The sequence below is a fragment of the Nelumbo nucifera genome, chromosome 5 (genome assembly GCF_055504915.1).
Source record: "Nelumbo nucifera cultivar China Antique chromosome 5, China Antique-T2T, whole genome shotgun sequence".
Classification (NCBI taxonomy): domain Eukaryota; kingdom Viridiplantae; phylum Streptophyta; class Magnoliopsida; order Proteales; family Nelumbonaceae; genus Nelumbo; species Nelumbo nucifera.
The window spans coordinates 81,333,829-81,441,277 of NC_142653.1; the positions used below are offsets into that span (position 1 = coordinate 81,333,829).

At 40.1% G+C, this 107,449-nt stretch overlaps 2 protein-coding genes and 2 long non-coding RNA genes across 9 annotated transcripts; 2 read left to right on the forward strand and 2 right to left on the reverse strand.

Annotated features, from left to right (window-relative positions):
• Positions 1-13,395: 13,395 nt before the first annotated feature.
• LOC104593822 (putative protein phosphatase 2C 44) lies at positions 13,396-17,718 on the reverse strand. 2 transcript variants are annotated; one of them, XM_010253842.3, is made up of 6 exons: positions 17,485-17,718; positions 17,138-17,355; positions 16,174-16,425; positions 14,983-15,259; positions 14,690-14,844; positions 13,396-13,900 (listed from the first exon to the last, which is right to left on the reverse strand). In XM_010253842.3, exons 2-6 carry the CDS (start codon positions 17,207-17,209, stop codon positions 13,760-13,762), a joined length of 897 nt encoding a protein of 298 aa, XP_010252144.1. In that variant the 5' UTR covers positions 17,210-17,355; positions 17,485-17,718; the 3' UTR covers positions 13,396-13,759. The 2 variants fall into 2 exon arrangements, with proteins under 2 accessions (XP_010252144.1, XP_010252143.1); XM_010253841.3 differs by having other exon boundaries at positions 17,138-17,371; positions 17,485-17,686.
• Positions 17,719-44,811: 27,093 nt separating this feature from the next.
• Positions 44,812-59,983, reverse strand: LOC104593821 (guanine nucleotide-binding protein subunit gamma 2-like). The gene is made up of 4 exons (XM_010253840.3): positions 59,721-59,983; positions 45,289-45,341; positions 45,151-45,195; positions 44,812-45,033 (listed from the first exon to the last, which is right to left on the reverse strand). The coding sequence occupies exons 1-4, from the start codon at positions 59,874-59,876 to the stop codon at positions 44,952-44,954; spliced, it is 336 nt and encodes a 111-aa protein (XP_010252142.1). The 5' UTR covers positions 59,877-59,983; the 3' UTR covers positions 44,812-44,951.
• On the forward strand, positions 45,353-82,495 carry LOC148791934 (uncharacterized). Of its 2 annotated transcripts, XR_016076431.1 has the most exons (4): positions 45,353-48,390; positions 79,116-79,163; positions 81,415-81,785; positions 81,862-82,495. It is a non-coding gene; the product is annotated as an uncharacterized LOC148791934 (long non-coding RNA). The 2 variants fall into 2 exon arrangements; XR_016076430.1 differs by lacking the exon at positions 79,116-79,163.
• A 2,390-nt stretch (positions 82,496-84,885) lies between these two features.
• LOC104592818 (uncharacterized) lies at positions 84,886-91,453 on the forward strand. 4 transcript variants are annotated; one of them, XR_016076032.1, is made up of 7 exons: positions 84,886-85,124; positions 85,205-85,303; positions 88,554-89,255; positions 89,530-89,756; positions 89,929-90,041; positions 90,303-90,580; positions 90,716-91,292. It is a non-coding gene; the product is annotated as an uncharacterized LOC104592818 (long non-coding RNA). The 4 variants fall into 4 exon arrangements; XR_016076030.1 differs by lacking the exon at positions 88,554-89,255 and adding an exon at positions 91,321-91,453 and having other exon boundaries at positions 84,891-85,124; positions 90,716-91,191; XR_016076031.1 differs by lacking the exon at positions 88,554-89,255 and adding an exon at positions 91,309-91,404 and having other exon boundaries at positions 84,891-85,124; positions 90,716-91,191.
• The last annotated feature ends 15,996 nt before the right edge of the window (positions 91,454-107,449 follow it).

A 107,449-nucleotide genomic window follows, 5' to 3' on the forward strand; every position in this document is an offset into this window, starting at 1 on the left:
ATAGAGGACTTGTCTCAACCTAGCATTCTCGGGGGGCAGAGGAGGTCGCTCCCGTCGTTCAAGCAGAGCCGAGCTGGATTGACCCACTCGCGAGCTTCCTGCAATATGGGACCCTCCCTGCAAACCGCAATGCAACCAGAAGGGTGCAGCGCTAGGCAGCCAAATATGTCATGATAGACGAACGGTTGTACAGGAGATCCTACACGCTCCCCTATCTTTGTTGCTTGCAACCTACCGAAGCTGAGCTCGTACTCTGTGACATTCATGAGGGGTTGTGCGGCGGGCACTTGGGGGGCAGGGCCCTCGCCCAGAAGGCACTCCGACAGGGATATTATTGACCAACAATGAAGACGAACGCTATTGAGATCGTTAGAAAATGTGACATATTCCAAAGACATGCCAATATTCACCACCAACCTGCTGCCGACCTCAAATATCTCACCAGCCCGTGGCCCTTTGCATAGTGGGGCATCGATCTACTTGGGACATTCCCGCCAGCAACGGGTGGAAGGAAGTTCTTAGTAGTAGTAGTGGACTACTTTACCAAGTGGGTAGAAGCCGAACCCCTCGTAACGATCACAACCCGAAATGTTCAAAACTTCTTTTGGAAGAACATCGTGTGCCACTTCGGATTACCTCGGGTATTGATTTTCGACAACAGCAAGCAGTTCCAGGACATCAAATTTTAAGACTGGTGCAAAGACATGGGAATCCGACAGAATTTTACTTCAGTCGCACACCCCCAAGCAAACGGTCAGGCAGAAGTCACGAACAAAGCCATCCTCCGCGGATTAAAGGCACGGTTGGACCAAGCTAAAGGATTGTGGCAGATGAACTACCCAGTGTTCTATGGGCATACCGGACCACAGAGAAGACCGCCATGGGAGAAACACCCTTCAATCTTACCTATAGAACCGAAGCAGTGATCCCCGCAGAAATCGAAGTACCTACGCTGCGACTAGAAGCATACTGTGATCAGACAAACGAAGATGAGCTACGTACCAACCTCGGTCTACTCAATGAAGTAAGGGACCTCGAGTACATCAAGACAGCAGCCTACCAGTAGAGAGTAGCTCGGTACTATAATGCCAGGGTCAAGAGGCGGAACCTCCGTGTTGGCGACCTGGTCCTTCGTAAAGTTATGGTGCCTGAGCCCTGCGCTGCGAAGCACGGGTCCAACTGGGAAAGTCCCTACCGAGTGAAGCGAGTGCTCGGGGAAGGAACGTACGAGCTCGAGACCCTCGAAGGGAAACAAGTACCTCGAGCATGGAATATTGTCAACCTAAGACAATACTATCTGTAAGACTTGAGTAGGCCACGAGCCACTCCCAAAACCTAAGGGCCAGAATACCGACCTAATATGACTTCGGCACAATAGGACCTAGTCGCCTCTATGGCATGGGTAGACTCCGAGAGTAGGCCACGAGCCACTCCTCTGGGCTAAGGGCTGAAACACCGAGCTAATGAAGAAACCATGGCAGCATACAAAGCTAAGTTACCCCATCAGCATGAATTAAGTACTTGCAGCGCCTAAGGTACAGGTGGCTCGGGCACGAACCTTACGACAAATAGCCCGCCCTGGCATGCAAAGAGTTGGACCCGTTAAGGATAACAAGAAAGAAAAAGGGAGAAGATTAAGTTTACGAAAACAGGGAGCAAACTACTTCAGAAGTTCGTTGCCTCTGTTAGGGACCTCCTCGGGAACAGTAATTGGGCCAACATCCTCTACCTCATCTTCGGCGCCCTCATCTTCAAAATCTGGATCATGTTTTGACTGACGCACAATGTCGTCAGTGATCTGTGAAGTAGTGATGGCGCTCGTATCCAGGTTGGGGTAGAGGTGCCTGATTAGCCACCGACTGAGCTTGAAGCCCTTGCGGTAGAACTCGGTCATCACGTCATCAAACCTTGAAGATTTGACATAGTCGATGACAACCTAAGTCTTGGCCTCCTTGCGAGCACCCTCGAAGATCGTGGCCTTCTCTCTTATATCCTCTTGGAGGTACTCCACCTCGTGCTCCAGCTTCCCTTTTGCCTCCTTGAGGCCTTGCATCTCGAGCTTCAGGGCATCCCGCTCAGCCTTGAGGCTGTTCACCTCAAGCCCTAAGGCCTCTTGACCGACCTTGAACCCGTTTACTTCAGCCCTCAACTTATCTTTGTCTCGGGCCAGCTCCCCCTTCTCTGCCATTAACACCTTGATGAAGCTCTTCTGAGCCGAGGTGTCACTCTCCAGGAAGTGGACCTGACATCGAGCTGCCCTCAACTCAATATGGGTTGTGTGAGATGACTTCTCAGCCTCTAGCGCCTGCCTCAGGTGCCGATCTGATTGATGGGTCAAGGCGCGAATGGTGGTGTTCACCTGCGAAAGGGAAACCGGTCAAGAGGGAAATCAAAAAAAAAAAAGAAGAAGAGAAAAAAGAAGGGGGAAAAAAGAGCCTCACCACCATAGTATGGGTGGCAGCTCGGGCATCGAGCTGACCAGGAGTGAGATCAGCCCACTCGCTAACCTCCCCCGGGTATGCAGCCAGCTTGCTCTTCTCTAGGCTGCACTGGGGGTTTAGGATGGTTTGACTCCCCTGGCCCTCCGAGCTAGATGCCGTCATCTCTATGTCGTGAGTGGAACTCTTAGAGGCCTCAGTGGCAGCTTCGGCAGGATGAGTCCCAGTAGCAGCCCCTACATCACAAGCCTCAGCAACGCTCTCAGCAGCAGGTTTAGTGGGCTTGGCAGCAGGATCGGTGGAACTAACGGCAGGCTCCGCTACCACCTCGGGCCCCGGAGCCGAAGTCTGCGGAGGTTGGGCCTCAGCTGAAGCTTGCGGGGACTCAACACGCGCCTTCTTGGCTATGCGTTTCTTTTTCTTCATCTGGCGGAAGAGCTTCTGGTTATCTATTCTCTCTGCCTCCATGGGACCTACAGCAAGACACGACATTAGCAATCCGAAGTAAACATACGTGCAAAAGGCCGAAGTAAAGCAAAACCTACCCGAGCTCAAGCCGGCCTGGACGAGCCTCTCTTCAGATGTGAAGTCTTTATAATTTAGCCCGAGCTAAGCCAGCATCTGGAGTGCCTTCTTGGTCTTCCCATCTAAGATGACACCGGGGTCTTGAACAGCCACCCTGAAGTCAGTTGGGAAGGGCCACCCCGTGCTGCTCTGAACTACAAAGTAGTCCCACTTCCAGGCCGGGACTTTACTTGGGAGTCTGTGCATGAGCTTGAACCCCGGGCGGGGAGACAGGTAGTAAGACCATCGGTGCCCGGGGAGAGTGCCTGCCGGGACTTTACTTGGGAGTCTATGCATGTGCTTGAACCCCAGGCGGGGAGACAGGTAGTAAGACCGTCGGTGCCTGGGGAGAGTGCCCGAAGCACTCTTCTTTATGGCCAAAATGGTGCTAAGGATGTCCAAGTCAATAGGAAGAGAACGGTTGAAGCAGAGAGAAATGGTCCCAACTATATTCCGTATGGAATTCGGGTGAAGTTGGTCCAAGGTCATGTTGAAGTGCATCAGCACCTTAGAAATTAAGTGGTGGAGAGGAAGTCGGAGCCTGGCTACTAATTGTTCCCTGAAGACCACGATCTCATCAGGACCGTGCACCCATGGGAAACTACCGGTAGGAAGACTGTAAGAGTACTCTCTAGGAAGATGGAACTTCTGTATGAGGTCCTAGAGTCTGTCCACAGTCATGGTAGAAGGAACGAACTGATCTGGCACCCGACCTCTGTGGGAAGTGGATGCCAGATGACCTGAAGCCACCCGTACATCGGATGGTTGGGCGACAGAAGAGACACCCCGAGCCGAGGTACCCACCTCGGGCTCGTCGATAAGGCTGTCTACGCTAGATGACATAGTAGACTGAAGGGAAAGAAACAAACTAGAAGGGAAAAGGAAGCTCGGGAGATCTCACCAAAGAAATGCAACCGGACTGGGAGAACATGACGAACTGGAAGACCCGAGCTAGGAGACCCCTGGCGCGAGCTCAAACGCCAACTATGAAAGCTTTGTGGCGAAGAAAATGGCCAAGGGACCCCCTATTTATAGCCACAGCTGCGGGTTCATCGAGGCGAAGTCCGTGCGTGATCTGGATGCGACTCGAATCTTTTTTCGATCAAACCGGGCGCTAGACCGCTCCAGCTGGACGGAGCACGCGACAAAGCGGCATAAATACCGACGCCAAATCCACCCGGCGCGTCATGACTTCCCCATGCTGGGTCATCGCCGCTAGTGCAGGGAGTGGGGGGCAATTAATGGAGGGTGATTTTGCCCGACCTCGCAGCACGGGTACATGTGGGTGGGACCTTGCTCAAACAGTGACTCAGCATTACAACGCAATTGACACAACCACAACTCTGGGGGAGGGTCTCACCGAGTTGAGCTCGGCAACTGGGCGAAAAAACTACTCACCAGATGTCGTCCGGCCTGCATCTCCTCCCCGAGGTTAAAGCACTTCGGGGTGCCCTGAGGTCGGGGTACCCTGACCTTTCCTGATACCCGATCTCCTCCTGATGGACTTCGAGCCATTCCCTAACGGGAGCTCACTGACCCACCTCTAGGCACCCCGGGGTGAAAACACTTCAGGCCAGACAGCTCGGCATAGCTTGCCACAGGCAGCTCGCCGCCTATGGGATAGCCCGGCACAGGGTAACACGCAAAAGGGTAGTTCGGCGTACCGCCAAAAGATCTCCTGCCCGACCACCGTACCCGACAAATCTGGGGATAGCAACCATATCCCCCGTCAGACGTCGTCGTGGCTGCCACCTTTAGAAGGTGTCTTACACCTGACAGGCATGTACCCTACGACGACGGCCCCGCGCGTGCCACCCCAGCCTTGCCTGTAACAGCTGTGGCAGACTGACAGTGGCGGTTATACCTGCCCTGTCAGAAGTCAGAGGGACTGATGCGACGGAATTCTGTTATAAGGGGCTTATTCTCAAGGAACAAGGTATCTTCGAATCATTGGCGCAATCTGCACTCTTAGCCTTCGTCTTCCCTTTGCTTCTCACACAGAATACTGACTTAACCACCGGGAAACCCCCCCCCCCCCGGGAATTCTTCTTCTTCCCCCTCGTTTCAGGTACCTCTCAAGAGTCACGTGAGTGCCAAATAGGAGTGACCAGATCGCGCAACATAAAAAATCAACGAGAACATCACACTAAGACAATCTAACCATTTGTAAATGGAAAAATAATTGAATGATTAGATAGCATCTAAATGTGGTGATTGAAGACTTTATGCAAAGAGATGATTGACAAACTAAATGAAGCATATCGGAAAAAAGATCAAAAAAAGAGAATTAATAGACTAGTTAAGTGATGAGCTAAATTACAACAAGAAGAGACAAGAATCTAGCTATACAAACTAGTGAACATCTAACTTTTCCTTTTTGTTTAAGAACTTGATGACTTAAATGAACTACTCTATTAGTGCACCAAAAACTAAAAAAATATGTCAAAACAAAACTGATGCAACTATATATAAAAAAGACTAAGTTAATGCAAAATATAAGTCAGATTGATTCATTTTAAATAACAAAGATGGGACTGTAGTATCACCAACTGAAAAACAAGCTATAAGGAAATAAAAATCTCTAGTATTAAGTCACTACTAAATTGAACAAATTAAAGACCTGATGCATCTTTATTAGCTTCTAGAGGTCCTACAGATTCATCTTTGGATGCCACTTGACTACTATAAAAGGAACAAAAAAAAAAGAAATAATAAAGAAAAAAAGAAAAAAATGTAGAGACCAAATGCAACCTTTGCTAACTAGAATATCAAAGAGGAATAATATCATTAAAAAGCTAAGTGAATCATATGATCAAATGAAACACCTAATTAGTGGGTGGAATCATGTACACATGATATAACTAGCAATACTAAGTTTCAAGAATGAAATGTCCTACTATGCAGAATTTATCAAAGGTTTAAAAGTGAAAGGAGGTAAAAGTTCTAGTGCAGAACTAGAAATACTAAAAACAAAAAACAAAAAGAACTTCAATGCATAGGTTAAATTAAGACAAATCTGTACAAAAATACAAAGTTGACGATGATACTAACAAAAAGTGTCTATAGTGAAAATAAACTTAAATATGAGTAAGAATGATCAGCTACATTGCATGATTTAAGAGATGAAAGAGAAGAGCGAGATCCATACTCATATGCGTTCAAGAATGTTTCGGCTTTCTTGGGAGGTTTTTAGACTTCAGACATGTATGGAAGACTCTAGGGACGTTGGAGAGTGAGTGGGTAAGGCCTTGGGATGTGAAGGGGGGTATTTATAGATTTTTTAGAAGGGAATTAAAGGATGAGGTAGGAAAAGCCAAGGGAGATTAAAGGATGAGGTTTAAAGAGTTTTTTTTGGAAGTAAATGAATAAAGGAAGGAGCTGTCAAGACAGCTTTGTGGGAGATCCTTTCAATTAATCAAGACAATAAAAGGAAAATTTCACCAATTTATCTAAACTGAAGATTCCAAATTTAGATGATTGTCTTGATTGATTGGAAGCTCCTTAGTTGGATAAATCTTGGATTTTAAGATAGTCCTAGAGTCTAGGAGGAAGATCTAGTCATGGGATACCCTAAGTTTGAAATTGTAGTGAAGAGGATTCCAAATGAAATGCCCAAATCAAATCTAGCTTCGAATCTCAACATTGAGGGGGTTAACGGTGTCAGAATTGGATGATCCCAGTACTATTGGACTCATAATTCCAAGCTCTATCCATCTACAAGGTTGGATTTCAGATTTCATATAGGATATGGTTCAGGATCAAAAACGATCCCGATCAGACGATTGGAATCAATTCCAGCTTTGGGTCTTAGGATAAAAGGGTAAATGGTATATGATTTGAGTGATCTTGGTGTCATTAGATTTGGATTTTAGATCTCTACATACCTATAGTTTTGGATTTAATGGATATTTTAATTTACATAGAGAATTTAATATCTGGTTGACCTTTTTGTTAATGTAAAGAAGTAAAAATAGTAAAATCGAAAATAATTGATATTATAATTAAAATATATTAGAAAAATATGTTTTGCATTTTGAACTCTTGATTGAAAAATTATCAATAAAATTGTGTGATATCTATGCATCATATTATATTAATTGTAATATATTTTTTTCACATACATTTGCTATGTATTTATACATTATTTATGGTTATTTGACCTTAAATTTAATATTATTAATGTATTATAAAATTTTTATGTGTTTGCCTAGCATATCCATATTTTTCATCAGTATTCATGTGTTTCCAAAGCGTATCTGTATCTATATCCATATCCATATCCAAGTTGTCTGATATGATACTCAACAGCGATACTTTAATCATTGATTTTAGATTTCTAGTTCGACATGAAATGAGATTCAGGATCAAAATGACCCTGATCAAACGATCGTAATCAATTCTAGATTCAGGTCTTAGGATGGAGTAAACAATTTCGGATTTGGGTGATCTTAATGTTGTTGGATTTGGATTTTCAGGCTCTACGTACCTATGGTTAGGGGTGACCACGAGTCGAGCTTCTCATGAGCTATTCAAGTTTGGCTCGTAAAAAGCTTGGCTTGGCTCAGTTTAAACCGAGCCTGATACATAGGCTCGTTTGCTAATCGAGTTGAACTCGAGCCCAATGAAGCTTGGCTCGTAAAGCTCACAAGCCTAGTATAATAAATAAATAATTTTTTATTATATACATGCATACATACATACATAAATATATAAATATATATAAAATAAATAATTTTTATAATTCATATTTTTTGTATGTAAAATAAAAACAATTTTTATATTTTTATTTTTTATATGTATAATAGTAAATAATTATTATAATTCTTATTTTGTTGTATGTAAAATAAAAAATATTTTTATATGTATAATTTTTATTTTTTAGAAAAAACTTGGCTTGTAGTTAAGCTCGGACCGAGCCGAGCTTGAACTTGCGAGCTTTGAATCGAGCTAAGCTCAAGCTTAAGTCTTTAGCTCGAATCAATCTCAAGCTTAAGCTCGAGCCTAAGACTATTTTAGCGAGCCAAACTCGAATAGCCAAGTATTCGGCTCAAATCCACCCCTACCTATGATGTTGTATTTCTGATTGGATGCGAGATGAGATTCAAGATCAAAATGACTTTGACCGGATGATCGCAATTGGTTCTAGCTTTGAGTCCTAAGATGGAGGGGTAAACGGTGTTGGATTTGGGTGATATTGGTGTCATTGGATTCAAATTTTTTGGCTCTATATACCTATTGTCTTGGATCCTTGAGGCCCTAACTTTTGTAAAATTCCAAAAATGCATTGGGTCAACTGAGAGGTAACTAAAACATGTTTGAAGCTCAAAGTGATGCAAAAAGACTGAATGACACAAAAATGGGGTGTCTACATTGTAAATTGTAACCTATGACCCAATGACTGGATTAAAAGGGTCAACGGTTTAACTACCCAGGTTGAACAAAGAGGTTTTTAAGAAACCCGGAATTAGAAATAGGGTAAAGTGATTGCTTGAATGGTTTAGCTATTTTAGTCAATGATAGGTTGAAAACATTAAATAAAAATCATAAAAATTAAAACTCTTATATTCTATTTAAAAATAAAAAAAATGAATTAACCATAGTAACAATAATTTAATTACTTAAATAAAATAAGAATAATTATTAATTATTGTTATTGATGAAAACATTTTTGTTGATATAATAAAAATAATTTAACTAATAAAAAGGAATAAGATAAATAAAAACTAAATCAATTTAGAGTTAATATAAAACTAATAGAAAACCATCTAACAATTATTAGTTTTATAATTAATTTTTACTAATTTAAAACCAACATAAGTTTTACTAAAAGTAAAATCTTAATATAATTAATTAAATTTAATAAGGATTAATAAAAAGTTAATAAAAATTATTAATTTTAAATATATTTTAATTGATTTAAAAATAATTTATATTCCATTTAAAAATAAGTAGAATTATAAAAACCTCATTGGGTTTTCTAACAATCCTATGAAACTCCCTTGTGTTTTGACCTTATACAAAACCTCCTCTATTGTTTTGAAAAAAAAAAGGTGCAAATAACTTCCTTTCGTTAGCATTCCAAATAGAAAATGCAATGCATTAATTTTTTAAAATGCCAAATTTACCCTTAACCAACTTTATTCACATGTAAATTTACTAAAATACCTTGAAAGAGAAAAGATTTACTTCCTTTTACTTCAGTTAAGCCTTTTTAATTGATTTCGTCCAAGCAGAGTAGGGAGAATTACTCTTTGAAAGTTGTCTGGCAAAATAAATTAGTGAATGATAAAATTGAAACTTTAAAGTGTACAATAGTGCCTTAACAATGATATGAAAAAATTAACATTAAGATATGAAAAAATTTAACATTAATAAAGTTGCACCCTATTAGAGACAGACCTTTGGGTTTTCCAAGGCCTCTTATTTTAATGCATGTTATTATTACATTTAAAAGAGAGAGAGAGAGAGAGAGAGAGAGAGAGAATCGTAATAATATTAATCAAATAATATAAATATGTTAAGGTTAAATGATCAAAAATTTATTAATTTAAAAATCCACTAAACTTTCACTAAAAATAAATACTAACAAAACTTGTTAAATATTAAAAATGTGTTTCAATTATACTTAAAAATCGAAGTTAATAAACACTAATAAAAATATTAATTGATAGTTTTAATAATATTATTAGATAACTTATGAGTTGAGACCTTTATTGTGCATAATGAACTCATTAAAAATGATAAAAAGTAATGAAAATTTAAAATGCAGAACCCATTTTATTAATAGTATTTTATTGCAAAAATTACTGAATAATAATAAAAAATACCAACAATTAATTAAAAATAAGAAATTTAAATATAAAAATATTAATTGATAGTTTTATTATTAGATAACTTTGTATTAATGTATTTTTAATCAATTAATATTTTTTATGAGTTGAGAACTTTATTGTGCATAATAAACTCATTAAAAATGATAAAAATTAATGAAAATTTAAAATGCAAAACCTGTTTTATTAACAGTATTTTCTTGCAAAAAATTACTCATATGCAAAAATTACTGAATAATAATGAAAAAAATACAAACAATTAATTAAAAATCCAAAAAAAATATGAAAAACCTAAACGTAATTAAAATACTAAAAATAATGAAAATAAAAAATATTTTATATTAATAAGTGTATTTACTAAAAATAATTAAAAAGTACAACTAATAGCATTTTATTTTTAAAAAATACCAAAAATTATTAAAAAATAACCAAGCTAGAAATTATTGAAAGTACTAAAAATTAGTTGTATTTTATATTAACTATGGTATTTATTTAGTTATTTAATTTATCTTTACTGAAAGCAAATGCAAATTAACTTGTTAGTGACTATTATGCAAAAATAAATGCTGAAAATACTAAAAATTATTGAACAATACTCATATGCAAAAATTACTAAAAAATAATGAAAAAAAAAATAATTAAAAATTCGAAAATTCTAAAAAACCTGAAGCTTAATTAAAATACTAAAAATAATTAAAAAATTAAATTTATTTTATTTTATTGCAAAAAATACTGAATAATAATGAAAAAATAATGTATTTTAATTATTATTAGTAATATAATTAACCATAATTATTTTTAAACTGTAATTAATAGTAATTAAAATTTAAGCTATAAATAGTATAAAGTAACAAATCATTTATAACTTAACCTAACTTGATTAGATCTATAAATTTGCAAGCTCAATCAACTATTTTCTTTTGAGTTAGGTCTACCTAAGATATTAACAATGCCCACATTATTAGGGATAATCAGATTCAAAGTCCAATTGGGTATCAAATTTTTGGAGTCCAATTATGGCTTTAGCGGATAGGGCCCAAGCTAAACAACCCCTAATAAACTCAACTTGGAAGTTATATGCATGTATGGTAAATATTATTATATAATATTTAAATAACAAATTTTATATTAATATATATATAGAAATGTTATATATGTTTTTGTGCTAGACTAGAATTAAATAAAATTTTTAATTTGTAAAAAAAATCATAGTTTTATAATTAACACGAGCCTCTTTATCAAAAGAAAATGTGAAAGCCCGAGCCAAAAGCCCGATCTATACAAAAAATGTCTTATTTTTAGTATACTTTTATAAACTAATACTATATTAATTAATAATAATTTAATAAATTAATAAACTAATTTATATATATATATATAACATAAGTACTTTTTATATATGTAATAGTATCAGGCCGGGCTTAGGCCCGGACTGGGCTTATTTGAGAAATCTCGAGCTCGAGCCCACGAGCTTGAAATTTTGTCCAAGCTTGAAAAATAATAGGTTAGGCCGGAGCGGGCCATTGGGCTACTCGGCCCATGAATAGGTCTAAATGTATAAAAAATCATATGAAATAAAAATTTAAACATCTTTTTCAATTTTTTTTTTTAAATGGACCTCTCATAGTTTGGCTTGATCCACGGCCTAGCCTGGTCCAAGGCTCAGCCCATGGACCATCCCAGCCCATGCCCGTGCGGGCTAGGGTTGTGTCGAACCAACCCCCCAAATCATCACAGGGGAGGGAGGCACGACTCAGGACGCCTTGTGGGCCAGCACAGCACGGCCCGCACAAACATGCGGGTCATGCCATGCCAGCCCAACACAACCTGATTTACACCTGTACTTGAACTCGTCCAATACTGGGGACATGTTGTGCCATGCTGTGCCTTGCCCTTGAACTTGCCCGACATTGAGGAGTGGTTGCCTTACCCTAAACCCACCTGACACTAGGGATGGGGTAGAGTGTCTTGACTATGGGATAGGGACGGGGATGGGGTGCCCCGCCTTGAACACACCATATTGTATTTCCTATATAATTGTTAATTATTAGTGAAATTAATAAAAATGTTAGCTTTTATAATTATTTTTATTTATTTAAAGTTAATCAAAACTTCATTTAAAAATAATAACAATTATTAAAATTACTACAAATTATTAATAAAATGAAATTTATTAAAAAATGTTTGTTCGTATTAAATTAATAATAATTATTTTCTATAAATCAACATTAAATGAAAATACAATTATTAAAATTTTAGATATTAACAATAACTTTAAATGCTTTTAGTTAATTAACAACAAATTTTGATTAATAATTTAATATTAATTAATAGTAAATAAAATTATTAAGTCTTTCAGATTTTCCCCCGCTAGAAATTGAGTTAAAATCCTCTTTTTTTCAGATGCTTAATTGGAAATGTCATAACCGCAATCCTCTCTTTTCCCATGAGACTAGGAATCAGTCCTCACTTCTCACTAAATACTTAGCTGCTATGTTTGATAGTTTATCTCCTCTTCTCATATGTGCAAGCCACCTAACGTACCAGTGATGACTACTAGTGCTCTGACACCGAGGAGTCTGGATATCTTGCACATGTCTTCCTACACATTTTTCTGCACATGAGAAGCATGAAATACCACCACACGGTTAATAGTTTAACATTAAAGATGCTCTGTTTAAAGGTTCTCTTTAAAAACACATTAAAATAAAAGTTATAAAACAAAAGAGAAATAGCGATGAAGATAAATCTGTGTTTTCTTAGAAGGTTTCCCCCAAGGCCATCTTGCCAATAATTTAGGAGCTTATGATAGATAACTACAGTTTTGATCTTGAAAGCATGATCAAGCTACTGAGCTAGTACAAGGGAGAAGAAGAAAAAAAATGGAAAGCAGGGCAAGAGAAAAGAGCATTGAGAGAGAGAGGATTGTTTACTAGCCACAATGATGGCAGTGATTGGAATGGAAACTTCTCGTCCTTTCCTTTCTCTCTCTGGTTTGATCATCAACAACGAAGAAAGAGGAGGCCCATCTCCCTCTCTCTCTCTCTCTCCTTCTCCCAACACCACTCTGCCCCTGTTTTTCTCTATAACAAAGAAACGGAAGTAATTTCATTCTGGTTAAATTATTCGCACGTACAAATCCTTTAACCCATATAACGTTAACGTGTCTCACTTTAATAGGTTGTGCAGGGAAATGTATAGAAATAAATGTACAGGATATCCGGACTCGACACCGAGCAGCATCAACAATGGCTCATAAAGCATAATTTTGGTTTTACAAGAAAAAGAAAGCATATTTTTTGGTAACCATCGGATTGGAATCCATACAAATAGCTGCCACATCCACCTCAGCAACGGCATGAATCTATTCTGATTCCATTTTCGTGGTTGAATTGAACCATCACATATTCTCGGAATCACCTCTCTAGACTCGCGGATAGTAAGAGATTAGGACCATGCACGGGGTATGGGTAGAGAAAATATTCAGAGATTTAAGCTGCTGTTAAAGCAGCTCAATAACACAAAACCACCCTGATAAACAGAACAACAAAGATAAGACTACATAAAGTGAATGGTTTCCATGTTATAATACCAATAGACCACATATAATATATACATACAGTACAAAAGAAATCTTTCATGTTCCAAGTATCAATAAGAAAGAACTAGCTAGCTCTGTAAATTATGTAAATTAGGCTCCAGACAGACCCATTCATGGTGGGGACTCTCTCCTCTCCTTGATGATATATGGGTGGTTCGCACTTTTCTCTAATTGCTCAAACACCAGCTGATATGTTATGGTCACAGTGCAAGTCTGCAACAACATCTGCAACAAATTTCTGCTCTCTCTACAGGTACAACCTCCCAGTCTCCATTCATATTCAGAAGGAATGACACTAACAGAAATCACAAACGAGCACATTCTTTTCAGCATCTGAAGCGGATGACGATACACGATATGTCGTCTTTACTTTTCCTCGCCAACGCTTCGGTGGTCAACCGCTTTGCTGCTGCTTGAGGATCTTTTATAGATTTCACCAAATCTACTGCTTCCTGGTTCTTCATGACCTGGAAAAGAGGGCAAAAAAGTTTTCTACTTCAACTTGGGAAAAAGAAATTGTGTTTGTCTTGTTCTTGCCACGAGATGATATAGTTCAGTTTCCCACATGCAAAGCTAACATTTATTTAATGAGATTCAATCAATTGGCACTCTTAGATAATCAAGAGTGATGTATAAGAATCACTCAGGTATACATTTCTATAATTAAATTTCTAACAGAAGCACTTTCAAAAATAAATAAAAGAGAAGGTTCAATGACTGCTGAAGTGGCTGGACTGAATGACTTTGTAGATCTGTCTTTATATAGATGTTGTGAAATCCATAATGGTTGAAGCAGAAGTGGGGTGGGGTTGATTACTACACCCTCACATATTTCATTATTTAATTAGTCCATCCACTAAAAGACAAATAAACAAGTCATTCAATTCAGCCACTTCACCATTATTAAACAGCCAGATGGGATGGAGCAACTGAATGAAGCTCACTAAAAACAACTTAGCATATAAAGCTTGCCTAATGGTAATTGCAGACTGGTAAGCTTTATTCACCCTCCTGGTCCTTCGTTGTGCCTAATTGTTTGTCAGATGGAAGCAAAACCAATTAAAATATACATTCAGAAGGGTACCCTTACAATACACATGCACTGATGGGGATTAAGTCCTTAGGTTGTCCTTTTTCCTATCTCTAGGGGGAAATTAGAACTCAGGAAAAACATTAAAAATGACAGTAATAAATATAGAAAAAAATAAAAAGCACTAAAAAATTATGATTTTGTTGTGAATGAGATAAACACTAACCTTCCATAAGCCATCACTTGCCAAAATAACAAATCCCATAGTTTCATCAATGCCTACATGCCTTACATCAGGTTCTGAACTTAAATGAGCCTTGAGGCTTTGATCACCAAATGCACGTGCAACAGCAAGTTGGCCATTAACTCTAGGCACATCTCCTGAAAGAAAAGTTGACAAATATAAGCATGTTTAGCTTCTCATATCCTATGGGATTTGACACTGTAATCCCTACAGGAACAAATATTGAAGAAGAAAAAGGCATCCGAAGACAGTTGAATAGGCAAATGAAAATGTACCAGGAAGAGTTGTCACAAAACCACCCTGCTTCTCAATCCTTCTCCTTTCACTATCTGGTTCATGGTCAACTGTAAGTTGATTTGCAGAGCCCCTTTCGCACAAGACGGCTCTGGAGTCACCAATATTTGCTACCCATAAGTCCTTACCATCAATAACAATTGCTGTAACTGCTGTTGAACCACCAGGCCCTAATCTCGAAGAATTTTCAAGAATATATTTATCAGTAGAACGGTAGGCATTCCTTATCGCCTTCTCAGGGTCTTTCCAGAAGTTTGGCTGTATTACATTAGATATAAAAGTAGAGTAAATATAATTAGTTTAAAGCAGCGTTTTATAGGACAGTGGGAGAATAAATATTGGAAACAAAAATAAATAAAAAAGATCAATTCAGTATCTTAATTTCTAGTTAGACTCAATTTTCTTAATTCCTATCTATATGAAATATTATCATTCAATTTTGAGGATATTTGTCCTGGGAATGTTTAGATTTCTACAAGACTCTAGCCCACAGAGACTTCCCTATGCTACTAGAGAAATCCAACAGTGGACATATTCACTGGATGTTGAGCTTTCTAAGCTGGCATACAAAGTGAACAAATTGGGTGATGCTTTGTCCAGGAGATCGTCAGAAGAATGAGTATGGAACAAAGAGATTGTATTCCTTTGGTTTTTCTTTTCTTTGTTTCCCTTGTTCTTGATTGCTAGGGTCCTTAACTGGACTATTTCTTCTCTCAGCATCCCAACTCTTTTCCTCAAATATATCTTCTCTTACAAAGGAAATAAAAGCTTAAGAAACAAATTGCATCATTGGCATACCATATAGAAAGTTAAAACACCATGTGGCAAAGTGGCGGTTCAAAATCTCGGGCCGCAAATATTTACAAATCACAAGTTGAAAATAGTATATGAAGTGAAAATGTGGAGCCTGTCCATTTCTATCTGAAATAAGTTTTATTTCTTGCTTAGGTGTAACTAAAGGAACAGAATGAACTAACATAAGACAATGTATCTAGGAGTTTCCAATCTTTCATCTTTTCATTCCAATTCTTATTTCCACATTTAATAACTGAGGAAGATGAATGGAGCCAAAATGTGAACATGAAAACAAAAAATAGACGGCGACCAAGATACGAAGAAGTTGCAACAAATTAGCAAAAGGGTATAATATTTTTGTATGGGGATAGAGTTACCTCCTCAAGTATGTTATTGAAAAGATTGTTCTTCAGATAATTTGGAACGCGATCACCAAGGTGCCCATCAAAGATGGCAAATAATCCGAGCTCGTGGTTCTTTTTGCTCCTGTACTCTGCAACATGGTAATCTTCCATGTCATGACCGGATTTTCCTTCCACCAGGTGGAATCCATGTGAGACTCTGTTACTTGATGATTTACTTCGCCCCTTCCCAGTGTCTGGAGCCGATGAATTCAGAGAAAAAGCACTCTATATTGAAACCCAACAAAAACATGAAAACAAAGTAGAAACATCAGGAAAGTTGCAAATCACCTTGATCGGATTTCATGAAGCCAAAATAGAGCTGAAACAAACCTAAGCAACCTATTTCTTTTCGATAAAAGTTTACAATTCAAAAATACATGAGGAATTTCAGCAATCGAGAATTCAGATTTCCAACAAGACACTCAACATGCAACAGAAAGTATAAAACCGCAGGTAGATTATCAGCACCAGTTCAATAAGCACACCAATAACACATGCTAAAATAAGCCCAAACCTTGATATTATGACACCAAATCATCTCAAATATTATGCTTATGTTTTAGAAAACTTCCATATCTTCTGCTGGTCATCTTACTAACGAGATTCAAGGAAAGAAACACATGACAGAACAAAACAATGATCCGAAAGAAACACATGAACAACTGAAAACACCAGAGCCAACCCAGGAGAATAAAACCCATAATTTGGATTGGATTATAATATAATAAATAGAACAGATACTCAAGGCATACCCCAAAACAAATAATAAGACTCAAAGGAAAGTAGGAAACCATCTTCTCTATATGGGCAACAAAACTATAAAAACAAAAACAGAAACCCACTGAAAATCTTACCAAGAATTAGACTGTTTTTCAGGGTATGTCACCTAGAATCAGATTGAAAAAGCAGACGTGGGAGTAATCAAAGAAAGGGTTACCTTCATCATGTTAAGAAACTCGTTTTTCTTCCGGCCGTTGGTCGAAGTGGCTGCAACTGATTGCTTCTCCATGTCCCAAACATAAGCCTCCTCTTCCTCTGTTTTACTTTCTTTCTTCCTTGTTTCAGTATAATTATTTATGCATCAATTAACATAGAAATACAAGGAAAGAAGGAAGAAAGAAGCCAAGAGATGTGAAGTAGATTGTTTCATCGTCGCTGTAACAGGAATTTCCTATAAAAAAATCAATATTTTCAACAATATTTAAGAATTAAATAACCATTCATCAAATCAAGAACTACTGATTATTAAGTGTATCGTATCGTCTCATCTGCCTGAAAACGTACTAAGAGCTTAGCTTGAGCGTTGGATGGGAAGGATGGACGCCTCAGGATGGAAGCTTGAAGTCAAGAGTCACATAGAGAGAGGAGAAAGCGCGGAGGAATTGGGTGGTGAGAAAATGGGAAGATGGGTGCATTTTCTTGCTTGGTTTGAATGGATGAAAGGTTTCTTCTGGTCAGAGCGTTGGGCTATTTCCGTGTGGTCCCTACCTCCTTCAAAGTTTCAAGCCAACCTTTCCTATCATCATCTTCTTCTGTATTCACTTGTAGCGTCTTCCTCGAAGTTTCCAACATGTAATGCTTCATTGACTTTTTTTTTGGAAAATTCTATTTTAGTATCTGAACTTTGAGATAATCTCATGTTAGTGCCCAAATTTTTAAATGTATCATTTTAGTATCTAAACTTTTAAAAAGTATTAAATTAATCCCTACTATTAACCAATTGTCAGTTATCTATTCAATAGTTTTGCTTTCGATTATTGTTTCCTTATCATAATTTATATTTTTTTCTCTTATTTTGAATAGCATCTTCTTTTGAAGAATTGTTTTGACATTTTCAATTGATAACGATGGTTAACAGTAGAGATCCGCTTGTCGCTTTTTGAAAGTTTAAAAACTACAATGACACATTTAAAAATTCAGATACTTACTTGAAATTATCCAAAATTTAAGATATTAAAGTGAAATTTTCCTTTTTTTATTGATTTTATTGAATTATGTTAATGCCACGCATGGCTGCCGTGGATGCTGCAGCCAAAACGACACGTTAAATTCTCTCTCTTTCTTGTGTGCCACTGCCAACCAGCTGACAATCCCGCGGCAGTTGCAGCCTGCAGGCCTGCAGCTGAACACCGCAATCGGGCGCGGGGTGTATGGGCCTGGGCCACTGGGCCAGCCCATCCATCGTGGATCATCTTGTTCCTGTCCCTTTCCCAGGAGCCTGGTGGGCCGGGTAGCTTGATGGATATTGAAGCCCAGAAGTACAGCTACTATATGGGCTGGGTCGACACCTAGTTTTGAGCTTTTTTTTTATGGGAGAATGACCAAATCAGCCCAGATCAGAATTTTATAGCCCTATAGTACAGGGGGAATTTTATAGCCCAGATCAGAATTTTATCTGACCATGAACTGATGTAAATTCACGGGCAGCATGTAGTTTATAAGGGGGAGAGGATTAGTAGTAGGGGGCTGGAATTCAGAATTGTGCATCGGGTGTATCCGTACTTTTCCGTTTTTTTATTATACGGGTTGATTATATGGTTCAAAATGTTTCTAGAGAATGACCCGTACGAAGTGTGGGTCAGTATTTTGGTTTTTTTATTTATATATTTTGATAGATTTTGTTTGACATCCATTTTTTATTTTATATTTTTATATATAAGTTTGTTATATAATTTAAGAGATTAAAACAAGTTTTATTTTTAACAATAATCCACTTTATGGATTATGATTATTTGAAGTGAGTTTTTTTGTTGTTTTTTATTTTTATGGAGGTAATTACCACTAACTTTTTCGAAGGTGGAGGTAATTAATTATTGTTTGAAACTCAAACCTTTTAGTTGAGTGGGTGGATACTCTAAGAACAAAGTTTTTGTTTGAAAGTGGGAAATGCCCATGTTTTGTTTCTCTTTTTTCACTATTAATTTTCTTCTACCTTTGGATTTCAAATGCAAATCAGCGTCAACAAAGTTAGCTCACCCCGGTCTGTTCCTTAGGGTTATCTCACTTTCGGATGCTTATTTTGTCACCACTGGTTTGCATCCAAGGCTTAGTTTGGAAAGAGTACAAATACAAATATGTAGAGTGTAAAATCTTGTATTTTGTATTATTTTGAATGTATTTGCACTGTACATTTTTGTATTTATACTCCTTCCAAACTGAACCCAAAGTCCAAATGTAGAAGAAAGATGAACAATAAAAAAAGAGTTAGAACATGGGCATTTTCATACTTTTACCCCTCACTATAAAGTTAGTTCAAGGGAGTTGGACTTAAATGTATATTTCTGGAAGTCTAGGTACTAAAATGGTACATCAAAAAGTTTAGCCCTAAAACCAAACAAAGAGAACTTCAATAGATCAGTTCATAATGGAATACTTATAAGTGTTGATTTTGACAATGTTTGATATGGTGGTGTTGCCGGAGGTGTTCCATTTGTGCATGATTTGAGTGCATTGGAAATTAAAAAAAGTTAACACCAAGGCTGACCCAAAAACAGAACCGTTCTGGCCCCCGGTTTCTAGTCAATAGTTCAACCAGTTGGGTCAAATAGTTCAGGCAGTTTAGTCTTTTATTAAGAGAAATAGACATATCTAGTTGTTGGAACTCGGTTGAGAAAAAAATAAAGAAAGAAAGAAAGAAATAAAGAAAAGAAGGGAAGAAAGAAAGGAAAGAGAGAAAGGAGGGAGGAGAGAAAGAAAAAAAAAACGGAAAGGAATGAGGGAATGAATGAAGGAGGAGGGAAGAAGGAGGATCATCTGATGTTCACCGGCAATGGCAGTAGCAATGGCAATGGCAGCGGCAATAGCAATGCAGCATCCAAGCATCAAATCTCCCTTAGATCTCAGATCTGATTTCTCTATGATCTCTCTCTCTCTCTAGGACGATCTCAGATCATTCTTGTCTCAGAGATCATTCTTCATTCTTGTCACGAGCCATTGTATTTGAACCTCTTATGCCTTCTTGTTAAACCGTGAACCGCTGTCCGAGTCGAATGGGCCGATGTTTTGACCGCCCAGGTCAACAATTCTTTGACCAAATCAATGGTTTCTGACCCAAGAACAGGTTAAGGGTGAAACAAAACCGATTTCCTAGATGATTTTCAGGCCGAATGGTCCAACCATCTGCGTCAACAACAGTTTGAAAACACTAGTTTACACTACTAGGAACCCCGTTGGAAGGTGGAAACGTCCCCCCCACTCCCCCTCCAAAACAAAAAACAAGAAACATCCAATTTTTTTGGTAAAACGATGACTTTTATTGCAATAAAATCAAGGAAGCCACCCTTAATGAGGATACATAACTAAATAATCCAAAAAATCATAAACATCCAAATGATGCTTCTGCCAAAAGTTGAAAGGTCTGGTGCAAAAACTATGCCAAATTGTCATAGGAAAATTAAAAAGTTCAATAAAACTACAAAATGTGTTTCTTTTCATTCATTTGAATATCAAAAACAAAAACTAAGAGGACCTATTATTACAGTGACGCAATTGAGCTATACCTGAGACACCCTCCCACATCAGATAGAATCTCTATAGGAGGATGCTCAAGGTATTTACATCTATTTAGTTGATAACCAGCTAAAGTAGCTAACATGTCTGCACACTTTTAGCAAGAAGAGAGTGTTCAAACAAATGACTTCTGCTTGCCATTTTGGACATCTTCTGGTCATAAGAGATGTAATATATAGTGTTAGAGAATAAAACTTATTCAAGGACCTCACTTAAAAGCTTAAGCTTTTAGGTTCAATAGTTCTTTGAGATGGTACCAGAGCCACTTTGACTAAGTGGTCTAGTGTTCGATTCTCGTTATCCCCATTATAAATAATTAAGTTTTAGCACAAGGTATGGGTGGGCCTGTGTTGTCCACACTTCAAGCCCAATGGGCTTTTGTGTGATGGGGCATGTTAGAGAATAAAACCTATTCAAGGACTTCACTTAACAGCTTAATACAAGCCATGAAGCTACCTTTCCATCTTCCTTTATGATATCGGAAAAAGCCACCGCAAAAGCCACTCCAAAATGTGGTTTTGCACCTGTTGAAGCATTTTCTCTACCTAGATCAAAATAAGATTTTTCCCGCATCATATCTGATGGAGGGTGATTTGACCCGACCTCCTAACCAGGGGGCACGTGGATATGACTCAATGTAAATGACAGGTCAGCATGAACAGTAAGCACAAGACAGCTCGCTACAGAACGGCTTGCTGCAAGGCAGCAGCTATTGGAGCTCGCTCCAAAGGAGCTTGCTATAAAGGAGTTCGCTACAAAGGAGCTGGCTACGAAGGAGCTCGCTACTGAGCAACCCGGAGTCTTCGGGAAACTTCTCATTCGACAAGACTGTGCCTGTCAGACTGCTCCCATGTCTCTTTTCTGGCGGCGCAGCACTTGCCAGCCCAGAGGACTGCGCCCACGTCTCAACGTCAGGCGGCGTCGTGCACGCCAGCTCTGCATAACGTCTCTCAACTGACAGGACCATACTCTGCGACGGTTACCTGCACCAGTCGAATCAGCCTGGTGAATAGCGGCTGTAGCAGAGAATCAGAGGCGGTTATACCCGATGTGACAGAGCATCAGTATATAAAGGCCTCGATTTCCAAGGGGCAAGGTAATTGAAAAGTCACGAATCTTCACTCTTAGCATTTATCACTTCGCAACTATCTTAGTTTTCCACTGAGTTCTAACTTAAGCATTGGAGTGTTCCCGCCAGGCGAGCTCCCCGGGAATCCTTCGTCTTCTTCTCCTTCTCAGGTGTTGTCCGTTTCTAGCTAGGAGCGAGGCCCCTGCCAGCTAGGAGTGACTAGATCACGCTACATAATTTGGCACCGTCTGTGGGAATGTTTCAAAAAGCCTTCTTCCACAAAATTTATAGACTTCAGTTTTCATGGCTTTCTCCAACAACGTCGGACGCAGCGTAGAAATGAACACCGCCGGAGAGCAACTCCAGGTCCTGGTGGTGTGCATTGGACAGTTCACCATCCCCCTCTCTGCAGACGAAGTTCCTACTCTGAACGTGCCTCAAATAATGGCACTTGTGAACACTCCACTTCTCTCCACGATAGGAGCAACCTTCGCCAAACCTTCTATCCCTCCGGTGACCGGCCAAAACCAGCTTGAAGACCTAGTACACTACATGTGAGCTATGCAGGCCCAAATGCAACAGTTTCAATAGTTTCAGCTGTATCAGCAGCAAGTGTTGCACCAAGTCTATCAGCACCAATATCAATAGCAATTTCCACCACTACCCAAAAACTAGCAACAAGTCCCTCCTCGACACCCCACTACGAAGCAGGCCAAGCCCCACCGTCACAGCAAGCAACCCCCCCGCTGGGGAGAGACCTCTCAAAGTCAAAACCCTATTGGGAGTCAGATCTCATCCCGCAGAAGGGAAAGATAGGCCACTCCCCCCACCTTGCAGCCTATAGTCAGGTTGGGGGCCTCTCATCCAGTCAGACCCGCATCACCTCGGCCCTCGCAATTCGAGATTCCGCTCGCCGAAAATCAGTTCAAGGTCCTGGCTACGGATTATAGGCAGGGCCCTTCAATTCACAACCATCAGCAACAATCCGAGCCCCTTCCTGGGCCCATTGAGCTCGGCAACACAGAAGCAAGCAGTACTAACGCCGAGCCAACGAAGTAGCGGAGATGCCGTCGAGCTCGCCGAATTGCCACTCACAACCTGTCCGAGCTCAAGGGTAAGGAAGAGGCGAGCTCAGACGAATTGAAAGCCACTCCACTCCTCTCAATGCCGTCACCCCTGTCTCCAAAACTTCTAGCTGTCCTTATGCCTAAGGACTTCAAGCTTCCTCCCTTGGACAAGTATGATGGATTGTTCGATCCGAATGACCATGTCGACGCCTTCCAGTCGCAGATGCACTTGGCAAGGGCCAATGAGTCCTGCATGTTCATGGCCTTCTCAACAACCTTCAAAGGGGTAGCCCGCACATGGTACAGGAACCTCGCACCCGAGTCAATAAGAAGTTGGGCGCAGTTCATGCAAGTCTTCACCTCCCATTTCGTCACTAGCAAGCGGTGCCCGAGAACCCAGGAGAGTCTCCTCGGCATAGTCCAGAGGGAAGGAGAGTCCATCCGGAGTTACATCAAGCGGTTCAATGATGCTTGTTTGTAGATACCCGACTTGGACCCTGTAGTGCGGCTCACAGTAGCCAAGAGAGGCATCACGCACAAAGAGTTCAAGTGGCTTGTGGTGGTCAATTGACCCAAGACTGTAACCGAGTTCCTCAAGCTCGCGGACCAGTTCATAGGAATGAAGGAGGAGATTGGCCAGAAAAATGAAAGCGTGCCCGAGAAAAGGAAAAGGGAAGGTGAGTCCTCGATCCAAGGGGATAGCAAGAAGAAAAAAGACCCAACTCGGGGGGCAAGACCAGGTTGGCCATTCCGAGCTTCTCCAACAGAAAGGACTGACTACACATCCCTGAATGCGAAGCAGTCCGAGATCCTCATGGCGATCAAACCCGTATGTGAAGTGGCCGCCTCGGCTGAAAGGGGACCCCAATGTAAGAAATAAGAATCTGTATTGTAGTTTTCATAAAGATCACGGTCATAGTACCGAGAATTGTAAGAACCTCCGTGACGAGATAGAAGAGCTCATCCGTCACGGATACTTGAGAAATTTTGTACAAAATAATAATAATAATAAAGCAGGTCGGCAAGGGGAGCAGGGTAGAGATGCTCCCGAGCCCAGTAGCAGGCAAGCAGAGCAGTCGCAGAGGCAGCCCCCTGAAGAGAGGTCAATTCGGGGGACTATTCATGTGATCGTCGGAGGATCGGTCGTCACGGGCTGCACCTCAGTTGCAGCTCGGACATCAACCCGTGAGGTTGGAAGGGAAGAGCAAAACCCCCCGAAGCGGCCAAGGACCGAAGACCCAATCTTCTTCGCTAAGGATGGCGCGCGCGGGGTCCACTACACCCACGATGACGCGCTCGTCGTGAAGATAAGGATTAATGACTTTGAAGTCAAGCGTGTCCTCGTCGACTCTGGCAGTTTGATAGACATTCTTTTCAAGGCAGCATTCGACAAGCTTCAGCTCCAAGAAAGTGACCTCAAGTCCGCAAGTACTCCCTTGGTAGGCTTCAGTGGAGAGGAAGTCAGGCCCCTGGGGAGAATCACAGTACATGTGGAAGTCGGCACTTGGCCTAGCAAAGTGAGGCTTAACCACGACTTCTTGGTGATCGCAACTCACTCCCCGTACAACGCCATAATAGGTCGGCCCATCACCCATGCTCTTCGTGCGGTGGTCTCCACCTATTATTTGGCGATGAAGTTCCCCACAGACTTCGGAGTTGGGGTAGCGCGAGGCGATCAGCTCGAGTCTCGCAAGTGCTACGTCGCCGCCCTCAAAGGGAAAGCCAAGGTGGCCGACGACCTCGAGCTGGAGTGACCTATGGAGCAATGCGAAGAGCGAGCTGCACCTATGGAAGAGACCGTCTCCGTCCCAACCTTAGCAGAGGACCCAACTTGGACACTCCAGATCGGTGCTTCAATCCAGGAGCCCCTGCGATCTCAACTAGTAAGTTTTTTACTCCAAAATTTAGATGTTATTTTATGGTCCACGGTAGAGATGCCTAGCATAGACCCTAGCATCATAACTCACAGGCTAAATACTGATCCTGTAGTTAGGCCCATTAGACAGAAGAAACGCAACTTAGCCCCGGAGCACTGGAGAGCAGTTGACGAGGAGGTTGGGAAGCTCCTCACTGCCGACTTCATCAGAGAGGTCCATTACCCAAGTTGGGTAGCCAACCCAGTCCTGGTAAAGAAGGCCAATGGTAAATGGTGCATGTGCATCGATTATACCGACCTGAACCGAGCTTGTCCGAAGGATTGCTTCCCACACCCTAAGATTGACTGCCTGGTGGACGTGACCTCAGGGCATGAGTTGCTAAGTTTTTTGGATGCCTACTCGGGCTATAACCAGATAAGAATGAACCCTGCCGACGAAGAAAAGACAGCCTTTATAACTGAGCTAGGCCTGTACTGTTACAAGGTCATGCCCTTCGGGATGAAAAATGCCGGGGCTGCCTTCCAAAGACATGTAAATAAATTGTTTGAGTCGTTGATCGACAAGAAAGTAGAATGTTATGTAGACGACATGGTCGTCAAAACTCAATTTTCAAATGATCTAATAAAAGATTTGCACTCAGTTTTTGAAATTTTGCGTAAGTTTAATATGAAACTAAACCCAAACAAATGTGCCTTTGGTGTCACCTCAGATAAATTCCTAGGGTATATCATGAACCGGCACGGCATTGAGGCCAACCCAGAAAAAATTAAGGCAATCTTAGATATGAGACCCCCCCCGGAAATTGAAGGAGGTTCAGAGGTTGAATGGTCGTATAGCCACCCTGAGCTGCTTCATGTCCAAATCGGCAAATTGCTGCCTTCCTTTCTTTAAGGAAATTAAAAGCGAAGGCTTTGAATGGACTGATGAGTGCCAACTCACGTTCATCGAGTTCAAAAGGTACCTCGCCGGTATCCTAGTCTTAACCCGACCCGAGGAGGGTGATGTTTTGGAGCTGTACCTCTCTGCATTTGACGAGGTGGTCAGCTCGGTACTGATAAGAGAAGTAGATCGGGTCCAACGACCTATCTACTATGTTAGCAAAGTGTTGTAGGGTGCAAAGACGAGGTATCCAGAGATCGAAAAGTTGGCGTATGCATTAGTCATTACAGCTCGGAAGCTTCGTCCGTACTTCCAAGCTCATACTGTCATCGTCCTCACCAACAAGCCTATGAGGCAAGTCTTGTTCAAGCCCGAGGTCTCTGGTAGGTTGACAAAGTGGGCCATCGAGCTCAGCGAATACGACCTCCAATACAAGCCGCGAACTGCTATCAAGGCCCAAGCCTTAGCTGACTTTGTCGTAGAATGCACTTTCAACACCGAAGTCCCCAGGCCGGTCGAGCCCGAGGCCCCCAGGTCGGATGAGCCCGAGGTTCCTAGGCCGGTTGGGCTCGAGCACCGTGAGGTAGCAACCAATGCGGCTTTTCTCCTAGTTAAATCGAACCCAAGCTGGGATGAGGAGCCCTGGATCCTTCACGTGGATGGCTCGTCCAACCAGTAGGGCAGCGGAGCCGGAATCGTTCTGTATGGGCCAAGTAGGGTGAAACTGGAGTATGCATTATGCTTTGAGTTCGCAGCGTCCAACAATGAAGAGGAGTACGAGGCGTTAATAGCCGGGCTGGCTCTAGCAAATGAAGTGAAATCCAAGCACATCGTCATCTGCAGTGATTCTTAGCTTGTGGTCAACCAAGTTACAGGTGAATATGAAGCTCGCGAGCCAACCATGATCGCCTACTTAGCCAAAGTCAAAGAGACTTTGCTCAATTTTCAGTTACACTTCATCAAGCAAATCCTGAGATCAGAGAACACTGAGACTGACGCCCTGTCCCGGTTAGCCAGCACCGGTGATAATACCATGAGAACCGTGTACATAGAGAACCTGCCTCGGCCTAGCATTCTCGGGGGGGCAGAGGAGGCTGCTTCTTTCGTATAAGCAGAGTCGAGCTGGATCGATCCGCTCGCGAGCTTCCCGTTGCGTGGGACCCTCTCTGCAGATCGTAATGTTGCTAGAAGGGTAGAGCATCAAGCGGCCAAATACGTCATAATAGACGAACGGCTATACCGAAGATCTTACACACTCCCCTATTTGCGCTGCTTGCGACCTTCCGAGGCCAAGATCGTGCTCCGCGACACTCATGAGGGCCTATGCAGCGGACACTTGGGGAGTAGGGCTCTCGCCCAGAAAGCGCTACAACAAGGATACTACTGGCCAACGATGAAGGCAGATGTGATCAAGCTCGTCAGAAGATGTGACAAGTGCCAGAAGCACGCCAACATCCACCACCAGCCTGCTGCTGACCTAAAGTATCTCACCAGGCTGTGGCCTTTCGCACAGAGGGGGATTGATATACTCGGACCATTTCCGCCAGCAACAGGGCAGAGGAGGTTCTTAGTGGTGGCAGTTGATTATTTCACTAAGTGGGTAGAAGCTGAACCTCTCACAATGATCACAACGCGGATTGTGCAAAACTTCTTCTGGAAGAATATAGTGTGTCATTTCAGACTACCCCATGTACTGATTTCTGACAATGGTAAGCAGTTCGAGGATATAAAATTCCAGAACTGGTGCAAAAATATGGGAATTCAACAAAACTTCACCTCGGTGGCGCATCCTCAAGCAAACGGCCAAGCGGAGGTCACGAACAGAGCCATTCTCCACGGACTAAAGGCACGCCTCGACCGAGCTAAAGGACTATGGGTAGATGAGCTACCTAGTGTACTATGGGCTTATCGGACAACAGTGAAGACCGCAACAAGCGAGACCCCCTTCAACCTCACTTAAGGAATAGAGGCAGTCATCCCATCCGAGGTCGAGGTTCCCACGCTACGTCTAGAAGTGTATGATGACAAAACAAATGAAGATGAGCTATGCACCAACCTCGACCTACTTGACGAGGTATGGGACCTCGCATACATTAGGACCGCGACCTACTAGCAGAGAGTAGCTCGGTACTATAACACCAGGGTCAAAAAGCGGAACCTCCGCGTCGGAGACCTGGTTCTTTGTAAAGTTATGGTGCCTGAGCCCAGTGTTGGTAAGCTCGGGCTAAATTGGGAAGGAACGTATGAGCTCGAAACCCTAGAAGGGAAACAAGTACCTTGGGTATGGAATATTGTCAACTTAAGGTAGTATTACCTGTAATCACCGAGCTGAGTGGACCCTAGTTGCTCCCAAAGCCTAAGGGCCAATATGCCGAGCTAACAAAAGGCCTCGGCATTATAAGACATAGTCGCCTCTTCGGCATGGGCGAACTCTAGGAGAGTGGACTATAGGTCACTCCCCCAGCCTAAGGGCTAAAATGCTGAGCTAACGAAAGACCTCGGTGCCTTAAGTAGCTCGCATAATTCGAAATGATTCTTCAGTTACCCTTGCTTGTTGCCAGCTCAGCAGCTCGGGTAACCTATCTACATGCTTGGATAAAAAAAGGAACCATTCTAAGCGAAAAACAAGCATTACCCAGGTCCTTACATAAACAAAATAATAAAAAACCGGACCTAACAGCCCAGGAGAGTACGTCAAAGTAAAAAGAAAAAAGAGAACCGGGCTCAGCCGCTCGGGAACAACCACTTCAAAGATTCATTTAAAAGAAGGAAAAAAAAAGAAGCAACCAGCCTCAGGGTCCCACCACCTCTACATCTTCGTCACTCTCCTCCAGGGACTCGGGCTCCTCCTCCTCCGCAGAGTCTGCCGTCTCTAGGGCCAGGTCCTTCATTGTCACGCCTTCGAGGTTGAGGTCGGAGAACTTCTTCCGGACCAGCCATCAGCAAAGCTTGAACCTCGAGCGGTAGGACTTTGAGCCGTACTTGACTTGGAAGTCATGGAACTGCTGGGACTCTTTAAAGTCCTCCACCACCTTAGCCCGCTCTTCCTCCACTGCAGCGTCGAAGTTTCGGGTCCGCTCGTGGAGCATGGACTCCAAGCTCTGGACCAGCTGACAAAGAAGCTCCCTCTCCGCCGCCACACTTGAAGACTCCTCCCTGTAATGGGCGCTCTCCTCAGACAATCGAGAGATCCGCACTTCCTTTTGAACCATTGTGTTGTGATGAAATAGCAATGTACATAAGAAAGGTCGAAGCAATCTTTTCTTTTAAGATAAAATAACTATATTAGCTAGGAGAAACATTAATAAAGTTCAGAACATCAGGTATCCCCCTCAGGATAAGTTTCAAAAGAAAAGAAATGGAGAGAAGATTAATTCTATACAGACTTTATAACTTGTTGGGAATCCAAACAAATTAAAAGGTTTTCCTTGAACATATGAGAAGCTTGTTCGATTCCCTACAAGATGGCAAATAATTCAGCTTCCACAATAGATTTGAGGTTAGTTTTGCATCCAATAATATGTAAGCAAGATAAATTAGGAGATAGGTAGATTTCCACATAAGAAAATGATGAGTGAGAAACAGATCCTACATAGCTGCATCTACAAAAATAATGCAGTTAATAGAAGGATGCACTTTTAAGAGAAATGTAGCATTTTTAGCAGTTAATGAGCTTGTTGGGGTTTGTTGAAAAGCTATTTGAGCAAACATGGAATTGATATGAGAGACTAGCCATTGGACAGAGATTTGCCTATCTTTAAAACATTTTTCATTTTGAGAAAACCAAATATAGTACAAAGCAATAGCATACCAACTCAAAATCTGGGAAATCAGACCTTTGTCAAGTAGAGATCTAATTAAATCATGAATGCAATTCAGCTGCATCTACAAAAATAATGCAGTTAATAGAAGGATGCACTTTTAAGAGAAATTTAGCATTTTTAGCCGTTAATGAGCTTGTTGGGGCTTGTTGAAAAGATATTTGAGCAAACATGGAATTGATATAAGAGACTAGCCATTGGACAGAGATTTGCCTATCTTTAAAACATTTTTCATTTCGAGAAAACCAAATATAGTACAGAGCGATAGCATACCAACTCAAAATCTGGGAAATCAGACCTTTGTCAAGTAGAGATCTAATTAAATCATGAATGCAATTCAGCCAAGAAGATTGAAAATGACACTTAGATTTATATTTCAAGGGTCAATAAATAAAATTGCTTGAGTTTGTGGGCATTCAAAGAATAAATGAACAAACTGGCTACACGTCTTCCTAGACTGAAATAAAGCTGACTGCACGTTTTCCGAAACTGAAGACAGCTTGGCGCATTTTTTGGCGCCCGAAAAATCTAGAAATCGCCTGACATCCGCACATATACTTCATACGGTCGGTCAACCTAGCTTGAATTGCGGGTCAAATCCACCCGTCATTTTGTGAACTCCCCGCGCTAGAGCAAGACCCTTAGCTTGAGGAGTGGGGGGGCAATTGATGGAGGGTGATTTGACCCGACCTCCTAACCAGGGGGCACGTGGATATGACTCGACGTAAATGACAGCTCAACATGAACAGCTCACCACAAGACAGCTCGCTACAGAATGGCTTGCTGCAAGGCAGCCGCTATTGGAGCTCGCTATAAAGGAGCTCGCTACAAAAGAGCTCGGTATAAAGGAGCTCGCTACAAAGGAGCTCGCTACTGAGCAACCCAGTGTCTTCGGGAAACTTCTCATTTGATAAGACCGTGCCTGTCAGACTGCTCCCACGTCTCTTGTTTGGCAGCACGGCACTTGCCAGTCCAGAGGACTGCGCCCATGTCTCAACGTCAGGTGGCATCGTGCATGCCAGCTCTGCATAACGTCTCTCAGCTGACAGGACTATACTGTGCGACGGTTACCTGCACCAGTCGAATCAGCCTGGTGAATAATGGCTGTAGCAGAGAATCAGAGGCAGTTACACCCGATGTGACAGAGCATCAGTATATAAAGGCCCCGATTTCCAAGGGGCAAGGTAATTAAAAAAGTCACGCATCTTCACTCTTAGCATTTATCACTTCACAACTATCTTAGTTTTCCGTCGAGTTCTAACTTAAGCATCGGAGTGTTCCCGCCGGGCGAGCTCCCCGGGAATCCTTCTTCTTCTCCTCCTTCTTAGGTGCTGTTTGTTGCCAGTTAGGAGCGAGGCCCCTGCCAGCTAGGAGTGACCAGATCGCGCTACATCAATATCAAACTCAAAAACACTAAAAAATTTTACCTAATGGAGATTAAGAGATATCCAGTCACAAGGACAGCTGATTGCTATGGTGTTCACATCCAACTTTTCTACGTCCAAGTTGGTGTAAGTGGTGCACCAAAGTTCTTTTAGTTCTAGTGACTTCTCTAATGTGAAGGAAGAACTCTTGTAAGTAAAGCACACATGCCTCCCAAAGTCACTAGCATCCCTATGAAGGTTGATTTATAGCCAATTGAACAATCAATAATTGAATGTTCTTACTAGTAGGGTTTCTTTAGCAATCTATCTATATACTTAAAGTATTGGGAGGGTGTACGACAGCATTGTGAGGTTGACACATATATGTTTATTGTTCTCTAAAGTATTGACACGTCTCTCTCTCTCTCACTCCCTTCTTCTCTTTATTCTCTCTTTTTTTCCACCTCTCTTTGTTTGAAAAATTACAAGAATGCCACATATAAGATAAACCTCCCTGTATGCCTCTATAATATTCAAAAATTACAGCAATGCCATATATAAGACAAATATCCTTATATAATTGATTCAATGGCATTCGAAAATTAAAGTAGTGCCACATATAATTATTTATGATTATGACATCCTATAAATAAAATGCCATTCCTCTTCTTTCTCAACTCTCTCACTCTCCTATTCTCTATCTCAACTTGTATTTATTTATTTTATTATTATTATCTAAACATTTATTTATTTAATTAATTAAGTAAATTATTTATTTTAATAAAATAAATCAGTAGAATAAAAGAGATGTGACATTAAGAGATAGATTTCAATAAACATTTATTTATTTATTTAGAAATAATTTACTAACAAATTATTCTCTCCCCTTGAGCCCAATATTTAGTGTTGTCAATGGGTCGGGTCTGGTTCGAGATAACCTTTACTAGTCCCATCGCAATAGACTTTTATTTATTTATTTAATTTAGTTAAGAAAAACTAGGGCTAAACCAATGGGTTGGGTCTATCTTGTTGGATCTAAATTGACTGAACATAATTATAACGGTTTTGGTTCCATGATTTTGTCTTGATTAATTATTGGATTGATTCAGGTCCAAAACCAAACATTTTATGAAATATATAATTTTTTATCGTTCTTGTATTTTTTATCATGTTTCATGTTTGAAATAGTAAATTTGATAAATAATAAATAAGATAATATTGGTTAAAAATGTTTAACTTATTAACATAAAAATAAATTAGTATTATTTTGACTATTGTTTTCAATATAATGAGGTCTATGATTTGATCCCAATTAATTGGTTCAAGACTAGTTCTACGTGGTTGTTTATTATTCATAATAATATAGTTATAGTTATTTTATTTTAAAAATACAAAATAATTTATTATTGTATCTCCCATGGTTTTCGAACAACTGTTGACCCAAACGGTCAAACCATTTGGCCCAGGAACTGTTCAAGCAATCGGTTCCATTTTACTCCAAACCCGATCCCTGGCCAAAAACCATTCAATCAGTCAATGACCCGTTGACGCAGGTGGTTGAACCGTCGACCTGTTGAACAGTTTTTGGCCATTTTTTATTTTTAATTATTTTTTATTTTTTGTCAAAACAGACCATCCATTCAAACCAAACAGTCGAACCGTCAACCCAGAAATCGGTGGCCAAAACGGTTCCGTTTTTAGGTCATTTTTTGATACCATGGTATCTCTCCAAATAGGCATAAAAATTGTATCTCCAAATGGCATTTTTAAATTTTGCCCCTACGAAGCAAGGGCTTCCCCGCTAGTTACTAATTGTTAAAACTGATCAATCGTTAGGGAAGATGATGAAAGCAATAGTATTGGACATCCCAGCCTTCTCTCTTCCTTTTTTATTTGGGCTTCAAAACCCTATACTAATGCCAATTGAATTGAAAAAAAAAAACATGCACCAAGTTTACTAACCAATTTATCCCACTAGTTAGTTCCAATAAATTCTACTCTAACTGAAACTTTGATTCCCAACAAACCAACCCCATGAACCCTTTTTCAACCCAAAGAATCATTAGGGAGAGTAAGTTTATTGAGACCCGTATAAGTCTATTTAGAACCAAAATAGGGAACCTACATAGTATAAACAATTTCTCAATGAAGTTGGACCCACATGGCTGAATTCTCACTTAAACAAAAAACTAGGTAGGACCCATGCGATGCACATGCGTTTTTTTATAAGTAAAATTGAGAATGGAGATCTATGACATTTTCAATTAAGCAATACCCATGTAGTTCCAATTTAAGTATTATTTTTCAGATTTTGTCTAGTTTATCCGATCACATTCTAAGTTGCACTTTAGTTAGAGTGGCTAATTTCCTACGCTCTAGAGAAATTTGTATTATTTTTTGTATCTTAATATGACTTTTTTAATAATTTTATTGATTTGTTATTATTTTCGTATCATTTTAGGTAAATTTATAACAAAACCTCATTTTATAACAATTCTATAAACCACTTTTGTATTTTGACCCTAACAAAGGCCTCCCCTATAGTTTTGAAAAAAAAACAAATATCTCCTTTCCCTTGGACTTTAGTGACAAAGACATTAAACTTACCAAAATACCCTTGTAATTATTAAGGCATCATACACAATTTAAAGTTTCAACTTTACCCTCCACTAACTTATTTTGCCAAACAACTTTCAAAGAGTAATTCTCCCTACTCTTCTTGGATGAAGTAAGGTAAAAGGGCTAAAGTGAACTAAAGGGAAGCAAATATTTTTTCAAGGTATTTTAGTAAATTTACATGTGAATGAAGGGTAAATTTGGAATTTACAAAAATAATGCACTACATCAACATTTTCTATTTGGAATGCTATTGAAAGAAAGGTATTTGAACCTTTTTTTCAAAACAATGGGGGAGGTTTTTGTTAAGGTCAAAACATAGGGGAGTTTCATAGGATTGCTAGAAAACCCAAGAGGTTTCTATAATTTTCCCTAGATTTCAATGGAATTTAAATTGATTTTAAATTAATTAAACTATTTTCAAATTAATAAATTTTTATTAATCCTTATTAAATTTAATTAACTGTATTAAGTTTTTTATTTTTCAATGGAACTTAAGTTGGTTTTAAATTAGTAAAAATTAATTATAAAATTAATAATTTTTAGATAGTTTTATATTAATTTTAAATTGAAATTAGTTTTTAAGTTATCATATTTCTTTTTATTACCTAAATTATTTTTATTATATTAATAAAAATACTTTTATCAATAACAATAATTAACAATTTTTTATTTTATTTAAGTAATTTACTAAAGGATTTTTAATATAGTTAATTAATTTTTATATTTTAAATGGATTATAATTTTGTGATGCTTTGTTCAATGTTTCAACTTGTCTCAGACAATTACACCATTCAAGCCATCACTCAACCCTATTCTTAATTCCGAGTTTTCTAAAACTTGCCCTATTCGACTTGGGTGGTTGAATCATTGATACTTTTGACCTAGATATTAGGTCATAGATTATGATATACATTGTATTGAAAACTTCTAGAGGATTTAACTTTGTTCTGGTTGTTTGGTTGAGGATGATCTTTTTTTTTTTACTTTGGATAACTTTGTGCAATATTTACAACCTCACTATACAGAAAAAACCTCAATTGTTAGTCTTAAATTTCAATTTTTGGCCCTTAGATTTATAAAAGAATAAAAACAAATAGACCTTATATTCCGCATGTAGATATAGATAGAGTTCACCTTGTTTATTGGGCCTAATGTGTCTTACACTTTATGCTTGGGATTTTCTTCCCTAAAACCCTAACCATTTGGTCCTAAGTGAACAATGCCCATCATGTAAATGGACCCATTACAATCCTTTTAGCATCAAATCCCAACACTAAAAATAAGGAAAAGAATTATTCCCTATACTTAGACGAATCCTAGAAAATCTTTGATTTCAAGCTAATTTGATATTTTGTGTTGGATTTAAGTATGTTAGCATTATTGGCCCTATATGTTTTGATGTTAACAAACTCATTGATAGTACTAACCTTTGTGAAAAGCAAGTCTTCAAACATTTTCTTTGGTTCCTTAGATGCACTGAGCATAAACTAAGAAAAAGCAAGAAATCCCAACAATAAGGAAATGAAAGAAGTTCTTCCTACGGAAAGAATAAAGGGATCAAGTCAAAAGCATGAATCAAATTCAAAGAGTTTACATGTGTCCAATCTTTCTAGGACTTGATGCAATTAGATTGCATATACACTAAGGGCTTATCTTAGACCTACCTTGGCTCACAATTTAACCTTAGAAAATTAATGGTTAGCTTAAGAAAGGCTTTAGGTCATTCTCAGATCTTTAACAAACTAAAAAAAAGGCCAAAATCATTTTTTTTCTAAGTTTAGAAACCTAAGGAATTAACCCTCTAAGCTAAGGAGTTGACTACTTAAGTCCGCCAAAAGAGGACTATAGCAATTAGTCGACTACTACATCCAAGTTGTTAAGTAGTTGTATAGTTAAGATTGGAAAAGAGAGGTACTCGACAACTATATTTTGATAGTAGACTACTAGAGAAGAAAAATTGCTAGTAGCACGTGACAATTGACTACCAAGACTTAGTAGTCTACTCCCAAGGCTCCTATCAGAGTTTTCCAACTCTAATAGCTGAAGCAATTGGCTACTAAGTCATGATAGTCGACTACTTTATGCAAGTGGCTTATGTCAGCTCTCTATTTTCAACCATTTGAAGCCCATAACAACTCTTTCTTCTTCTAGTACGTATGGAAACTATAGAGGATGATCTCTAAACACTTCCATTAGAAGAATGTAGACCTCCAATGGCTTTATAATGGCTATATGTTGAATCCAACATAAATATATCAATTCTCAAGTGACTAATAAGAAGAAAAGTGAGAAAAAGATTTGCAAGAAAAAATAGAGCAAAAAAATTGTAAAAGGGAGTTTAGGAAAGATTTATGGGCTAAAAAGAGAGTTATCTTTGAGAGAAAAATAAACATTGAATAAGCTTAAGTGTTTCTCACTAAGATTCTTGAAATCTCTTTAAGTGCTAGAGCCAATAGCTTTATTTGTATATATTGTGTAATTTGAAGAGAAGTGAGAAAAAGGTTTGCAATAGAAAAAGAGAATAAAAGTTATAAAAGGAGTTTATGAGAGATTTTTGGGTTAAAAAGGAAGTTATCTTTGTGAGAAAAAGAGTTAGTGAATTGAGCTTAAGTGTTTAGTCATTTTGTTTGTAATTGCATATCCTATTGAGAGGCATTATATTTACTTGTGCTCTTATTGTTTATATCTTATATATGCTTGTATAGATAATGGTTTGCTATTGTGAAAGGTTTGGATAGCACTTGCAAGTCCAATTGGTGTAAATCCATAAATCCAAATTTTATAAAGGTCTTGTTGGTACCCAAAAGTCCAATTGGTGTAAATGTTTTGTTGGCACCTAAAAGTTTAACTAGTATAGTGGAAATTCTCAAGTGGTGTGCCTATGGAGAGGACATAGGCCGGGTTTGGATAAACCTTTATAAATTTTATGTGTTCTTTTAATTACACTTGCCCTTGTACATTTCTCATTGTCTCTCACACTGAATCTTGTAATCTTTGCATATATTGCATTTCATTGATTGGCATGTCAAAAGAAGATACATTAGAGATTTGACATACTACTACTATCAATTCTAAGGGCCTCTCTAATGCCTAACGTCTATAAGTGCAATAATTACATTAAGAGGTATAGGTATTGGTGAACTTTTCTTTCCTCTGAACTTTGAATGCAGAGAATTTTGTTCTAAATTCTGAATTTTTAAATTTGTCAAGTATCCATTTTAACTCCATATATGAGATTTTTTGTTTATGTTTTGGGGGTATTATTGAAAAATAAAAAGTTGTAAGATTCCCCTTTAAGAAATAAGAAATAAGAGAAATGAACACCCATTTTCCTCTTAAAGTTGCAAAATTCCTCTTAAGAGACAAGAGTTAAGAGGAAACGAACATGACCTAAGGATTGTATGTAACAATCCTAAGATTCCACCAATCATAAAGGCTAGGAATTTGGTAGAAGAGGTTTAATTGAGCATTTCATAAATTTCTATATTGATGCTTTAAATCTAACCCAAGCAGTCGTGACAAATTGCTCTTTCATATAAGGTAGCATGAGTGCGCCAAACTTAATAGGATGAATTAATCAAGTTGATCCATCGGTTTTGAACATTTAAATTATATACCAATTATGAATGTCTTACATAAAAGATTATAATCTTATAGTATAGATTAAGGTCATCATACACAAACATATCCATTGACACATACGAAATATAAAAGTGACTGACTTTCACATAACCCAAGGCAAAGAACACCACAATACCAAATACGCCCTTTAATAATCTTGGTTCCTGTGCAGATTATGTTAAAGGCAATATCACCAAATAAAACTTTCCCTTTCATTATAAAGCTACATTTTTCTCAAGATGTATAATGTCTTAGCAATATGGAAAAGTATTCCTAAATAAAAAACAAATTAAAAAAAATGAAATGTAGGATACATATTATGTATAACTCTAAAACCTATAGCCAAAAACAATTAGTAAAAACCTAAAAAAAAACATGTTACATCTTTAAAGGTCTCTTTTGGAGGACCAAATTCACTCTCTAAAAGATACTTACAAGATTATAGATAGAAAATGATCATTTTCTTAATACAATACATTATCCAAGAGTAGTATTAATTTCCAAATAGGAAACATCTGCAAGAGATCTAAATGTATAAATCAAAATTTAATGCATTATTCCCATTAATCTATTTTAGCATAAATTCCATCAAGCAACCCAACTCTAAGTTCAAATAAACCATCACATTAACCAAGGGATTGTTTGGTAACACTAAATACACTTCTTAATGTTGGAAAAATTAGTTTCACTCAACATTAAGAGCATTTTGTTAAGGGCCACTAAAATATCTCATAATGCACTCAAAGATATTTTCCTCTTTAATTTCTTAACCCTAAACAAATTGGAAAATGACTCTTATGTATCTATTTAGCACATTATAAGGAGATAAGACATGGGATGCAAATTTCAATTTGTGTGGGGTTAAAATAATAAAGAGGAAAATAGGGGAGATCTATGAGACAAAGTCTATTCACTCAAGGGGAAACTTATGAGAAAGATTGTTACCCCTCATATGATTTAGGGGGAGTTTAATTGTGGTGCTTAAATGTTCATTTTGCTTAGGGAAGTTATTATTAATTGTGCTTATTAAATGATTATATATTTTGAAATTTTAAATGCTTATATTATTATCGTGCATCTATATTTTGGGTAACATATTGTTAGAGGCAGTTATCATTGTACTCTTTATTTTGTGCTTATTTGTTATCATTTTTCCATCAATGGCTTGTCATCATCAAAAAGGGAGAAAATGTTGGCTTATGTGTTTTGATGATAAAAAATTCATTAAGGGTACTAATGAATGGGTTAAGTGTGCAGTTATATTAAAGTTAAAAATGTTTGACATATTACTATGAGGAGATAAGCATGAAGAAATTGTTTAGGCAACAATCAACCATCATGAATTAACTTGCATGCTACAAAGAGAATGCATGGTACCAAGAACGGGAAGAATAAAGCATCAAAGTCCAAGAGCTCTATATTGTTTTATATTTAGGACTTATAGAAAATATATACATGACATATATTATATATGGGTTCAAACTTGACCAATCTCAGCTAACCTAGCCTTAGAGACCAATCACTAGTATTAGGTCTGGTTATTAGGTGTTCTTGGACTCAAAAAGTAACCAATCTAAGCTTAGAAGCCTAAAGAAATAATTTTCTTTAACTTTCTAAGGTTGTGAATAGAGATAATTGACTACTCATTATCTATAGTTGACTACCCATGACAATTGAAGCTAGTGTTTGTAAATACATTGTTCGATAATCGACAATAGCAAATGATTAGTCAATTACCCATGACAATTGAGGCTAGTGTATGTGAAGACACTATTCAATAGTCGACTACATCAAATGCTGAGTCAAGTAACCATGATAGCTAAGAATGGGTATAAGCTTCTAATTGACTATCAGAGGAGATTAGTCGACTACTAGATAATAAAGATTTTCTCTTACAATTGGTAGTTGACTACTAACTTTTTCTAATAATCTATTTATAAATAAAAATCAATTGTTTGAAGGAATAATGGTAATTTCATCTTATGGTATACCTTTTATCTTGTTGGAAACTCAATCTAAACATTTTCTAGTATGGATCAATCATTCCCAATCGATCTCTAATGGTGAAATGCTCTCAACCACAAAAAATAATGTCTTTTTCTTCAAGAAAAACAATAACTTGATTGGTAAAAATCTACTATCAAAAGATAGCATTATTGTGAGCAAACGTTATTCTAAGAAAAATCTCAAACAAGATCAAGTATTCTCATTATTGCCAAAATCATCAAGGCACAATGCTTATCTACTCTATATATAAAATCTCGAGCAAATAAGCTCAGATGCATGGATTTAACAAACCTAAATCATTCAAATGTCAATTGATTTAAATGCTCTTCAAGTGGTCAAGGTCATCAACCATCCAATGATTGTCATTATTCTTAGATTAGTTGCACTCTCAAAGACATCTCCAGGCTTTGACATTGATTTACTTCATGCATATTTTCACATATTCCATGTCAAGCGAATAATCTCATCCATATTATTTACCACCATGTTGATAGTGTTATTCTATGCCTATTTATGGGATTGGCCCATCCTCTTGGGCACTTAAATGCTATCCAACAAGATTATTGTATAATGTATCCCCTTGGTTACTAAATATAATTCTCTCTTAACCATAAAAGACATAATATGATAAAAATGCAATTAAAATTTTTATTAGAAAACAAATGCTAGTATTTAATTAAATATAACAATGATTGCTTTGTTTTACTTTTCTTAGCTTCCATACTCACCATTATAAGTCTTTTTCTTATGTTCTTACAAAAGAGCAATTCTATTATTCTTAGGCAAAACTAACTATTGTTATTTTATTTTCTAATTATTTGGCCTTCTCTAGTATCTTAATATTTACTTTTTTAGAAATATCGCTTTTAATTCTATATTATTATCGAATTTCATTTATTTTTTACACACATGTGATTTTATTACTTTTTAAAAATAAACAATATTTTTATGTAAGTGAAATTAGACAAAACACATATGTGGCTAGTATGCATAGGAATACATTTAGTAATTAAAATGAAATTAAAGATGGTTTTATTTTTTTTGAAAATTGTTTATAATTATAAATTATGCTTAAATCTAGGCAAAACCTATGGTGCATGAATTGCACATTGAAGCAAAAAAATATGAACTAGTGACAAAACAACAAACCACAACTAAACCTCTAAGATTGGAAGGGGATCAAAAATTTTAGGTTTTGTATGCAAATTAGATATTGAAAAGGCATGCAAGTTGGTGGATTGGAGCTTTTTATTTGAGGTGCTTCAAAAGTGTGGTTTTGGAGACAGATGGTGCAAATGGATAGTTGGATGTCTTTTCTTCTTGCCATCGCTCAATTTTAGTCAATGAGGGAGTAAATGATTTTTTCCTAACCTATAGGGGCTTAAGACAAGGAGATCCGCTTCCCCTTGCTTATTTACACTAATTGTTGATGTATTTAGTAGGCTGTTATGGGAAACAAATAGGGTTGGATTAATAAGAAGTTGGAGAATAGGAAGAAACCAAGTCCCTATAACTCACTTTCATTTTGTAGTTGACATTTTATGTTTTTATGAAGGAACTAAAGTGGTGAGATTGCAGAATTTAAAGAACCTACTATCATTCTTTGAGAGTTCTTCCAACTCGAATATCAATCCTGAGAAGAGATGTGTAGTGGGGCTAAACTTAGACCAGATGGAGTTGGAGTCTATTGTTGCAATGCTTAGAGTGTACCATTTTTGAGTGGCCCTTGACCTATTTAGGACTTCTAGGTACTAACCCAAAGGAGAGTTGTTTATGGGACCTTGCGGTGGAAAAGTTTAAAAAACTGTTATTAGCTTGGATAAAGAATTACATCTCGTTGAGGGGAATAGTCACCTTAATCAGAGTTACTTTCAATAACCTCCCTTTTTATTTTCTATCCGTTTTTTGGATACCCTCTAGGGTATCAAAAAAGAATTACCTCATTAGGGAAAGAGTCACCTTAATCAAAACTACTCTTGCTAATCTCCCTATTTACTTTCTATTCATTTTTTGGAGACCCTCCAAGGTAGCTAATAGGTTAGAAAAATTGATGAGGGACTTCTTATGAAAGCCAAGAGAAGAGAAAAATGACCACTTGATCAAATGAGAGGTAGTTAGCCATTATAAGGAAGAAGGGGGATTAAGACTAAGGAACATAGTTACCAAAAATGAAGTTCTTTTAGGCAAATGGCTCTAGAAGTGGATTATGGAAAGAGAGAGGCTTTGGAGTGAAGTGGTGGCTAGTATCCATGGCTATTCTAAAACTGGATGGGATGCCAAGGTATCTCGACGGGCTTAACTCACTACTCCTTGGAAGGCAATTTTCAACATTCTACCTAAATTTCTCAAGTTTGTAAGGTATGATGTTTGCTTAGGTAACTCAGTTCTTTTTTGGTAAGATGTTTGGATGGATAATCAACCTTTAAAAGATATTTTCCCTCCCTTTATTCTATCGAAGGAGCTTGTTTCAAGGTTTTTTCATCCTACAATTCTCCCTTTGTCTCTTGCCTAGCATCTTGGGTTTCATATAAGCCAAAATGATGAGGTATTTTCTTATGTCTTTAGGCTTTTATTATTATTGGATTCTACTTGCTTTGACCCTCTCAATCCAAATAAAAGAGTTTGGACATTGTGTTAAATGCCTCTTTTACTTTTTATTCATTTTTTAAGTCCCTTTGCTCTTCTTCTTCCCCTTGGGTTTTCCCAGTGAAAAAAAATTTGGTCCAGGCCTATTCTCCCCCCCCCCCCCAAAATATTTGCCTTTTGTTGGGAGATTTATCATAGTAAGATTAATACTTTGGATCACATACAAAAGAAAAGACCTTATTTTTGTTCATCCCCAAATTGATGCACAATGTGTGAAGTGTAGAATGAGGACTGTTACCATTTGTTACTATCTTGCTCCTTTGTTGAAAATATTTAGACTTGGGTTTTCTCTTTATTTGGATATAGGTGGAACTTGCTTTTCAAAGAAAGATTGCTCTTTAATCCATCAACTTTTCGGTGGCCAACGAAGAGAGAAAAACTGATGTGGAAATATATAAGAACAGCTAAGGTATGGATTATTTGGGAAGAACGGAATACCAAGATATTCCAAGGAAAAGAAATGAGTCTCGAAGAAGATAAGGAGAATATATTAACAAGGACCATCTTTTGGATAAAGACTTCTAATTTGTTTATGGGTTATTCCTAAGATGTTATTTGGAAGGGTTGGGTAATGATGGCATTTGTAGTCTCTAAGAAGATTAGGACACAAGTAAGGTGGATACCTCCTCTAGAAGGGGTTGTAAAGCTGAACTTTAATGGTAGTAGCTAAGGCAACCCAGGGCCCTTAGGCACTGAAGGGGTTTTGAGGGACAAGGACAACAACATTACCTCTTTATTCTTGGTTCCAATGGGAGTTGGAGACTCAACAAGGTTTGAAATACTAGCAGTTGTACAAATGCTTTGGCAAACTTTCTAGCTAAATAAGGGGTTTTCAGGCTTCTTTGTATTGGGCTAATCTATAGTTCTGTTTTATTTTTTGTTAAGACTTGGGTTTATAGTCACCCTAAAGGGGAGGTAGCATCTCATGCCTCCTCCAAGGCTTATTGTACTCTTTTTTGTTCTCTTTAACAAAACTACTTATTCATTCATAAAAAAAGAATGACACCTATAACATTATTTACATCTTGATGGTAAGTAATGTAACATGATTGATGCTTTTAACATGATTGGTTGAAATCTTGATTTAACGTGCTTCAAATATTTGTAAATGCATTGTAGTTGAACTCTTAAATCTATGGTGTTTATATTTTTTAAAAGCTATCTCTTAAGCTAGTTTGAATTACTTATAAGTAGTGTAATCTTAGGTTTAATTGTCATCAGGGATTTAAATATTGATATGATATGTCTGATATGGGGCGTATTGTATCAGTATCGGTTATTAACGATACGGAATATGCTATGAATACAAGCATATCCCGTCAGTCATTCGTGGATGCGTATCGACCTATATCGCATTGTATCGGTCGATACGTATCCATTCACGCTGCCTCATTCAGAACTCTCTATAAAAAATTGTGAATGAGGTGATTCAAACCCGGGTCGCCTCACGTGCAATAGATTTCGTGGCATTTCGAAACTAGCAAGTCGCATTACGTTTTGTGATAAAGTAAAATAAAATAAATTTTATTAACTTTTTCTATTCACATGCAATTTAAAAAAAACACACATTTATATTTAACGCTAACTAAAAATTAAAAAATAGTATTTTATAAACGAATAAGTAAATAATGTATCAAATCCACATTTATATAAAAAAGATGATTTTTGATATCAAGAAATTTATTCAAATAGAATATTAAAAATAGAATAATTATTTAATACTTAAAATTTATAAATTTGCACATGATATAAATCTTAAAATTTTTATATACTTTTATTAGTTATTAAGTAATATTTTAATTTACATTAATAAGTAATAACATATTTATCATTTACAGAAAAAAAAAAAATACTATATACAAAATATTGAAGAGTATAATTTTAAATTAAACCTATCAAATCCACTAATATACATTTATTTCAAAAAATGATTTTTTTTATTTTATAAAATTTATATAAATAAAAATATTAATAATGAAATAATTATTTTAGTAATTAAAAACTATGAATTTGTATATAATATTTATCTTAGAAATTTTAACAAATTTGATATACTTTACGTTAAGATTATATTTTTATAAATTATTAATTGATATTTTAATTTGCACTTGAAAATTTAATATTTAGTTGATATTTTTATTAATGTTAAAAAATTAAAATAGTAAAATAAAAAATAATTGATATAATGATTAAAATATAATAGGTGCATTTGTTTAGTGTCTTGGACTCTTGATTAATGCACTATAAATAAAATTATGCATCCCGATTCATTAACCGTAATGTATTTCTTCATATATATTCTTAATATTTATAATTTTTTGTATTTATATACTATTTTTATCATTTTGATTTTAAATTTATTGTGGTTAATATATTTATGAAATTCATATGTATTTCTCTAGCGTATCCATGTGTTTCCATCTTTTTCGTCTGTATCAATGCGTTTCCAAAGTGTATCTATATCTGTATCCATATTCGAGTTATTCGATATTAATCCTAATATTGATATTTTAATCCTTGATTGTCATAATACAAATATCTTTTTATGATTAATACATTATTGTAAGAAAGTATATGTGGTTAATAAGGAATCCCTTAAATATGAAAAATAATATTTAATATGGATCATTCATTTTAGAAAAAATATAAATTCCATGTTAAATTCTTTTATTACAAAAGATTCATTAAAGTTTTCATATCATATATTATATATAATTATTTCAGAGAAAGTTTATAAGTTAAATTTTCAACTAACATGAAAAAGTTTATAAGTTAATAAATAGTGAGGACGTGATTGTATATTTCATGGATAAAATACTAGATGAATCAATTTTTAAGTGTTAAGCATGAAAATCATACCAAAAATGGTGTTATATAAGAAGTTTCTTAGAGCTTCTTTCATTCTTAATACTTTATTATTATTATTATTTTATTATTATTATTATTATTATTATTATTATTATTATTATTATTATTATTATTATTATTATTATTATTATTGTCATAATGTTAAGATGTTGTATTATTATTAATAACTTCTTTCCCAACAAAAAAAAAAGATTCTCTCAAAACTAAATAAATAATGAAATGTATGCATAGAAGTCATATATAAGCAAGAGATGGAGACCAATATAATGCTATAATGCATAATTTTTTTATTAAATTAAAAGGATATTGAAACACAATAAAATAAATAATGTGCATAAGAAAAGATGTTCAAAAATTATAACACCATTCTCCATAATAGATAACGAATAAAAGAAATTAATCGTTTAAATCCATCGTTTATGACTTCGAGAGTTGTGTGTTCCTCGAAACCACCGATCCCAACTAGTATCAATCGGACCTCTTGTGCTATGTCAACCAAAACATGATTAAGTTACAATATTTCTAATACATAATTAAAAACAAAATAAAAAGGATAAAAATTATAATATAAAGATTAATCCTAAAAGTACAAAAAATTCTTACATAGGAAGGAGGGCATCAGGTACATTTTCAACACTTGAAATGACCCTACATAAAGGAAGTGGAAGGTAATCAATCTAATGTTTAAGTGATAGGGAGAGATATAACACTAAATAAATGAAATATAATCATCGTACTTACTCTTTACAAGAAGTAGAGGATGGATCCATCGTGTCAAGCTCTTGTAACTCTTTCTACAAGAAGAATATTATTAAAATGTATGAAGACATCTACAATCCTTTCATGTGCTTTTTATTTTAGGGTTATCTCTGGCCCAATGATACAAATCCATTGTTATATTTGTGTATACTAAGAATAAGAATAGAAGAAAAAAAAATCTATAGTTTATAGTTTTTTTATAAAATTGGGGTTTTATGTGTGAAGCCCTAATAGCCAAAGTGATCTTCACTAGGCATCTAAAGAACATTAATGTTTTCGAAATAAAAATAAAATTATTAGTTTAAAATTTATTTTAAGAGATTTAAATCTTGAAAAGATGTTTTCTTTTCGACAATTTACTCAATTTCTTTTAAATTCAATGTGAATTAATAAAGTTATGGCTGCTTTTATTGATGGGGTATTAGTGAGTGATAGTATTAGTTCTTATTGAAAGAAAACATATTTTTTTTGTAATTAATTGTAGAATGTATTATAAGGGAAAACAAACTTTGTTGTCTCTATTTATAATGAGTCAAATATAATAAAATGAGATAAAGTAAATGAATATTAATGGAATAAGAATTTGAATTTTATTTGCTATGAGGATTGTCATCTATTTTTTCTATTTTCTATTTTTTTTGCTATATACTATTTGCTTTATTTCTTTTCCCAATTTGTCATTGTATATCTATTTTCCTATTATAAATTTTGACTGTAATTTTTTGATATGTCATTCTTCTATAGTCATCACATACTCAATGTCGACCTATATTAGTTTAGTATAAGAGTAAACTCTAAGAAATTTATTAGTTATAAACATTTTGTAAAGTGAATTATTTACAATATGACAACAAGCCTTATAACTCTTTTAAAGTATAATATTTTTAGAATGTCAACTTAGATATAAGAGTTACTTAGGCAAAGAATGCTATTATCATGTGGCACTTATGGAAAGCTGGATGTAAAGTTGCTTTTAAAAGTCTATTTAGTGATACCCTTCTCACTCCACCAATGTTAGGGGCTGGACTCTTTGGCGATGTTCCCCTAAGGCTCAGTTTGGAAAGAGTACAAATACAAATATGTTGAGTGCAAAACCTTATATTTTGTATGTATTTGTATTGTACATTTTTGTTCCAAACTGAGGCTAACAAGTAGATTATGATTAACTTTGATGCTACAGTAGGAAGTAATGCAACTGGTGTGGGTCTTGTTGTTAGGGATCACCTTAAATGTGATTGCTATAATTGGATAGTGAAATTTCCTATCACATCTCTTGTTGAGGTTGAGTCTTGGTTCTTTTGGTAGGCCTTCACTTTGTTTAGGATCTAAGCCTATCTAAACTTTACATTGAGAGAGATGTTCAAGTAATCATTCAATTTCCATTGGAGAATTCAGTTTATTCTCCTTGGCAAATGGCAAGTTTCCACTAGCCAATTGCAAAGCCTTAATGAGCTCTCTCTCTCTCTCTCTTCTTGTTCATAAGTATGTCACATCCCTCGGTTAAGTAACTTTGCTATTCATTAGGTAGCAAGATGAGCTCTTACAATTTCTTAAACTTGTACCTATATAGTCTACTTTACCTAATTTTTATTATAATTTTATGGAATGAATTTTTCCATGAAGCGTAAAAAAGAAACATTTCCAAGAGTCCTAATCCAACTAAAAGAATTCATTCGCTCATTATGGTGTCACCTTAGAACAAATAACAGTAATATTCCTTTCTAAGAGTCATAATTCAATTAAGAAACTTATCTACCTTTATCTTCATTTTAGGACAAATAAGAGTCCTACTCTAATTAGAATTCCATTACTAGAGTTAAAGCTTAATTAGGATTCCCTGTTTATAATACTATCCACTTTAGGGTTATTAATGGATTCCAAAAGTTTGAAACTTCACCTGAAGTCTAATCTTGTTATTTTATATTTAAATCTTAAAAACTTGTCTGTTCAGAAAAAAACAAATTGAAAGCATATTTGTCCCCATCTGATTTGTTTAAGATTCAATTTTGATTAAGTTATATTATTATTATTATGTAAATTTTATAATTAACAAATTTTATATTTTATATTTATATAAATTTATTATATATGTATAAGTTAAAAGGTAATCATTTCTTTACTTTTAATTTTTATTAGGAAAAATTTCTTAAACTACCCTTATGGTTTAGCTAATTGACTAACTTTACCCTCACTATTTACGTATTATCTTAAAGTACCCTTATTGTTTCTGACAATTGTCATCATCGTTAAATCTTGACAAAAATGACAAAATGTCTATTTTTTCCTTCCGTTAAATCCTATCTCAAAAGAATATCCGCTGTCGTCCGAGAAGAGAAACTCCGTTATTACAATGGTTACCACAACAACTTCCGTATTGCCTTAAAGTACCCTTATTGTTTCTGACAATTGTCATCATCGTTAAATCTTGACAAAAATGACAAAATGTCTATTTTTTTCTTCTGTTAAATCCTATCTCAAAAGAATATCCGCTGTCGTCCGAGAAGAGAAACTCCGTTATTACAATGGTTACCACAACAACTTCTGACCGCTGAACCGGAACAAAAATTCTCTTGCCATAGAGCAGAAATAGCAAATGCCTAACATGGGCTCGTGAATTTTCCTCAAAGAGAGAGAAAGACTTTAGTCCATCGAAGATCAAATTGATCGTTTCTGGTCTATCAACATTGACAGATGCCATAGAGCAGAAATAGCAAAAATGGGAATTTCTTTATATACCTACGTAACCCTATTCGCGAAAGATAGATATCTCCATTCAGAAAAAGATGAGTTTCAGAGCACCCAAGAAACCATCCCAAATAGACTCTTGATCTATGATTGGATTCCACCATCAAAGAGGGAAAAAGCTGGTGGGAGAGGGAAAAAACTGGGTCTTGGATTCCACCATCAAAGAGGGAACAGCTGGTGGGAGAGGGAAAAAGTTGGATCAAGGTATAGGAGATCTTTTGAAGATTGAACTCGAAGTAGAGAGAGCAGACGAACTTTTAAGTAAAGAGGCGATTTTTAGAAGATTGAACTTCGTTTCCAGTCATTGAGGGAGCAAGTATAAGGTCTGACTGATTTCAGGTGAGTTTTTATCCCTTCCTCTGAATCTTGGCTAGCAACAAACAACCTTGGAAGAGATGGAAACTCGTCCTTTGAATCTCAACTAACCGTCTTGGAAAAAACCTCTAAAACTCAAGTTTTGGTTCTTCGATAACCTTTATTATCCGATGAGTTCCAACATTTTCGATCTGGGTAACACTTCTTTTACTTTCTTCTTCTTCATTTCCCTTCTCCGCACTCTGTTGTTTTTTTTTTTTTTTTGTTTCTTGATCTGCATTTGCTTCGTGTGGTTGATCTTTAGAATTTAGATTCTCTATGTTTGAGATGTTGTGTCTTTGTTTGAAACATCTAGACTTTTGGTTTTGAGAAAAGATGATTTGGGCTTGGTCGGAAAGTTGTATACCTGTGGTAAGTGTTAATGAAGTTTGAGAATGTTTTTTCTAGAACCCTAGTAGTATCAATTTATGGAATGAATTTGTAGATTTCTACTGTTAGAGATAGTGTCGTGGATTATTTGTTGTTTTGATAGGAAATTTTTATTTTTCTTCTTTGAATTTTATATACTAGAGAGGAACACAAAGGAAGCGAGCTCAATAGGTGGGTGAGAGGAAGATGGCACTTTTGACCATAAAAGGGTATTCTTGGAATTTTTGAAAAAAATAAATCAATTACGTGATGTCACATGTGAATGGCGTGTGACAGAAAATTAACAACAATCGGAGGTTTTAGACAATTGTTAGAAACAATAAGAGTACTTTAAGACAATATGTAAACAATAAAGGTAGAATTAGTCAATTAGCTAAATCATAATTGTAGTTTAAAAAATTTGCCCTTTTTATTATTTTAAAACAATAAAGGAGATTTAGATTAATTTATTATAAAAATCTAAACCCGATATGAGTCCAGTATATTAGATTTTGGATCATATTTAGACTTAAAGGTCCAATAATTGAATCATATTTGATTGTGGTTGGATCCAATCCAAATCCAACCCAATTACAGCCCTACTCCTCTTATTTGAGGGTACGATTATTGAATATTCCTTGTATCCTATAAAAAAATAGAAAATTTCATAACATACATATAACAAAGAAAAGAGGAAATAAAAAATGAAAATATAGAAAAGACAATAATGGAAAAAAGCAACCAATAGGAAAGTAGAAAATACAACAAAAATATAAAAAATTGTAAACAAAGAAAAAGATGAAAATACATAAAAGTATAGAAAAATACAAAAAGTAAAAAAAATAAATGGGCATTTTAGTAATTTTATTTCTTTATTATCAAGCTTGTTAATAGGGTAGCAGTGAAGTACTGGAATTTGAATGTTCAAGGTGGGTATTTCTTGCAAATAAAAGTTTGGGGTATAGATTAGTTGTCTGTAATTTACCCTAAAAGTTACCTATAAATGTGGCTTTATTTTGCATGTGTGACAGGTTGTTTTAGGCCCTTTTTTGTGATGGAAAGATTTCCAAGCTAATTTTGAGGTTGGATAAACTTTGTGAACTCCAAACTATTTTTCCACATGCATGTAAGATTCCTTGATCATTTTGGAGTAAGTTTGCTAGTTAAGTTGTTTAGCCAAGAGGTTATAAGTGTCAACCCAATATAAGATAAAAGCTTATCATAACAGTTTTTAATATTTTCTTTCGTTGTCGTTATCTTTTTCTCTCGTTGTTGGCCCACATGAGTCTACAGAAACCCAAGGAGATCACAATCACTAGATATATTAAAGGACTCAGACTTTCTTTGAGGCAACAACTTTTTTAGTGGCCTCACACATCTACTCCATCTCTAATACTCAACAAGTCATGCAAAGAGTGGAGAAGTTGTGGGCTCAATGACCTCTTAAGCCCATCCAGTCCCACCAACTTAAGGAGCAACCTTGTTGTTTAGATCGCCAACAAGGCCAGACTTGTAAAAGAGTATCCAATGCTTCAAATGCAATGAGATCAGACATTACCAACAATTGCAGTTGAAGCATGTCATGCATGATGATGTAGAGACCTAACACAATGACCCTCTATTAAAGTAGAGGAGAATGTTGAGTTCATGGATGACTACCTAGAGAGAAGATCTAGTCATTCGCAGAAGTCTTTTGACACCCTAGAAAGAGGAGGATTGGATGCACTCCAACAACTTTTGATCTACATGTCTCATTGGAGGAAAAGTGTTGTAGTGTTGTAACCGATGGAGAGAGCTGCAAGAATGATGTTTTAGAGGAAGCAGTTCAGAAGCTTCGACTTCCTACCAGCATGCATCCCCAACATTCTTACTTCACTACTTAAATAAAGGAGCTGAAGTGAAAGTTATGGGGCAATGTATGATTAACTTCTTAATGGATAAGACACTAACAAGGTTTGTTGTAATGTAATACAAGTTGATGCTTATCATTTGTTGTTGGAAGACCTGACAATATAACAGAAGTGTCACTCATGATGGAAGGACCAACACATATTATCAAGGGAAATAGGATGTTCTTATCCTGTTGCAGCCCCAACAAGGTCAACCAAAAACCTTTGGGATTGTGTTCACTCTAATGTCTCGCAAGGGGTTCACGAGTGAGGAAAAAAGGGAGGGGTTAATGTTGGCCCTTGTAGCGAGCCACCCTTGAAAGGTTGCCCTGGTGATCCCTGTGTACATCCAACGCCAAATTGACCTCGTTCTAGGAGCAACCCTACCCAACCAACCTCATTACAGACTCAATCCTTAGGAATATGCAGAGTTGTAATGACAAATCAATGATTGGCTCGAGAAGGGACACATCGAGGCCAACCTTATTCCCTATGACGTCCCTGCCTTGCGTGTCGCACCATAAACAAGATAACAACTGATGTAACCGGTTTTGGTCACGTACCAATTTTTTGTGGTGTATCAATTTTTTTGGCTAAGTACTTCGTCAAATGACCTGCTCCCAGGAGAGGATGGTGGAGCTCCCTGGTGGTGAACTGCCTGGGGGAGAGCTATGCCGAGCTAGGGAGAGCTATGTCGAGCTCCTTGATGGCTAACTGCTTGGGGGAGAGCTATGCTGAGTTCTCTGGTGGTGAGCTACCTTGGTGGACTCATCATTTGACCTGCGCCTAGGCGGCCTGTAACTCAGAGGATGGTGGAGCTCCCTGGTGTAGCGCAACCCAACTGCCCTCTACATAAGGTGATCTCCTCTCCTTTGTAGGCAGCGGGAGCTGAGTGACCTGCGAGAACTCCATCTTTTCCTCTTCTTTGTAGACGGTAGAAGCTGAGGAACCTGCGAGAACTCCACCTTTCTTCCTCTTTGTAGACGGTGGGAGCTTGAGGAACCTGCGAGAACTCCATCTTTCCTCCTCTTTGTAGGCGGCGGGAGCTGAGGAACCTACGAGAACTGAACCAGGGAGCCCGAGGGTATTTACCCGGCGAGGACTCTCCGATGCCTAAGTTAGCACTCTGATTGTAGAGAGCTTGAAGATGATATTAGAGGAATGAGAGAGCTAGAGAGTAGGGATTACCTCCATTTTTTCATTCTCTCCCCCTTTGTCTTTGGGGGTCGGAGTCCTTATATAGTGGTGTCCTGTCAAATCAGGCGTAACAGCCTCTGTCAAGTCGGGCATAACCGCCTCGGTCTCTCTGCCGCAGCCGTTACTGCCAGAGCTAAGGTGGCGGGTGCAGGCGGCTGTTGCAGAGTACGGCTCTGCCAGTCAAGGGACAACTCTCAGGGCTGGTAGGCACGGCGCCGCCTGACAAGAGACGTGGGCGCAGATCTCCAGATCTGTCAAGTACGGTTGTCAGGTAGGAGATCTTCCTGTGATATGCCGAACTGCTCTTTTGTACCGAGCTACCCTGCAAGTGGCGAGCTGCCTATGGCGAGCTGCCTAGGGGGGAGCTATGCCGAGCTGCTTGTGGCGAGCTCTGCTGAGCTGCCTGTGGTGAGCTATGTCGAGCTGCCTGTGGCAAGCTATGGCAAGCTCTGCCAAACTGCCTGTGGCGAGCTATGCTGAACTGCTTGTGGCGAGCTCTACCGAGCTGCCTGTGGTGAGCTATGCCGAGCTGCCTGTGGCGAGTTATGGCAGGCTCTGCCGAACTGCCTGTGGCGAGTTATGGCAGGCTCTGCCGAACTGCCTGTGGCGAGCTATGCCGAGCTGCCCGAGCTGCCCAGTTGTCAAGAGGCTGCATTTGGTTTGCATGAGGTGTCAGGTGTCACAATTTCACTGGAGGGCCAAATCCGCCCTCATCATTTGCCTCCCCCCCCTCCCAAGTTGAGAGTAACTCAGCGAAGGGAATAGATTTCTTCTTTTGGCCCGTAAGTCGACGAGCTAGTAAGGGTTGATCCAATTCCTTAAGCTTTGGGAGCTACCTGTATGTGGGGAGCTGCCTGCAAGTGGCGAGCTGCCTATAAGGTGAGGAGGTCTCCACCAGTTTAGTAGTGTAGCCCTTAGGATCTGGGGGCAACTTATAGTTCACTTTTGCTGATTTTGCCCATGTTGAGGAAGCGACTGGGTTTTTAGCAATAATGTGGCCTATAGCGACTCGTAGTCCACTCTTCTTGACTTTGCCCATGCCAAAGAGGCGACTGGGTCTTTAAGCAGTAATGTGGCCCGTAGGCTTTGGGAGCAACTCGTAGTCCACTCTTCTTTGACTTTGCCCGTGCCGAAGAGGCGATTGGGTCTTTAAGCAGTAATGTGGCCTGTAGGCTTTGGGAGCGACTCGTAGTCCACTCTTTTTTGAGTTTGCCCGTGCCGAAGAGGCGACTGGGTCTTTAAGCAATAATGTGGCCCGTAGGCTTTGGGAGCGACTCGTAGTCCACTCTTCTTTGACTTTTCCCGTTCCGAAGAGGCGACTGGCTCTTTAAGCAATAATGTGGCCCATAGGCTTTGCTTGTAAGGTGCCGAGCTACCTGTGAGGTGCCGAACTGACCAGGTGCTGAGCTGCCTGCGAGGTACCGAGCTACCTGTGAGGTGCCGAGCTGACTGGTGCCGAGCTACCAATGAGGTGTCGGGCTGACCGGGTGCCGAGCTACCTATGAGGTGCCGAGCTGACCAGGTGGGTGCCTTAGAGCTATGATTGTGCTGCATCAGCTTCGTAATGCCGGTCACCCACTCCTACAAGAAGCTACTAGGAGCTCAACCTTCGGGGGCAGCACTACTAACTTTAGGTCGCCAGCTCACACAGGAGCTTTTGAAGGCTTGACTAGTAAGGGCGCCTATGTAGTCTATTGGCTGCCAACTCCCGCGGAAGCCACAAAGAGCTCATCTTTGTAGGGGGAACCTTGTGAAGAGGACTGATGAGGTTTTATCCGAATTGAAAGTAAAGTTACTTAGTTTGTTAGCTCCCTACATAGTCTTTGAGTTCATAAAAAATGTAAACTATAGAGTGAGAGCTTCAATTACTAAAAAGTGAGGACTTAGCTTTCCGGGAGAAGAGGACTTAGCTTTCGTAAGATGAGAACTTAGCTTTTGTAGGATGAGAACTTAGCTTTTCGTAGCGTGTTCCCACAAACGGCGCCAATTGATGTAACCGGTTTTGGTCACGTACCAATTTTTTATGGTGTATCAATTTTTTTGGTAAGTACCTCGTCATTTGACCTGCTCGCAGGAGAGGATGGTGGAGCTCCCTAGTGGTGAACTGCCTGGGGGAGAGCTATGCCGAGCTGGGGATAGCTATGCCGAGCTCCCTGATGGCTAACTGTTAGGGAGATAGCTATGCCAAGCTACCCGAGCTATGCTGAGCTGGGGAGAGCTATGTCGAGCTCTCTGATGGCTAACTGCTTAGGGGAGAGCTATGCTGAGCTCCCTGGTGGTGAGCTACCTTGGTGGACTCGTCATTTGACCTGGTCCTAGGCGGCCTGTAACTCAGAGGATGGTGGAGCTCCCTGGTGTAGCGCAACCCAACTGCCCTCTGCATGAGGTGATCTCCTCTCCTTTGTAGGCATCGAGAGCTGAGGGACCTGCGAGAACTCCATCTTTTCCTCCTCTTTGTAGGCGGCGGGAGCTGAGGAACCTGCAAGAACTCCACCTTTCCTCCTCTTTGTAGGCGGCGGGAGCATGAGGAACCTGCGAGAACTGAACCAGGGGGCCCGAGGGTATTTACCCGGTGGGGACTCTCTGATGCCTAAGTTAGCACTCTGATTGTAGATAGCTTAAAGATGATATTAGAGGAATGAGAGAGCTAGAGAGCAGGGATTACCTCCATTTTTTCATTATCTCCCCCTTTGTCTTTGGGGGTCGGAGTCCTTATATAGTGGTGTCTTGTCAAATCAGGCATAACAGCCTCTGTCAAGTCAAGCATAACCGCCTCTGTCTCTCTACCGCAGCCGTTACTGCTAGAGCTGAGGTGGCGGGTGCAAGCGGCTGTTGCAGAGTACGGCTCTGCCAGTCAAGGCACAACTCTCAGGGCTGGCAGGCATGGCGCCGCCTGACAAGAGACGTGGGCGCAGGTCTCTGGATCTGTCAGGTACGGTTGTCAGGCAGGAGATCTTCCTGTGATATGCCGAACTGCTCTTCTGTACTGAGCTACCCTACAAGTGGCAAGCTGCCTGGGGGGGGAACTATGCCAAACTCCTTGAGCTATGTCGAGCTGCTTGTGGCGAGCTCTGCCGAGCTTTCTGTGGTGAGCTATGCCAAGCTGTCTGTGGCAAACTATGGTAGGCTCTGCCGAACTGCCTGTGGCGAGCTATGTCGAACTGCTTGTGGCGAGCTCTGCCGAGCTGCCTGTGGCGAGCTATGGCAGGCTCTGCCGAACTACCTGTGGCGACCTATGCCGAGCTGCCCGAGCTGCCCAGTTGTCAAGAGGCTGCACTTGGTTTGCATGAAGTGCCAGGTGTCACAATTTCACTGGAGGGCCAAATCCGCCCTCATCAACAACGAAGTATCAATTTCCCACACCCCAATTGGAGGAAATGTTAGACCAACTTAGCTATGCCACAATGTTCACCAAGATAGACTTGAAGAGCAATTACCATGAGATCCACATTAGGACTAGTGATGAGTGGAAGATGGCCTTCAAGACCAAGGAAGGACCCTATGAGTGGTTTGTCATGTTGTTTGGGTTGTCCAACTTCCCATCAACTTTGATAGGGGTGATGACTCGACTTTTGTGGCCTTTTCTTGGAAAGTTTGTTGTTGTTTACTTTGAAGACATCCTTATATATAGTTTTAGTACTGATGAGCACATGCAATACCTATGTGAAGTTTTTTATGTTCCAAGTAGGGAGAAGTTCTTTGCAAATTTGAAAAAGCATTTGTTTTTGCAACCAAAGTCAATCTTCGTTTTGAGCTCTTAGCTAATGAAGTTAGAGTGGGTGAGTCCAAGGTTGCAACAATTGAGTGGCTTGCACCCAAGAACCTGCACAAGGTTAGGAGTTTCCATGGCCTCGCTTCCTTCTATTTAAGACTTCAACACCATTATGGCCCCAATCATGGATTGTATGAAAAACAATTTGCAAGATCAAGGAGAAGCTCACCAACATCTTTGTCCTTGCACTCCCTAACATTAATATCCTGTTCGGGCTTGAGTGTAGTGCATCCAAGGTTGGTATTAGAGCAGATTTTCATGTAGCTCAAGCATCCTATTGCCTATTTAAGTGAGAAGCTGAATGGGCTCTATCTCAACTATAGTACCTATGACACAAATTTCTTCATCATCGTTTGAGTACTCAAGCATTGGCAATACCATCTCATATCTACAGAGCTCGTCATCTACTTTGACCACAAGGCCCTCAAACACTTGAAGTCATAGATCCACCTCAATGTGAAACTAGCACTCTTAGTAGAAGGGTGTCTTTCATTGCATTGTCAAAAAACAAGTAACTCGATTATTTTCAGGGATGTATGTAGATGACTCTAATTTCTCTTCAATTTTTTTGGTTAACTTGTAATGGAGAACACAATATATACTTATCATTTTCATGATAGCAATTTGTTCATGGACAATTAGTTGTGTGTTCCTAATTGCTCCAAGCAGTTGCTAATTTTGTAGGAGATCCATAACAAAGGACATTTTGTGTGAGACAAAACTTATACCTTGATTGCAAGGTACTATTGGCCAAAGGTAAAATGAGATGTGGATAGATTTGGTAAGCACTGCATCTACCAGACCACTAAGGGCAGACTCTCTAATGTTGATCTATACCAACCATTGCTTGTACCCTCTTATCCCCAATTTGACATCAACATGGACTTCATCTTCATTCTACCTAGAACCTCACACAATGTCGATAGCATTTTGGTCATATATAGTTAACAAATTCTCCTAGATGATGCACTTCATCCCTTACCGAAAGGTCAATGATGCATCTTACACAACCCAACTTGTTTCTAGAAGTGGTGAGACTATATGTGGTTCCCAAATCCATTTTCTCTTACCGGGATAGAAAGTTTGTAGGAAATTTCTGGCAATACCTTTAGTGAAGTTGAATACCAAGATGAGGTTCAAAAGTTCCTACCACCCCCAAACCAATGGCAAATTGTAGTTAGTAGAGAAGTAAAGAAACTCTTGTGAGCCGAGATTAGAAAAGTTCCCCAATCCTAAGATACTACTTTACCCCTTGTTAATCTTTAATTACTACAACAAGAGTTGCCATCACATAACTCAACTCTCCCCCTTCCAAGTAATTTATGGCTTCCCTTGGAGTTGAATGAACTGCCAGTTGCACTAAAGTTAGTTGCTATTTGCTAAGCTAGATGACATGCTTGTCAAGCATAAGGAAATTTGTAGTAGAGTCAAAGCACAACTCGAGGCTTCAAAAAACTACTACAAGTAAAAGGGTGACAAGCATAAAAAGAAGGTAATTTTCAAAGTAGGCTACTTAGTTTGGGTCGTAATTTCCCTTGAATGCTTTTCGATGGACGACCCCAAATTCAAATGCCCCACCCCCGAACCCCACTGGGGCTAGAAATCAACTCCATCATCGTCTCCACGACGAATGGGGATCCCTAAATTTGCCCTTCCTCGTCCCAGTCATTCCTACAGGAATACTTCTAAATTTTTTTTTGGAAACTACCCAGAACTATTATGTAATACAATAGTATAATATAACAGATACTATTATAATATAACATAATATATTATAATATATATATATATATGTATATATATATTAACGGATTTATATATTATATAATATAATATAATCCAGGGATGAGGCAAGGCCCCATGGGGATGGGTCAAATTGCCATCTCTAAAGGCATGGTGTCAACCTAACACACGATAAGATAAAATTTATCTTACTAGTTTTTATATAATCTCTCATTGTTGTTATCAATGTTTTCGAACCACTGTTGACTCGGACGGTCAGACTGTTCGGCCTGGGAATCGTCCAGGCAACCGGTTCCATTTTACCCAAAACCCAAAATCTGGTAAAACGGAAAGGTTTGGCACCTTGATGTCGGTTCTTCGCCACCTGAGGTTGTATTATGTTCTAAGGGTTGGGGTATTCGTCCATTAAAGTGGTACGTGAGTTGGATTTAGAACATCGTGAGACAGTTCGGTCCATATCCAGTGTGGGCGTTAGAGCATTGAGAGGACCTTTCCCTAGTACGAGAGGATCGGGAAGGACACACCTCTGGTGTACCAGTTATCATGCCCACGGTAAGCGCTGGGTAGCCAAGTGCGGAGCGGATAACTACTGAAAGCATCTAAGTAGTAAGCCCACCCCAAGATGAGTGCTCTCCTATTCCGACTTCCCCAGAGCCTCCGGTAGCACAACCGAGACAGCGACGGGTTCTTTGCCCTTGCGGGGATGGAGCGACAGAAGTTTTGAGAATCCAAGAAAAGGTCACAGCGAGACGAGCTGTTTATCATTACAATAGGTGTCATGTGGAAGTGCAGTGATGTATGCAACTGAGGCATCCTAACAGACCGATATAGACTTGAACCTTGTTCCTACATGACCCGATCAATTCGATCAGGCATTTGCCATCTATTTTCATTGTTCAACTCTTTGACAACACGAAAAAACCATTGCATTGTTCAACTCTTTGACAACATGAAAAAACCAAAAGCTCTGCCCTCCCTCTCTATCTATCAAAGGGATGAAAGGGCAGAGGCCTTTGGTGTCCCATCCAGTCAAGAATTGGGGCCTCACAATCACTAGCCAATATGATTTTCTCTCATGCCCTTCTTCGTTCATGGTTCGATATTCTGGTGTCCTAAGTGTAGAGGAACCACACCAATCCATCCCGAACTTGGTGGTTAAACTCTACTGCGGGATGATATTGTAGGGGAGGTCCTACGGAAAAATAGCTCGATGCCAGGATGATGAAAAGCTTAACACCTCTCATTCTTATTACTTATTCAACATGAAAAAGTATCGTCACCACAGTAGAGTTTAAAAAGTCAACAAACCGTTGACCCGAGCAATCAAACCATCAACCCGTTCAATGATTTTTGACTGTTTTTATTTTTTTTAATTTTGCTGTTAGAACAGGCCATCCATTCAAACCGGACGGTCAAACCGTTGACCCAGAAACCAGTGACCAAAACGGTTCCATTTCCAGATCGTTTTTTAAAACATTGGTTGTTATCTTTTTTTATTGTCATAAGAAGGAACAAGGAATTTTCCACATGATTAAAGTAGTGTTTATATTGGAGGTAGGAATATTTTTATGGGTTCCCGATGGTGTATATTTGGAAATATGCAATGCACTGGAATATATCTATCTCTATATGCTACGTACTTGGGACGCCAACTAAAATCCAAGTCATTGGACTGTTTCTTCAAAAACATTCCTAGATTTATGCATATTTCTCGAAAATATTTATGACTTTTAATGGGTTCGACTATGATATGAAAAGGATATGATATCTGAAAAACATCTGACCAATGAATTGAAATCATAGACTTGGTAGTGAATTATATATTATTTATCAAAATTCATGGGTGGGTTTTGATTGGTCAAAACTCTTTTCATATCATAGATTTTCCCCTGTTTTAACCCAAAAAAATCTCAACCAAACAGAAAATTCACATTTAAACTCAAAATGCCTTGATGTGGTACCATTTCAAGTAAAAACAGCAGTAATGCTACCAAACGTCACCAAAGTTGGGCTTTAGCCATATATTCATGATCCAGTTAACCTCCATTTGTGGGTCAAATTTAGTGAAAACACCTTTCAGTATGTTCTTATGAGAGAAATGCTTAATAATAAAATATTGAAACTTTGAGTGGTTGATGCTAACCGAGTAAAACACCGACACAAGATGGTTTACAGGGCGATCCCAATTGTAGGAATCAAATTAATAATTAAGTTGCCAATCCAGAGTGTCCCCCTCTGGTAAAAGAAGGAAGATGAGGAGGATTTGCTGAAACCAAATCAGCAAAACAAAATACATGAAGCCACTGGAATTATGGGATAATAATTAAGGGGAAAGAAAACCTTACCTGGATAATCTGAATTTGATGCTCCAAACGGGTTATAGCCGCTGCCATCCGATGCTTTCCCAGATAGCTATCTTGGACAACCGGGAGACGTGAGTTTGGTTTCTTGGCCACCGTCGCCAACGGTGAAGATGAAGATGATGGTTGTTCTTCCTCCATGGCTGGCCCTGGCAAGACCTCCTTCACGGAGAGAGAAAAGAAAGGTCAAAGACGGAGGGAGGATTAATAAAAAGTCCTAAACGACAAGGCAAATGATAAAGAATTCCCAAGACAACCAGGCAATAATGGGATGAGACCTGTCGACTAAAAAACCCCAATCCCTTATGAGTTATGACCCACATCCACCCACCCACCCACCACTTGCATCCTAAACAAGATGTCAATTCCTAAATTAATTCCTTATTCATTAGATTGTTTCAAGAATATATTCAGCGCGGCTACAAGCATCTGTCTCAGCCATCCATAGTTGAACACTTACCCAAAAGCAATAAAAAAATGTTCTGTTATTTAGGGGGATATAAGAACTGTTTCTTTTGTTGTGATTTTAAGAAAATTGGGCCCCATGATCTAAGAAAACTGCTCGATTTCTCAAAACAAAACCATGGAAAGCAAGTTCTTCTTTGTATAGAAAGCTTTTTCTTTTGTTATGTTGATTTGGTGGGTGTTTGGCATTGATGTCGTTTTCTGAGAAAACGGTACCACGTAGGCACTACATCAGAAAAAGCGGTGCTTCAGAAAACAGCCTCTTATTTGGTGCCATTTTTTCATAAAAAGAAAGTTGCTTTAGACCATATGCACCTTGGAAATCGAGAAAGTGTGGTATGAAGCAACGCTAAATTTGATGTTTTCTCAGAAAATAGCTTGTTGTTGCCAGCGGTGCAATGATGTCGCATCAATGTGGCATCATCTTGGATGTTAAGTAATATGACCAATGCTGAAAACAGTTCTACAACACTGGTAGACCTGTTCATGGGCCGGGTAGCTTCACGAGCCGGCCCAGCTTGGCCCGATCTAAGTCGAGCTTGGATAGGATTTCAGGCCCGTGGGCTCAGACTCTGGCCTAATATATCGGGCCCGACCTTTTTCATGCCGGGCTCGGGCTTTCTCAGAAAAGCCTAGCTCGAGTCCGACTTGATAATGTGTTATATAATAAAAATATATTTTCATATAACAAAAAAGCATATATATAATATATATATTTTTTATTTTTCTTCTCTTTTTTCAAGTAATAATGAGATCTTTCATTATTACTTGAAAATATAAGTCAAGGCTTCAACGCAACGCGCCAAACAACCTTGATCACTACGGCCTCAAGAGTTGGGGGCGGGGGGGCAAGTGATATAGTGGTATTCAACCAACCCACAGATCTTGACACGTAGCCCCGGTCGGATGCATCCTGGCCATCCTATAGACACTGACACATGGCATCGCCCAGACGTGTCCTAGCCACCCATCACCAACCATTGCCAACCGCCGCCACCTGCCCCCAACTACTCCTCTCAGGCAACTCGGACTATAAAAATGGGCTCCTACATTGAAGTAAACACACAATGGAACTTAAGCTCTAAGTCTCCTCTCTTGCTTGGTCCAACCCCTTACAGCCCTCGGCTAACTCCCGGGGCCTCTAACATCTTCTTTCTCTCAGTAGGTTGGACCCATTGGCCTCAGACATTGGAAATTACAATGTTACCCTCGACTCCATATTTGGCAGCAACAATAAGAATAAAATTTTAATTTGTTTATGATAATTAAGGGGAAGTAATACATAAGTTGTACTAGCATATGCTTACTTAGAGGATTTTTGGCAATTGGGTGTCAAAAGATGGAATTGGTGCCATTGGACGCTTATTCATTAGTCTAGCAGTCATGAAAGCAGATAAAAGAAAGAAATTGGTTATGTGGTGAATGTAATCCAGCAGAGAACCATTCCTATATTTTCCAGGTGGGCAGTTTGGAAATATTTTTTACGATGACCCAAAACAGTGGCGCATGAACTTCATTGGAAATGCTGGAAGGTCCATATATAACAACTCGTTTGCTTAAATAGAATAAGTGAACTTGATTTTGGAACTCATTAATGTACTAGTCTGATGGAAATCTATTATGCAGTATCTTTGATCTCAATACACAATTATTACCAGCTTATTTCGTTCCTCTGGCATCTCATGAAAATCTTGCCAAGGTATCCATGAACATAAAGTTAATTCTTTGTTTTGATTTTTTTTTTAATACCTTGAAATTTCCAATTTTAGTGGCAGAGATTCTTTACTTAGAATTATTATGTGTTTTCAAAAGACTGATAATTTTTTATTATTATCAATTATTTTTACTAATTCAAATATTAAGATTGTTGAGTGGAAAAAACAAAAAGATAGGATTATAAATGAGAATATTTTTGGGCATCTAATCTAATAAGATGGAGTGATCTTTTGCTAGTTGAAGGCTATAAAAGAGCTACGGGCAGGCTAAAAAGTGCATGGTTCAAAGTAATGAGGAATGGTTTGAAGTTCATAATTGTGAAATGAACGTGGGGCTGAATACAACAGAATGGCAGAATAGAATTCATTTAGCCAACCCCATATAGTTGGAACGAGGCATTGTTGAGTTGAGTGTTCAATTATCTATCAGAAAAAAAAATGCACATTTTGTACATAACTTTTTTTATAACTACCCATCTTTATATTGAGCATGACCATTTTTATAACTATCCATCTTTATATTGGGCACGACCAAGGTAATGGAAAAAAAAAAATGAGAGGCTTTCTATTGAAAGGCTGAAGGAAGAGTTTAAATTGCATCTGGTTAAGTGGAGTAAGGTCTGAAAATCAAGCAAGGCAAAAGGATTGGGGGTGAGGATGATGAGAAAATTTAATACGGTTGCCTTTGAAAGAGGTTATGGAGATGAAATGAACAACTTAATATGCTATGGAGAACTATAATGGCAAAATATGGTGGTAGTAATATGAATTGAGAACCAGCAGAGACATTTATCATATGGTTGTGCAGTGTGGAGGGGCATTTAGAAGTTCTTGAGTTCAAAAGAGGAATCAAGTTTATGGTTGGAGACGGCACAAAGATAAAATTTTGGCAAGACATATGGTGCAGAGATCGACCTCTTGAAGAGATTTTCCCTTCTCTATATGAGATTGCGCAAAATAAGGAGATAAATGAAACAATTTCTCAGGAAGGAAGATATCTCAGTCCAGGTCTTTGATCAGTGTCAATGGGAATAATCTCAAGAAGAGAAATTTGAATATATCCATAGGATCAACCTTAGGACTTAATGGCCAACTTAGGATTCTCAACATATTTACTATACCCTGGGTACCCATGCACTTTACGGTAGTCATACACATTCACATGAGCAAGAATGATTATAATGGGATATATTAAGGTATTGTTCTAGAAAAAGAACAATTCCTAGAATGCTTCTCTCCAGCACTTATTTGTACTAGGAGACATTTTCGATCCATTATCTCTCACATGTGGTCATATCTTCTAATGGTGCGCGATCTGGTCACTCCTAGCTGGAAGTGGCTGCGCTCTTACCTGGTGACGGATGAGAGATACCTGTGAGGAAGAAGATGAAGGAACCCGGGGGGCTCACCCGACGGGAACACTTCGATGGTTAAGTTAGTAACTAGATTGAAAGTTGGGAGAGAAAGAGAGAGAGAGAGAGAGAGAAAGAGAGAGTTGCAGAGAAATTAAAGAGCTAGAGTGATGATCACGCAATACCTTCGCCTCTGGGGGTCGGGGTCCTTATATACTAGTATCCTGACATGTCAAGTACAACCGCTTTTGAATCTCTGCTGCGGCGATATGTTGTCAGATAACGGCTTGAAGTGGCTTGCCATTATTTTGTCAGAGCTGAGCTGGTGGGCGAAGGTGATCGCTGCAGAGTACGGTCCTGCCAGACAAAAAAAACAGCCTCTAGGGTTGACAGGCACGATGCTGCCAAGCGAGAGACGTGGGCACAGTCTCCAGGTTTGGCAGGTATGGTTGTCAGGCAAGAAACCCCCTGCGATACCCCAAGCTGCTCTGCAGCAAGCTACCTTACACCGAGTTGCTGGTGATATGCCTAGGTGCTTCTATCCGAGGCAGGTCTCCGAGGTGGCCTACTTTGGTTTGGATAGGAGCGAGCTTATTCTTGCTATGGAGGTGATGAGCTTAACCCGAAGTGTCTTCAGTTCGGGAGGCTCCCTGCTTGGGAGAATCTTAGCTCGGGGTGCTCCCTACTTGGGAGAGTCTTAACTCGGGGCAACGGAGTATTATCTCATAGCGAGTTGCCATTCATGGCGAGCTCGTTACGCTGAGTTGTCACTTATGTCGAGTCACGTCCACGTGTCCCCTCATTATGAGGTCGGGCCAAATCACCCTCCATCAATTGCCCCCAACTCCCCGGGCCAGGGGTCCTGACCTAGTGCGGGGAGTTCACGGCGTGACAGGTGGATTTGGCTCGAGATTCAGGCCATCCAATCAGACAGTTTGTCGGTCGGATCAATTCAGCTGCTCGACTCAACCAAGCATTACCCAGGTCGCATGCAGTTTACGCGTGGACGTCACGCGATCTATAGACTCCACGGACACCAAAAAATGCGCTAAACTGATTTCAACCTCGAGGGTCGTGCAACCGGTTTTCTTAGGAACCGTCAGATATCCTTGATCTCGACCGTTGATCCCCTGACCTTGCGACTATAAATAGGGAGGACCTGAGTCATTTTCTCCACCATAAGTTTACTAGCATTCGCCTTGAGGTCGCGGTTAAAGTCCTCAGCTCAGGTTTTCTAGTTCGTTAGTCTTTCAGTTCGGTCTCTCTTCTTGGTGAGTCTCCTTAGCTTCTCTTTTCAGTTTGTTTCAGTTCAATAGTTAGGTCAATCCTTTGGCTTCCCTTCTTGGTGGGTACCTCGGCTCAAGTGGGCCTTTCTGAGGTGCAATCCTCTTATGAGGCGCGGGAGGCCTCACATAACCCGGCATCCACCTCTTCTCGAGGTCGGGTGCCAGACAAGTTCGGTTCCTCAACCATGACCATAGATAGACTTAGGGCCCTAATACATAAGTACAACCTCCCGAGGGAGTATACCTATAACCTTCACGCGGGCAACTTCCCTTGGGAACACGATCTTGATGAGATTGTGATCTTCAGAGAACAGCTCGCGGCTGGACTCTGTCTTCCTCTACACCCCTAATCATATCAAGGTGTTGATGTCAGAGAAGGAAGATTTGTTGCACCGGGTGGAGAGCCTCGAGGCCGATGTTAAGGAGCAAACAGAGATCCTCCTCAAGGCTATGGACGAGGCCAAGGTGAAGGCCGTTAAGGACTACAAGAGCTCGGAAGAGTTCGATGGGGCATTGGTGGAGGCCTACCGCAAAGGCTTCAAGCTCAGTAGGTGGCTGATCAAGTGCGAGTTCCTGCAGCTCGATGTAAGCGCCATCACCACTTCGCGAATCACTAAAGAGGTAGCCCTTCTAGCTGCTGAGGACCCGGACTCCGAGGAGGAGGGTGATGATGACATTGGAGAGGCCAATGCCACTAATCAGGCTGGTACTTTTGCAGAGGCTTCGAGCAAGAGTGACGAGTCCCCTAAGTAGTCCGAGTGATCTTTTGTATTTTGAGCCTGCGAGCTCGGTGTTTTTTGTTCCTTTTCTGCCCTTGTAATGAAATACTCTTTTTGCAAAGTGTCGAGCAATTACCTCCTTTTTTATCATAATTATGTAATTTTCTTCAAATTGTTGAGTCATCGAGCTAGGTGACCGAGGTAGGGGTTTCTTAGCTGTTACCTAGAACTGCCACCTCATACTTAGGAGTAATTTGCCGAAGTGAGCGGCATTGTAGGGTATACACCTGACCTGTCTGCACACAGGCTACATGTCGTAACAACCATTACAAGTATTCATACCCGAGCTGGGTGTGCCTTAGCACTTCGCCTATGCCAAAGAGGCAACTAGGTCTTTGATGGTGCCGAGGTCCTTTGTTAGCTCGGTATTTTAGCCCTTAGGTGGAGGGAGTGACTTATAGTCTACTCTCCTCTAGAGCTCGCCCATGCCAAAGAGGCAACTGGATCTTATATGGTGTTGAGGTTCTTTTATTAGCTCGGCGCTTTGGCCCTTAGGCTCGAGGAGCGACTTGTGGTCCACCCTCTTTCGGAGTTTGCCCATGCCGAGGAGGCGGCTAGGTCTTATAGTGTCGAGGTTTAGCTCGGCACTTTGGCCCTTAGGCTCGAGGAGCGACTTGTGGTCCACTCAGCTCGGTACTTACAAGTAATATTACCTTAGGTTGACAATATTCCATACTCGAGGTATCTGCTTCCCTTCTAGGGTTTCGAGCTCATACGTTCCTTCCCGAGTACCCGCTTTACTCAGTAAGGTCCTTCCCATTTTGGCCCGAGCTTACCAACACCGGGCTCAGGTACCATGACTTTATGAAGAACCAGGTCTCTGACATGGAGGTTCTGCTTCTTGAGCCTGCCATTATAGTACCGAGCTACTCTCTGCTGGTAGGCTGCGGTCCTAATGTATGCGAAGTCTCGTACCTCATCAAGTAGGTCGAGGTTGGTGCGTAGTTCATCCTTGTTTGCTTCATTGTCGTATGCTTCCAGGCATAGTGTAGGGACCTCAATCTCGGCTGGGATCACTACCTCCGTGCCGTAAGTGAGGTTGAAAGGGGTCTCGCTCGTTGCGGTCTTCACCGTGGTTCGATAAGCCCATAGTACGTTGGGTAGCTCATCTACCCACAGTCCCTTAGCTCGGACTAAATGTGCCTTCAGTCTACGGAGAATGGCTCTGTTTGTGACCTCTGCTTGACCATTCGCTTGAGGGTGCACCACCGAGGTGAAATTTTGTTGTATTCCCATGTCTTTGCACCAGTTCTGGAACTTAATGTCCTCGAATTGTTTGCCGTTATCAGAGATGAGCACTTGGGGTAGTCCGAAACGACAAACTATATTCTTCCAGAAGAAATTCTACACACTTCGCGTCGTGATCGTTGCGAGAGGTTCGGCCTCCACCCACTTAGTGAAATAATCAACTGCTACCACTAAGAACCTCCTCTGTCCTGTCGCTGGTGGAAATGTTCCGAGTATATCAATACCCCACTATGCAAAGGGCCATGGGCCGGTAAGGTACTTTAGGTTGGTAGCGGGCTGGTGGTGGATGTTGACATGCTTCTGACCCTTTTCACACCTTCTAACGAACTCAATCGCATCTGCCTTCATCGTTGGCCAATAATATCCCTGTCATAGCGCCTTCTGGGTGAGAGCCTTGCCCCCCATGTGTCCGCCGCACAAGCCCTCATGAGTGTCGCGGAGCACGAGCTCGGTTTCAGAAGGTCGTAAGCAGCGCATATAAGGGAGCATGTAGGATCTTCGGTACAGTCGTCCATCTATTATGACATATTTGGCTGCCTGACGCTCTACCCTACTAGCAGCATTACGATCTGCGGGGAGGGTCCCGTGTAGCAGGTAGCTCGTGAGTGGATCAACCCAGTTCGGCTCTGCTTGTACGATAGGAGCGACCTCCTCTACCCCCCCCGAGAATGCTAGGCCAAGGCAGATTCTCTATGTACACGGTTCTCATGGTGTTATCGCTTGTGCTGGCTAATCGGGACAGGGCGTCGGTCGAAACATTCTCGGATCTCGAGATCTGCTTGATGAAGTATGACTGGAAGTCGATCAGTGCTTCTCTGACTTTGGCAAAGTAGGCGACCATGGTTGGCTCGCGAGCTTCATATTCGTCGGTGACCTGGTTGACCACGAGTTGGGAGTCGCTATAGATAACGATGTGCTTAGCTTTTACTTCATTCGCTAGGGCCAGCCCGGCTATCAACGCCTCGTACTCTGCTTCATTGTTGGACGCAACGAACTCGAAGCATAGCGCATAATCCAATTTCACACCACTTGGCCCGTACAGAACGATTCTAGCCCCGCTACCCTGCTGATTTGACGAGCCATCCACATGAAGGATCCAGGGCTCTTCATCCCAGGTTGGGTTCGGTCTAACCAGGAGAGAGGCTGCGCTGGTTGAAGCTTCCTCATTGTGCTCGGGCTCGTCCGACTTGGGGACTTTGGTGCCGAAAGTGCATTCCGTGACAAAGTCAGCTAAGGCTTGGGCCTTGATAGCAGTTCGCGGCTTGTACTGGATGTCGTACTCGCTGAGTTTGGTGGCCCACTTCGTCAACCTACTGGAGATCTCGGGCTTGAGCAAAACTTTCCTCAGAGTCTTATTGGTGAGGACGATGATTGTATGAGCTTGGAAGTACGGTCAAAGTCTCTGAGCTGCAACAACTAGTGCGTACGCCAACTTTTCGATCTCCGGATACCTCGTCTCTGCTTCCTGCAACACTTTGCTAACATAATAGATGGGTCGTTGGACCCGATCTATTTCTTTTATCAGTACCGAGCTGACTACCTCGTCACTCGCGGAGAGGTGCAACTCCAAAATATCTCCCTCCTCGGGTCGGGTTAACACCGGGATGCTAGCGAGGTACCTTTTGAGCTTGTCAAAAGCGAGCTGGCACTCTTCAGTCCATTCGAAGCCCTTGCTTCTTTTAATTGCCTTGAAGAAAGGTATGCAGCGATTTGCCGATTTAGACATGAAGCGGCTCAGAGCGGCTATGCGGCCGTTCAACCTCTGAACCTCCTTAATTTCCGTGGTGGTCTCATATCTAAGATGGCCTTAATTTTATCAGGGTTGGCCTCAATGCCACGTCGATTGACGATGCAACCTAAGAATTTACCCGAGGTGACACCGAAAACAGACTTGTTCGGGTTTAATTTCATGTTAAACTTGCACAAAATTTAAAAAACAGAATGCAAATCTTTTATTAATTCATTCGAAAATTGGGTTTTGACGACCATGTCGTCTACATAGCATTCTACTTTTTTGTCGATCAATGGCTCGAACAATCGGTTTACAAGTCTTTGAAAAGTAGCATCGGCATTTTTCAGCTCAAAGGGCATGACCTTGTAGCAATACAGGCCTAGTTCGGTTAAGGAGGCCATTTTTTCCTCATCGGCAAGGTCCATTCTGATCTGATTGTAGCCCGAGTAAGCATCCAAGAAGCTCAACAACTCATGCCCTGAGGTCGCGTCCACAAAACGGTCTATCTTGGGAAGTGGGAAGCAGTACTTATGGATTCAAAATGGGCTTCAAATGGGCTTTACAGATGTTAATTGATTGGATCAATTTATCCTTGCATGTGATGTATGGATGTGTGATGTGCTTTGTACATTGGCCATAAGTACTTGGCCCATGCTGAATCGACAGTGGCTCTTACGCACACCATGGTTGAATGCACATCATTGCCATGGTGCCCCTTTTGGTCATTGGATGACCTCCCTCAGAGGTGGGCCCCACACCTCATGGAGAGGTTATGTGCGGGACCCTAGCCGATTTGGGCCCACCGAAATCTGACTTTATGATAGTTAGTGGAAGCCACTTGGGTTTGACCTAGATCAAAGTAGGGCATAATTTATTGTTCCCTCCAGTTAATATGAGTGCATGTGATAGGAAGATTCATATGATGAACTCCCTAAAGGCCTTCCATCATTAGCATGAGGATGGGTCCTTCAGTAATGAGGAAACACACCAGAAAATTGGCTATCCATTTGCTGTTGGGCTTATCTGAGTGTTTCATAAGATGATAGGGGCATCATAGACCGATGTGGGAGGGGCTTCACCAAAAAATGGGAAATCTCTCACGGTACCTTGGCGTTCACGAATATGATGGGTAAGCACTCACTAGACAGAAAGGTTTACCTGAAAACAGCTCTGAACTTTGTCTGACAGAGGCCAAAGGGAAAGCTCATATGATTAGTGGATATGATCCTTCACAGAAAGGTGGTGGGGTTATGCAGTTGAAACGGTTGGCTCCATGCACCCTATGTGATTTCCCACATTTCCAGAGACAATTTGCAGTCTCCATCACTGAGAAAGGAGGGAAATCTCAGAGATGAATAAATGGAAATGGAACGTAGATTAAAATCCATATCTATGTAATGAACATGAATCAAATTAGGTTGTGGACTGATGTTTGCTCTTTTATCAGAAAATGGCAAATGGACAATTTGCAAAGCTGCTTGATGACAACAAGCTGAAGGGCCCAAACTATGCCGACTGATACAGGAACCTTATGTTGGTCTTGACCTCTAAAAAGTTGGATAAGGTAGCCAAGAATCCTGCCCCGGATCATCCGGGAGATAGGGCTTCTGAGGCCCGAAGAAGAGAATACCAAGAATGGGAGGAGAAAAACTCCCTTGCCCGTTGCTATATCATTACCTCCTTGGACAACCCAATTCAGAGGCAGTTCGATCAGATCGAACTTGCTAAGGACGTTTTGAATAGTCTCAAGACAATGTACGAAGAGCAGAATCATTCTACTCAGCAGAAGGTCTTGAAACAGTTCATGACCGCGCAGATGTCCAACGGCCAACAAGTTCACGACCATTGTCTTCGGATGATGGGTTATATCAATGAATTGGAGGCTCTTGGGTCTAGGCTGGATCTGGTAACATAGGTCGATGCTATTCTCAACTCTCTACCTCCATCCTTTAATCCATTCATCATGAATTACAACATGAACAAGCTGAACGTCAGCTTGCAGGAACTCAGCAATATGTTGCAGAGGGCCAAAGAATTGATTAAAAAGGATGAGCCCATTGCCATGCTTGTTGAAACTAGCAAATCGGGCAAGAAAAAGAAGGCAAAGAGAAAGCCCCAGAAGAAGGCTGCCAATCCCAAGAAACAGAAGAAAGACAAAGCATCGGATGCCTGTCACTTCTGCAAGAAGACCGGCCACTGGAAAAGGAACTGTCCTGCCTATCTGGAATCCAAGAAAGGTAATTTTGAATCTTGTGTTATAGAAACCAATCTATTGGTAGCTTCTGCATCCTGATGTATTGACTCCGGGGCTTCAACTCATGCGTGTAAGTCACTGTAGGGGTTCAAGGTAAGCAGAAGGCTGAGTGAAGAAGAAGTCACGCTCTACTTGGGGACTACTACAACTGTTGTAGCCGCGGCCATAGGAACTGTGGAATTAATTTTTAGAGAATGGCCATTGTACTGAAAGATTATCTTTATGTACAAAATTTAAGAAGAAATTTGATTTCTGTCTCAAAACTGTGTACAGATGGTTATTCTATCTTCTTTAGTAATACAATTACTATTAAAAGAAATAACAGAATCATCGCATACGGGGAACTGGAGAACGGTCTCTATGTTCTACATCCTTCTCTAGAAACTAACATAACCGAAACTACGTTGGCTGAAAACCCCAAGAAAAGAGTCCGCGATACAGTTAATCCCACGTGCCTGTGGCATTACCGACTTGGCCACATCGGTGTTGACCGAATCACAATGTTGGTAAAGGATGGTCCTTTGGATTTTCTAACAGTAGAAGATCTTCCCACCTGTGAGCCTTGCCTACAAGGTAAGATGACCAAACGACCTTTTAACGGTAAGCCTGAAAGATGTATAGGCACACTTGATCTTATACATAGTGATGTGTGTGGTCCCCTGAGTGTTAGGACATGGAATCAACATGTGTATTTCATCACCTTCACCGATGATTTTTCATGATATGGTTACGTGTACCTAATGAGACACAAGTCTGAATCCTTTGAAAAGTTCAAAGAGTTCAGACAAGAGGTCGAGAAACAGTTAGGGAGAGAAATTAAAGCCCTTCGATCAGATCGAGGTGGCGAGTATCTCTCTAACGAATTCAGGGACTACTTAAATGACAATGGGATAGTATCACAATTAGCTCATCTTGCTACACCACAACTTAACGGTGTTTCAAAGAGGAGGAACAGAACCTTATTGGATATGGCCCAGTCACTTCTCATACACTCCGAGTTACACACATCCTTTTGGGGTTACGCATTAGAGACTGCGATCTACGTGCTGAATCGGGTTCCAACCAAATCGGTTCCGAACACTCCATATGAACTTTGGACCAGAAAGAAACCAAGTGTCAGACACTTGAAGATTTGGGGTTGTCCAACACACATTAAAAGAATGAGTGTAGACAAGTTGGAATCCAAGACCAGCCGTTGCTTATTTGTAGGCTACCCAAAAGGCTCTGTGGGTTACCTATTCTATGACCCAAGTGAGCAGAAGGTGTTCTGCAGCCGAAATGCACAATTCTTGGAAACAGATTACATCCTGGACACCCATCATTAGAAAGTAGTTCTTGATGAGGAGAGCTCAGGAGCAGTGGAAGATGTCCCACAAGTTCCAGGTAGTGACCAACCTAGAAGATCCACTCGGGTATCCAGGCCACCGGTCCGTTATGGTTATGACCAGGATAGTTACCTAGTGGAAACCTTGACTAGTGAAGAGGATCCCGTGACGTACGCAGAAGCTATGTTGGACGTAGATTCACAGAAGTGGGTGGAGGCCATGAAAGCTAAGATGGACTCAATGGAGACCAATGGAGTTTGGACTCTAGTAGATCTACCCTCCGAGGTAAAAGCAATCGGTTACAAATGGATTTACAAGAGGAAGAAGGGCCCTGATGGTAGGATTGAGACCTTCAAAGCTCGTTTGGTGGCGAAAGGGTACACTCAGAAAGAAGGCATCGATTATGAGAAAACCTTTTCGCCTGTGGCCATGCTTAAATCCATTAGGATCCTGCTAGCTGTAGCAGCATACCATGATTGTGAGATTTGGCAGATGGATGTCAAAACTGCATTCCTGAATGAAGATCTTACTGAAGATATCTACATGCAGCAACCACAAGGCTTCATTACTGCTGGTCAGGAACACATGGTATGTAAACTAAATAGATCCATTTATGGACTTAAGCAAGCTTCTAGAAGTTGGAACATCCGTTTTGACTCTGCTGTCAAATCGTTTGATTTCAAGCAGAATCCAGATGAACCCTGTGTTTACAAGAAGTACAGTGGAGATAAGGTTACCTTCTTGGTTTTGTATGTAGATGACATTCTACTCATTGGGAATGATGTAGGAATGTTAACTACGGTGAAAGTATGGCTTTCACAGCAATTCTCCATGAAAGATCTTGGAGAAGCCTCCTATATACTAGGTCTTCAACTCTATAGAGATAGATCGAAGCGGATAATAGGATTATCCCAATCTACTTACATTGACAAAATAGTCAAAAGATACAGCATGGAGAACTCCAAGAAAGGAAATGTTCCTTTTAGGCACGGAGTCGCTCTCTCCAAGAAGATGTCTCCCAAGACCTCTGAGGAGATTGAGGGCATTAGGACGTTCCCTATGCCTCAGCCGTAGGGAGCATCATGTATGTCATGCTGTGCACTCGTCCTGACATTGCTCAGGCAATGAGTGTAGTAAGCAGATTCCAGGCCAACCCAGGGCAGTAGCACTGGACTGCTGTGAAAAACATACTTAAGTACCTTCGAAGGACAAAAGAGTTTTGTCTGGTGTTCGATGGTAGCTCACTACAGATCCAAGGGTATACAAATGTTGATTTTCAATCAGATCTAGACGATAGAAAGTCTACATCTGGATATGTTTTCACGATAGGATCGTGTGCTGTTTGCTGGAAAAGCAACAAACAGGGGTCAACTGCAGACTCCACGACCGAGGCCGAGTACATTGCCGCAAGTGAGGCTGCCAAAGAAGCTATGTAGATGAAGAAGTTTGTTCACGAGTTGGGAGTAGTTCCGTCCAGCACATCACCCATCCCGTTGTTGTGTGACAACAATGGAGCCATTGCTCAGGCTAAGGAGCCCCGAGCCCACTCGAAGTCGAAGCACATCGAGAGGAAGTACCACGTACTGTGGGAGATTGTTGGTAGAGGGGACGTCCTGATTCAGAAGGTAGCGTCAGCGGAAAATGTAGCAGACCCTTTGACGAAGCCACTATCACAGAAAGTGTTTGAGAAACACATGGAAAGCATGGGACTCCGGCTTGTACCTGATTGGACCTAACTGCAAGTGGGAGCTATTAGACAGTTTTGTATGCCCTTAGCTTCAATCAGAATGATGTACATTATGAGTTTATTGCAAATGAATAAAAGTACATATTTGATTCATGTTCCCTTGGTATGTTTCTGTGTAATACCCTTAAACTGGACACTTGATGAGACTCGTGTTAGTTTAGAATGTTTACAGCCGGTGGGTCGGTTTGGGGAGACGTATCCTGATAAGGCTGACACTGTTGTGCCACCAAGTCGGTTGGGGTGGCCTGTCTCAGCTGGCAGGGTGAGACCCTAGGCACATATAGTGTAGGATTAATTGAATCTTTGAACCCGACCAGATTTCCAGTATTTCCCTAGACCTTGGAGATTAATGGGCAAAACTGGAAAGTTACACCCGACCCCTAGACTCGATTATGATACTACACTGGGTGTCGGATTGGGCTGTCTTTGATGTACCAATCAGTGAGATCCTTAGCAGGGGTCAAAATCTGGGTATGTTGGGACAGTCTGAGAATTCATCTGAGTGGGTAATCATAGTGACAGGATCAGCCCCTTTGTCGAACAAAGGTAATGATCGGGGATGCACTCTCACTGATGGAAACCAAGACTGCCGGCAGCCGATTTCAATCGTTGAGATTTGTTTTGCAAAATATATTTTATATGAGATATAAAAGTATATATATTATGGTTTCTAAAATGTTTGCAAAAGGTTTTAATTCCCGGGATCCATATAAACAGAGAGTGCAACACTGTTCCTTGCAGCCGAGGGAGAGGTTCTCTCTTGTCGGGCAGTGTTTGATCATTATGGGCTTAGAGGCTGAGTGTAAGACCATTGAGGGCAATACCTGATGGGCTAATCTTGCATTTGCCCACAGTCTTTGGGTGTTACAAGGTGGCTTGGCCTAGGGACCACTTAGGGTAAGTGTTTGGCCCATAGAGCCCATTTGATGGGTTTCAGGGGGTGCACTGTCCATAGCAGTGTATTCGGCCAGGCCTTGTAACAAAGGCTGGGCTAAACCCATGTGGCTGATGTGTAGATCAATGTTTGGGTCCCACGCCATACATGGAGGCCCAACTGGGCAGTAGTTTGGAAGGCTAAGTGAGCACACAACCTTAATGGGCCTAAAGCCCATTTCGAACTGGGCTGATTTGATCAGTTTAAATGAGGGGCGGATCTAGGATTGAATCAGCTGATAGGATTGGGCCTTGACCCTATCCACTCAGAGAGTCCAAGATCTAAATAAGATTTAGATCTAGAAGCCTCTTAATAGGATTAGGAGAGGGCTGATCCAATCTACAAGATAAGATAAGGGTTCTCCCTTATCACTTAAAGGGACTCCTGATCCAAATATGATTTAGATCAGCAACTCCTAATGGGATTAGGAGCTGATCCCTTTAAGCCTATAAAAGGAGGAGGGGGCGGCAGCCTTTAGACACACAACACAAGAGAGGAAAAGATCTCTAGTCTTCAGAGCTGAAATCACAGAAGAAAGTTTTCTGCAATCTCTGCAAAACTCTTTCTTGCCGCCTCCTTCCTGCTGCCGCCAGATCTCCAGTTCGATTTCCATCTTTGTAGAAGAGATCAAGATTTGATCTTGATATTAGCCCTTTGTGGAAGGACTGATTGGAAGCAATGCTCACGTGCCATCTAGCTATTCTTGCGAAGGATCAGGTTCTTGGAGAACACTGCTGATTCTGCTCCATCCTGCACTGCGCCATTTTCAGTGGGAGCATTCTTTGGATCCTTCCTTGGGCGTGAACACCTCCACTGAGAGATAATATTTCTCTGTATCAGGTATACCTCTCTCCCACTCCTTTTGGTTCAGATCTGGTTCAGTTTATGGTTCAAGATTGATCATTGAAAATATGATTTTCTAAATAGGGAATGCGATTCCCAGTTGAAGGAAGAGAAAAATTTTTGAAATTCGCCCCTTTATTCCACATTATTTGGGCGACCATATGATGGATCTCTCATCCCTTCACCATCTTCAGTGGAGGTTGGTTTTATGACTGATTTGGGCGTGAACTTCCACCTTGGGATCTACATTTGTGGTATCCGTATCAGGTATACATCTCCCTCTTAGTTGGTTTCAAATCTGGTCTAATTCAATGCAAGACCAACCCTGAAAAATACAGTTTTTCAAAACATAGGGAATTCGATTCCCGAAAGGCCAGGAGGATTAGAAAATTTTTTGAAATTTCGCCCAACCATCTAGCATGATTCGGCCATCCATATTATGCATCCTAACCCTTTCTTCAGTGTAGATGGAGTAACATAATTTGGCAAGTCTACAACTTGCATTTTTTGGCCTCAAAGTGATATTTTTAGGCATGTATGTTTGCTAATGAAGGTTATAGGAGTGTGAACTTACTCTTGTTACTTGTGAGTCTTCCTATATCAACACTGGGTGTGCTTGTGCATGGTTGATTGGTTCAATTGAAAGAACAGTGCTAGAAGTGGTTGATTTAGAGAGAGAAGATCTTGAGACAGTGCCACACATTTCTGGTTTCTTGGTTTTATCATACATTATTTCTAATTTTGTTTCTTTATTTTTCTTTTTAGGTTGAACATATGTAATGAGCAACTCCAAGTGAACAGAGGGAGACATTGGATCAAAGTTTTATATGTTTATTGTTTATTATGAAGGCATTTTTGAAAATGTTATACATTGGGTTGGATGTTAAGGGTTTAAGGGGATGGGGGATGGGCTACCCCCATTGTGTAGCCCCATGAAGGAAAAAAACACTTGGAATGTAATTCATATTTTTCATAAAATTATATATTTTAATAGAAGTTTATGAGTAAATTGATAAGTTGTAAGTTTCTTTTATTCAAAACAAATGTATATCAATATGGGGATGGAAAGCATCACTATATCATTAGAAGAGTTGTATGTTTTCAAGTTGTTAGTGACTTTCTTAAAATGTCACTAGTTCAATGAAATAGTAATGGTTAATAACACCTATAATAAGCAAAATGCAGATGGTTACAAACATGAAATGTATATACTTAAAAATAATTGTTTGCATAATATACACTCACTGAAAACATAGTTGAAAAGTAATGACGTTTTACCGACCCATTTGTGGATTGTACAATGTTCAATCGCTTGCAAAAAGCATCTATGACCTACCAATAAACATTAATTAGTTATTAGTCAGAAATCATTATAAGTAAAAAAGTGTAGCCATTTATTAAATACTACTAACACCACTTTCCACCCATCCATTATCCATCATAGGCAACATTTCACTTTTAAGGCAAATAATCCCATCATAAATAAGTATTGTTTTCTTGCAAAGAAAAAATCTATTATACTAATATCTAAATGCATCATGATTACTAAAATATGTTACTAATGGATATAGAATTACTTACTCCATATCAGCATTATCATAAAAAAAAAAAATCTTCTTAATTACACTCTTTTCTTTTGTTGTCAATTTAGGGAAATTCTTAGGAGAATGAAATACACAACTCTTAATTTTGCTTGCTTTTGGCCCATGAAGTCTTGCTAACAAAGCAAAACAAAAAAAAAAAAAAACTACAAGTAAGATAATGAATGAAAATTTTATGATGCTAGAAGGGAATGGTGCTAAAAGAACTTTGCCCTATTAGAACCCTTTGGTGAATTTCAAGGAATACCCAATAATAAGTTACCACTCATAGGATTCTGGTTCATTAGTTATTAATTCTTTATTTTTCATACTTCTTTGATATTATAATTAAACTCAATTATGGTACATTAAAAAAAAAAGAATACTCATATAATACAGTGAAAATAATTAGTTTACCTTTGCGAAGTTTGTCCAGATTCAAATATGGAGATCTGGAATGTGATTCTGACTTTTATTTTCGTGATTCCCTTTGCATCAAAGATGACCCTTGGTCCCATTCTTTACTTGCATTAATCATGTTATGCTTTGAAATATTTTTACTAGCCGCTAAACCTTCCGTTAAGGGAGGATACTCCAGAATTATAAGACTTGAAGAAGATGAGGCTGGTGCAATATCCCTTTAAAAAGTATTAAGTCGTGGAATGATATGGTTCATTTCTCTGGTGTCATCATGTCTTGAAGCTATCATATTCATTAATTCTTTAAGATTCAACTCAATCACTTTATATATTTCATGTATTTGTCTTGCTAATGCTTCAACGTGATTCACTAGATATTTTAAAATGTAACCATTTGATCCCTGAAAGACACCATAACAAGTTATTTTGCATCATTGAAATTATAGGAAATAAAACATTATAAATACAACCAAATTTACCTCATCTTTTGTAACACCTTTTATGGAACTCTTGGATGAGATACTTGCTTGGGAGTCTTCTCTTCGTAAACCAATTTCAATTTATCTAATAAATTTTCTTTTAAACCATCAACACGCTTTTTCAAGTTCTCTAAGACTTGCAATATTTCTACCAACTATAACAAATATGCAAGTATATGATTTATTGTAATCAAAACTATAAATGAATAAAATCTTAGTAGCACATTCATATCACTGTATTGTCTTCCTTTTCAAAAGTCTCCACCTTTTTATCTTCTTTGTTTAAACTTTCCATAACTTCAATTAAATTCTTCTGTCAATGAATTTAATACATAGTTAGAATAATAGTTATAAAACTTGTTTTGTGAATCAACTTAAAAAATGCTCATGCAATGTTAGTTAGAAAAAAAAAAGGTTTGATGATGATTTCAAATTTCCTTAGATGTATGGGCATAACATATGCAGTAATTAGAAGCTAATATATAAGGCTAAGGAAATCCTTAGATGTATGGAAAAATACAGCACTAGTAATAGCCTTTATTTAGAGAAAAAAGGTTTGATGATGATTTCAAATTTCCTTCTTTCCAAAAGCCAAAATCCTAAAATCCTAGGTTTATTTGCAGTTGTGACATCATATTAGAATTGTGTTTCTTTCGGAAGCATTGTAAGAACAAACATCACATAAAAGTTATAAAACTTGTTTTGTACATTGAAACATCACTTTATATATTCTTTTGTTTACATGGGATTTGAAGCTAGAATATTTATTTATATTGTTCTTAATAGGCTAATAGTTTAATGTTAACATTCGGTGATGTTTAGACAAAAATAAGCTCTCATTTGACAAATTGTGCAGGTGTTTAAGGCTTTAAGCATACTATTTTGGTTACTTTTTTTTTACTTTCTTATATTTTAAGACAATAATCAATTCTGAAGTCTTGTTCAATCTTCATTAATTGTTGGTCACACTTTACGCTTGTTTATTTAATTTAACATGCTACTTGGAATATAGCCTTTTGTGGGTAGTTTGAACCATTACCAGGTTACTAGGTGAAGAGGGACTGGAACCTAGCTATGGTATCAACTTGTAAAATATGCATAATACATGTCAAACAATCATTTTCAGTTTGATAGTTCGATATCATTTAGTGTAGAAGCATTATTCTTTAATATATACTTATCATCTTTTCATGTTCCTTTCTTTTGGTCCATTATGATCTAGGTGACAGGGTTTAGATCTTGGAAACAACCTCTTTGTGTATTTGTAGGGGTAAGGCTGTATGTAGCATCTACCATTTCATTATTATATATCTATATTGGTTGTTGATGGTGCACGATCTTGTCACTCCTATCTGGAAATGGCTGCGCTCCTAGCTGACGACGGACGAGAGCTACCTGTAAGGAAGAAGAAGGATCCCGAGAGGGTTTTCCTGGTGGGAACACTCCAATGTTTAAGTTAGTAAGTTGGGAGAGCAAAAGAAAGAGAGAGTTGTAGAGAAATTAGAGAGCTAAAAGTGATGATCACGCAATACCTTTGCCCATGGGGGTCGGGGTCCTTATATACTGGTCTTTTGACATGTCAGGTACAACCACCTCCGAATCTCTGCTGTGGCGATTTGTTGTCAAATAACGGCTTGGAGTGGCTGGTCGTTATTTGTCAGAGCTGAGCTGTCAGGCAAAGGTGGTCGCTGCAGAGTATGGCCCTACCAGACAAGAAACAACCTCTAGTGATGGCAGGCACGACGCCGCCAGGCGAGAGACGTGGGTGCAGTCTGGCAGGTACGATTGTCAAGTAGAAAATCTCCTATGATACGCCGAGCTGCTCTGCAGCGAGCTACCTAATACCGAGCTGTCGGTGATGCGCCGAGGTGCTTCTCCGAGGCGGGCCCTTAAGAGCCTACTTAAGTTTAGGCAGGAGCGACCTTATCCTAGTCAAGGGGGTGATGAGCTTAACCCGAGGTGTCTTCAGCTCGGGATGCTCCCTACTTGGGAGGGTCTTAGCTTGGGGTGCTCCCTATTCAGGAGTCTTAACTTGGGTTATCGGAATATCATTTTGTAGCAAGCTGTCACTTTCAGCGGGCTGGGTCAACGAGCTTTGTTACGTTGAGTTGTACCGAACTCATTATGCTGAGTTGTCACTTATGTCGAGTCACGTTCACGTGTCCCCTTTTTATGAGGTCGGGCCAAATCACCCTCCATCAATTGCCCCCCACTCCCCGGGCCAGGGGTCCTGACCTGGTGCGGGGAGTTCATGGCGTGATGGGTGGATTTGGCTCAAGGTTCAGGCCGTCCAGTCAGACAGTTCATCGGTCGGACCAGTTCGGTTGCTCGGCTCAATCAAGGATAACCCGGGTTGTGTACAGTTCACGCACGGACATCACGTGATCTATAGACTCCGCGGACGCCAAAAAACATGCTAAACTGATTTCACCTCGGGGGTCGCGCAACCAGTTTTCTTGAGAGCCGTTGGATCGTCCTGATCTTGATCGTTGATCCCCTGACCTTGCGGCTATAAATAGGGGGGACCCGAGTCATTTTCTTCGCCATAAGTTCACTAGTGTTCGCCTTGAGGTCGCGGTTAAAATCCTCAGCTCGGGTTTTCTAGTTCGTCAGTCCTTCAGTTCGGTCTTTCTTCTTGGTGAGTCTCCCCTAGCTTTTCTATTTTAGTTTGGTTTAGTTCAATAGTCATGTCGCAACTTAGTTTTGATAGTCTCTTAGATGAGCCCGAGGAAGGTACCTCGGCTCAGGTCAGTCCTCCCGAGGTGGAGTCATCCTAGGAGGCACGAGAGGCCGCAAATAATCTGGCGTCTACTTCTCATCAAGGTCAGGTGCCGGATAGGTTCGGTCCCTTGATGCTGACCGTAGATAAACTTAGGGCTTTGATAGGTCGATACCACCTCCCGAAAGAGTACATCTACAGTCTCCCCGTAACTAACTTCCCTTGGGAGCACAATCATAACGAGATTGTAATCTTCGAAGAGCAACTCGTGGCTGGTCTTCGCTTACCTTTGCATCCCTTGATCATCGAGGTTCTGAAGTTCTTCGACATTACTATAGACCAATTACACCCAAACTCAATTTGGGATGTAGTAGGGACGATCTCTCTTTTTTACGAGTACTGTCTACCTCTCGACCTCAAAATTTTTTCTTCTATTTTATCGATTAAGAGAAATTCTTCCTGCATCCTTCCTGAGCATAGACGAACCTATTATCTGTCACCTCGCCCAGGCTATAAACTTTTACACGAACTACCCAATAAGATCCCGGCCTGGAAATGGAGTTATTTCGTAGTTCGCAATCCCACAGGGTGGCCTTTCCCTACCCATTGAAGGGCTGCCATTCAGGATTCTGGCGTTAGGCTAGACCTGAAAACAAGGAAGACACTCCAATCATGGGTAGAGCTCGGCTTCCACTGCAAGGACTACCTTTCCGAAGATAAGCACGTGCAGGCCGGCTTGAGTTATTTTCAACAGTTGGTATTGTATTCTTGTTGACGTTGCTAACGCCAAGTTTTGTGGCAGCTCCCATGCATCTCAGCACGGACAAGCTTCTAGAGCGGATGAAGGGAAAGAAGAAGAAGCGAGCTACTAAAAGAGCTCGTATTGAGTCTCCAGAGCCCGTCATCCCTGTGCCCAAACAGCCTTCCAGTGCGCCTCCGGTGATCGACTTGGAGTCGGAGAAGGTCCCACCTCGTGTGCCCGAGACATCTTCGGGACTCGCCCCTACGAAAACCATTGCTTCTTCGGGGAGCGAAGGATCAGTTCGGAGTATCCTGACCTCGCAATATAGCCTTCAAAAGAGCAAAGAGGTTGTATACTCTGAAGAGGTCGCCAGTTGGGAAGAACTAACGCCTGCTCAGCTCGAAGCTCGGGCGGCTACCCACTACATGGTGGTAAGTCTTGTTTTACTTCAATTTTTTTTTTTTTTGTATTTGTAGCCTTGGCGGTACTAACTTATATTCTTGGCAGGTGAACTTCGCTGTACACGCCTTGACCTACCAGTCTGAGCAGCACTTAAAGCGGGCTCCAGATCAGCCACCTACTGAGCTTGAAGCCTTTGCGGTAGCCCTCCGCCCTAGCCTCGACCAATTCTCCCTCGAACTCCTCCGAGCTCTTGTAATCCTGGACAACCTTGACTTTGGCCTCCTCCATGGCGTTAAGGAGAATCTGAATTCGCTTCTTGACATCTGCCTCGAGGTTCTCCACCTTACGCTCCAGACTCGCCTTCTCTGACATCAGTGACTCGATAAGCTCTTTTTGAGCTCGCACACTGTTCTCCAGATGATGGATCTTGCCGCGAGCTAAATTCAGTTCAGTATGAGCCTCATGGGATGAAAAGATGGAATCTGTACATTGCTACAGTGGGATGCATGTCAAGTTCATTTCTTCTTCTCCTTTGTTGTCGCCAAGGCCCACCAACAAGGTTTGAGTAAGGGCTCCAACTTGGGCCGGGTTAGGCCAAATCCAATTGAGCCGGATTTAACTTTATATTTGGATGTATAAATATTATAGAAACATATATTTATGTATGCAAGTTCTCATGTTTATATATTTATGCATGCATATTGTGTAAAAAATTTTAAATTTTAAATTTAAAGGCAGAATGGCAAATTTCTTAAAATACCTCTATGGTTTAGGAAATTGACTTATGCACCCCTACTATTTAGAAATTAACTTAAAGTACCTCCAAGTTTTCTAACAATTGATTAAACCCTCATTGTCGTTAACATTCATAACGAAAAAATGGAAAAGACTAATTTACCCATTATTCTTCTTTAAATTTTCAAAATGAAACATTTCAATAAATCTACTGCAATAGCACCCGACCACTAAAAACTCCAGCTTAACCAGGAATCCCTATTACATCAATTGTTCCTCCTGAATTGACCAACAAAACCACTGTAGCGGGCACTTTGAAACCAGAATCCAAGGGAACAGTCCCCAAGTCAGCGCCCAATGGTCGTGCATGGAGGCTTGATGATGTCTTTAGTCGATAGAGTCTGCCTAATCTCTCAAAGCAATGTTAGTTTTCTAACAAACGTCTAGCGATGTGATCATGAAACCAAAGTTCAAAATATCGATATATCCAATACGTTGGTAGAGGTGTAGCCATATCGAAACTTTAAACCTTGCATGTAACCATTAATTGATCTCACGGACTCCAGTTTACTACCATGCTCATGTGGATTTCGTCTTTGTTTATTTTGCTACGAGGATTCTCGAGGATGATGGGCGTTGTTCTGGCTGGAGGTAGCAGTATGATGTAGACTAGGAGATGGGTGTGAATGGAGGTGCTCAACCATTACACTTGCCTCATTGTTGTAGCATGAATACAAGGTCCTTAGGGAGTCTTTGTATTCTCAGAATATAATGCTTGCGGGATTTTCTTTCTTTTTTAGCATGTCTTTGCATGGTCTGTTCACCACTAGAGCTCTGATTTTCCTTCATAAAGATGTGAAATATAAGATAGGGATATGAAGCACTTTGGGAGCTCAACTAAACCTCTTTTGAGTTTGATTCTTACATGTATTGAGTTTCATTTTGAAAATTTGAAGAACAATAGAAGGCAAAAGTGACCACAAAAGGGTAAAATTGGGTTTTAAAAATATTTTATACATCATGTGGTGTCACATGCATATGGATTGTAATGGACCCTAAAAGCAGGGTAGGGCTAGTCAATTGTCAGAAAGCTTAAGGGCACTTTAAGACAATATGTAAAAGGCAGGGATAGATCTAATCAATTTCCTAAACCATAGGGGGTACTCTAAGAAATTTTCCCTATTTCTAAAGGGTTCGACTATGATGCTAGAAAGACATGATTATGGAAAAACTTACAACCAATCAACCAGCATCATAAAAGTACTAATCAATCAGGTGGATTTTCATCAAAGTTAATTCACGAGGGACTTGTGATTGGTTAAAGCCTTTCCGATATCATACCTTTTTGGAATCATAGATTTTTCCTTTTCTAAAACATCACAATTAGGTCATTTTACACAAAACAATATTAAAATTGAATTAACTTGAACTCTTGAGTTTAAAAAAATAACATCATTTGACAAGGTTAGAGAAGTTGGACCGACCCAAACCTAACCTGATCCCATCCCAACTGGGTTAGGGTTAGAGTTGGGGGTTCAACAGCTCGGGTTGGGTTTGGATTGGCCTTAACCCGACCTAACCCCCCCTCCAACTTGCACCCTTAGCTTTTGAGTTTTTAACCCATTATAGTATGTATGGCAAGCTAGAACGTTTTCAAGATAATTACCAAAACACCGAGTGGGAGGAAAAACTTGGTTTTATTGGACTAAATTGCTCTTCTTAAATACCCCTCGCAAATTAAAGATTTCAAATGATCTTGGGACGAAGAAATCCAATTATTGAAAGCTGCTTGAAGGAGATCATGTTAGTAATGGGTTCACTTCTCTGAGCTGTTTCACAAAGAACATTTTTTTTTTCTGAAAAATTCTTCTAGCATTCAAGATTTTATGTGTTATTTGTTGTTTTCACTTCTTTTTAGTTTGATGGGTTGATAGTTAATCTCAAAATCCTTTTCTCTTATTTTATCTTGGTTTTATAATAATTTTGACACCTCTTAGCATTTTTATTTTTTTTCCAATAAGAAACCAATTTTGCATTGCGTGAATATATTGGACCGGTGCATCTAGATTTCATACACTTTCATGATTCATTGGGAATGACCCCCGCACTAAGTATGGCCATTAATCTGAATTATTTCAAAAAAATTTAAATTATATATTAGAAATTTAGCTTAGGTCACTACAAGAAAAACCGGATAGCCGGCGGTATACAAAATGCCGGGGTAGACCCATGTATACTGACGATTTTAGCATAAGCGCCAAGATTGGATCAAACCACCGATCAATAGAAAACAGGGCGGCGGTTCAATCAATAAAGCCGGCGGTTTTAAAACATTGAACCGGCCGGTCATGAATTTTTCTTGGACCGGCTGAATAACAAAATTTCCCTCCAAAAAACATTGGTGTGTTCGTGCGCCACTCTCTGCTGCTTCGTTTTTGAGAGAGGAACGTCTCCTCTTCTCCACTTCGTCTCCCACCCAAAAACGGAAAGCTACCAATTGAGAGAGATTCACTCAATCTCACCTTATATTAAATCACCATTGAGAGATATTGAACAAAGAAGTCGAGAAGTCAAGGAGGCATTCCAAATCGTTCCAAGAAGCTGATCAGAAGTGATTTGAAGAGTCGATAAAGGCAAGTTCGATCATCGACTATGCTATTCCCATATTTCCCATTAAATTCTAAAACCCTAATCATCCCTTTTTTCCTCTTAGGGCGAAAACCATCTGCTACTCTACTTTCCTGGTACGCAGACGAACAAGGAAGAAAGGGCAGATTCAGAAGCTTGATAGGAGAAGGGTTCCGTTTTACTGGTTGGTTAAAAATTTTGATTTCGAACCTCTCCGGTTCTTGCACACTTATATATGATGACATGCCCTTCTTATTCTCTGCTGTTTTAAGGGGGCTCGTGTTGACTTTCATTGAGATCATTGTATTAATGCTGAGTTTTGGGTAGTTGTCTTGAGGCTGGGAATTCTCCTTTTCTTTCCATTGCATAGTGCTGGTCGATGGGACTGTTTGGCTTTCTTTTGTTGGCTATTCTGTCTATTGTAATGCAGATGCTTGGGATTTTCTGTTTTTTTTTTTTTTTTTTTAAATACTTATGTGAATAAAAGTAAAACACTATTAAATAAAGGAACAATACCAACCTCTTGATAGAACAAGAAATTGGATATTGTTCCTTCAACTTCAACGACTCGTATACACTAAGACCAAAGTCTTATCCATTTGTAGATGGAGCTTCAACAGCAGCTAGGTCTAGAGGGAAGTTGTGAGCATTACGTTCTTCTGGTTTTTTTTTTTTTTAATTTTTTTGGAGGAACCACTGGTTTTTTTCCGTAGATAATTTCTATACATTTTCTTCTTTTTGGCTTTCTTTTGTTGACTAAATGCACATTGTCTGTAAACAAGGTAATAATTATGAAAACATCCCCCCCCCCCAAACCACCACCAAATACAACTCTGCCCTCCTTACTCTAGCTAGAAAATCACCATTGCATTAGCTGATCTTTTAATTCATTTGAAAAAGATCTCCAAACTGGAACTAGATCCTTGGCTTCTCTAGCATGATGATGATATGCCCACGGGCCGTCAGTGTTGTCAAGTGAGGATTTCTTTTCTGAAGTCAGCTCTAACTGAATACCCCAATCCCAGTATGATATCTCCTGCATTCCCATCATCCCCCCTCCCCTTTCCTGAGAATTCTAGGTTCCCCAAAGAGCATCCATCTCCTTGTGGAGAGAAATAATCCAATCCTGAACCATCATCTATGCTGGAGGGAGGAGACACAGCAGATCATCTTTGAACAATATCATCGAGAGTGTAACCTCTGAACTTCTCCCATCTCTGTACCCCAGTATGAAATTCTGGTACAGATAATACAGATTGGGATTAACTCTGATGGTGTCTAGTTTGAGAAGAACCTGCTAAGAAATTTATTGAGTTTTGTGGTGGAACTCCATTGAATAGTGGACTCTATTGGGTAGTTTTGTTTCAGATTTTGTACCATCAGCCCATATAATCTGCAAGGACCTAGAATGCATATTTTCTTGGGTAAGAGCCAGAAAGCATAATGAGTAATCCTTCCCAGCTCAAAATAGTATGCTGAAATCATTGTCTCAGAATCATCAATTCGGACAACCATAATATTAGTAAAACCTTCACATGTTGCATTCAGTACAGAGAGTGATACAGTTGTGAGTTGGTAGCCTTTTCTTCAAGATTTTCTCAAGATTGAGCCCCAGTCTGGTTTTACTGTCCTGATCTCTTCCTGATGGCATATTTAATCTTGAGCATCCTACGTTTTACTGATAATTGGACCTACAGCATCTATACTATATAAAGCAGATACTTGCCTTGGGTACCATGTCCATCATAAAAGTTAAATTTAAATAACATATTATCATATATGGTTAATACTTGAACACATGCGTAGCATGTGCTCTTACACTAATGTTAAATAACTTTGTCAGCAAGAGGTATTGCATCAAATTCATCTCTTCTAGACTTCCTCATGAATGGCTCGTAGACTGTAGGTTAAAATCAATGGGCAACCTCTGAGAAATAGGCTTTTCTTTTGGTGCCCATCATTTTATGATTCAGCTTGTTTTAAACATAAATGATGCAAAACACTTAGTTTTACCTGCCCTATGATTCGGGGAAAGGTATCTGAGGTGATTATTGGTTCTTGTCACGTCTTCCTGTAACAAAGTTGAGCATACATGTGCTTCTATCTCATCCTTTTCCAATTTTGTTTTTGCTATTTTTTTTGGATGGATAAGTTTATTTTTGCTCTTAGTAAGGAAAACAAGTAAAACTTTTAAAGAGAATACACTACAGATGTTCTCCTGAAGGGTATACCCAGAATAGTAGTCATCTGTTGCATTATCTTCCTTGGGAGCCCAACAGAGAGCAGAGTGAACAAAGCAGAGAATACAAGGAATAGCAGTCTCCATTGCATTATTTTTGTTGGAGCATGTAGGTGTTTGCAAAATATCCGAAGTATTACTCAAGCCAGAGGCATATTGAAGCCATCAAGTAACAGTTGTTGATGTTAACAATCAATACTGGTAGAGGATTCCAAAGTATGACGCAATTCTGGGATACACTGAAGCTATGAATGATGACAACATTCACAATCCAAATGTTTCATATGATGTTTGTTTCATGGAACAAGGACTACAGAAGTTGCTTTTAGTTAGAAAAAAGAATTGGTTTGAAATAGTGAGTGAATGACACACTTATTGGTGCCAAATATATCTACAATAACACCTAAAGAATTCTGAGATTTCATTTTGGTTTTCAAGAAACTTGAAAACCTAGGTGTGTCTATTGATTTCAACCAAGGTCTATTTTCATCATTTCTAATATGTCTGAAAAAAATGGAATTCTGTGATTTTTCTTTTGATCTCAAATGAGATCTAAATGGTGTCACATGATTAAAATGTTGGCTGATTTTAGAAACAGATAAAAAGCATCGAGCACGCTAGCAAGAGGCCTCAAATGCTGAGACATTTAAACCGTTTATTTCAGTATTATACTTAAAACAACTGAGTCATATAGAGAATGCAACATAGAAAAAAAATATGCTGTTAGAAGCTAATTAGACATGTGAAATTATTTACAAGGGGTTTGAGGGAGTTAGAGGTATCCTTGGTTTTAAATTTGTTCAATTATTTAGGTGGGATCTTTCTTGATCTGTAAAAATCTGATGGTATGATTTAGATCCCCACCCCTTCAGTCTCCTTCTCTTGTTCCTATTTATTTGCTGTGTGGATTCTCCCTCCCTCCTCTCTCTCTCTCTCTCCACCCCCCTAAGACTTTCTCAGTGAAAAAGATTTGGTATAGAGTAGTGTTACCTAAGGTGAGGGCCTTCTGTTGAGAGGCTTTTCATTTGAAAATTATTACTTATTTGCATCTTCAGAGTAAAAGACTGAGTTGGTGTTTATCTCCTCACTTTTGTATCCTTTGTAATGCAAGTGCGGAAGCTACCTATCACTTGCTGATATCATGTTCTTTTGTTTTTGGAATTTGGGAATGGTTTTTTTCTCTTTATGGGTGCAGGTTGACTTTTCCATTGGATGTGGAAAGGCAAGGTCCAAAAATGCTATTACCAAAAGCATCATAGCAAGGGTAGTTTAATGGGTCAAACAATTAGGCACTTTGACTCTTTCTCCATTGAGGACATAATAAGTGGGGGCAGTCTAGGTCCATTAGGTATTGGTGGAACCTTTAGGGATTGTACTCATACTGACCATATATTCAGTACTGATAGGGAAGGGAAGCTCAATAAAAGAAGAACTATCAGCAGCATTGCAAGGACTAAGGAACATAATTATAGAAATATAGGAGATTCAAGCAACTAAATGACTCAAAATAAGGAGCTGAACCCATGGCTGTACAAGAATATCATGAACGAGATTAAAATGCTGAAAAGGAAAACAGTTATAAGTGTAAAATGGGTACAAATGTCAGCCAAAGGGATGGCTGATACTCTTACCAAACCAAGGGGTAAACCGAGGGCAATTATTTGGGGGTCAGGTGGAAAAGGGTTGTAACACTGGACCATACTTTTCTGATTCTATAGCCATTGGCTCCTTCCATGCCATGAAGAGTGGGATTCTCACCTCAGCAGCAGCTGGAAACTTTGGACCTTCTGCTGGTACTGTAAGTAATTATGCTCCATGGATTCTCACTGTAGCCGCAAGAACTACTGATCGAGAGTTCAGGAACAAAGTTGTTCTGGGGAATGGCAAGTCTGTATATGTAAGTCGTTCCATCCATCTCCCTTTCTTCAATATCGATCACTTGTAACCTGTAACCATTCATCAGCTAGCTTTGATTAATTTCATTTGTTTTCTCTACAAGGCAACTGACTCTTACCCCGTGCATTAATTAATTATATTACTCCTTTCTTTTGTTAATTACAAAAAATGTTCAGTACCTCTGATTTCATGGACAAATCTTTTTTGGTTTCTTCATTCGAACCTAACAACTTCAATGGCATTCACAACAATGCTGCAATATGTCTTGACTACAGTAACTGTTACAAAGATTCATTGGACCCCAAGAAGGTGAAAGGAAAGATTGTATACTGCGACAACTTTTATGATGCACCCGATTACAATGTGAAGAAAATGGGCGGGGTTGGAACCATACTAGAATCGAATTTCGGACCTTTTGATTATGCCTCTGTTTTGATCTCACCATCGACCACGGTAAACATACTCAAGGGCAAATAATAATGGACTACATTAATTCCACAAGGTAATTCATGAAAGAAAGCTCTATATATATACATTGATACTGTACTTCTGTTTTCCCTTTGTTGCTCTTTTCAAGTAAGTTTATCAATACAACACTCAATTGACAGAGGAACAACTGTGCTGACTTGAGCCATTTCAATCTGTATTTTTTTTTTTGGTTGCAATTTATCTAGTTCCCCCAAAGCCGTGATAATCAAAACCCAGGCCATGAAAGTTGCTGCTCCATCTGTGACTATATACGTTTTCATCTAGAGGACCTAATCCTGTATCAAACAAGGCTCTAAAGGTAAAAGAAATGGGCGTCAGATCTCTTTTATTGTAGAAAACTCACCACATATATCTCTTGATCATCATTTACCATCATCAAACATCATTTACCATCATCAAAAAATTTATTTCTAGCTTGTGCCATTAACCATGACACCATTCTCTTGCTAGATATTGTGTGTGGCAATTAAATGGGTCACTTCACTTATTATTTAATTGAATGATATCGAATTCCTTCTGATCTGATATTTTTTCAATTCATGATGAACATTCAAAACAGCTTGATATTGCGGCTCCGGGTGCCAACATCTTGGCTGCGTACACAGGAATCATGTCAATTAATTTCCGGCTGGCCAGATGATGATCGGTTTTCCAAATTCGTAGTGATGTCTGCTACTTCCATGCATGGATAAAACTAAGCTCACTTTCTCTCTCGCTGATCATCTTCAAATGTATTCTTCAATGCACCCAAATGAATAAGTGGGGTGGCTGCCTATGTCAAATCAATGCACCCAACTTGGTCGCCGGCAGCCATCAAATCTGCCATCATGACAACCGGTAAAAAATTCTTACGCCTTCTTTCTTTATTTAACTTCCTAAAGAAAATGGATAAAACTAAGCTCACGTTCTCTCTTGCTGATCATCTCCAAATGTATTATTCTGATGTAAATATGTATGTTTTGTATTAATCAGCTACGCCAATGAGTTCTACTGTCAACCAAGAGGCCAAATTTGCGTATGGTGCTGGTCAGGTGAACCCACTGAAGGCTGTCTCACCTGGATTGGTCTATGACATGGATGAAATGCAACACATTGAGTTCTTACAGCGGTACAACCCTAAGTATGATAATTGACTCAAATCCTATCGACTGCTCCTCACTTCCATGCCAGCTAACTGTGAATGAAGCTATTGAGCCGGTAGCTGGCGTGTTCAGAAGGACAGTCACTAATGTGGGGTTAGCAGGGTCCATATACAATGCCACCATAAATGCAGCACCTGGTGTAGAGATTACTGTCGAGCCCATGAGTCTGTCATTTTCTAGCATCGTTGAGAAGCAGAGCTTCACCGTATCGGTCAAGGCAAAACCCAAGAATGATCAGAGCTTCACTGTATCGGTCAAGGAAAACCCAAGAAGCATAGCTTCACTTTATCGGTCAACATTTCCCCAGTTAGTGATCCCATGTTGGTTGGAGATAGTTTGAATTCTTTTCAAGTTTCGGATACTTCTTTAAATAAATATGCAAAATCAATTATGATTATTCTTTTTTAGTGATTGGTTGAATAGTGTTCATTTCAGGTTTGCAGCAGCATTACATGATCTAGAGATTGATTGTTGGGTGATGAAAAGCTTTTTTTATTAAAGAATCAATATGCACCATGCATTTGTTTTATTAATTTTATGCTTTAGGTTTCAGCAGGTGTCAACTGAAATTCATATTTATAAAAAAAAAAATTTAAAAACCTAAGCTGGCAGTCAAACAAACCGCCACCTTTGGTAAAGCATTACACTTAAACCGGCAGTTGATATAATGTCTATGCCGGCAGTCCAAACTGCCACTTTTGTCGAAATAAAACATTAATAGCAGTGGTTTAATTAGATGAAAGTTTGCCGGATTTGATTACAAAATTTAACTAAGGTGACATTTTGTGGTAGTGACAAATTAATCTAAGCCGGCGGTCAAGGGCGTTGGCTCAATAACTAAATTGACGGTTTGTGCGATCGTCGGCTCAATAACTAAGCCGGCGATTCTCTAAAAACTGCCACCCAATGTATGGTTGGAACGGGTCCCTAGGATGGTGGTCTTTGTATTCTAGATCGGTGTCCATGACCTAGGGCGGTGCAAGTAAAGAAGGCGGCCACTAAACCGCTGGCTCAAATCTATGCTGGTGGTTTAAAAGGCTAAGTCGGCGTTTTAGCAAGCGCAGGCTTATAGCCTGTTTTTCTTGTAGTGGGTTTTATTTGATTTTTTAATAGATTTTTATTTGAACTAATTAGATACCATATTTTATCTAGAAGAATGGGCCCACACCATTTATATTATTTTTATTATTTCATTTGAGGTTCAAAACTTATGCTTATATGGTAAGTTTGATTTTGGATTCTTATTTAATTTTAAAATATTAGATTAGGTTTAATTTTCAATTAACAACCTACTTCATCTAAAAAATGGGACCTATATCATATAAACTATCAAGTCTTTATGTTAGTCTCATATCTACTGTTTTTGTCCATTTATTAATTATTTAATATTTTTCATTTAATTAATCATTTTCCTTTTATCAGTTTATTAATTTTTTAATATTTATTCATGTTTTATTATAGTTTCTTATTTAAATAGTCATATTCAATTTAATCATCTTCTTTTAACTTTTTAATCATTTTCTAGTCCTTCCATCTAGCTATTCCATTTTAATCCATTTATTAAATGGTTAATAATTAATGCTATGATTTTATTAATAATTTTAAATTTAATTATTTTTTACTTGATTAATCATTTTTAGTGGTTTTGTTATGCTAATCTCTATTTTTTCTGTTTACTTAGAAATTTAAAACCATGTCTTACAGTATCCACAATGAAACAATGAAAGGGAATTCAAACACTGAATGAAATTAAATAGATGCCATTAATTTATCCACTATTAAGGCTTCAATGACTGCTTCTACATAAGAAAGATCACCAGTAATTAAGCAAACGCCAATAGTGTATATTTCTACATTAACATACTGAGGAGAGAAGGTTACAACAAGACTAAGATCTAAAACTTCCGGTGCTTTAGCATCAAAACTCAATTCCAGTCTAACCATAACTTGGCTTGCTTTCTTAACACAACAGGTTATAAACCCTCTTTGTATAAGCACCAATAAAACAAATAGGGGGCGTTCTTTTTTTTGGATTTTGAGAGGGGGGAAGTTGGTCAATAGGATTTTGGCTCCCATTGACCAAGAATCCCATGTTATTTTTCAGATTAATGTGGGGACCAGTGAAAGTTTATTTTCCTAAGTATTACTTACCTTCCTAGGTGGGTAAATAACTTTCCCACCTAAGAAGAAAGTTGCTAACACTTGAATGGGACAAAAATGCCCCTTTTAATAATGGATTCTTATGGCTAAAATGGTCATTACCTTATTTACCTGAGAAATAAAAGAACATGAGTAAATGCACTTACCCAGGTAAGTGTTTCACAAGAAAAACTTACCCAAATAATTGCATTTACCCGAATAAGTAACTTACCATAAATCTAAATTGTTTTACCCGTCTGAAGATGGAATTCGAGTCTACAATCTGTACATTAATTCCAAATGCTCCTTAGTTAATTTCAAAACCTAAGGCATAGCCACATCTGGGCCAATACCTTGCTGTTCTTTAAATTTTCCACAAAATGTATGCATGTTTGAATAATGTGCTTTTTCCTTTTTTTTGTGCAAGTTCTGATATCTAAGATCTAGATTCAAGAAATGGAGCATATGGAATACTTGAAAATGGGTGTGAACCATTTGTTGTTCAATGAGAAAAGGTGCTCTGCCAAGCATCTATAGGTATCTCAAAGCGTCTTTTCCTTTATCCACTACAGGAAAATAGAGTATTAGCGGCAGTTTTCTATTTGGCAGAAAGGTGGCTCCCCCCTCTCTTTCATATTCAGCTTGATACCACCGGATGACATCTTGTAGGTAAATCTCTCTCTCTCTGGGCGGATTCACCTATGGATGCCAACATCCATAGAACACACCAAAAGATGTTTAAATAACATGAACAAAAAGAGATGCAACATTGCCCCTTTTCCTGTAGGCAAGGTGTAGTTAGGATGGAAAAAATGCAAATTCGAAAAGTTTAACAAACACAAAGCATCAAAAGTAGTAATGATAAAATTAAACTATTGTATAAATAATTTGGAAAAAGCACCTGTTGCTTGAAGGAAGGGTCTCACTCCTCAATCCTCCCTTCTATCTAATTATTCCCGTTGAATCCTGAATCGATCAACATGTAGTCATAGAATGAAATGGTGAATAAGTTCTTTAATCGAAAATATATTCATAATATTGAGGGGGCATTTTTTTTTTGGATTTTGAGAGGGGGAAAAGTTGGTTAATGGGATTTTGATTCCCATTGACCAAGAAAGCTATGTTCATTTTTCAGATTTATGTGAGGACCAGTGAAAGTTTATTTTCTTGTGTATCTCCTAGGTGGGTAAATTAACTTTTATATCTAGGAGAAAGTTGCCAATACTTGAATGGGACAAAAATGCCCCTTTTAATAATGGAATTTTTATGGCTAAGATGGTCATTATCTTATTTATATGGGAAATAAAAGAACATGGGTAAATACACTTACCCGGATAATGATTTACCAAAAAGCGGACGGGACATGAAGAGTTTGTGTTTGAAATAAACATCAATTAGGGTGAATATATTTTTGGATATGAAGACAGATGTCTCTAAAGATAACTTTTAAGATGCTTTTTCTCGAAAAAGTAAGATATGCCACTTGTTTGAGGGAAAAGCTCCGATAGAGGAATTAGGTCCATACACAAAATTATCTCGGGCATGACTGATTTATCATCTCTTGCTCCAACTCCTCTTTTTGTAAACTAGGTCTCTAAGAATATCTTGTTTGTTCTAGTTTATGTTGATGACTCTTTGTCACTTGCTCTGACAAGCTGCTATCTCTCATTACCTCATTGTTACCAAGAGTGCTTCCTTTGTTATCAAAGATTTGGGTGACCATCATTTTTAAGGATATAGAAGCTCATCGTACCCATTCTGGTTTGTTCTTCTCTCAAGTCTCAACAATGGTATACGAATAAGGCATTTCAGTTTGGCCTATGCATCACTCCCTCCACTTCCCTTTGCTTACATGTATTTTCTGATGCCAACTAGGTGGGTTGTTTGGATGACCATCAAAGCCAATAAGTGTTTTGTCTTTAGGGATGGTAATTTCTACCCTACCCAGTGGGTATACACACCCCTATCTGCTCCGACGTGCTGTTTTTTTTTTCTTAAAGGATACGGACAGATTTTGGGATTCTACAACCCGTATGGGTATAAGTAAGGTATGGTATTAGGCTAAACCCAATCCTCCCTGACCCACATATTGTTGAAAAACATATGAACTTTATGTATTAAGTGTTGAATTTAATAATAATTTGAATTTTATGTAAAGGATAATTAATAGTTTGTGTTTTTTACATATCTTAATCAAATAATTGGAAATTTTGCCGTTTGTTTATGTTATTTTATTTATTTATTGCTCATATATAACAAAAAACAATAAGAAATTAGATGCAGGTTCTATACCCAACAACCCACCCTATCCTTGAATGTGGAGAGGGTATAGGGTCAGGAAGGGTTATTTTGCATTTCCATATAAAAAGAGGGTTTGGATTCTGAAAATTCAACTTACTACAGGTTTTGGAAATTTTACTGTTTGTTTATGTTATTTTATTTATTTATTGCTTATATATAACAAGAAACAATAGGAAATTGGATGTAGGTTCTAAACCCAACCCACCCTACCCTTGAATGTGGAGAGGGTATAGGGTCGGGAAGGGTTATTTTGCATTTTCATGTAAAAAGAGGGTCTGGATTCTGAAAATTCGACTCGTTACAGGTTTTGGGGCAAATATGGGTGAGGAGGTTTAGGGAGATGGATAAGGTCTAAATTTTACAAGACCCACCCCGTTGCCATCCCTCTGTGTCTTTATGGGTTCCAACATCTCTTAAAGTTCTAGGAAGCAGCGTATAGTCTTTTGCTCTAGGGTTGAGGCTATTGTCGCCTCTGAATTCATTTGAATTTTTTGTCATACTTAGACAGCTGGGTCAACCAAATTAATAAACCATTACATCATATTTAAATAGTACAATAATGTAAAACTTTGTATATTGTGTTTCTAAACCTTATTTTGTACCCTACATATTTGCATGTATTTGCATTCTTCCTGGTAAGAATACAGTCAAAAAATTTGTATATGATATTTCTAAATTTTATATATTTGCACTGTACATATTTGTATTTGCACCTTTTCTATTGGAAAGAGTATAAATATAAACATGTAGGGTGCAAAACCTTATAATTTGCATTATTTTTGTATGTATTCATACTATACATATTTGTATTTGTACTCCTTCCAAACTAAGCCTTAATGTCAAACATGTTTCGGAGTATCAATTAAAGAAAAAAATATCACGATAAATAGTGTATTACTTAATTCAGGAACCTGATACTATTCTTTATGTTTTCAATCTGAGGTTTATAGGATAAGTATGTTATTAGGAGGGATTATTAGAACTTTTGAGAAATAAAAAAAAATACCTCCTAAATCCCTGTAAAGCACGCTTTTATGAGAATGCATACAGTACAATACACATGGATACATTGTGATGATACTTTGCAATTTGACCTAATGCTATAGCAAGGTTTTTAAAATTGGACTGGACAATAAACTGTTCTAGGTCCTGTTTTTAGGTTTTATGTTCTGATTGTCTGGTCCAAATTGGTGGTCTGCTCTGACAGAAAAAAATAAAAAATTTTAAAAAAGAAAAAAAGGCCAAAAACCATTGTCCGGGTCAACAATTTGACGGTTCAATCACCCGAATCAATAGTTTGTTGATCAAATCAACGATTTTTGGCCAAAAAACAATTTTAAGATAAAACGGTACCAGTCAGGTCTCAGTTTTTTGGTCCAGTCCGATTTAAAAACATGCTAGATGGCATAAGTTTTCATTCAACTGAAACTCGGTTCAAAGAATAATAATGTACAAATGGTTGTCAAGAAATAAAAAAACACGGACCAAGTAGAAACTAGAGTGCAAGTAAAAGCAGTACGTCCTAAACTAGATGCCGGCAGCCTGTAGCCATGCATGTTTACTTGGCGTCTGTTTGGCATTGTTGCCGTTGTTCCAAAAAACAGTGACATATCAGTGTCATGTCAGAAAAAACGGTGCTCTAGGAAACACCTGTTTAATTTGTTTGGAACCATTTTTCCACAAAAAATGGTGCTCCAAGCCACATCTTAGAAATTGAGAAGGTGTGGTTTGGAGCAATGCCGAATTTGACGTTTCCTAGAGCTGCAGCTCATTGCTGCCAATAAGGACATGATGTGACACTGAATAATAGGTACAAGTGCTGAAAACGTTTCTTGGAGCATTGGTACCAAACAGAAAATGTTGTTATTGTTCCAGGAAACGTCCTACCTGGTAACAACGTTTTCAAGCAAAAAAAAGGCACCATTTTCTAAAAAAACAGTACTTTCAACCCATACATCAGAAGTACCGTTTTCTCATATGCAACATTGATGCCAAACATATACTTACATTTCCCTTCCTTTCCCTACTTTCTCCTTCAAAACAAACATAGCCTTAGTGTGTTAAGTGGGAAACCGAGTATGAATCAGGTGAGAGTTAATTATAAGCTTATGTAAACAGCTTACAACGAGTTCCCGCAGCTTGACGTGAGTGTCATCACTACCTCGCGAATCACAGAGGAGGTAGCCCTTGAAGCCTGCTGAAGACCCGGACTCGGAAGTGGAGAGCGACGGTGATGACATTGCAGAGATCAATACCGATGACAAGGCTGGCTCCCCCGCCGAGGCTTTGGGCAAGAGCGACGAGTGCCCCAAGTAGTTTTTTGTACTATGAGCCTACGAACTCTGCTTCCTTTTCTTCTTTCCCCCTTTGTAACGAACTCTTATAATGAAATACATTTTTTGTTAAGTGTTGTGCAATTGATCTTCTGACCATGGTGATTTTTCTAAACTGTTGAACTATCGAGCTAGATGACCGAAGTAGGGGTTCCTTAGCTGTTACCCCGAACTATCACTTAGGGGCAATTTCATGAGGTGTATACTGAAGTGAGCGACATTGTAGGGTGCATGCCCGACCTGTCTGCGCATTGGTTACATCGCCTATGTCAAATTGCCTAATATGCCCAAGCTATTATAGGTTTTCATACTCAAGCTGCCTATACTATAGGCATTTTAGAGTACTTTGCCCATGCCAAAGAGGTGACTAGGTCTTTTGTGGTGCCGAGGTCTTTTGTTAAATCAGCGTTTTAGCCCTTAGGTTAGGGGAGCGACTTATAGTCCACTCTCTTTTGGAGTTCACCCATGCCGAAAAGGCAACTGGATCTTATAGTGCCGAGGTTCTTTTGTTAGCTCGGCACTTTGGGCCCTTAGGCTTTGGGAGCGACTTCTGGTCTACTCTCTTTTGGAATTCACCCATGCTGAAGAGGTGACTGGGTCTTATAGGGCCGAGGTTCTTTTATTAGCTCGGCGCTTTGGCCCTTAGGCTTGGGGAACGACTTATAGTCCACTCAGCTCAACAATTACAGGTAATATTGCCTTAAGTTGACAATATTCCATGCCCGAGGTATCTGCTTCCCTTCTAGGTTTTCAAGCTCATACGTTCCTTCCCCGAGCACCCGCTTTACTCGATAGGGTCCTTCCCAATTTGGCCCGAGCTTACCAACACCGGGCTTAGGTACCATGACTTAACGAAGAACCAGGTTTCCGACGTGGAGGTTCCACTTCTTAACCCTTGCGTTATACTACCGAGCTACTCTTTGCTGGTAGGCCATGGTCCTAATGTATGCAAGGTCCCGTACCTCGTCAAGTAGGTCGAGGTTGGTGCGTAGCTCATCCTTATTTGCTTCGTCGTCGTATGCTTCTAAGCATAGTGTTGGGACCTCGATCATGGCTGGGATGACTACCACTGTCCCATAAGTGAGGTTGAAGGGAGTCTCACCCATCGTGGTCTTCATAGTGGTTCAGTAAGCCCATAGTACGTTGGGTAGTTCGTCTACCCACAGTCCTTTAGCTCGGGCTAGGCATGCCTTCAGTCCATGGAGAATGACCCTGTTCGTGACTTCCGCTTGACCATTTGCTTGAGGGTGCGCCACCGAGGTGAAATTTTGTTGTATCCCCATGTCTTTACACCAGTTCTGGAATTTGATATCTTCGAATTGTTTGCCGTTGTCAGAGATGAGCACTTGGGGTAGTCCGAAACAACAAACTATGTTCTTCTAGAAGAAGTTCTGCACACTTCGCACTGTGATCGTTGCGACAGCTTCGACCTCCACCCACTTAGTGAAATAATCAACTACTACCACTAAGAACCTCCTCTGTCTTGTCGCTGGTGGAAATGGTCCGAATATATCGATTCCCCATTGTGCGAAGGGCCACGGGCTGATGAGGTACTTGACGTCAGTAGCGGATTGGTGGTGGATGTCGGCATGCTTCTGACACTTGACACACCTTCTCACGAACTCAATCGCATATGCCTTCATCAATGCCCAATAATATCCTTGTCTTAGCGCCTTCTAGGCGAGAGCCCTGCCCCCCATATGTCCGCCGCACAAACCCTCATGAGTGTCGCAGAGTATGAGCTCGGCTGCGGAAGGTCGTAAGCAGTGCAAATAAGGGAACGTGTAGGATCTTCGGTACAGTCGTCCATCTATCATGACGTATTTGGCTGCCTGACGCTCTACCCTTCTGGCAGCATTACGATCTGCAGGGAGGGTCCCATGTGGCAGGTAGCTCGCGAGTGGATCAACCCAGCTTGGCTCTGCCTGTACGATAGGAGCGACCTCCTCTGCCCCCCCCCCCGAGAATGCTAGGTCGAGGCAGGTTCTCTATGTACACGGTTCTCATGATGTTATCGCTTGTGCTGGCTAATCGGGATAGGGCATCGGCCTCACCATTCTCAGATCTCAGAATCTGCTTGATGAAATAGGACTGGAAGTTGAGCCAAGCCTCTCTGACTTTGGCTAAGTAGGCAACCATGGTTGGCTCACGAGCATCATCTTCGTCGGTGACCTGGTTGACCACGAGCTGGGAATCGCTGTAGATAACGATGTTCTAAGCTTTTACTTCATTCGCTAGGGCTAGCCTGGCTATCAACAGCTCGTACTCTGCTTCATTGTTGGACGTAGCGAACTCAAAGCGTAGCGCATACTCCAATCACACCGCTTGGCCCATAAAGAACGATTCCAGCCCCGCTAACCTGCTGATTTGACGAGCCATCCACATGGAGGATCCAGGGCTCTTCATCCCAAGTCGGGTTCAGTCTAACCAGGAGAAGCCGCACTAATTGGAGCTTCCTCGCTGTGCTCGGGTTCGACTAACTTAGGGACCTCGGTGCTGAAAGTGCATTCCATGATAAAGTTAGCTAAGACTTGCCTCACTTCGTCAACCTACCAGAGACCTCGGGCTTGAGCAAGACTTGCCCTAGAGGAGGAGATGAACTAGAAAAACGAGAACCCATCCGAGAAGAGGAAAAGAGAAGGTGAGACCTCAATTAACGGGACAATAAGAGGAAGAAAGAACCAACTCAGGGAGGAAAGCCAGACCAGTCTTTCCGAGCTTTTCCAACTGAAAGGACAAACTACATGCCCTTGAACACGAAGCGAACAGAAATCCTCATGGCGATCAAGGACACATCTTATGTGAAGTGGCCACCTCGGATGAGAGGAGACCCGAAAAATAGAAATAAAAATTTGTATTGCCATTTTCATAGAGATCACGGTCATAGCACCAAAAATTGTAAAAACCTCCACGATGAGATAGAAGAGCTCATCCGTCGCAGGTATTTAAGAAATTTTGTACAAAGTGATAATAAAACAGGACGGCAGGGAGAGCAAGGTAGAGACGCCCCTGAGTCCAGCAACAGGCAAAATGAGTAGCCGCAAAGGCAGCCACCCGAAGAGAGGTCAATTCGGGAAACAATCCAAATGATCACCGGCGGATCGATCGTTGCGAGCTGCACCTCAGCCGCAACAAGGACCTCGGCTTGCGAGATCAAAAGAGAAGAGCGGAATCCCTCGAAGCGGCCAAGGATAGAGGAACCGATTTTCTTCACCGAAGATGACGCGCGCGGAGTCCTGTACTCCCACAATGACACGCTCGTTGTAAAGATGAGAATCAATGATTTCGAGGTAAGGCGCGTCCTCGTCGACTCCGGCAATTCAGCAAATATACTCTTCAAGGCCATGTTTGACAAACTTCAGCTTCGGAAAAGCGATCTCAAGCCCGCGGACACTCCCTTGGTGGGCTTCAGCGGAGAGGAAGTCAAGCCCCTGGGGAGAGTTACAGTACATGTGGAGGTCAGCACATGGCCTAGTATTGTGAGATTCGATCACACTTTTCTAGTGGTTGCGACTCCCTCCCTATACAATGCCATAATAGGTCGGCCAATCACCCACGCTTTACACGCAGTGGTGTCCACCTATTACTTGGCTATGAAGTTCCCAATGGACTTCGGAGTAGGGGTACCACGGGGCGACCAGCTCGAGTCTTGCAAATGCTACGTCGCCGCCCGAAAAGGGAAAGCCAAGGTGGCTGACGACCTCAAGTTGGAGTGACCTGCGGAGCAGCATGAAGACCGAGCTTTGCCCATAGAAGAGACGGTCATTGTACCTACTTCGATAGACGATCCAGCTCGAACTCTCCAGATCGGCACTTCAATTGAGGATCCTTTACGATCTCAACTAGTAAGCTTTCTACTTAAAAATTTAGATGTTTTTGCATGGTCCGCGACATAGATGCCCGACATAGACCCCGGAGTCATTACTCACAAACTGAACATTGATCCTGTAGTTAGGCCCGTTAGACAGAAGAAATGCAACCTAGCCCCAGAGCGTTGGAGAGCAGTCAACGAGGAGGTTGGGAAGTTCCTCACAGCCGATTTCATCAGGGAGGTCCATTACCCGTTTTGGGTAGACAATCCCGATCTGAATCGATCTTGCCTGAAGGACTGCTTCCCACTTCCCAAGATAGACCGTTTGGTGGACGCAACCTCAGGGCATGAGTTGTTGAGCTTCTTGGATGCTTACTCGAGCTACAATCAGATCAGAATGGACCTTGCCAATGAGGAAAAAACGACCTTCATAACCGAACTAGGCCTGTACTGCTACAAGGTCATGCCCTTTGGACTGAAAAATGCCGGGGCTACTTTTCAAAGACTTGTAAACCGATTGTTCGAGCCATTGATCGACAAAAAAGTAGAGTGCTATGTAGATGACATGGTCGTCAAAACCCAGTTTTTGAATGATTCAATAATAGATCTGCATTCTGGTTTTGAAATTTTGTGCAAGTTTAACATGAAATTAAACCTGAACAAGTGTGTTTACGGTGTCACCTCGGGTAAATTATTAGGTTACGTCGTCAACCAACGTGGCATTGAGGCCAACCCTGATAAAATTAAGACCATCTTAGATATGAGACCACCCCGGAAATTGAAGGAGGTTCAGAGGTTGAATGGCCGCATAGCTGCTCTGAGCTGCTTCATGTCTAAATCGGCAAATCGCTGCATGCCTTTCTTCAAAGAAATTAAAAGAAGCAAGGACTTCGAATGGACTGAAGAGTGCCAGCTCGCTTTTGACGAGCTCAAAAGGTACCTCGCTAGTATCCCTGTATTAACTCGACGCAATGAGGGAGATATTTTGGAGCTTTACCTCTCCACGAGTGATGAGGTAATCAGCTCGGTACTGATAAAAGAAGTAGATCGGGCCTAGCGGCCCATCTATTATGTTAGCAAAGTGTTGCAGGAAGCAAAGACGAGGTATATAGAGATCAAAAAGTTGGCGTACGCGCTAGTTGTTGCAACTCGGAGACTTCAACCATACTTCCAAGCTCATACAGTCGTCGTCCTAACCAATAAGCCTCTGAGGCAAGTCTTGCTCAAGCCCAAGGTCTTCGGTAGGTTGACGAAGTGGGCCATCGAACTCAGCAAGTACGACATCCAGTACAAGCCACGAACTGCTATCAAGGTCCAAGCCTTAGCTGACTTTGTCGCAAAATGCACTTTCAGCACCGAAGTCCCCAGGTCGAACGAGCCCGAGCATAGCGAGGAAGCTTCAACCAGCGCGGCCTCTCTCCTGGTTAGACCGAACCCGACCTGGGATGATGAGCCTTGGATCCTCCATGTGGATGGCTCATCAAATCAGGAGGGTAGTGGGGCTGAAATCGTTCTGTACGGGCCAAGCGGTGTGAAATTGGAGTATGTGCTATGCTTCAAGTTCGTTGCGTCCAACAATGAAGCGGAGTACGAGGCGTTGATAGCCGAGCTAGCCCTAGCGAGTGAAGTAAAAGCTAAGCCCATCGTTATCTACAGCGACTCCCAACTTGTGGTCAACCAGGTCACCGGCGAATATGATGCTCGCGAGCCAACCATGGTCGCCTACTTAGCCAAAGTCAGAGAGGCTCTGCTCAACTTCCAGTCCTACTTCATCAAGCAGATCTCGAGATCCGAGAATGCTGAGGCCGATGCCCTGTCCTGATTAGCTAGCACAAGCGATAACACCATGAGAATCATGTACAAAGAGAACCTACCTCAGCCTAGCATTCTCGGGGGGGCAGAGGAGGTCGCTCCTGTCGTACAAGCAGAGCCGAGCTGGGTTGGTCCACTTGCGAGCTACCTACTACACAGGACCCTCCCTGCAAATCGTAATGCTGCCAGAAGGGTAGAGCATCAGGCATCCAAATACGTCATGATAGATGGACGACTGTACCAAAGAACCTACATGCTTCCTTATATGCGCTGCTTACAACCTTCTGAAGCCGAGCTCGTGCTCCGCGACACTCATGAGGGTTTGTGCGGCAGACACATGGGGGGCAGGGCCAAAGTGCCAACATCCACCACCACCAACCCGCTGCCGACCTAAAGTACCTTACCAGCCCATGGCCCTTCGCACAGTGGGAGATCGATATACTCGAACCGTTTCCACTAGCGATAGGACAAAGGAGGTTCTTAGTGGTAGTAGTTGTTTATTTCACTATGTGGGTGGAGGCCGAACCTCTCGCAACGATCACGGCGCGAAGTGTGTAGAATTTCTTCTGGAAGAATATAGTTTGCCATTTCGAACTACCCCGAGGCTCATTTCTGATAACAACAATCAATTCGAGGACATTAAGTTCCAAAACTGATGCAAAGACATGGGAATACAACAAAATTTCACCTCGGTGGCGCACCCTCAATCGAACGGTCAAGCGGAGGTCACAAACAGAGCCATTCTCCGCGGACTGAAGGCACGTCTAGCTCGAGCTAAAGGACTGTGGCTAGATGAGCTGCCCAATGTACTATGGGCTTATCGAACCACGGTGAAGACCGCAACGAGCGAGACCCCTTTCAACCTCACTTACAGCATGGAGGCAGTGATCCCAACCGAGATTGAGGTCCCTACGCTATGCCTAGAAGCATACGATGATGAAGCAAACAAGGATGAACTATTAACCAACCTCGACCTACTTGATGAGGTACGGGACCTCGCATACATTTGGATCGTGGCCTACCAGCAGAGAGTAGCTCGGTACTATAACGCCAGGGTCAAGAAATGGAACCTCCGCATCAGAGACCTGGTTCATAAAGTCATGGTACCTGAGCCTAGTGGGTAAGCTCGGGCCAAATTGGGAAGGACCCTACCGAGTAAAGTGGGTACTCGGGGAAGGAACGTATGAGCTCGAAACCCTAGAAGGTAAGCAGATACCTCGGGCATGGGATATTGTCAACCTAAGGCAATATTACCTATAATTACCGAGCTGAGTGGACCACAAGTTGCTCTTCGAGCCTAAGGGCCAAAGTGCCGAGCTAAACCTCGACACTATAAGAACTAGTCGCCTCCTCGGCATGGGCAAACTCTAGAAGAGGGTGGACCACAAGTCGCTCTTTGAGCCTAAGGCCCAAAGTGTCAAGCTAAACCTTGGCACTATAAGACCCAGTCGCCTCCTCGGCGTGGGCGAACTCCAGAAGAGGGTGGACCACAAGTCGCTCTTCGAGCCTAAGGGCCAAAGTGTCGAGCTAAACCTCGACACTATAAGACCTAGTTGCCTCCACGGCATGGGCAAACTCCAAAAGAGGGTGGACCACAAGTCTTTCCTCGAGCCTAAGGGCCAAAGTGCCAAGCTAATAAAAGAACCTCGGCACCATATAAGACCTAGTCGCCTCTTTGGCATGGGCGAGCTCCAAAGGAGAGTGGACTATAAGTCACTCCCTCAGCCTAAGAGCTAAAATACTGAGCTAACAAAGGACCTCGGCACCATCAAAGACCTAGTCGCCTCTTTGGCATAGGCGAAGTGCTAAGGCACACCCAGCTCGAGTATGAATACCTATAATGGTTGTTACAACATGTAGCCTGTGTGCAAACAGGTCGGGCGTATACCCTACAATGTCGCTCACTTCGGCAAATTACTCCCAAGTACGGGTGGCTGTTCGGGGTAACAGCTAAGAAACCCTTACCTCGGTCACCTAGCTTGATGACTCAACAGTTCGGAGAAAATGACTCAGGTCCCCCCTATTTATAGTCGCAAGGTCAGGGATCAACGGTCGAGATCAAGGAGATTTGATGGTTCCTGAGAAAACCGGTTGCACAACCCTCGAGGTCGAAATCAATTTAGCACATTTTTTGGCATCCGTGGAGTCTATAGATCGTGTGACATCCACGCGTAAACCGCATGCGACCTGGGTTATACTTGGTTGAGCTGAGCAGCCAAACTGGTCTGACCGATGAACTGTTTGACTGGACGGCCTGAACCTTGAGCCAAATCCACCCGTCACGCAGTGAACTCCCCGCACCAGGTCAGGACCCCTGGCCCGGGGAGTGGGGGGCAATTGATGGAGGGTGATTTGGCCCGACCTCATAATAAGGGGATACGTGGACGTGACTTGACATAAGTGACAACTCAACATAACGAGCTCGCTACAACTCAGCGTAACGAGCTTGCTATAACCCAGCCTGACAACTCGCCGCGAATGGCAACTCGCTACAAGATAATACTCCGTTACCCCGGGCTAAGACTCTCCCAAATAGGGAGCACCCTGAGCTAAGACCCTCCCAAGTAGGGAGCATCCCGAACTGAAGACACTTCGGGTTAAGCTCGTTAGCTCCCTAACTAGAATAAGCTTGCTCCTGTCCAAACCTACGTAGGCTACCTCGGAGACTACCTCGGGTAGAAGCACCTCGGCGCATCACCAATAGCTCGGTGTAAGGTAGCTCGCTGCAGAGCAGCTCGGCGTATCGCAGGGGGTTTTCTGCCTGACAACCATACTTGCCAAACCTGGAGACTGCGCCAACGTCTCTCGCCTGGCGGCGTTGTGCCTGCCAACCCTGGAGGTTGTTTCTTGTCTAGCAGGACCGCACTCTGCAGCGATCACCTTTGCCCGCCAGCTCAGCTCTGACAAATAACGGCCAACCACTCCAAGCCGTTATTTGACAACAGATCGCCGCAACAGAGATTCGGAGGCGGTTGCACCTGACATGTCAGGATACTAGTATATAAGGACTCTGACCCCCAGGGGTGAATGTATTGTGTGATCATCACTCTAGCTCTTTAATTTCTCTGCAACTATCTCTCTCTCTCTCTCTCCTAGCTTTCAATCCGGTTACTAACTTAACCATCGGAGTGTTCCCGCTGGGTGAGCCCCCCTGGTTCCTTCTTCCTCACAGGTACCTCTCGTCCATCGCCAGTTAGGAGCGCAGCCACTTCCAGCTAGGAATGACCAGATCGCACACCATCAAAGAGATTGTGCATTGTGTAGTTGGCAAACTTTCTTCTTGGATTGCTATCAATCTAGCTTATAATCAAGTGAATGCATTTCATTTTTTGAGAACACAATCAGTTTGGTGTCTGTAAAGGCTGATGCCTTTCGTGGGTTGACTACTGTTGTATTTTGGTTCTCTATTTAATAAATTTACCTTAACTTGTAAAAAAATGATCCCCAAGATCATATTATCATTTTTTAATAAAAGCATGAATAATAGCTACTATTATATCTACTATCTAGCCTTCCTAATATTTGGACATCTATATCTCCGTATTTCTTCATTTACCTTACCTTATGTATCTGAGTTGCTCTTTGCTTTATTTGGAAATTGAGGATAGCATTTAAGTTATATGGCACTTTGTTTCATTTAGAGACAAATCTTTTGTGCCAGACTAACACTTTATCTTGGAAAGTTATTCAATATCAAAATAACCCTTATGTAACACTTTTCTTTATTTTGGAATAATAAGGTAGCATTTTAGGCTATAGGAAATCTATTATAAGTTTGTGAGTGTTGATGTTTCATTTTGCCTTTCATGATCTCAAGAATACATTACTCTACAGCTGCACTAGTAGAGTTTTATAGCTATGCAATGACTAATTAATATTTGTCAATATCTAGTGACATTTCCATTGAGCATTAGATAACCCTTGTTTTAGAATCCCACAAAGTGAATTTTGATGGATGTTCCCTAGGTAGCCAAGGGCCATCTAGTATTCTGGACCAGTAGGATGGGAGGATGCAGTTAGATACATTGAATGCATTTAAAGACAACTAGCATATGGACTGAGACAAGATTGAGTTCTATAGTAACTGATAGATTTAATTTTTTTTTATGAATATAACTGACATATTTGGTTTATTAATTAAAAAGTACATGAGGAATCATACACGCTG

Bases quoted from the DNA above. Each gene is read 5' to 3' on its own strand.
- LOC104593821 (XM_010253840.3), bottom strand. From the start codon at position 59,876: ATGGAGGAAGAACAACCATCATCTTCATCTTCACCGTTGGCGACGGTG. The intron at 45,196-45,288 runs GTAAGTACGATG...TCCTTTATGTAG, and splicing joins TCCTCTACTTCTTGTAAAGA to GGTCATTTCAAGTGTTGAAA. The intron at 45,034-45,150 runs GTAAGAATTTTT...TGGTTGACATAG, and splicing joins CCTGATGCCCTCCTTCCTAT to CACAAGAGGTCCGATTGATA.
- LOC104593822 (XM_010253842.3), bottom strand. From the start codon at position 17,209: ATGGAGAAGCAATCAGTTGCAGCCACTTCGACCAACGGCCGGAAGAAA. The intron at 15,260-16,173 runs GTAACTCTATCC...AATGTAATACAG, and splicing joins TCAATAACATACTTGAGGAG to CCAAACTTCTGGAAAGACCC. The intron at 14,845-14,982 runs GTACATTTTCAT...CTTTTCTTTCAG, and splicing joins TTTTGTGACAACTCTTCCTG to GAGATGTGCCTAGAGTTAAT.